The following is a 141,753-nucleotide window of genomic DNA, read 5'->3' on the forward strand; positions in this document are numbered from 1 at the left end:
TCTAATATATATAAGAAGATGTGGTACGAGTGCCAATCATACAGTTAAATCTCCATTTAATTCAAACAAAATATACAAGTTTTACATTGAGGGCAAAGGTCAAGCTCACATGAAGTTTCTCGTGCCAATAGATTCATCATCTTATGACAATACATCTACATGCCACATATTCAGCAGCAAGGTCAATTGAAAATTATATTTTGAGGTCAAGGTAATATACCGAGAAACACACTGCAACATGATGACACACCCAACGTGCATACATGTACGTCAGGAGTCAAAAAGTCAAAGTCTGATCAAGAGTTGCATGTAAAAAATTCACACAGCAGTCTTGCACGAAAGCTCATTATGGTACACGTAACAATGTCTTATGTAATGATGCACTACACATGCAAAATATAGAAAACCTAGGGCAAAGACAGAAACAGAAGACATATAACTAAACTCAATTGACTGGTACTTGTATTGCAGGTCACTACAATTGCCTTCAACAAAGAATATAAACTCTCGCAACAATGCAAAGTTAAACCGTCTTTCACTAAAGTTTGAGCAGGATTCTTTGCAAAGATTATCTTACCACTGTTAATTGAGAATCGAGTCGTGCAGTTATGTCAATAAATTAAAACAGTAAGTTTAGACATTCAAACACTAAAAACTAGGGTTTACCATTAATTTTTAACCCAACCATATGATAGTACTATGGTAAACTTACGGAAACACATGCTACAGTCATGAAATTGAATGTTTGAAATAGTACGACCAGAACAATACAAGACAGAGTTGTAAACTAAAGAAAGTAATGATACATATCGAATTTTTAATCCCAATGCACAAATTAGAAACCGTAGTTTTCATTCAATTTATTTATCTAAAATGTACGCTTGGGTTAAACAATGGAAATTAACACTGTATATTTATATAAACGATCAATCTTGTAAATGAATAAATAAATTAATAAATTATATAAATTTTACAAATTACACATATGGAACTGATTACGTAATATAAATTTACCGTTCATCGCTACATATGACAATTAGTAACGGGACTATTAAACGTTATAAAAAGAAGATTAAAAAATGAAATATTTATCTATTTTAATCTTCTCTATGCTACAGATAAATTTGATTTAGACTTACCTGTGAAAATGCTACATCCCTTCTGTTTGTTTTATTTTTAAAGTCATGACAAGTGAGCTAAACACAATGAAACATGACTGAGCGTACAGGTTATTGTAAACGTAAACATCAATACACTATAGAAATTTAAATGTTAAATTATCTCAAAAAGATATCAAACAGATTTCGTATATTGTGTTGTTCATAAATCAGGTCGGTTGTTCGTTTGAATTGTCAAACGTATATTCAATGTGACATGTCAAGGTCTTTTATAATATGAATGGCGTTATAGATATTGCTAACGGCCAAAGTTGGTTATCTTCTACGACATTTGTTCTATTAGAAAATTCTTTGACATATTCTTTTTATTTTTTGTTTTGTTTTACATTACATTAGAAATGTGTGCTGAATTTTCTTAAATTAAGTCAACATTAGTATACTGCTGTTCGAAATTCATAAATCGACAGAGAAAAAACAAATCCGGCCCGGGTTACAAACTAAAAATGAGGGAAACGTATCAAATATAAGAGAACTACGACACAAACGAAGCACAACACCAAAATGTAACACACACAGTAACGAACTATAACGTAATAATGGCTTAATTGTTTTCAGTGATTTAAAGAACTAAACTGAACTGCAACATGTTTCATTAAATAATTCGGTACATTAGTCACACATTAATAAAGAACTGAAGTATGTATATCAAATAACCGCAAAGTCTGGTGGATGGTCTCAAAAATCATATCTCTTTATATGAAAGGTAGGTTATTCAGCAACAGAAAAAGTAACAAATGATTGCGACCCTTGACATCTTAAAATCTATATCTAATTGACAGGGTTCAAATCAGAGACAATGTTTTTTGAAAAACTTTTGTTATCATATATAAAAAAGACGATGTGGTATGATTGCCAATGAGACAACTGTCCACATGAGACCAAAATGACACAGACATTAACAACTATAGATCACCGTACGGCCATATCTTCTTTCAAATATTTCAACACATTATCTGAATTTTTTAAAACTTTTTTTCCATCATTAAAAAACTCCACGAACAAAAATCTGAACAGAACTTTCTAACAATTTGAATTTAGAGGGCGGAGCCTTACAATAGCTGATTCTGCTTTTTTTAAAACAAATCCCAAATGGTAAATAATGTTCATGCATACTAAAGACAGCACCTACCTAATTTGCAGATATATCCAATGTATAATTCCTAATAGAATATAACACAAACTTTCCTTCCAGACATCTTAATTTGTTGATTAATTAAATGAGATTAATTATACACAAACATTCAGTGTAAAGTGATAGAAATGGTCAAAAAGGTTAAATAATATTAATCACTATGGTTGTGATAAAACAAAAAAGGTAAATTATGAATTAGTACCATCTATATCCCATGTATGGTTTAAGTTTAGGGTTTAGGTACAATTCCCGCACTAGATTTAACACAAAATCATTCTTCTGACGATTAAAAGCGTCTACCTTAACCCTATTTAGGAGCTTGTTTTTCTTTCTAAATATTTAGGATTGCTCCATGTTCCTCTATCCTGCAGCATTCTCCGGAATGATTTATAAACATGTTTTCTTATTCTTCCATTCCTTGCATGTGGTCTCTGTCCTACGATTTACCAATTTTGTCTATTTTTGTAACACACGGACAACAAAAATATTCGTAGCACATATCTTCATCTTTGAGATCATTTCAAGCACTTTGAGATACTATCTGGTCTGCTCTTTTTCAAACTCGTTTCTCAATACCATCCTCGCAAACTGTGTGGAGTGAGGTCCTGAAATTTAGTCCCTTGAATTTTTTCACCGGAACAGGAATCAAACGAGGAACATTTGTGTTTGTAGTGCGATACGCTTACCGCTACACCACGGCTCTCTTAAATACTCCCTGTTAGCGCCACATCATGATAAAATAGTCCTTTGAAATTGACCTTTCTGTGAAAATTGCTTCTGATGGAGAACTTCGATATTGTCACTGATGTGCGGCATGGTACTAGGAAAACCTCTATGTACACAGACGTGATTTGGCTTGGTGCAAGAACACATACACTTTTTTGTATGTTGACAAGTCCAGAAAAAGATTGTACAAGTGAACGAGAACAAGAACTTATTAGAACATAGAAGATTCGTGAACTCCTAAACATAATCTGAAAGATGAATACGAGGAGGAAATTCGCGTCAACAGTCATGACAGAAATACCAGTGATAACATTTTAATCTGAATTGATTGACACGGAATCAAAAACTGTTACCACGTATGTCACCAAATCATAGCCATAGAAATCAAGACCATTTGATTTGACCGATGATACAAGACGATAAAAGGAATGATAAACATGGCATCTTTAATATTTGGACAAAGCCGCAAGCATAAATATCCTTCTATCTTTGAAAATGAAAAAAATGCAAAATGATCCATTTAAACTAAAGTCTATTAAATATAGTTGAACATTAAAATAATTTATTGTGTTATCTAGAATTCTAAAACAGAGATGTCATTAAGTCGGTCTGCAATGAACACCCAGGTATACAAATAGACAATTTCCATTCTCAATTTTAATTGATGATGAACATTGTATTGACAGTTTTTATGTGGAAAGGTTCTGTAATACCATTCTTGAATATCATGACAAAAAAATCAAATTCTCAAAGCAAGTGTATATGTTTTGGACAAATCTAGCCGTATTAATTTAAATAAACATTTAAATAGGCAAATCACATTATTAAAAACTGTTCAAATTGCAATAAACCCAAGTAGACAAGTACAAGAAAAGGTTTTAAACCATAATCGTAAGGTAATATTTGTGTCCTTTATTTTTGTAATGATATCTACTACAAACTATTTTGACCACAGTAGGGAAGATAAGTAAATCGCCTGCTACAAATTTCTCAATCGTGTGCATTTGTTTTGTTAACAATCTTCAGCTGCTATCGTACCTCCTACATCACCTTACCAGTTAAAACTTAATTGCGCCTGTACTCGATCAGGATTCTTGTATGTTACTGGTTAAAGGAAAATAGATATACTTGTTTCTGATACAAGTTCTTGTGTGGATGATGAATAAATGATATAAAATACAACCTCAACCTATTAGTTCTTGAGGAGGTATTTGCGCAGAGAGAAGTGGACAAAAAAGAGTAGCAAAACATAGGATTTTAACAAATACAACATAAAGAGAAAAAAGGGTGAAACATACTGAATAAAGGAAGTATGTGTGAAAATATCAAATATAGAGAATAGTAGATAAGAAAAAATAGTTTATAGAGAAAATGGATTTAAAATTAAAAAATAGAGGAAACAGACCGAGAATGCAGAATTAAAAACAGTGTTCCAAATCCAACCATTGTGTATTACAGGTGTAAGTCATCAAATCGTTTCACTGTTAAACATTAAGTACCAATACATAATATTTATTCTTTATTGCCATATCATTGAAGATACAAAGGAACAGAGAGTAAACAACACATTTATATAGTGTGTGATATATTTACAGACATGTATATATACAATAATTGTTGTATTGTTTTCTTTCATTTTTGCAGATATGCTTTTCCTATATGCTTTTTGTGTTTCTTTGTTATGTATGACCATGCTCTGTACTTAAACAAACATCCCGTCATTGAGTTATTGAGGCAGTGTTAATACAAAAAAAGAAGATGTGGTATGGTTGTCAATGAGACAACTCTCCACAAGAGACCAAAATGACATTGAAATTTACAACTATAGGTCACCGTACGACCTTCAACAATGAGCAATGCCTATACCGCATAGTCAGCTTAAAAAGGCACCGAAATGGCAATGTAGAATAATTCAAACGAGAAAACTAACGGCCTTATTTATGTACATAAAATAAATGAAAAACAAATAGGTAACACATAAACAAACGACAACCACTGAATTAAAGGCTACTGACTTGGGACAGGCCCTTACATAGTGTTTGTTGACATATTTGTTTGTTTTAAAGTGATTAAGATATTAACACAATGTTGTGTGCTGTTCCTCTATTTTTGGATATTTTTACCTGTCATTTCTGTTTGGTTTTTTCACACATCGTTATCAAGAAAATGGAATTCTAGGCAACTGTCATTCAAGTAAGAGGTTTAGATAGCTTTAAACCCAAGTTGAATCCACCATTTTCTACTTAAGAAAATGTCTGTACCAAGTCAGGAATATGGCAGTTGTCCATTTGATTGATGTGTTTGAGCTTTTGATTTTGCCATTTGATTAAAGACTTTCCGTTTTGAATTTTCCTTGTTCAGTATTTTTTTACTTTACTTTTTTTGGCCTTCGTCCAATTTCCGATTCGCTTGTATCTGTTGGTGTATCTTTTACTATCTTTTTCTACCATAGTTCAAAATCTGCAAAAAGAAAAAACGGTTTTTTTTACCACAGTTGTAACACCATTTTATAGACCATCTATATATTATATTTGAAATTGCTTATACTATTAATCTGAACTGAGACATTGTTATATACCTAAATTACAAACACATTAATATACCATTTACATGGAAGTGCACAGATCATTAAATGATATTGTTCAACTTAAGTTTATATCAAATCTAAAAGCAATCATGTAGATCCTCGTTTCAGCACTCAACACTTATTTGATGTTTTCTCTTTCCCTGATCTGAAAATATATTTTGGTCCATACAGTTTTGCCAGTCAAAACACTTTATTGGTAAGTAGTTATGAATATTCAACATTTAATGTCGATATATATCTATAAAGTGAATTAATTTAGTGTATTTATCTACTTTTTTAAAATTTGTATCAGGGCAATAAAACGTCCATGGATTTAATGAGGTGCTCTGAGAAGATAAAATTTAAATATTTTAAGATAATTCATGCAAATTAAAGAAAATGGGCATAAGTTTAATCTAAAACGGATATAATGTACATGTGGTCTATCTGGGTCGTGATATAATTGCATTGTCATTTACAGTTGATAGTATCAATGCCATTAACTTGAAAATATAATTCATTCAAAAACTATCTTGGTTACCTTTTTGTTTTAGCGAACACATGTTGGCAATGCTTTCGTAAAACCATGCACACTTATATGCTGATGAATTCGGTGAGTGGCTGTATCATTTCAAGGGCAGATGCAGTAGCTGGTAAAACTCAAATGCAAAGGCTGCTTATGTTGATCCTGCTTTTGATGTGTTTTGGATCCTTGCCACATGTAAGGGCGCACGATACAGATTTGATCCCACGTGTACGGTATCTTTTTACGAAAATTGTGCTAAAAGCTTTTTTTCTATCAAGTCATTTCAAGAGGGATTAAAAACACCATACCTGCATGTGCATCTTTTAGAAATATACGAGATCAAAATTTTAGACATTTTCTTAAAATATCAGTTTCTATGACATATCTTTCATTAGGACTGACAAGCATAACATTTTTTTTTTTAAATAAACACATAAACACACGTAGATTTATGTAAAAATAGATTTGAAATATCATTTTAACACTAGTATGTCCCTTTTTTGTATCAATTCTTTGTAAAGTTTAAAAACTTTATCTGTGATTTTTTTTCTAAAAGATATTACAGCTAGTATTTATGCATAATCAACGTTGAATGTCTGTTTTTAAAGGAGTCGATGTATTCGTTGGCGAACTTATAATAAAAGTCAGTCAAAATCCACCTTTTTCCAATACTTCACAGATTGACGTCGCAAAAATAACATTTTACGGTAGCAACGTCGTAAACTCCCCTGTAGCTGTATCTGATGCCCTTAATTGGTAACTGATTAGTGCATTTTCATTGTATGTTTTACTTTTTTACAGGCAAAAAAGGGTCGTGGTGCGCTCATAAAATGTGTTTGTCTTTTCTACATGTTATGCCTGAACCAAGTCAAACTACCTGAACAATGTGTTCTTCGTTGAATGTCATGGTTTGTTAATCTTCATTGGTTTGTTTTAGAGATTTTTGTGTAAGTAATTGGTATATATGCTTTTAAGGAGGTTTGCTACTCAGTTTCAAAATAACAAGCTTTTCATACCACCAGTATATATTGAAAGGGCATTATTAAAGGAACCGAAAGAGCAAAACAAAAGTATAGGTCAATGTGCTTGTTTTCGAGATATTAGCCATTGAAATTTTGGCGGGAATCTATTCTCTCTTGATTTTTCATAGCTTTAACATTGACATGTTTAAGTGCTCGAATACTATTTAAAAATCACAAGGATTTTTTGAGACTTTTACATATGGCTTATAGTTATAAATGTAAAAGATTTATAAAAAGAAAAATGGGGGTCAATTGTCAAATTTTCTTAAGGCATTTAAATGGATAAAGCCAGAAGATTCCGAAAATCTGACAAAAATTCCAAAACATGACAAGCGAACATCCTTAAATAACGTGATTGTTTTGTGTTCGAAATATACAAGTGAAACCCGTTACTTGTAAATAATTAATATATGAAACAATTTATGCTATCATGTGTCGAAAATGACACAACTAAACGGATTAATAAAAAAAAACACGTCCAACTCAATAATAGAAAAGAAATCAAAATATAACAAATGAATTATGGGTTCATGTATATATAGGTATTGCTCCTCTTTAAATCTTATCTTTTCAAAGCAAAGAAATAACTCTGCCCTCTTCAATGGTTTGGTAGACTCCCCCCTCAGGTGTCATTTCACATTCTTCATATGTATCATTACTGTTAAGTATATTCATAGTATGTTAACAATATAGTCAAATATTAAATACGTATATTCTAAAAGAAAAGGACAAAAAGGAATAAAATATAACTAAAATAAAGCAAGTGCATATGATATATGTACTAATGGGAATTCAAAGTATGATCTACCAGGACATGAATGGAAGCAGATCTCCTTACGAATAGCAACTAAACATTTTCAAAATTCAAGCGCAAAAATCAAATAAATCCGAAGCAGACGACGAGGGGTATATAACTGAGAGTTAGGTAGTGGCGCCTTGGTAGATATAAACTGATTTTACATTGAAAACCCCAAATTTACAAAGTGCAAGACCAACAATCAAATAAGGCTTTCTGTTACTAATGAAATATCGCAAATATGAAGAAAACAGATCGTGCAATTGTGATTCAATGTTCATCCATAATGATATAAGCAGATAATTGAATATAAAATGTTATCATGGTTTGTAAGATCAGGATAATAATACAATCCACTATACCGAATCAAGAAAAGACAAAGGGACTCAAAACTTAATATCCCCATTTGAAAAATAAGCCACCGCATAACCAAAGTAAGAGAAGTGTCCAGGCAGATTAGAAAGTTGTAAACACGATACAACTGTGCATTTTATCATTCTAGACAGTTGTACAATAATAATATACAAATACATTGTGTGCACGGAAGTAGTGATCGGATTTACAGACGCTATAACTACAAGACAAATGGACGTACAGAAAGATTTAAAAAAGCATTGCAGAAAACAACGTAAATAAAGGCAACAGTAGTATACCGCTGTTCAAAACTCGTAAATCTATGGACAAAAAACAAAATCGGGGTAACATACCAAAACTGAGGGAAACGCATTAAATATAAGAGGAGAACAATGACACAACATTAAAATGTAACACACACAGAAACGGACTAAGCATTTATAGACAAAATCCGATGAGAATAACATATATAACATCAAAACCAAATACATGAATTTGGGATAGAAAAGTACCGTGACACGTCTTATAGTAATATGAAAATATAAGAGAAAACAAACGACACAACGGAATCACAACGTAAAAATGTTACACACACAGAAACGAACTATGATATAACAATGGCCATTTTCCTGACTTGGTACATGACATTTTTAAAGACAAAAATGGTGGGTTGAACCTGGTTTTCTGGCATGCCAAACCTCGCACTTTAATGGCAATGTTTAATATAACTTTAAAATGACAACATAATCTTACAGGACTGCAATACAAATAAATAGAAGAATGTATTAGGCAAAGAAACACATGAATAATAGAAAACAAAAGGCATCAGGTTTAAAATTCAATACGCCAAAAACGCGCCTCATCCACACAAGACTTACCAGTGACGCCCAGATATAAAAGTTCGAAAGTCAAAAAAAGGTACAAAGTTGTACAGCACTGAGGATCAAAAGTTGAAAAAGGTTGTGCCAAATACGGCTAGTGTTTTCTGCTTGTGATAAGAACATCCTTATTATTTAGAACAATTTATGCTATTGTAAACAGTACATTTTATCAAATGAATATAAAAAACATACATGATAAAACTGACGTCTTTTAACTAATTACAGAAAACAAAACCCGAATACATAATACAAAGACCAAAAAATACAGAAAATAAACACACCCGACTTAGTCCAGGCCTCAACGCAAAAAGTCATAAAAATAACGTCACATACGAAGTGGTGAAAAGGCACAAAAATTACGTCACATTTGAATTTCTGAGACAACACAAAAATGACGTCACATTTGAAAAACTATATCTCAAAAATAAGATAGAATTAGGATTGATTTAAGATTATAATAGAACTAAAGACTGATATTACATTTAAACACAATGCACATTGCAATACTTATAAATAGCAATTAACTATATTATGTATATGTAAAAACGTATAAGTAGTCTATTTCTCTATAATTTATTTCGAAATATTACTAGGTAAAACATTTGACAGTTGTTTTCCATTCCTTTGACGGATGTTTGGGCTTTTGATTTTTCCATTTGATGAGGGACTTTCCGTTTGTTAACTTTCCTTTGATTTCGATTTTGTTGTTATTTTACTTTTAAAATATTTCCGAGGTTAAAATTCTAAGATTGTTTTGTCGGTACATACTATCAATAAAGCTATATTTACCAGATACACAAAATTTTAATTTTGAAGTAGGTTAAAAACTACATGACTATTATTGGACGCACATGTATATGTTTTGTGTACTAAATTCATCATATGAAGGTTCTAGCAAATTTTACAAGAAAAGCGTTTGATTTAATATGATTTGTTTGATAATTACCTGGGCTCTTGAATAGGTCTTAATTCTGAAAAACAAAGATAAAAGCGTTTAGTCCCCAATAGTTCATACATAGGCGGATCCAGGGTGGGGCTTGGGGGCCCGGGCCCCCCTTTCGTGGGAAAAATTTGGTTGATTATATAGGGAATCATTGAAGCATGACTGGAGCGCCCCCCCCTTTAGGTCAGTCGCCCCCCCCCCCCCCCCTTAGGAAAAGTTCTGGATCCGCCACTGTCATATATGAAGGCAACAGTAGTATATCGCTGTTCGAAACTTATAAAGCGATAGAAAAAACAAACTAAAACTGAGGGAAACGCATAAAATATAAGAGGAGAACAACGACACAACAGAAACACAACATTAAAATGTAACACACACAGAAACGAACTAAGCATTAGTCATATACGTTGTACATCTGAGTGTTTTCTTTTTTAAATAATAGTGAAAGAAGTCAATCTTAGATTTCATGAAGCGAATGCATATAAATTCGATGCTCTTTTTTGCTGAAATTACGACCTTTGCATACAACGAGAGATTGGACTGCAAAGCAGTTATAGAAATTTGAAATAATCATTTCATATCAGATGTCTTTGATAAAAAAAAATACAAATAAAATATTCCTAACATCTTGTTATAAGAGGGGAGAGAGATCCTGGCTCGTTTCTTTACACAATCAGTCGTTACCTGAAGCCGATGAAGTTTTTGAAATATGCTGAACTACGTTTAATTTATCCTTATTGTTGAGTCCATAAAGGCTTCAAATTCTGATTTTAGTACCGTTAATTTCATGATAACCACTCAATTGAACTGTACGTTGATATGACAATTCTAAATACTATGCAAGTAGACCATTTAAAATTTGTTTATCAATCTCATCCTATGGTGGGGGTTTTCTGAAACAAATAGTTTCTGAACTATTTTACAAGAGTTTATGTTTTGTATTACATATTTTCTTCAATTTAAAATACAATATAAAAATGGATGTTCTCTGCTTACATGTATTTTAATCCTTTCATTTATTTTAAAATATTTTTGACATTTCCCAAGTCTTGATTTCTTAAATTAAGATTAATAGTATTGGCCTTTGAAAGACAGAAACAGCAATTGGTTCTATAAACACTATGGTCACAGCAAATGATCTCTTCAGTAACCAAATAACATAAATGTTGTATCCTTTTTTTTTCTTTTTTTTTTCTTGTACATCGTATATCTAAATATGTTTTATCAGTACCTAAATCACGTAAACTGTGTTCTTCGTTAAAATGTTTTTGTGATGGAAACTATTACAGCGATGCTGAAATAAGTCTTCAAAACCTTCACTTTTAGTATCTCATAATGTGAAGGAAACTTTTACGCTGTATCGAAAGACATTTTCTTTGTGAAATACATTTGGGTTTGTTTCCGTTACTTTATCTGTGGATTGATAAAAACAAATTTAACTTGGATTACTAGTATTATTGATTTTGAACGAAAAAGACAATATTCCCATATCAAGGTGATATTCGAATGTGTACCTCTTTGAATAAAAACGATACTGTTTGGTCCTTTTGTCTCTTGATTTGTCATATATCCTTTATACTCTTTCTTTTATAGATGCCAATTAGAGTATACGTACCAATAGTTTCTCATGACAAGACTCTTGTCCCGGTATTGAAATATAATATTAAGGAAAAGAAATGGAGAACAGGACAAAGATAACCAGAAGTTCAACTGGACAACGCTTATGTAAGTTAATCCATATTTCTCGAAGTAGTTGGTGGTTGGTAGTCGTTTGCAAAATTATAATATTTTGCATAGATAATGCATGAAAAAAACAATTTTTGTATAATGAAAACAAAATAGAATAAATCATAGAATTTAAAGATAAGATATGAGAAGATATATAGTTCTAATACAATGCTTTTAGATCTTTTCTGAGTACATGAGGAAATATGTGAATTCACAACACATTTTAATATAAATAGCTACTTTATATTTCTGATTAAGTAAAAATAATTGATTTAAACTAACACATTATTTTTTTTTAAATACAACCGTACGATATAATAAAAACATAATGTTCTATTATTACATGGAAAGTTTTACACATTAATAACATAAAACACGAAATTTGCACATTTCATTAAAGATCTAGACCGCGTGGTATCTGCTAATTCAAACTCAAAAACAGATAGAGTCTCCCAAGCTACCTTAACATTTCATCCTCAAGAATTATAAATACAAATTAGCCAACAAAAAATGATAAAAGATGTTTCAAGTAAACAAATAAACGATTAAAAGATTTAACTTATGTGTTTAGGATATCTCATTTGTTGGCGTAGAAATTCCGTTGACGCAACTGAAACAGTTACAGTGTGTAGCAGTAGCTAGGCATCCAAGAGATGAAACGGAGGTCGATGAAGGTGGTAAAGAGTTTGAACCAGAGGGTGATAGAAACATCAAACTTAAATTTCCTCCTGCAGCATTTCCTGGAATGACAACAGTTGCAACAGTGGTATTCTAAAGTTTCCTTCATTCATTATGGAAAATAAATTCAGACACAAAAGGCAGTTTTAATAGGCTTGATGATAACCTGCTTCTCTAATGTTAACAAGACCATTTTTACTACTGAATTATCATGATTATGAAATCATTTCATTTACAATTTAATATTTTTGAATATCCTTTGAACCATTTGAACATGTGCTGATAGGACAGATACATCTATTATTTCTGGTTATGTTCAACTATGTTTCTAGTTTTTGTTTAAATACTTTTCAATCGCTCTTGTCGTGTTACTTAAACTTACTTGCATAGTTCTATATATTATTACAGACTGTGCCTTGGACTCAAAATGACATCATAAATGCGTCAAAAACACATAAGGAGTTGCAAAATATAAAAACAGCAGGTTCTTATATCAACATCTCGTGTGAAAATTCAACAAATGCTGATTCTGACCTTGAGATATACAACCTTGGATGGGAAGGTAAGTCTTCAATCTATTCTTTAAAAACAATAGACCGAGTTCAAATCATAAACATGTTCTACAAATCAACCAAGAATAAGTGTCCATTCAATTGAAATAGCTATTTCATAATCTTATTTTTTCGCTGATATCAATCGACAGAGATTAAGTCTGACGGGCCTATTCTGACGACTATTTTATAAAAATCCGTCGGAAATACACACTAGCGAGTCGTGAAAACATCATTTTGATTTAAATTGTTTCTATTCGACATCGACGGTGTCTATGATGACTTGTTATCGAGATTCATGTGAACATGTTTTACTGTTTGAGTGATAAATTGTGCACATTTAAACATGCTTCCAAAATATATCTTCCCTAAATAAATTTACAGTGGATAAAAGTATTGGTAAAAGACAAACCTTGAACCGAGAGACGCTGAGTAGATGTGGACGGTGGATTGTTAACAACATGAATCCTGATGACAGTGATCTGCAACTAGATGATGTGTTTGAGAGCGATTTTGCTGAAGAGCTAATGGTGGGCGAGTGTTGTTTTTTTTAAATAATTGAAGCAAAATGCTTTTAAATTTCGTAATCTTGGTAATTTGAACTACAATATTGTATTAACATTAATACAAGATTGAATCAGATTTTCGGTTGATGCTTTGCAAGTTTCATGATCTCTGATATGTTTTGATTTTAAGTCTGGTCAATCAAAAGTATTTTAGAATCGCGTGTCTTATAGAAGAGAATGGGTTTCATTATTGTTTCCACAATTTCCGATAGCAAGATTTTTTAATATAGAAAAAATCATTTTTATTTCTCTTAGAATCGAACATGTACATTTTTGTTAATACGATTGCGTCCTGACGGTTTGCTTGTATCCTCTATTGATTTTTTATTGTTACCTTTGCAGACAAAAAGTACACAAGGAGATAAGAATAGACATATTTTAAATGAATTAATGGAATCAGATGATGCCAGCATTGACACTTTCGTCGAAAATTTAAGTTCTTCACAACCGAATGTAGCAGACAAAATTATGGCTGTGAAGTCAAAGGTTCAAAATTCGAGAAAATCCATAGATTCAAAATACGATTTCAATTTTGCAAGTGATTTTGATCCAGGTGAAGTAGTTTTTTTTTAAATAACATGTATTACAAATGATATGGGGAAATAGGAATATATAAAAAAAAAACCAACAACTTCAAATTGGAAGAGCTTACGGATTTTTTTTAAAAAAGCTAACAGTACAGTACGTAATGATTCAATTAGCACTCAATTGCACTCAAATAAATAATATATATCAAATAAAGACAAATTGCTTAAAAGCTAAGATGTATATAGTTTATAAAGACATCAGACATAGCCGAGTGCAATTTGTCCTTTTATATGTTGATTTATTTTAGTTACGAAATATTTAAAGCAAAATTAATCTATGCTTAAGAAGAAAGTCGCTTCCCTACGTTTACGTGAATTAAACCTGAACAACTTAGAATTTTACCTGCAGATTTATCTTGCTGATTGGTTGTTCTAGTAAAAACAAATACACTGAAAGGTAGAAATGACCATTGAAAGAAATCAGTTAAACTATTTTAAACTTTAAACATTTTTTTAAACAGATTTCGAAAAGAAAGAGGGAATAGTTTATATTGTTTCAAAGGTCAGTGGCAAAACATGGGAAGTAGTACCAATAGAAGAAACCAATGATCATCCAAGGGCAAGATTCCTAAAACTTCCTGCTGGAAACAACAATTTCCAGTAAGTTGACACTTGATTGAAAACCTAGCTGTAGACAATCATAACAGTTAATAAATTGGAACTTTCAATCCATACATAAATTATCGAAGATTCTAAAATCATGTTTTATTAAGATTTTTTTATTTTGCATACATAGCAACTCTGAAAATCTGAGAAATAAATGTTTCCAACTTGGTACAAACCAGATCTTTGATATATAAATATTTGGCACATTCAAGATTGGAAATCCATTTTTAGTTTTTATTCATTTAAAGTTTTTCGTATGTCTTCTTTCTATTTAACATGTATTATAAATTCAAAATTGTTGAGTTGCCTATTAATTACAATATCTAATAATTCTATAAATATATGTTAAAGTATTTGGTGATTACAGGGTACTTGGCCTAGTTGTTCCAGTTGAGATGAAAGATGAAGATATATGTAAAGCAGCTGAAATTCTTGAAAGTTTGAATTGTGTCACTAAGGTGTCACTGATTTGTCGCCAGAAGCACACAGATCCTCATGATGCGGTTATTCAGTGTGTCCGGACAGAAAATATCGTTGACACGCTTCATCATTTAGATGGTTTAGGATATACAGATGGTCCACCGGAAAGCTCAGAGTTTGGGGTTGTTGATGGGGAAGAAATAGAAATACAATTCGAATCTAATTTGTATTTCGAGTATTTTCAATATTCTACCTTGAAGATAAAATTTTACAGCAATCTTTCTATCGAACGATATTCAGGACATCTCCTAGTCCTTAACAAAGGTGACCAAGCCGAAGACGATAAATATCACGGACATTTTTCCTACAGCGTACTCCCTGGTCGGTTGTCTATTCCTAGGCAAGGAACATTTGTTTTATACGTGCCAAAGGTATGCATTTCAAACACAGAAAATATGAAATGAAATTAAACAAATACAAATAATAAACACAAACATAATTATTTATATATGTATTCGTGGTCGAATATAAAACAGCATTAACAATGTAAGCAAAATAAATGCACAGTACTTCCTATATGCTGTTGAGCGATCTCGTGATAATCACCTAGCTGACGTTATTCATGAAACGTATATTTTCGAACGTTATGTCTTACAGTGCATTGATTAACAGTTCATTAGTGATATTAAGACAAGAAAAAAAACTCGGTAACACATTCAGTGTTGGACAATATTGTTCTATGTGAATAAATAGATGTGATATGAGTGCCAATGGGACAACCCTCCATCAAAGTCAAACGGTTTAAAAAGTTAACATATATAGGTAAAAGTACGGCCTTCAACACAAAGCCTTCCGTTCAAACCGAACAGCAAGCTAAAAAAAGAAGTGGCTTTATTCGATCAAATAGACATGTAAACAAAAAGTAGTAAACATAAACCGAAACGAATTAGTTTGATCTATGACAATATTTAAACGTAGGTGCCTATATGACATTGAGGTAGTAATAACAAAAAATGTAGGAAAAAGTAAAATCTCTAAAATACCTATGTCTAAACTCCGAAGAAATTTCAATATGGAATATCAAAAGCTCAAACACATCAAACGAATGAATATCAACTATCATGAAGACAAAAAAAGACGGTCAAAAAAGAAAACTCTTACCTGTGACAAAATTGGTTAAATACAACAACAAAAACAAGTAAATTTAAATATAGTTTATTCTGAAATAGATATTAACATGATTGAATTGATAAAACAATAACACGTTTTTAAACTGTGTTACTTTTTTTGCTGACATATTTAACCACGACGGACCAAAGTATAGCCGAATCTGCACAATAACCATTGTTTAATAACAGACCAATGCACTAGACCAGAAAAAAAGAGAAAGAAATGTAATAAAGCATGTTATTGCCATTATATTATTTAAAGTGCCGTTTGTAATCATTTAACACATTTCCAATAAAATTATAGATATATTGGAGACCTTGAAATATGCACTTACTCTATCTGTAAAGAATTTTGAATTACTTTTTCACAATAGGTACTAAGTTTAAATTTCATGCTTAGTGGGTATACTGTTAATATATGTATTATTTTTTTATAATATAGTAGTGTTTGTTTTCATCTTTCCAACTTTTTTTGTAATTCATTTAAATTCATTTTGTATGGTTTATAAAAAGACGTCATTACCAAAAGTATATATACTTGAACGTAATAATTTTCAGCCTTTAGAAGAAAACGTCACTAACTTTCCTTATACATTGGGTGTGCCAGGTATGTTTAGTTAACAAAGGTACCAGGCTTATAATTTGATACGAGTTTCGCCTACTTAAGACTCATCATTGACGCTCATATAAAAATAGTTAGAAAGACAAACACGTATACAGTTGAAGAGCATTAAGAACCCAGTATTCCAAAAAATTGCTCCAAATAAGGTCTCTCTCTCTCTCTCTCTCTCTCTCTCTCTCTCTCTCTCTCTCTCTCTCTCTCTCTCTCTCTCTCTCCATACATAAACATTAAATCGATAAGGGTCAAAACAGGCAAAATCTGTTAGTACTTAACACTTTCAAATGGTTTCCACTTGGTTTATAAACCATGTTACTTTTAATGTATACGAAGAAGATAGTTCAGTTAAAAGTATCTACAAACTTACATGTACATCCATCACTTTTGTTTTCTATTCATAAGGATTCGTTTACATTTACATTTTATCTTTGAATTATTTTTTTAACAAAATTGACTACGTTTTGCCGTCTTTATACACGGACAACGATAATCAGCGTGGCACAGTTGTCTTTGTAAATATAATTTTTAATTGTATTTAAACGGTTCTCAATCCCATATTAATCTGTCGATTTTTAAAAATATTTCAGTAAAGGCATTAGCAAAGTTTATTGCTTATCAACTGACTTGTCCCAATTCTAATTCAACAAAATGGGTAGCTCTTGGCAAAACTTTAACAAATGGTAACGCACAGCTGTATCATCAAATATTGGAAAATGTGGAAGAGCAACGGGATCATGCAGAACAACGTGAACGTTGTGAACTGTACATTTTGTATTGGTCTAATCACCATGCACAAGATGTCACTGACAAGGTATTATGGAAAAAACATTCTTACTAAGTTATTGATACCTCAGAATTGAAAGTGCAAATTGTAATGATATAAAAAGTTATATATGAAATAGTTTTTCCAATATCATTAGATAGCTCTCGCATTTGTATTTGGAGATTTTAATGATATTTTTTCTATATATTTACTGTCAATATCATCTTATCAACATATGTGTTCTGTGTGTGCTAGTTTGAACCTTAACTAATAAGTTTCTATTTGATATGTTTTGAGAACACTCGATAGTACCTGCCCTTTCAACTACATCCATCGAGTTGCCAATTTTAAAAACAAATAAGTGACACTCAGTAATGAGGAATCTAATAATAAAGACTGTATTTCATTTGGAAATGGTTTGATTGGTGAGATGCAAGAAACGATTAACGCCAGTAAGATGTTTAATGAATGTAAGTGAGACAACTGTAAACATAATACTAATACTAATAAATACTGTGGGTCACCGTACCGTACAACGATGAGTAAACCCCATACCACATAGTCCGCTATATAATACACCAAAATGACAAATGCGAAATAAATTGAACTAGAAATCTTACGGCTCAAAAGGTGTTAAAAAATGCTTTACTCGTTCATTGAAGTACAAAATTTCAATTAAGGTATTCTCCAAACTGGTTAAGATAATATTTTAATTTCCTCGAACGCGATGTGTTGCCTACTAACATTGTATATTTTTTATTTACTATAAAGATAGCGAAGATAATATCTGCTCATCGTCATCCACAGTTTGAAGCAGAAGCCCAGCAATTCATCAAACCTTTCACTCCAGGCAGAGGTAAAACCTAAATTGAATTAGCAGTTTATTTTATTATCTTAATTTTTTATTAAAGTACAGTTGGATCATGATTTTATAACGAAGTATTGAATAAAATGTATTTGTGGCAAAGGAATGCTCTGAATGAGCATTCAATAATTACCACATGTGGTTGAGCTACTTACAACCAGTCAACAAAAGATAAAACTTAAACAAGTTCAAAGATTAATATCTTAATACAAACTTAATACTTTGCTTAACATCTACCGTTAAAAATATGTTTAGGCAACATAAATTTATCGAAATTAAAGCAAATCAATTTAAAAGAGGAATCAAGATAACAAACAAACATTTAATGTGTTGCATGACCATGACCGCATCTTACGATCCTTTACGATATAGAACTTAGCTAATCTGCAATCAATTTCTATCCCTATTTCGAATATAGCATGTACTAGTATACAACTATAGATTTGAACGTAGAAAAAATAACACTAGGCCACCGAAAGCTGCATTTTTTAGTTCGGTCCATGTGGCCAAGTAGTGAAACCCGCTGGACACAGTGTAGGTGGTGTTGTCACGATATCCCACTAGCATGAGTTCGAATCATGGCGGGTTGAGAAACAAAAATGTGTTTCCGAAAAGAGATAGAACCACTTTTCCCCGATTTTTTTCCATTTAATTAGCTCAGTGAATCATGTTTTTTTTAATAGCTCGATAGATGCTAATTATAGTACATGAAAATACTTCACATCATTTATTTTCATACCTTGAACGTGAATTCCTACAATAATAAAGGCCACAAGTATTAATTTTTTTGTTGATCAAAACCAATTGTGCTTGTAAAGGCCCCTGAGAAGCATTTTAATATGAAATATCAACTATTAGATATTCAAAATTAGTTTTCCTTAAGTTAGCATGTTAATATTGGAATGTGATTTGTAGCTTATGTGTATTTTAAAGCTTTGTTTAACTAGAACACCTTGTATTTCAAACACAAGTAATGTGAAATACAGATGCAACATTTTCTTGGTGATTTGCAACCGTCAAGGTTGATAGTATTATTGATTTGTTGTTTGGTGTTGTTTTATTTTCTGATGACTTAGTTACTGGAGCAGTGACAGACGGTGGTTAAAATGTCAGTCAGTATTATTAAACTGTGGATTCATAAATATTCGTTGGAGACCAATTTTCATGGATTTCGTGGGTATAGATGAACCACGAAATTAAATGTTCAACGAATGACAAATTTTCGTAAGGCTTGTATTAAAACTTCGATTAAACCACGAAACTAAATGTCCACGAACATGCAAGTTTTCACACATCCATGGAGATTGATTATTTATGTTGTTTTGAAAAAAAAATATTAAAAAAGAGGGTTTTTTGGGGGTTTTAAGAACACACTTAATCAAGTTCATTTTTAGTAAAAACGTTGTACAAATTACTACAACAACAAAACACTTAACTCGTTATTGTTTAAAATGTCCTTCTCGGTGGATTCCCTTTTAGTTAACATAAGAACACAGTAAATTCCACATATTTGACTTACATAAGATCGGAAGGGGGGGTTAAAAAACTACTTTTCAGATATATCATGCTATTTATAAAAACCGAGATATTGATCCAAAACATTTGTATTTTTTGTTTTCATCGTAAATTAAAATCTCTCACTTTTTGAAATTGATCCTAACTCTTTAATTTGTAGATTAACAATTGTTGTTTTGGTATTTAAAGTAATTATAAGTATAATATGCGTTTTCAACCGTTTATCATCTTCACTAGATATTCAAAAAGTAAAATCACAAAAATACTGAACTTAGAGGAAAATCAATTCGGAAAGTCCATAATCACATGGCAAAATCAAATAACAAAACGCATCAAAAACGAATGGTCAACTGTCATATTCCTGACTTGGTACAGGCATTTTCAAATGTAGAAAATGGTGGATCAAACCTGGTTTTATAGCGCTAACCCTCATCAAATTCCGTTATATATACATTGATGCGTTAACTAAACAGACACAATAAATAAAATAGTCAAAATATGGGTACATCAGTCATCATCGTATAACAATTTTAAACGGAACAATTTAACAGAACTTAAAACATCTACAAACACATACAATGATTTGTGTGTCTGATGTCAGAAATTTTATACGTCACATAGATTAGTCGTTCAATGTGCATACAAACAATTTTAAAATTTACCTAAGCAATGTTAGCATAATGGAATGGTCTGTCGTAGAGTTGTCACTTAAGAGTTAAGACGTACTCAAATATTTGTTTCTTTGCATCTTACGATCCTTTACGACATATAATTTAGCTAATGTGCAATCAATTCCATCTTCATGCCTAATATCTCATGTACTGTGTTACAACCCTAGATTTTACTGACAAGAAAAAGGCACAATAGGCCATCAAAAGCTGACATTTTTAGTTCAGTCTAATTGGCCGAGTTGTCTAGAGTGCTTGACATATTGCAGACGGTGTTGTCACGATATCCAAAAAGCATAAGTTTGAATATAGCCGAGTGAAGTCTGGAAATTACACCCAACAGTGTTAGAATTAGATTTGTATGATGACAAATTTTTATGTTTTAGCGGGATTCGACCTCACACTTTTGATACATTACGGCAGCAATCGCTTGTTGTCAAGCACTCTTGACTATACGACCATATCCGCATTATATAGAATAAAAGTAATTCTTATTTTACATTAAATCATTGTAAACATATGCTACTGTACATCACATATTTTTGTAGGAATTTTATCAAATGATAATCTGGAAAAGATGGCTTATGTTCTAGCGAAGGATTGGGAAGTTTTTGCAAAGAAACTAGGATTTTCCAGTGATGAAATAAACAAAATCAAATCGAACCAACCTGGTGAAGTAAGACGTACACTTAGAGTGTTAGATCTCTGGCGGCTGTCAGATGGCGCTATTCAAAAAGGAACAGATTTGGTAAAGAGTTTGCATCAAGCTGCAAGGGCCGCTCAATGTGGTGCGAAGTTACTGAGCATGATTTCTGAGGATCTATAACTAAGACAATCTGAAACGATGTTCTACTGCAATGTTGTTGTTGCCATTTGATATATCCAACAATAACTATATTGATATTAATGCATATATATATATATCAAATGTGTTTTTGCATAATAAAGTGATGTGTTTAATAATCATCATGTACTGTAAATTCATTTACTATCGTTTAACTATGTGTATGCATTGCGAAAACATTTTGTTTTTCTCGTATAGTTGATGTGTTCCCTCGGTTTCAGTTGTTACCCGGATTTATTTTCCCTTAATCGATGTATAATTTTGTCTTAAGTGGATAATTTACGTCGAAGTGTTTGTAAATACCTCATTAAATTCAATAAAAATTAATATTTTGTTAAATTTACTTTTCTGTTTTAAACCAAAAATAATAAATATGTGGTTGAATTCACTCATCTTTAGGTGTAATAACACCAAATCATAGTACGACACATCCTATAGCATTCGAAAAATGGTCGAAAAAAATATTTCCTTGAATTTCCTTGAATTTGACAGTTGAAGGAAATCTATCATTCATTTCATTGCAGTAAAAAAAAATTTGTGTCATAGACATATATCCTGGGTGTTTCAAAGCACCATTTTTTTATTTGGTGTTTCTATAGATTATTGTGAAAACATGAGGTTATATTGTTACTAAAGTTTGTACATAGGAAAAAAGGGTGAAAATTTGATTGGTGAACTGCCAGTGATGGTTATTGTCGTTTTATGTGCAACTTAACGTATATGAATTATTTTCTATAGCACTGAACAGGTAAAACATAATTTACTCATACCATTTTTTTTTCTTTATTCGAAACAAAGATATATTCTGCACAATTGTTGAAAAGTACAAATTTAACAAAGACTAATAGGTGAAAATCACTATTTGTATTACACCTTTAATTCGTGTGTCATATATTTGAATATTATAATCTACTATAAAAAAAAAAAGAGGGGGTGTTAAGATTTTTCTGAAACACGTGCGGCTTAAACTGAAAGAGTTAGTGATTTGTTTTAACAGGTTATTCTCGCATTTAAATATTTATTCGTATAAGAATAGTGTTGGTTTGTGTTTATTTCCATATCATTTGATGTACACTTTTAATTTTTCAAACAATTATAGAATATTCTGGATTTATTCGTGGAATTAATAATTGATTGTTATATACAAAAAAAAGTAAAATCACAAAAATACTGAGCTTAGAAGAAAATCAATTCGGAAAGTCCATAATCACATGGCAAAATCAAATAACAAAACGCATCAAAAACGAATGGACAAGAACTGTCATATTCTTGACTTGGTACAGGCATTTTCAAATGTAGAAAATGGTGGATTAAACCTGGTTCTATAGCGCTAACCCTCTCACTTTAATGACAGTCTCATCAAATTGCGTTATATTTACATTGATGCGTTAACTAAACAGACACAATAAATAAAATAGTAAAAATATGGGAACAAATGACAGATTTCTTCTAAAACGATATTTATGTAATTATAATTGTCTTACTTTATTCAGCGGCATCTAAGATCAGTGGTAGATTTGAAGCATCCAATACAAGATATAGATTGATTTATAAAAAAAACTCATATATTACTGAATTGTTAATATAAGACCAGATGCTACTGATAACCAGAGCCTTAGTAGATGCATTAAGATGCTTCATTGGAGACTATGAATACGTTTATGAGAATTATTCGTGACATAAATATTGCAGAAAACACTCATTTAACGGTGCTTTCGTTTTCGACTTTGTGAATACTTGTTTCTTATCTTGAATTATTTCAATTTTTGACAACTAGTTTTTTCTCTATCAATTTATGAATTTCGAACAGCGGTATACTATTGTTGCCTTTATTTGACTACAAATGTAGCTAAATATATATGAAAAAATATATAAAAAATAAATGGGATACTAGAGATCATTGTAAGGTCTTCGACACTGAATTATAGGCTCTTGGCATTGAACAGACATATACAGAATGTGGCGGAGTAAAGCATATTTGAAGGCACCAACCCTGGGACAGTGATGATAAACAGTACAACATAAGAACAAAATATAAAAATTATTTGAAATCGCTTAATTCATCAATTGGATACAAATAGTCATATATCTAACAAAAACATAGAGTGGACGTTGGTGGTTACTTATACATTCACACAACAGAAAGACGCTTTCTGTATTGCTCCGAGACTGCTCATAGTTACTGACAGGTTATTCAAATCCAATAGTAACAAGTGAAAAAATTATACATTCACACAACAGAAAGACACTCTCTGTATTGCTCTGAGACTGCTCATAGTTACTGACAGATTATTCAAATCCAATAGTAACAAGTGAAAAAAAAGAAATTCCTGTTTCAATTTGATGAAAAGTAAATGTTTGAAGGCTTTTTTGAACAAATCTGTTTTTTCCGACGTTGTTCAGTTTAAACTTAGTCAGTTTTTGATGGTATGGGATGATATTTTCAATGTCTATAAAGAGATACATAAGAGCATTAGCATGTGGTCGGTCTTAATCTATCTTCAATTGATAAGTTACCAAAAAAAATATTCAAAATGTATCTCTGTCAATTGATCAAACAGTCAACCACTCGGAAACCCAAAAGATTCGCGATTTTTTTTTAAAAAACGTTACTAGCAGCATACACAGTCATGATTATATAAAGTTGTTTGTTTCTTGGTTCTCTTAAGTCTGTGACATACTTTCGTCAAGCAATCGATATGTTAAATCAAACTCACAAATTGAAGATGACATCGTATCTAATATATCTACTGTTGTTAAATGTCTATTGCCCTTGCAAGACTTGCAATGATCGTACTGTTCGGTGTTAATTGTCAAACTAGTAACATTTCTTTTCTTGAATTTTATCAGAGTTTCCAAGTCATTTTTTTTTAAAGTAATGTTCATCCTTTTTGACTTTGAAATGGCTAGTTCAGCAAGAATATTTGTCTTAAAATATTTGTACTTTTTTATTCGATTTATTTGATAGGTCAAAATAAAGTTCCGACAATTAAAAATTAAAACTTTAAAACTACCTTGATTTTTAAGAAAAAAATCAGCCCAACACTGATAATTAAACTAAATTTAAGGCTGAAAGATTTTTCTGATACTATTTGTTTATTATTTTATTTTCTGCATATCAAAATAAAATAACGCTGATCTCTGTGGAACGTCGTAGCTGCCTAATGTGAACATATGTAATATATGTGCACATAAATTTCAATATCAGCATTTTTTTTATATAAGCACATATTTTTCCTGGTTACTTTATATGCACATAATTTTCCTATATATGCACATACTTTTCTTATATATTCACATAGTTTACCTTGTATGCGCATACGTTGCCTATCTATTCACAAAGTTTACATAATATGCCGCTTTATTTTCATTGATATCCTATACCAATTAAACTCGCTGTCATTTTTTAAAAGTTTTTATTACAATAGTTATAAAAAATGCAACAGTAGTATACCCATCCTCCATGCTATTTTTATTTTCTTTCACTCGAACGTCAATGAAAAAAAAAGCATAACACGCAGGTGATCAAAAATCATATATCGATTGAGAGACAACAAATCATGGTTACTTACTAAATTCGAGGGGAAAACATCAACTATAGGAGGAAAACAACGAAACAACAGAACAGCAGAACACTGAAGTGCAATAAAAACAAAAGACAATGAATAGATATAGGTAGATGTGGTATGAGTGCCAATGAGACAACTCTCCATCCAAGTAAAATTTTTTAAAGGTAAACCATTATAGGTCAATGTATGACCTTCAACACGGAGCCTTTCTTAGTTTGTTCAGTTCCACCTAGAGCCATCTGAGACTAACACTAGACTATGTTTCTGAGTTAAATAGGACAAAATAGGAGCTAATAGAGACATGGTCTTGGACGCATTAGTAGTTGCTAGTTATAGTACGTTAAATAATGCAGGAGTATATCTATTTATAAAGGTTGATCTAAAGTACATGTTCGGCTTTTGTGTAAATTTTACGAATGTCTTAATGAATGGTTCAAATAAATGACATATGCAATAGAATGTAGTTCAATTAAATTAAATCTATGAGAGTGTAGATGGGGTTTTCAGCGTATAGAATAATGGGCAAAACAGAAATAAAGAGAACAGTAGTCAAAAATTATTTTTAAAAAAAAACCGAATTGAGGGACACCCATTCATCTCCTCATTCTTTATATTTGGGGAAACAGTTGAAATATTGTGATGGGATTGGATGACAAAATTTAGCAATGTTCCTTTGCGGTAATATGTTTATTGTAGTATATAATGTAGGTAAAATAAATGTATGTCAAAGAGTGACGAAAGATACCAGAGGGACAGTCAAACTCATAAATCGAAAATAAACTGACAACGCAACGGCTAAAAATGAAAAAGAAAAACAGACAAACAATAGTACACATGACATAACATAGAAAACTAAAGAATACACAACACGAACACCACCAAAAACTAGGGGTAATCTCAGGTGCTCCGGGAGGGTAAGCAGATCTTGCTCCACCTGTATGATTATTTTAAAGTAGGTTGTAATGAACAGTTTGACTAGTATGAATAGTATCATATTTTTTTTTTATATTTCAGACATATGATATAACATATAGTTAATTTAAATTTGTTTTTAGTTTAGGTTTTTTAGAGGGGGTTCAAATAATGCAAACTTCACTAATACTACTGAGTATGAAGCAACAAAAACATTATATATTTAAACTACGGAATATTTATACTTATCGTGTTTGTTTGTTTTGTTCACACATCTTTGTCAATATTATGGAATTTGATGCGACTGTCATACTAGTGAGACGTTTAGCTAGCTATAAAACCAGGTCAAATCCACCATGTTCTGCATAATAAAATACCTTTACCAAGTACGGAATATGAAAGTTGATACCTATTCGTTTGATATGCTTGAGTAATTGATTTTGCCATTTGATTAGGGATCACGCAATGTGGAAAGAGCTTTTGATTTTGTTCCGATTATTTTCTGTGGGAAGACCTATTGATTGTCTTCTGATTATTATAAAAAAAAGAAGATGTGGTATGATTGCAAATGTGACAACTATCCACAAAAGACCAAAATGACACAGACATTAACAACTATAGGTCACCGTACGGCCTTCAACAATGAGCAAAGCCCATACCGCATAGTCAGCTATAATATGCCCCGATAAGACAATGTAAAACAATTCAAACGAGAAAACTAACGGCCTTATTTATGTAAAAAACATGAACGAAAAACAAATATGTAACACATAAACAAACGACATGATTATTATGTCTTTATACTTTTCTGTTGAAAAATCTATTTGTTTTCTTTTGATGATTTTTTTTTTCTTCTTCCACCCCTTTTATTTTTGCGTATAATTTAGTTTCACATGATGTCGCTTAAATGTTTGGTATATGATACCGCACAGTTTATGGGACTTTGAAACTTTCCATTGTAGGGGTTACCTCCCCGAGCACTGTTTTCCATGTGAGTGCATCACTTCTGTAATCGTAAAAGAAAGCGACAAAATTATTTTACCAGATGCTCGTTATATATTAGGATGTTTTGTGCAATTTTTACCGAAGCGGTACGACGACTACATATGAACGTTATTTATATGCCTTTGATATAAGTGATTTGCATTCATTACTGGTAAACCATGAGTGATAGAGACCTAGGTGTTTTTAGTAAAGGTCCATGGTCCTTGGTCCAAAAACAGAAAATTCGGTCAAGGTCAAAGGTCCAAGTCAAGTTCTTTGTTTTGATTTTGGCTTTTTTTTTCACTTTTTTATATGAACATATCAACAACATATTTTGCTAAATTGTTAGTTGCAACATATCGGAACACATACATTTTGGTTGAAAGAGTACGCTGACATTAAATTGAGGTCAAGGTGAGATGTAGTTTTGATGTTCTAGATTTTGACATTTTCTTTAATTTCATATGTGTACATGATAAAGCTATAGAACTTTTGCATGAGGTTGCTAGCCATATTTCCTTGAAAAATCCAACCGGAAATTACATCGTGTAAATATTATTATTATTATTATTATTATTATTATTATTATTATTATTATTATTATTATTATTATTATTATTATTATTATTATTATTATTATTATTGTGTAATATTTGATATCTATTTCAAAACATAAACTTTACGTGCAACAAGAATAATTACAAATAGCTTGTATCAAGTCTTTTTCAGAAACACAACTGCCATTATGTCCTTTTTTACATGCAATTAAATTGAAATTTACCGACAGAAGAAATTTATTTATTAGATAACTTTATTGAATTAGTTTCATCCCACCAGTACATGGTGTTGTAAGATAACGATAAGCATATTGATGTCGTATACATAAGATTTTCATTTGCCACCAGGTTGAATTTATTGATTGTTTTTTTACCTCTTAATCAAACAATTTCGGAGATGTAATATTTATTACTTTTATCACTTAAAACATTAAATGATCTATATTTGATAAGAATAAATAAGGTATAATAAATCAAAAACAAGTCCTCAAGTTGTTGAATGGCTAGAGAGAATGGATTAGTGCTTTTTTTTAATTTTACATACAATAGCCGGAAGCTTTTGTTGATAGTTCTATTTTTTAGAATCGACCAATATCTATAAAATGTTTGTCTTCAGACAAGTTTTGAGCATTTAAAATAAAGCAAGTAAAGAGAATTTATTGATACATATCTTAATAATGCCGGGCAAAGTCAAGAACGCGACTAAAATAAGGTAAGAATGTTTATCAATATTGTAAATTAATTTCATGAATTTGGGGGGGGGGGGGGGTTTCCTGATTAAAATTTTTGTCACAAAAATAAATAACACAAAAATTCGTTATAGAAATGAACAGTGAAAATATTTTTTGGCGAGTCGAATGCATCGGCAAATGGTTCTTCCTGTTTTTTGTCTATGAATTTATTGTTTGACCGAAGTGCGTCTCGATCAATTGTATAACGAAGAGTTTGAACTTAAATTGCATGAATACGGATACAATTTGCGGAAGAAATATTTGTTTGCAAAATGTAAAAAGACAAATATACCAAACTCCGAGGAAAATTCTAAACGGAAAGTCCCTGAGCAAATGACATAATCAAAAAATCAAACACATCAAACGAATTGATGACAACTGTTATATTCCTGACTGGGTAAAGACATTTTCTTATGTAGAAAGGTGGATTAAACCTGGTTTTATAGCTACCTAAACCACTCACTTGTATGACAGTCTCATAAAATTCCAACACATTGACAATTACGTGTGAACAAATATACAGACATGTTAGGTAAAAATGTCTAAAATAGGGGTTCGGCGGCCAACAGGGTGTTATATTCTTTATCACTTTAAAAAATGCAAATATGTCGAAAAGATGAAAAAAAAAAGCATATACATAAAGCATAGGAAAAACGAAAGACAAAAATACAAAATTAACCATAGCACAATAACACAATGATGGCATGTTTAAAAATCGAGCTACGGATCGAAAATGCAAGCCAGTACATTGTAGTATAACAAATTTGGTATCGTAGGTTTTTTTTTAAATGTGGTTGTTGATAGCGAATTACTATTTCAAAATCCTTTTATTTTCAAATTTTGATTTTGTTGTCTAAATCATGGCTAATGCTCCTTGAAAACATGTTGGTTTTTTTCAAGTTCGATCAGAAACTTATTTCATTAATGAAGTTATTAAAACAAAATAAAAGTACATTTGTTTCAAAACTTTCTGATAAAAAAAACACTGAATGAATACATTCAACGCCGATTTTTGTTGTCCGTTTTAAAACAAAAGTTTCATATATCTGATACATTTTTACATAAACAACAGAAAAACGTGACTGTCAAAAGTCATTATCATGTTCAGTGGTTGTTGTTATATATATCATAACGTATCATATTCAGGCGTGTGTATCTTAACATGGGAATAACTAATATTGACCTTAAGCTTTCTTTTCTGTCTTTCATAAATAAAAATTAACATGTAGCATAGGGTATCTAATCAATACACAAATCAGTATATGCTAAACAAAAAACGAACAAAAAGCAAAAGAACAGCTCTTGTTATATGATGTTCTTCATCTTGAAGTCAAAGTAGGGTCTTTTTAAACACGTGACAAAAAAATGAACAGCCGCCTCTAGCATCAGATGCAGGGGGATTCAAAATAATTCAGGAAGACTTTGTAAGATGAAACAATACGAAGCCGAGCTTTGTGAAAAAACACATACCAGAAAGCAGTACATATTAACGTTTGTGAACGTGTTCGTCTCATTGACGTGTACATTTTTCCCGTCACAGTAAACTCAATAAGTATAACAGTTACTAAGTAACACTTCGTGGATATCAAATTTTCTTTTAATAACTCAGTAAATATAAGAGTTTCTTTTAAAAATAACTCCGTAAATATAAAAGTTACTTTATATAACTCAGTAATAATCAGATTAACACTAAACAGTATTGATCGTATGTAATTAACACTATTTGAACAGTACAAAAATGGTTGATATCGAGGCATTACTCTTAATACGTCAACGAAAAGAGGCACTGAAAAAATTACCAAATCCAGCCAACCCAAACATAACATTTGAGAAATATGAAAAAGCCGTATCCAGAACGATAACGAAGACACAAACAGAAATAGAGAAAGTATCCAAATATGCCAAAGAGATTTTAGAAGAACTTGAGAATATCAGAGAACTGGTGAAAAATTGTAGCGTCAAAATTGGTGAACAATTGCAAGTGTTTATGAAAAAGAACATGTTAAAAAGTACGTATTATGATTGTATGTTCCTAAACACCCCCCCCCCCTTATTTTATCGAAAATCATTTATTAATTGTAAAGTTGATGAATGAAAAGAAACAGTAAATGATATTTTATGAGGCAAAAGTGTTAATCAACTTCATTTACGATGATGCATAAGCTTATTTTGTAATGAAAAGTAAAATAATGATGCCGTAAAATATTCTCATTCAATTTCCTTGAAATTTTCATTTCAAACACAACAGCAATAGGTTACTTAATTGTTTGTGACTTGTACATCTAAGTTGAACGTGTTGTTGCTAGAAAATTGACTCCATTTCTTTTTAAAGTTGATCTTATATGAATTTGGTGTTGTTTCCTTTAATTATATATGTCTTCATGTGATTTGGTACTTTTTCATTTTTAAATTCACGTTCAAACTATTTGGTTAAAACGTTTTCGATGACGTTGACCGAAAATGATTTACCATAACAAACTGTGACTTGGATGAAGAGTTGTCTCATTGGCACTCATACTGCAGCTTCTTATATCTATGGACAGAAACATATTGTTTTAGTTTTTCTTTTTGTTATCCTACAATCTTATAGTAAAATCTTTTAAGTGTAATGATTTGTTTTGAAACGTGTACCCCATGATGTTATGGATTTTAATTATAGATGTGTTACGTTCTTTTGCAGCTGAAATATTACCACAACAAGCACAACACAAACACGGACATACAGGAATTTCACCACAACATGAACACGGAAATGTAGGAATGTCGCTTACTAGGTAATTGAAATTACTTAATCTAGATTGTCTACCGAATTATTTACATAAAACGTTATCAATGAACAAAGTCTAACAGTTAGTCAAGATTAACATTAAATACGTAAAATAAATGCATCGGTGAGATCTACAATGTTACACTAATGTTGAGAAATTGACTATATAATTGACCATTTAAAACCACAGAAACACATTGCTGTTTTTTTCTCTTTTTTTTTCATTAATCCAAATAACTTTTTTAACTGAAAGAACAATTGGTTGAAAAAAAATAAAATGTATTCAACAAGAACTGTCTATCCTTCCATATCATCTAATCTCTAAAACGGGGTTTGACTTCAACGTTTGAGCCTCTAAATATTTTGATCTGAGCGTCACTGATGAGTCTTATGAAGACGAAACACGCGTCTGGCGTATCAAATTATAAGCATGGTACCTTTGATTACTATTTACAACATCACTGGGTCGATGCCACTGCTGGTGGACGTTTTTGTCCCCGATGGTATAACCAGCCCAGTAGGCAGCACTTGGTATTGACATGAATATCAATTATATTGTCATTTTTATAAATTTACTGTTTGTAAAAGAATGAATAAGTCGAGCTACTAAAGATTTTCTTATCCCAGGAATAGATAACCAAATAAAGGCAACAGTAGTATACCGATGAAAACTCGTAAATGGATAGACAAAAATCAAAATCGGGGTAACAAACTAAAACGAGGGAAACGCATTAAATAATAAGAGGAGAACACCGACACAACATTAAAATGTAACACACACAGAACCGGACCTAGCATTAGACAAAATCCGATGAGAATTACAAATATAGCATAAAAACCAAATACATGAATTTGGGTTAGAAAAGTACCGTGACACGTCTTATAGTAATGTGAATTCACACTCAAATATAAGAGAAAACTAACGACACGACGTTAAATATAACACACCCAGAAACAAACTATAATATGAAAAATGGTTATATTCCTGACTCAGTACAGGACATTTTTTTAAAGACAAAAAAGGTGGATTGAACCTGGTTTTGTGGCATGCCAAAATTCCTGCTTTAATGGCAATGTTAAATATAACATTAAAATGACAACATAACATTACAGGACTACTGTACAAATAAATAGGAGAACATATTAGAAAAAGAAACTCATGAATAATAGCTAACAAAAGGCACCATGTTTAAAATTCAATACGCCAGAAGAGCGCCTCGTCCACACTAGACTTACCTGTGACGCCCAGATATAAAAGTTCGAAAGTCAAAACAAGTTCAAAGTTGTACAGCACTGAGGATCAAAAGTTCAAAAAGGTTGTGCCAAATACGGCTAGAATTTCTGAAGTATTAACTAATTACAGAAAACAAAAATCGGATACATTACATAAGCCAACACAAAAAATAGACACACCTGATTTAGTCAAGGCCTCAACGCAAAAAATGAAAAAAGTGATGTCGCATACGAAGTGGTGAAAAGGCACACAAAATGACGTCACATTTGAAATTCTAAAACAGCACACAAAAAATGGCGTCACATTTGAATGGGTAAAACTAGTTCTCAAAAATAAGATAGAATTAGGATTGTTTTAAGATTATATTTGAACTAAATACTGATATTACATTTAATAGCAATGAACATTGCAATACTTATTAATAGCAAACTGAGGTAGCAATTTTGAATCTAACTGCAAACGTAAAACATCTTACAAATTACGTTGCACCAAATCAAATTTAGTAAATGAAGGCGGTGATTAATTTTCTGTACCATAACACATGAATATAATAGAAAAGACTTCAACAGATTTGATACAATCCGATGAGAATTACAAATATAACATCAAAACCGTATATGGCAAAACGTTTTTGAATTTTAGGTCATCAATGCTCTTCAACTGCATACTTGTTTCTAACTAAATGTATTTTTATCTGTGCGTCACTGACGAGTCTTATAAAGACGAAACGCGCGTCTGGCGCATCAAATTATAAGCCTGGTACCTTTGGTAAATATTTGATTGGATTTGAATTGCTCAGTTATATAGGTTATACATTGTGTTGTTCGGACTGTTATATTTTTAATTCTTTCTGTCAGAGTGTGTACTATTATTCTTTTATTTGCCTCGTTTGGATACTTTTTCACCCGTTTGCATTTTTGACCCATACTTGCAAATAAAAGTATCCAATGACAAATGCATCAAAACAATACGAAAAGTTCATTACCTCTATGTTAGTCCTGTCTTTCGTTTTCGCACTGCTTACCTTTCTTGTCTAGTCAGATACTATTGTCATCTGATTATTGTGCCGTGAACGTTTGTTTTATAAATGAACTGTTATTCATAAATATGCTAACAACTCGTAGTAATTTTCCTGTTTTCAAAATAATATCTTAAAATGCAAATGATATGTAAAATTCTTTGTAAGTTTTTTATGTTTTCTGTAGAGGTGCCTCACGTGTACCAAATAAGAACGGTATTGCCATGAAACAACTAGAACAAGTGCAGACAATGGAGAGACTTGCAAAGCAACAACAAGACCTTATGGCGCTCATAGCGAAAACAGAACAACTTGTGTTGAAGATTAGAAGTAAAGCAGAGTTGTCTCAAGCCGATATAACTGATGTTACAAGTCAGTTAGTACAATGGTGTGATGGCTTGGAAACAGTGGAAGAAAAGAAAAGAAGACTGTGGGAAGAAAAGGAAGAAGAAGAAAGAATGAAGAAGGAAAAGGAAGATGCAGAACGGAAGATGAAAGAAGAGGAAGAACGAAAAAAAGAGGAAGAAGAACAAGAAGCTGAGGAGAAACGAAGAAAACAAGAGGAAGAAAAGAAAAAGAGGGATTGGAAAACCTGGCCACCTTTCATGTAATTTTGTCTAATTTGTTTTCTCTTTTTAAAACATATATATATAACATTTGGACGGCTGCAGTGCATGCGATTTGGTGTCACGATATCACAGTAGCATGGGTTCGAATCCCGGCGAGGGAAAAACAAAAAATTTGCGAAAGCAAATTTACAGATCTAACATTGTTGGGTTGATGTTTAGACGAGTTGTATATATATATATATTCTGCTGTTGTTTTTTCTATGGTCGGGTTGTTGTCTCTTTGACACATTCCCCATTTCCATTCTCAATTTTATTTTATATATATGTGTGTGTGTATGGCTGTTCATTTGAATACTATCAAATATGCAATCATTCGTTATATTGTATTCACGATATCGCCCATTAATATGAGTAGTAAACATATATGTGAGGTTCATCAATTAGCAATCTTCTCTATCACGCAGAACCAAGATATCACTAGCATTTGGTTTATAACATTTGACAGTTGTATATAGGTTGCACTTTGTAAATACAGCTGTTTCTCAAACCAAGCCTCTTTTGGGGAGATATCTAATATTTATAGATAATTAATTCTGTCAACATACTGGTTCCAAGATATGATCACTATGTTTCATCTCGTAGAGACATCACTTGGGAATGATACCAGTAAATATGCATACGCATTTTGGTCAAATTAAAATCTGTTGGAACCATTAAGTCCAGGTAAGGGTATAAAAGAATTTAAGTGAAAGTTTAAACTCGTAGAAGTTCGGGGCATATACACATTGAACATATGCCGCACAGCCCTATATTTTGACCTTTGAAAAAATAATAGTGAATATGAACTGTCCATTCTATGATATATTTTTTTTTCAAAACTTCATAGTAAAGTAGTACATTTCTAGCCGTTGCATTGTAGATATTTATAGAAATGCAACCTATAATATTGAAGGTGAAAATAGCCCGTTTTAAGTAATTTTGTGAATTCCGTCAACAGACGTGTTCATATTCTATTGCAAGTATGTGTTTATCGTTGTCCCTGCAACATTAAGGGTTTACTATTTCGTCTTTTCATTTAGATATTACAATCCAGGACAAAACATGTTCAGTCAGAATATTTGCTGTGTTATCTATACAATGCCTGATGGAACAAAAAATAGTGATTTAAGCTGCCAAGGTGCCGATGAAGACGAAGATCTATACAAATGTTTGGAAGCCAATGACGAGCAAGTTATTTCATCTGTTATCACAATCAAGCCACAGAAGGGCAAAAAATCATTTGAGGTATAATTTATAGCAATTTGTTTTATATATTATGGTTTTTAAATAATGCAATGTAAGTTACATAATATGTAGGTTGAGTGTAAAAGTAATCTCTCTGCTTTGTTTATTCATATTGTTTTTTGAGTTATTGATTTATTCACGTGATTCGACCATATAATACTTTTTTACTTAGGTTATATTTATTTGTAAAAGTACTTTTCAATTTGATAATACAAAATGTTCCTGGTCGTCTTTTAAATTTAATACTATGGTTTAGGTTTGGTTATTTTTTCTGAACCTTTAATGAAAAACGAGTTACAATTCGTTTGAATTTATTTAACTGTATTTGCATGTCGCTTTTCTAAATGATTTTTCATTTAAATATATTTTAAGCAACAGTGTTATTTTTGCTTTTGTGAAGTTTTTAGTTTTGATGTCTCATTTTTTTCCCTACAAAATAAGTCATTTCATCTGCGTTATTCCATACACCGTATTTTACAACACTTAGAAATTGTGATACTCTTGTTTATTTGCTAATAAATGATATTTTCTACTCTTGTGTTTAACAACACATGTTTACATTTATGTTTGTTTTCATTACTTATTTAGTAGTTCAATCTGTCTTCAACTATATTAGATACCAAATTGAATGTTGTGCTAGAATAAAACTGGGTAATTTAGGCCAAAATATCGTTCTGGAATAAATGCTTTAAACTGTTTTAGATTTATTCTAATACACTGATAAAGTTAGGGTTTTTACGTTAAGCAAACAATTATGTTTGTCTATATCAGTTTAAATTTATTAATTTAATTCTTATAAAGTATGTTGTGTACGTTATTAAAACTTTTAAAGTGCACATGAGTAATGTAAAACTTTATCACTTAATGAATATGTTGTTCAAAATTTTTTGATTAATTGTAAAAACCTTTTATCACAATAACTATGTTGATAAGCGTATTATATTACTTATCTTTTTTTATTTTGTTTGGTTTCGTTCATCGTCCACTTTTTATTTTCAAACAATGAGAAACTATACAATTTACACTAAGACTTACATTGAGATCTTGTTTCATCGTTCCTCTTTTAAGCGCACCTGGCCGAAAGGTCAAGTGATCTTTTCCTATCACTTCATACATTTAAAAACTTCATCACACTTAATTGATTTTATTATGAAAAAAAAACAAGAACAATATTTTTCTCTCAAAATCAGATAATGAAGAGATTAACATGTATTTTTGTCCCACGCGCAACGCATTATGTTTGATAAAGAATTACTGTCCATTATTATGTGCGTTTATTTGTCGGTTGCCTCCTTACAGACGTTATTGCCCTTGAACGACGGTTTCTGATCCAAACTTTGCCATATAAGCTTATAATTTTGAAATCAATAATAGATAAGTAGAAACTTTATATTGCAAAAATAATCAACAAACAAGATCTATAAATAATTCATCATGGATGAAATATGTAGTTGAGTCGTTATAGGAATCATTTACTTCAAAGATTTTCGAACCATTTTTAGCAGTTTTTGCCTATCATGTTGAGAAGTGTTATAGATACAAATTCAGATAATGTTAAACAATGTAACATATATATGATACCGACCGTACAAGACCTTTATGGATAATCAAGGTCGTTAGAAAATAACTGGTAGTATATTATTAGTAACATAGTGTGCTAGTGACCTAATACGGTATATATGGTTCAGTAAATTCCATATGGGGTGAGAGCGAAGCTCGAATCCCGATATGGAATTTACTTACCCCATATATACCGTATTACGTCAATAGCTCACTATGTAACGAATTTATCTTACCGACAATCTTAACGTGTGAAATTTAGACTAGTTACCTATCAAATTGAGCAAGTCTTCAATACTGTTAGCATTAAGGAACTACTTCCATTGATCCTACAAAAACAGATGCCTACAATAACAACTTGTAAATATAAACATGTTTTATGAATTTAATTCAATCTTAATCATCAATTTCTTCGTCTATTGAAAATCTTTAAGTTTTTTTCTCAGTACCGTTTTGTTTTTATAAAGGGACGTAACACCACTACTAATCGTGTATGAAATAAGCCCCGCCTCACTTCTAACCTAATAATGAATATAAAGGGACGTAAAACCACTACTAACCGTGTATGAAATAATCCCCGCCTCCCTACTAACCTAACATGAAATATACACGGTCTCCACGCGGACGCTTCTGGCCAATCATATTCCTAGAAATGTATAGGAGGTAAGATGAAGCAAAATACATATAATCCAATACCTGTGACGTTCACACTCACCGTGCAATTTTCAATAACGAAACAAATGTATGTACCGTGTTGCCTTACTTTTGAAATATCAACTTAGTTCGTCGTTATACAAACAGTACAACCAGTCCATGCACGTATATTTCAGTGATGCATACACCACAATCGCTGTATATCTGTCTTAAATATGCGCATACACGTTTGAATAGAATTAAATGCTATCTAAAGCTCAAAGTAGCAACACGTTTAATGCATAGCTATCAATTTAACTTTGAGCGTGAAAACACACTATCGATATTACAAATATTGTGCTATGTGCTGTTTGTTAAAGAATTTTGAAAAAAAAACTTTTTAGTTACCTATGCGAGTTTATGTACCAATAGTATCGCATGATGAGAGCCTACAGCCAACACTGAAGTTTTCAATTAAAGGCCAGAAATGGAGAACTGGAAAACCACTCCCAGACATAGAACTGCCAAAAATGGAAGTAAGTGAATTAGCCTAGCATTTTGAGATTTTTTTATTTAATCTATGAAATTAAATTAGAAAATCATGTACCGATCATATCATTCCACGTAAGTAGCACACTTTGTAACGCATTACCTTACTGACTATCTTCACATGTAGCATTCAGACAACTGGCCAGGCAAAGTCATTAAGGTTTCAGTATCAAGAAGCTTCTTCCGCTATTGATAGTACTGTCAACTTTAACAATAGTTATCAAAGGTACCAGGATTATAAGTTAACACGCCAAACGCGTGTTTCGTCTACAAAAGATTCATCAGTGACGCTCATATCAAAATAGTTATAAAGCCAAACAAGAACAAAGTTGAAGAGCACAACTTGTGTTCATCCTCAATTTCAGCATACTTTTTTAATGCGAAATGGTTCATATTTGTCTTCAATGTCAAAATAATTTTACAAGACAAGTACATAGCACTGCTACTAAAAATGAATAAAACACGCCCACCAGCCTTAAATAAAATATTCAGTGTGACTGGGTCTCCACGTGTTTGTTTTTTACAATTGATTTTCCTAAAAATGTATAGGAGGTAAGATAAAAATATAATTATTTTGAAGGACAATCACAGATGAACCATAAATACCTAATTTCGGAAACGACAAACAAAAGCGTTAACATATATCTTTAAAATAACAAGAAAACGACTTTGATGGTCCCTGAATTTAGACAAGCACAAGAAAAATTTAACGTATTTTTCCCCCTTCTATCTTCAATTTTCCCTAACGTGCCACTGGGTTCAATCACATGGTTTCTTTCTTTCTTTTTTATTAATCTCGGTCACAGAAATACCAAAATATTCATTTTCATATTCAAATTTAACCAAGTAAGCATGGGTTTTAAGAAAAAAAATCTATATTCATGCATTTCAAAGAAATTAGTTAAGTATGTAGAAAATTCTTTCATTCGTGTAAAGTAAAATAATGTGTTTGCTGTATGACTTTATTCAACTTAGGTGATACCAGAATAAAATTATATGAATAACAATTATCAAACAAATCAAGTTGAAAATATAGTAGAAAATTTGTTTGGTTTTGTATTCATATCAAGTTCAAATATCCTCTTTCATGTCACACGTTTGTTAAAAAGTTCTCTTTTCATGACAAAAAAATTTGCGTTTTTAGGGGAAATAAGTGTGTATCTTCTACATATTTCTTCGAGTGGTATGTTGAAATAAAGTGCATTCTGCAATACATATTTATTAATGTCTAAATAATTTTGAAATTGAAAAATTTATTTAAGGTTGGTAATCATTTAAAAGAGGGGCGAAAGGTACTTGATGGACAGTCAAACTCATAGAATGAAAATAAACAGACAACGTCATGGCTAAAAAATAAAAAGACAAACAGAAAATAATAGTATAGAACACACAACATAGAAACCTAAAGACTAAGCAACACGAACCCCAACAAAAACTGGGGGTGATCTCTTGTGCTCCGGAAGGGTAAGCAGATCCTGCTCCACATGTATTTCATCAGATATAATATTCTTATACTTTGCCAACATTTAGATTCTACCATGTTTTTTTTTTTGCAAATTACAATTTTACATTTTAATACTAGGATGTTTCCTTCGTCGGCGTAGAAATACCCATCAACCAACTGGAGAGCATTCAGTGTGTTGCTGTTGCTCGACATAAACGTCATGAAATCGAAGTCGACGAAAAAGGACAAGTTGTTGAACCAGACGTTGACAGGAATATAAAAGTCAGGTTTCCACAAAAAGCGTTTGCAGGAAAAACCACTGTTGCTACCAAGGTATAAATTGTAGAACTAAAAATAATGACAAATGTCAATTTTTTAACATACAATTGATATTAGAGTAATGTTACTGTTTTGATTAATATCTAGTAAGTACTTAAACCCATATTGATGCAATTACAGAACGTCTACAAGGCTTCATATAGAAGAAACATTAATGGTACCGTATCAACAAAGAAATGTATTAGAAACCTGTCATAGTTTTACAATGTAATAAATGATATACAAACACCTAAAACATGGCACTTAGTACATGCATGTGATTGGACTTGAAAAAATATATAAAGATCATACAGTAGATAAAGACCAATTTATCTTTTCGTCGTTAAAGATAATTTTAAGAAATACAATTTTGTTAACCTTTTGACTTTTATAATTAACGCCTATCCTGTCATATTGTATTGAATCCGTATTCTGATTTCTATAACATTATGTATACATCAGATCTTCCTAACATTTTATATACTATTGTATCTGACCTGCACAAAGGATATATGATGCATTAATACAATGTGTTCAACAATATAAAGTTAAAGAAACAGATGTGAAAATGAGACTTAATTAATTGTGTGCGTTCAAAGAGATTTACCTTCATCATGTGGGCTCAAACTTAAATATTTGACAGCCAAGAATGTATAAGGCCTATAAACAAGCAATAAGACAAAAAAGGGACTTTTGGAAATAGCTTTTTTTCATTCATGGTCAACTTTTCCTGAGGGAATTCGAACTTTAGCTTCTTAATATATACTTAATCTATCAACGGAGATTTTTTTTTAAATATTTGTTAAAGATTATATTAGTTCCATACCATTGACTATTGAACAGTAAAATGACAAACAAAACGAACTCTGAGGAAATTCTAAACGGAAATTCCGTTATCAAATGGAAAAATCAAAAGCTCAAAAACATCAAAGGAATGTAAAAAAAACAACTGTCATATTTTTGAGTTATGATAACCTCGGCGACTTCTAATCCCTTAGTATTAAAAAGCGGCAACACATATGACTTTTTTATCTTATAATTTGGATTGCTGAACAATTGTATCGCCTAATTCTAATAAGAAGCGAATGTTTAAACTCGTTCGAACGTTAAACTAACAATAGCAGAAATCTGTCGTAGAAACCATCTTATTCATTGCTGTAAAATAAAGTATGAACCATTATGAAGTTGTTAGTGATTCTCTCTTGTATGGTATAATAACGACTTCGTTGGATATTTTTTTACTTTGTTTTTAAATCTCAACAAGTTTCTTTCTTATGTCGTACTGTTATACCAGGTTAGGGGGAAGGTTTGGATCCCACTAACATGTTAAACCCTGCCACATTATGTATGTGCCTGTCCCAAGTCAGAAGCCTGTAATTCAGTGGTTGCCGTTTGTTTATGTGTTACCTATTTGTTTTTTCGTTCCTTTTTTGTAATTGAATAAGGCCGTTAATTTTCTCGTTTGAATTTGCTTTACATTGTCATTTCGGGCCTTTTATAGCTGACTATGCGGAATGGGCTTTGTCCATTGTTGAAGACCGTCCGGTGACCCATAGTTTTTAATTTCTGTGTCGTTTTGGTCTCTTATGGAGAGTGGTCTCATTGGAAATCATACCACATCTCTTTTTTTTTATAAGTACCAAATTTTTCAACAGTGAATACATCTCGTAGGAGAACAATGTGTCGGTTTGTTTATATACATTAAGGATTCATTTTTTTCTGTATTTAATCATGTTTATACATATATGATGTAAATTTAAGTTTACATCATATATGAAAAAAACGAGAGTTTGTCTGTTTTGTTGTTAAAGGCAGTACCATGGACCTATAAAGATATCAAAACTGCCTCAAAGAAACACAAAGAACTGCAAAATATTAAAACAGCTGGTTCTTATATAGACATATCGTGTGAAAATTCTACAAAAGAAGATCCAGATTTAGAGATGTATGATTTTGGATATGTTGGTAAGTGTCGTTAAATATATTTAGTTTAAACATATTTATTAATAGTGGATTAGGTAACAAGTTAATACAACTGATATTAATCCCTTTCCACTTTGCTAGTGTTAGTTCTGTCTTGAAGCGTCATTGTCCTGCTTTTTTCAAAAATTACAAGGGTGCAATTAGTTATCAAAGGTACCAGGGTGCAAGCGATATTTTTGTATCTTAGCACGGGACTACAATTTATCGTCCCCTTCCGACAGACTATCGTCATTTTTTCAAGGCCAGTCTTGCAAATGATGTCAAAAAAAAAAACAAAAATTCAGTCCTTGAAACTTACTCCCCGGAACATCGGTCGATCCAGGAACCTTAATGTTTATAATCTACACCAAAGTAATAAGTATATTTGATGGATTGCTGTATATAAATCTTTTTCTTCGTCGTCGTCTTCTTCATCGACTTCTTCTTCTTCATTTCCTTTTCTTTTTCTTAATTTTTTGTCACCCATTTAAAAAAAATACACACATTGTAGGAGACGTCTTTTTTAAGAATATTTTTACAGTTACAATATAAGATAAGTAACCTTTCTTCTATCCATATTTCAGTTGACAAAAAAGTACAAACGAATCAATCAGTTAATCAAGAGACTCTTAACAGATGTAGCAGATGGGTTGTGAACCATTTAATTCCTGATGAGACTGCGTTATCATTGAATGATGTTTTTGATAGTGATTTTGTGGAGGACTTAAAAGTAAGATTTTCTGATAAATATAAAGTTTCCGCATACATAAAACTTCTATTCGTAATAAAAGATAGTTGAAAGGTTTATAGACGTAATGAAAAATTAAGAATTTGCTGCACAGAATACAGGATGAACAGAAAAAATAGATCGAAAAAAATAAATCAAACCGTTCTTTAATAAACAATCCGCACAAAATTAAAACTAAACCACAAAGATTGAACCAAAAACCAGCCTTTATCTCAAATTTTTAAGAGAGATACAAAAGTTTTTGTTTCACCAAAAAAGTCATTCTCTTGTTAATTAAAAGATATTTTAGTACAACTTCGGTGATATCTTTCATTCAGAAAGTCTGTAACAATAATGAAAATACCATATAGCAAAGTCAAAATGTACCTTAATTTTTTTCAAACACTAATCTCCTGGTAACGATTTGAAACTATCATTTCAAAACATTATTCCCAATTTTGTTATTTCTTCGGATGCAACTATGATGCATCGTCCTAACATAAATAATTTTAAAATATGGAGACAAAAAAAACATTCTGCACTTATTGGATAGGCGAGAGAATCAATTATCAAATATTGTAAACGAAATATGGAAACGTTCGCTCTATGGTTTAGATATACAAATGTAATATAAATATTTTTTTGGTGATATGTGTTCTGGTTAATTGTGTCTTGATTTGCAGACAAAAGATACAGAAGGTGACAAAACTCGCTTGATTCTTCGTCATTTGCACGATTCTGATTCAGATAGTGATTTCGATAAATTTTTGGACAGTTTGAAATCTTTCCAACCAAATGTGGCTAATAGAATAAATTCTGTAAAAAAACAAGTCAAGCTGTCTAGAAAAACTGTAGATACGGATTCTGGGAATAACTTTGCAAGTGACTTTGATCCAGGTACTAATGATTTACACTTTGTACACTTATTTTTTAACAACTCATTGCAGAATAAAAATTATGTGAACATAATTAAAAACAAAGACGTCAATCGTATGTTTAAAATGTTAGAAATAATGAAAGGTTCAATTGACTAGAATAAAGGCGTCAGTAATTTTAAGAAACATCGAAAGATGCTGTTTGTTGTTGCCTCTAAATAAAAGGTCAGTATGAACTATGCTTTTTGTAAGTACAAAGTCGCTCTGCATTGGTGCACAACTAGAAGCAATGGAAATGATGACTGTATGCTGCACTATCAATCCACCGAACTCAACAAACATACTTATGATGATGAATGGAACCAAGCGTGCTGATGATGTCATCTTCGGTAGACTTGTAATGGCAATCAGCGTGTTAGATTTTTGATTACTTAAAACAAGAAATATATAACTGGAATTTCAACTTTTGTAAAGAAAACAAATGTATGTTATTGTTAAAATTAAGCCATCTTCAAATTTAGTATGAGGTTTAGAAGTTTTAAGATTATAATAATATAAATTTATATTTCAATTATACTCTATAATGATTATAATTGACAACATTTTTTAACAGATTTTGAAAAGAAAGATGGTACCGTTTGTGTAGTCTCAAAGGTGACAGGAAAGAGTTGGGAGGTTGTACCAATAGAGGCATCGTCAGAACATCCAAAAGTAAGATTTCTGAAACTCCCGTCGGGAAATGATAACTATCAGTGAGTGCTTTACATGCAATAAAAAGAAATGAAAAAATGGAAAGATGTGTTTTCGTTACGCTTTTTCTAACTCTAATTCAATAGTGTCTAATGTATAATATTTTAGTGTTCATTATCAATCTTAACGTGTTACAACTAAATATCATCCACACATTAAAGGAGAGATTGAAAATATAAAATAATGAGTTTGCTTTATTCATTTATTTTTGTAGAGTTCTAGGACTAGTTGTTCCAGAGGATATGTCAGACGAGGATATTTGCAAAGCGGCTGAAATACTTGAAGGATTAAGTTGTGTCACAAATGTTTTAATAATTTGTCGTCAAAAGCGTTCAAATTCTCATGATGTCATTATTGAATGTGTTAAATCCGAAAACGTGACCAACACATTGCAACACTTCGATTCTATTGGTTATAATGATGGACCACCTGAGAGTACAGAGTTTGGTGTTGTTGATGGAGAAGAGATCGAAATAAAGTTCGAATCAAATATTTATTTGGAGCGTCTGAAATTTTCACCCATGAAAATAAAATTTTACAAGCATCTCCCATTCAAAAGATTTGTTGAACACCTAGTAGTTGTCAACAAGGCGGATCAAGTTGAAGAGGACAAATATCATGGATATCTGAAGTTTAATGTACCTCCAGGCCGTTTGTCATTACGTAGAACAGGGTCTCTTATACTGTATGTTCCGAAGGTAGGTAAATGAACTCATCATAGATACCAGGATTGAAATTTCATATTACGCCAGACGCGCGTTTCGTGTACAAAAGATTCATCAGTGACGCTCAAATAAAAAAAAGTAAAAAGGCTACATAAAGTACGAATTTGAAGAGCATTGACCAAAATTCCTAAAATTTATGTCAAATACAGCTAAGGTAATCCATTCCTGAGGTAGAAAGGCCTTAGTGTTTCAAAAATTCTAAATGTTGTTAACAGTAAATTTATAATTATGAACATATCAATGATAACTCAAGTCAACACAGAAGTGATGACTAGTGGGCTGGTGATACCCTCAGGGGAATTAATCTCCAACAGCAGTGGAATCGACCCAGTGGTTGTAAATAAACTCATCATAGATACCAGGATTGAAATTTCATATTGACGCCAGACGCTATGTAAACTACTGTGTGTTAATGCAAACAATTTAGTGCTTTTTCTTGCAATAACAAAATTGTGAATAGAAATAGAAAATATATCAAAGAGACAACAACACAACCGAAAAGCAGACAACAGCTGAAGGCTACTAATGTGTCTTCAACGCAGCGAGAAAATCCCGCACCCGGAGATGGTTATCAAATTTCCCCTTAATAAAATTGAGTACTAGTTCTTGGAAAATGGACGTCACACTAAACTCCTAAACAGATAAATTAACTTAAATTAAAAAACATTGAGGACTAACAAAGGCCAAAGGCTTCTGACATGGGACAGGTGCAAAATACGGCGGCGTTAAACATTTTAGTGAGATCTCAACCCTCTCCCTATAGCTTTAGCCAATGTAGAATAAGGAAACACATAGCAATCTGCACAGTAAACTCGGTTTGGAAGAATGCCTTGTATTAACAGAATAAACCCTGATAGACGTTAGTGCAGATAATTGTTTTAAATCTTAAGCATAATAAAAAGTAAAATTACAAAAACACTGAACTCAGAGGAGAATCCAATCGGAAAGTTCATAATCACATGGCAAAATCAAATGACAAAACACATCAAAAACGAATGGACAAGAACTGTCATATTCCTGACTTGGAACAGGCATTTTCAAATGTAGAAAATGGTAAAGCGCTAAACCTCTCACTTTGATGACAGTCTCATCAAATTCCGTTATATTTACAATGATGCGTGAACTAAACAGACATTATAAATAAAATAGTCAAGATATGGATACAGCAGTCCTCATCGTGTAACAATTTCAATAAGGAACAATTTAACAGAACACAAAACACATCTATCTACAAACACATTCATAAACTCATTATAAGCAGCAAATTGTGATAATAATAGTTTCAAAAATTAAGGGAATCGTATAAGCTCTAACGGAAGAGCGGCCGGTTGCATTGTCTTGTTCTATGCATTGAAAAGCGATTATCATTTGATTTAGTTATTTCAAGTACGTGAAAGTGTTTAAAGTCAATAATGTGTACACTATCTGTTCTTTTTCACTTCTGTGCACAAATAGATATGTATATTTAATACTTTTTTTAATTGATAAGTGGTTCTTTTGTTGTAATATTTGGAAATCCATTTTACATTGAAACAGTGGAATTGACATCTCATTTATATAGAACACTTTTGCTTGAGACGATTTTCTTTTCAATAATAAACATTAAAGTACACTACACCTTTTTTATCTGTTAGCCTTTAGAAGAAATAGTTGGGAACTTTCCATATACACTTGATGTACAAGGTATGTATTTGTGTATCAACGTTTCAAATATATGTTTACCTTAGAAAGTTAGTTATGCTGAGAGTTTGAAACCTATAACTTTGCTGCACTAGGCGACTTGTACAAAATGAATAAATCAATAAAATAAAATTGTTGGTACAAGAGTGAATATATGATACTTTCCTGTTAACTTGAAGCATTATATTGCTACAGGCGAACGTGTTGGTCAAATGATTCGCGTCTTTTCTTCAATTAAAGTATTGTCTGCTAAATTAAGATTTTAAAATTTTGCTATGTTGTCAGTTTTGAAAAGTTTCATTAAAACATTTAAAAGAAACTCATCATAGATACCAGGATTGATATTCTGTATTTGCGCCAGACGCGCGTTTCGTCCTCAAAAGGCTCATCAGTGACGTGCGAATCAAAAATAGTTAAAAAGGGGTTATGTACATTTTAATACGATAGGCAAAGTTATCGGATCTTATGACTAAATTTATAATAGATAAAAAATTAAAACCAATTGTAAAAATTTATCCCTGTTTCTGCAAAGCACAACTAATAAGAAGTAGTGTTGTTTAGGGTCGTGATTAGAGAAACTGTATCCTGCTGTTAAATAGTCACAATCGAGTAAGCGGAAATAATACCGGGATACAAAAAACGAGAGAAACACATCAGCTATGAACAGCAAAACAACAGAACACCAGAAACACTCAACTGCAACAAAAACAAACGCCAACATACACAAAAACAGACTATTTATTTACAACTGCCATATTCTGGACTTTGTACTGGACATTTTAAGAAAATTGTTGGTTAGTTTAGACACAGACATATCGTATAGATCAACCAAATCGTAATGGTGCTATAAAAGTTACGTAGTGTCATTTTTAATCGTTCCTTCTCATGATTCTGTTGGGGCTTTTGTTGTATATAAAGTTCGTAAAGTGTGAACATGCACGATCATAACGTATCGATTGAGATATGTAAACACCATACGGCGGGACCAAGGGTATGCTACGGCTTAGAAATGGGCAATTGAAAATGGGAATTGAAAAGTGATTAACATCGTCTTTTTGTAGATATGTCAGTACAAAGATATCACTAACTGATGTCTTAGAATTTTGGGTATTCTTTTCTGTTCCTATGTAAAAAGGTTAAACCCATGTTAACTAACGTTATCGTATTGCAAAACTTATCCCTATAATGATTTGAAAATGTAGTTTTGGGGCATGTATTGTAGTGAGAGCGTTAAGGCTGTTGACAAAACACATTGAATGACTGACAGTTAACATGTACAAATTTAATTCATTTATTGCAGTGAAAGCGTTGGCAAAATTCATTGCATGGCAGTTGACATGTACAAACTTTAATTCAACAAGATGGGTGAAACTTGGTGGATATCTTACTGACTGTGACAGTCAACTATATCGCCAAATCTGTAAAAATGTTGACGATCATGCTGCAAAAGCACCACAGCGAGACAGATGCGAACAGTACATTTTGTATTGGGCAAATCATCATGCACCGTTAGAATCCGATAAGGTAAGTTTTAAATAGAATACCTTTGGGTTTTAAGTTTCTATTTATGTAATAGTAGAATGCAATGTGTATAGTACACATAAATGTTACACTATAGGGCCACATAAAACATCAAAGAAGGAAACTGCCAATGATTAATTTCTTCTTTTTTGGGTACCTTTTTACATAGTGATCATTGAATGTGTTGTAAATATGATTGAAGTTGTATTTGTATTTGCATGAAGTCTTCTGATTTTAGACAGATTTTGTTTCAAATGTAAGTTTTTATTCTGCTTCTTCTTGAATCTATTCTGAAATATGATCGTCGTTGCTCTCACATGTTTGTTCTTGTTGTTGGCTACTGATACGTTCTAGTTAACTATCGTCTCAGTTATTCTCTGTTGGTATCGAATCGTCGGAGCATGTTTGGTGTTGATTCAAATTGTTGGTGCTATCTGCTGTGTATTTGTCGAAAGATGGGAAACCTGCCACTTAAAAGCTCTTTTGAATTATTGATTCTTTTGTGTTTTCTTGTGCTCGAGTAAATCGACAAACTGATAAAACTGAATATGGTTCAAAATGGACTGCAAATAACTAGAAATAAAGTTAAGTGCTCCAGATCATGACGGATATGTAGTTGTTGCATAAATGGAATATGTCGTGTTTATTATTGAATAAAACATGTTATTTCATAATAAACCCTGTCGCTACTAATTCCTATCAGGAGAAAACAGTGCCTTGTTCAGGTCAATTGTAGTAAGACTAAAAGGTCATCAACAATGAAATGAGGAAGGGAAAAGTGGTCATTTTAAAACTTTGATAACTTTAAAAGCAATTTTAAAAAGATAAACTAAAGGCATTGAAAATGCTTTGTTAGTTGTGTTTACGATGGATTCAAAATGTCTCTATAAAATGTGTATGCACAATACAGTGTTTGAACAAAACGAAAATAACTTCAAGGAAGGGGCTTGCTGCAGCTACCATTGGTGGGGCAGTTTAATGTCATCTGTGACGTATGTATTCCATGGCGGAAATTAAACCAAATAGCATATAATAGATACCCTATAGAAAAGATAACTTTACAATTACACAACTTTAGATCAATAACTTAGTTGTCGGTAACGTCCATTAAGAACACTATAAGAAAAGTGATTTAGACAAACAATTTGTATCAAATATTGATCAAATAAAGAGTATTTTCCTTTCAATAATTTGTTTATTGACTTTTGTTGTCTTTTTACCGTTCAAATAAAATTGAACGAAAAGAAAACATGCACGAAAATAGTAGGTAACATTATATTAATCATTACGTTTTGATGAAGACCAAGCATCGAAAACACAGAGGCTAGTTCGTGACATGAACACGAAGTAGCACAAAACAAAGTACAAATACATGCGCACATATTATTAATAGACAATACATAACTTAGAGTAAAAAAAAATAACACCTTTCATAAAAACGAATCTAGCGATAACACATACCGGAACTGGTTTACAAAAGAAGAGCAGCAATCCATCCGTCCTTACATCAAACTCTATGATGTGATTTTCCGAAATAATCCCAGCCAAGACAAACTAAAGATCTATTTAAATGAATTTTGTCACTTTTCATAAAGATTTCGCAGAGCTAAAATTCCAATAACAGGTACACAAACCAAGCATAGCTGCATCTTTTGAAGCTGCGTTTGTCTACTTGTATTTAAAAATCAAAAGAGGGGAGAAAGATACCAGAAGGATCAGTCAATCTCATAGATAAAAAAAAACTGACAACGCCATAGCTAAAAGGTTAAAAGACAAACAGACAAATAATAATACACAAGGCACAACTTAGAAAACTAAAGACTAAGCAACAAGAACCCCAACAAAAACTGTGTTGCCTTTTGAGAATAGAAATTCGCTTTCATTCATTTATTTCGTTTTGATATCTATTAAAACAGTACACTGGATATTATTTCAGGTCGAGAAGATAATAACGTCTCATCATGATGACAAACTGGAATCAGAAGCGTGTCAGTTTATTAAACCATACACTGGTTGCACAGGTATTTAAATTATTTCTACTGCACTTATTCACAGTGTATATTTTGGCCATTGCTATATCATAGTTCGTTTCTCTGTGTGTTACTTTTTAGTGTTGTGTTTCTGTAGTTTCGTAGTTCCACTCTTATATTTGATGTGTTTTTCCTTCAGTTTTAGTGTGTAGCCCGGATTTTTTTTTTCTCAATCGATTTATGAATTTCAAACAGCGGTATGCTACTGTTGCCTTTATTAAACTTTAAAGTAAAAAAAAACTATTTTCAGAAATTACTCATTTTGAATATAATTTCAAACGACATTTTTCTTAGTAATGTTCAAAATTATCTGCAATCAATTGTCAAGGGTAATACTACAGTTAGGAATGTAACAAAACTGTAACGAAAAAATCAGTTCAGTCGTATCTAACGTATGGTTTTTTAAGTTGTTTTTTTTTTTTTGTTATTATTCCTCTTTCTTTTTATGTTTATGGATTTAAATAATAAATGTATTCAAAGATAATTTGCGGAATTATGTTTTTTTTTTTTATAAATGTGCATGTTTTAGTATATATATATATATATATATAAATAAAATTAAATTTCAAAATGCTCTTAAAGTCCTTTTATTCTCTACATTTTTCTCATGGACACAGAGTTCAATTTTTAGTATATATATATATATATATATATATATAATGAGTGTGATAACCACCTTTTGATACTGAAATTTGGACTTCAATAAACTAAGCAAATATTTAGAATCTTTATTCAAGATTTTGTTATTTTATATTAAAAACAAATAGAAGCGTAGTACTCTGCAAAGTCGGTTTTGTTTCTGAGGGTCGATATGTATCTAAATGTATCGTTTTTGTAACTGTGTGTTTTCGTTAAACGATTAAAATATATATAAAACGCTTTTACGATAGAAACCAATATTTTTCCTCTGAATGTGGTCTCGTCAAACAAATGAGGTTAACTTTTGCTTTTTCAATAACCTAATGTTTACAATAAATTTGTAGGAATATTTTCCAATGATAGTTTAGAGAAAATGTCGTTTGCGATAGCTGGTGAGTGGGAATCTATGGCGAAAAAACTTGGTTTTACAAATGATGAAATCAATCAAATCCGACACAGTCAACCGGGAGCAGTAAGACAGACACTGAGGATGTTAGATGTATGGCGACTATCAGACAGTGCGATACATAAAGGAACAGACCTTGTGAAGAATTTCCTTGAAACCGCCAAGTCAGCACAGTGTGGGGCAAAATTGCTAACCATTATTTCTAAACATGTAAACTGAACACTTCAAGCATATGAACTAATGAATCAAACCAATTTTGTAAACAGTAATTAAACATGTAATTGCTAAATATAAAAGGGGATTGTTAATCCTCTAGAATAAATATATATAGTGCCTTAAATGATCATTTTCTAGGGCAAGTGGGCGGGATTAATGTTACCATAATTGGAATATATCCGTCGTCATCTGTGAAAAAAAAATATTCGATAAAATTCAACTACTTCACGCCTGGTAAACCATCAAATCTCAACAAAATGGTCAATCGAGAAAAAACTTTAATGGCACTTCCAGTTAAACTTCTCTGGTACAAAATATAAAAAATATACATAAGGTAGGTCGACTTTTCGTCAATTTATTGTCAATCTGTTAATATTTTTTTTTAATAGGAGACTTTCATGCCATAGAAAACTGCATGAGAGTTTCTCTCGTTTATTACTTGGACCATTTAAAATGACATCGGAATGACCTTTCCCCCGCATGTAAGTGAGGCCAGCTGTTAGGTTTTTGACATCATGAAAATGAGTTCAACAATACGTATCGTCTATATCAATATATAAGTGTTCTTCTTCGTTGCTATAAACATACAATATTGTTACAGTTGTTATCTATATCTTACGAATTTAACTTTTATTAAGCTAAATATGTTGTCTGCTCTATGGTCGGGTTGTTGTCCTTTGACACATTCCCCATTTCCTTTCTCAATTTTATAAAGTATGTCAGGTTGAGATTATCTGGTATCGGTTGTGAAATTTCGGAACAATGTTGAGATTTTCTGTAAAGAAATCCTTCCAACTGGCTAATTGTCAATCAGGTACGACCAAAAACACACTTATATAATTACAACATCTATACAGAGGGTTCATGAATTTTGACGGTCGTACCAAAGCGTGACAAGTCGTGCAAATTCATTGGAGGAGTACTGATTGATATTTTAACATGGCTGTCAGTCTCATAACTTAAGCAATAACAAACAGTTCTCCGTGTTTATGGTGTAACTTTTAATGTTATCATATCTCTGAAAGTATCACAATGTATCCATCATTTTTTTTCTCAGGATATATCAAGGTGACATAAGATAACTTCAAATGGAATGAGACTGTCGCGTCGACAGGGTAATTGCCTCCTGCTATAAATATATATCATGTTTTCTTTATATTGTCACGCTGCCTCAAATGTTTTCTTTTAGATATGGAGTTATTGAACAATTAAATAAATCATATAATTATTAAAAATATTTAATATCGTTGGTTTTACTTTTATCACTATTCTCAAATGGCGAACCTTTGTAGCTGACCTTTATTGTGTTATTTCCTCTTAGTCAGATTAAAGGAAAAATCAAGTCTGAAACTGTCAACAGAACCTATCACATAAAGTTAAAGATTATACAATTCTTTGAAGGCAAATGATTTATTTTTTTCAAGTAACACAATATAATGTTTGGGAAGTAGAATTATGATTTACATGATATAAAGAAATATGACAAATACAGAAACGTTAATATAGAGACCAAATCCACCAATATGATTATAAAAGTTCTAGTCCGTTGTGTTACTGATCCTCTCATCTCTTTGCACCTGAAAAAATAGTTGTCTTATTTAGAACGTACGTTTTGTGTGGTACTCCAGTAAATCAGTTCACGGACGTTATATAAATACTATTACAGCAAATTCATATTAGTAGTAAATAATGAAAGATTTGTGTATTCTGTAATGTCAAAATGTGCATCTGGTCAGAAAAATTCTACTGTTGACGATATCGCATATCAAATTGATTATTCTATAGTAAAATAAAATTACCTTTTAATCGGAAAGATGATATATTTTTATTTTCGAAACATTTTAAATGTTATGAATGGTTTCAATTTGTTGAACTGAGAAACGGGATAATTATAAGATATATAGTTCGATCACAATTGACATTTATCTAACTACTGCTATCCATCAAATTTGTCAACCGCACTCACGTCATTGTAAAATGTCAGTATGAAATGGAAACAAATAATATGCAATACAAAATGTTAAACACATCGCACAAAATCTTTATATGACTTATTTACTGTTGTATTTTGTACGACAACAATGTTGATCTGTTCTTGGTTATTACGGCATGTCTTAACTCCACCATTTTGGGACTATATTGTTTCTTTAAAAAAATTATATATAAAATGTTTTGTATATCAGGCAAAAGAACGTACGACACTGTAATTCCGAGTCAACAGTTGGTTCAGGAATGCTAATTACATACGTTTTATATATTTAACCCATGCATAAGTGTTTTAAACTGATTCTCTAAATCTTCAGACGTCATTTTCTTCGAGTCAACAAGATTAACTACTCACCCAGTGCTTTCTTTTCGAAGTCGTTTGGTAGAACCGGGTCTACTTCTCCCAATTTGTTGCCGTTAGCATCTCTTTTGATTCTTTTGTCGTATGCATGCCGTCCACTGGCTGTTCCCGCTAAAACTGCCATCAACATCAACAGTATTGTGCACAGAATCTTGAATATTTTCATCTTGTTTGAGTTAACGTTGTATTTACCTAAATCATATTAAAAAGAGTATTTAATATGATTTTCATGTGTGCAGAAATACATTGAATGTGTTGTTATACAGACAAATATCAATAAGGTACTTTCCTCAAATTGACCCCTATAAGTTTAGAATGTAGGACAGAAAGTCACAGGACAAAAAAGTCACAGAAAAAAAGTCACGGACAAAAGTCACAGGACAAAAAGTCACAATTCATTTTTTCTGATTATTTTCTTTGAATACAAAACACTTATTTCTACAAAAATATTTTTGTATTTTTCTTGAACTATTGTATATAAACCAACTTTGTAAATAAAATTTATCAAAAAAAATATCAAAGATGATAATTGTTAAAAAACAAAATGTCAAAGTGGCTTGGCACTTAAATGGTTTCATGATGCCAAGAAATTTTTCTTTTGCATGATTAGAATTAAATAAATCTTCATTTTTCAAGTATAATGACACATTTCCTAAACTTTTATATGAATATATGTATTCAAAAGTAAATATTTCAAGATATTTCTCTTATATGTTCAAACAATTGTATTTATAAATTGATCCCGAAGTTTTTCTATTATAATCGTTCGTTCTAAGACACCAGGTCCCATGTACTGAATTGAGAACGTTCAAACTAGTCCCCCAAACTGCCTCAAATAATAGATAAAAGGGGAGGGAGAGGGTTTCAGAAACAATAAACCTGTTAAGAAAGTTTTGAATAAGCATTCAATGACATATTTGTCGCTGGACGTCAGATAAACAATGAATCAATACACAAATAAATGCGCCAATTTGGGTTACGCAATGTTTCAATCATTCTCATTATTATAATTAAATCATACAATTTGTTATATCAAATTGACAATTTGTTATATCAAATTGACAATTTGTTATATCAAATTGACTATTTGTTATTTCTAATTGATAATTTGTTATATCAAATTGATAATTTGTTATATCAAATTGATAATTTGTTATATCAAATTGATAATCTGTTATATCAAATTGATAATCTGTTATATCGAATTCATAATTTGTTAACCAAATTGACAATCTGTTATATCAAATTGATAATTTGTTATATCAAATTCATAATCTGTTATATCGAATTCATAATTCGTTATATCAAATTGGAAAAATTTAATTAGCCTGGCACGTAAAGGCTTTCGTAATTTGCGACGTTAGGCACTACATGTCAAGTTTTACAGAAGTAACGTCAAAACAAGTAAAAAAGCATGGTGTGACATTATGACTAGACAAAAGTAGTCGCTGACTGTGTCGTTTATACTTCCGACATGTGATCGAAAATGGGTTCAAAAAAATCCCTGAACAGTAGATTTTAATGTTATATAGTACTTTTTGTTCTATTATAATTTCAAATCTTCCCCCTCCAAAACTGTATAATATGACTTATCATACTTGTAACGAAAATTAAAAAACGGCGTTTTGTGACATTTTGACTAGACAAAAACAAAAAGATCGCGTTTATTTTTTTTTTTTTTTCAATATTTTCTCTTAAAGCTCCGACACATTTTTTTTTTCATACACTTAAAAAAAATGTTTTCACGTTTGAATAAAATTTCATATCGTAGAAAAGACTGCAACTGCCTATTAATTTCCATAAGACACTTAACAAATACGCCAAAACGTCAGAAAACGGCGAGTGTGACATTTCAACGGATTTAATAAAATGAACAATTTAGGACATAATTTAAACAATACTTACTAATTGAAGACATAGAAAGTTGTATATTTATTGTATAATTTTGACACAGGACGGGTAGATATGTAAATTCTGGTTTGGATCTGCAGCATTCGTTCGAATTTTGAAGAGTTCCAAAAAAAATGCGAGATTTGGGTTTTGTGACAGAAACACAAATTTCAAAAAATCATTAATTCTGCCACGATCTTTTGAAATGTTATAACAAAACTTCTTATTTTTTTCCCTTATAATATACGGAATAAAAAGATATATCATTTTCGGAATAATCTATTTGAATTACCTTTTAAAATCACTCTTAACTTCACCCCTATTCATATTTTTTTTCTATTTTCGCCTTGACCACAAAACAAAGTGAACTTTTCGTCCTGGTCAGACGCGTCCAGTTAACGATGACGTCATAAATAAAACATACACCATTAACACCAAAGACTACTCTTGCTAGGAGTACAACTTTTTTTTAATAAGTTTAAAAAATGACAAGAATAACTTCAAAGCAACGCTGATCATATGTAACGGTGTTACTTGTCTACACGCTCAAAATCAGTATTATTAGGGATCATTCGAGTGACAAAATGAATAAAAGTATTGATCTTAAGGCATATTCCATTTCTACTTTTAATTACGCACATTTTGATATATACATTTATATAGTTATCAATTCCAAGTTTAAAAAATGACAAGAATAACTTCTAAGCAACGCTGATCATATGTCGCGGTGTTACTTGTCTACACGCTCAAAATCGGTGTTATTAGGGATCATTCGAGTGACAAAATGAATAAAAGAATTGATCTTAAGGCATATTCCATTTCTACTTTTGATTACGCATATTTTGATATATACATTTATATAGTTATCAATTCCGAAACTTCTAACAAATGCAATAAAGACGAACTGGAAAGCAAAATCCGCATTATCACCAACACCGTACGCGACGTCCATTGACAGATTGTTTGTGACTTTTTGTCCTGTGACTTTCTGTCCGTTTACCTAAGTTTACTCCCACTGACAACAAACTTTAAATTGTGACGTTACACATTTTAAAATAATAAGAATTATTTATGACGTCATCAATAATCCGAGTTATAATTGATATGTAAAGAAAACTTCAGTGCATCGTCATTTCCTGGGTGGTGAAAATGTTGGTCTTTTCGTTGAAATATTGTCTTTCTTAAAAATTGATTGACCTTATTTTCAAATTCTGTTCGGTAAAAAAAAAGTGCTGTCATTGACAAACACAACTAGATATTCATTTTTTAGAAAGGAATCTTGTTAAACATTTAAAGGTACTTTGGGTGTTTTCGAGTGCTTGTTTGTTGCAAACATAAATGTATATTTGTCTGAAGTAAGTTACCTCACCATGAATGCCTTTAGCAATATTTAAATGTTTTTGTCATTTAAGCTATTTGGTTGACATAATAAGGAGCCGGTTCTACGTAGTCCCTTCGAAATATTTGTTTTTATTCATTTCGAGACTGAGAGGTTGGGTTTTTATGGGGTGTACATCACGTAAAGCTTTATCCATTAAAATATTTGGTTATAAGTTGTGTTTCTTTATAATGCAAAACAGTACAGTTATCACAGACATTATGGTTATAAGTATCATTTGCTTCCCTTTCATCATCATTTTCAATTATAAACGTCAGTAGAATATTTTCTTTATACGATGTGTAAATAAATATACAGTCACGCCCGTTTGTGATTTAATACAGGAAAAAAGCAGGCCCAACATGAGAATCTTTTATTAGAACAGACATGACTGTGATACAGATGTAATGTTTCTAAAACTGGTTCAATGCTCGTAACAAGTTATGATGTTGACAATCAAAATCTATTGATCCCAAGAGGGCATTGAAACGTGACTTAAGTGTGTAGCATTGTCATCAACTTTGACTAAAATTGCGAAATGAGAGATATAGCGTGATTTAGAAGTCGTTGCAACGGCGTTAAATCACTGGGTGAATCTTAAGGATGTACTTATGTTTGAAATTTTTAAAATCTTGAATTCAGTAAACTCGATACTTTAAACAAAAGTTGGCTGTAAAATTCGTGTACATCGATTAAACTCAAATTCTCATATTTGATTTATATCATACTAAAGCGTATATCGAAATTATAAAAAGTCTTCAAAAAAAAACAATTCGCAGGTATTGACTCGATAATATGTATTATCGTTTCGTGTGTATTTTAGTATAGACGCCATATAATTTACTACATCTTCGCTAACCAAGGGTTACGATCTACTTCGCTCCTCTCCAAGTCGATCGTAAACCTTGGATAGCGAAGATAAATTTACTATCGATCTATCCCCGTTGCATTGGTATTATTCATTTTTGGTCGTACATTGAAAGAAAAGAAATAAAAAATATGATTATTTTTGGTTCAACCATCAATGAAAGTGAAACATAATATCGAGCGCATGCCAAGTGTAAATTGTTTATTTTATATTTTAAAAAATGGATAAACGTTTTAGTATGTTAATCAAATATGAGAATTTGAATGTCCCTTTATTTTTTAAAGACCTTTTATGAGCTTTTCGAGACTTATAGGAAAAGAAAATGGATGTTATAGGGCAAAGGTTTTTACCTTGTATTTTATAAGGGGAAAAACAAAGAGTTATTACATTTGACCAAAAAAAAAAACTTAACCTGAAGTACATCCTTTACGTTCTAGAAGAAGAAAACATTGAACAATCTATTTGTATCTTATTTATATGTTTGCCATATTATGTATCTTCGTCAAAACTTAATATTTATTATATTTACCTTGTGATGTTTAACCTCACAGAGAAACACACTGCTTTATGGGACAAGTGGACTACGGTTGTTGTTATACTATTTCCATTGTGATTCAAAACAATTTTAAAAACAATTAGGAAGATAGTTATCACAACAGTTAATATGTTTTTCGGTTTGTTTTTTAATAAACAAAAAAAGTATTGCATTTTTTTCTTTTTAAATATTTTTTGTGTGTGCCAAATTAACAAATTGCATGCGCTTTAAAATTTAAAAAGTAAATGAAAATCAGATAAGAAGTTAAAGAAGAAAGTAAATGTACTGAGAATAATTATTATCAAGAATTTTCTAATTTAAACTAAATTTAACATAATTAACATATTGGCTAAAGTGTCAAATTTGATCAAAGAAAACAATCTTCTTTTCAACTTTTTTATAAGGAAAAGGCAACTACTTTACCGGTGTGATATTGTTTTGTAGTTTCGTATTATGAAGCATGTTTAAAAACGTCTTATACTTTTTCAGTTTAAACTTTCACTCATCTTGTAAAAATGAAATGGATGTGTAGAGGTAAACATGAATACGAAAGTAATCCAACGACACAAATGAACCAAACAGAACATAGTTATTATAACTTATTTCCAGAATGTGCTTTTAGAAAAATACAACAACTTAAAACATTTTTTTTATATAAGAAGAGTTTGAAATTTTTTTGAAGCTCTTAGAAAACAATATCATCATTAAAATAGTTTTTGAAATCGACATTCCTCCCATTGATTAGTAAAGATTCTGAAGAATTTCGGCAACTGGAAATAATTTTCAAACTTAACTGTGCAATGAACCGTGAAAATGAGGTCACGGTTAAATAAAAGCTGCGTGACTGACATAAAGATCATAAAATATTTCCATACACCAAATATAGTTGACTTATGGCATATAGTATTAGATAAAAAGACCAAAACTCAAAAACTCAACTTTGACCACTGAACCATGAAAATGAGGTCAAGGTCACATGACATCTGCCCGCTAGACATGTACACCTTACAATCATTCCATACAACAAATATAGTAGACCTATTGCATATAGTATGAGAAAAACCGACCAAAACACAAAAATTTAACTATAACCACTGAACCATGAAAATGAGGTCAAGGTCAGATGACACCTGCCAGTTGGACATGTACACCTTACAGTCCTTCCATACACCGAATATACTAGCCCTATTTCTTATAGTATCTGAGATATGGACTTGACCACCAAAACTTAATAACCTTGATCACTGATCCATTAAATGAGGTCGAGGTCAAGTGAAAACTGTCTGACAGACATGAGGACCTTGCAAGGTACGCACATATCAAATATGGTTATCCTATTACTTATAATAAGAGAGAATTCAACATTACAAAAAATCTGAACTTTTCTTTCAAGTGGTCACTGAACCATGAAAATGAGGTCAAGGACATTGGACATGTGACTGACGGAAACTTCGTAACATGAGGCATCTATATACAAAGTATGAAGCATCCAGGTCTTCCATCTTCTAAAATATAAAGCTTTTAAAAAGTGAGCTAACGCCGTCGCCGCTGTAGCCGCCGCCGCCGGATCACTATCCCTATGTCGAGCTTTCTGCAACAAAAGTTGCAGGCTCGACAAAAAAACCACACCCATTTTAATTCATAAACTTACCTGCAAGTCAAAAGAATTAAAAAAATACAGTTGTAATTGAATTATACCTTGTACATGTATTATGGAGAGAGCTTTTATAGGCTGTGCCTGTTGCTCAATCCTTTTTATATCTTAATGAATAAAATATGTTTAAAATCAAAACAAAGAAGAAATCTCGCATCAGTCGACATGCTTTACAAAATCCAACACCAATTAGTATCAAAAAATGTTTGTATAAAAATTCGATCCAGGGACATAACTCTAGAACGGTTAAAGTAATCTGTATTTTGTCGTTATAAGCATTGTGTATAAGTTCCATAATATTTGGTTGAGGCTATAAACTTCAGTCTGAGACAGAAACAAAATTCAGCTTTTTTCCATTCGTAAAGGTACATTATTCTTGACCGGTTTAGGTGAATCCTCCAAAATTCAAACTGGCTCTGTATTTTGTGGTAATAAGCATTTAAAATGTATAAATTTCACAACATTTCGTAGAGCCAAACTATTTAGAGAACAGAAACGATTAAGTATTTTGTCCATTTGTAAAGGGATTTTACTCCAAGATGGTTACAGTGACGGCAGCAAAATTCAATCTTGATCTGTATTCTGTGATAATAAGCATTGCGTACAAGTTGCACAACATATGGTTGAGGCAAACCAAAAGGAAGAGAGAACAGAAGGGAATAAATCAGCGATTGTTCTATCGGTGAAGGAGCATAACTCTAAAACGGTTAAAGTGATACCACCAAAATTCAAACTTGATCTGTGGTTTGTGGTAATAAGCATTGTGTATAAGTTTCATAACATCAAGTGGAAGCAAACAAGTTATAGAACTGTCTGATATATAGCTATATACATATATCGAGAAATGGCATGACCTGCAGTAGGGAGGGTTAAGAGATCATAAACATGTTTAACCCCTACAAATTCTTCATGTGCCTGTGGTTCCGTGGTTGTTGTGAGTCGATGTACATAATGTTTTATTCTTCTTCATAAATTGTTTGTTTATAAATTAGGCTGTTAAGTTCTCCAGTTTGAATGATTCACTTTTTTTTATAGCGGACTGGCTTGTTCTCATGTTGAAGGCTGTATAATTAATTGCCTACAATTGCTTACATTTGCTTCATTTGAACTCTGGTGGATAGTTGTCATTAACATCTACATCTCCTTATTTTTATATGTATACCTTGCATTGATAAAATATTGTAATCCTATTACTCATTGTATTAATTGTACAATCATGTTCCCTTGTCATAACCCTCATTTTAGTCCTGTAAAAATTGTAGTATTCTTGCCCACTTCATAGTAGCTCATCGGTAAACACCTAGTCTAACCAAATTTAGAGTATTTCATTTATAAAGTGTTAATTCTGTAACCCTGGTACTAAAGAGGGGGAAACAATTTTTGGCAAAGGATAAACAAGATCGCAACCAACAGAAATAACAAATATAAGAAAACATGAGTCCCATAAAAAAAACTTTGGGTAAACTAAATATAAAACTAAGGCAAATAATTATTTTCATTTTTATTTCATTTTATTGTTTTTATTTGTTTTTTTTACTTCTTTTACAGTAACAATATTGCACAGATCTTTGTGATCTATCAATATAAACGATTTAAACATATTTTCAATATAAATACATCTGGCAGAACTTCTGCATTGTATGTGTGAACATTTATATTACAAGGAATCCAGTCAAAAAATTAATTTGCTTAATATTTCCCAAAATACTGAAATATTATAACAGTTTAAATGTCGTAAAAATGGTACACAAAAACTTCAGAACCTTTTTGATACAAAGTAAACAACTTTGATTTGCTAGAATTGTTTTTCTAAGGTGGAAACTGTTTCAATAATTCAAGATCATTATTTTGTACTGATAAACACATTAATCTTGTGACTTTTTTCCTTCTTTACCCACTGAATAAGTTTTTTACATTATTTTTCCTTAAGAAGATTTATTAAAAGGTAAAATTTTCCTTAAAAATAACTTTTCATTAAATTTGGGTAATTCTAATAAATAGTGTATATTATCAATTTAATAATCTTTTGACTATTATACATGAAAAATTATATTCATATTTTTTGTGTTTAAATAAAAAATGTAGTGTTGTAAAATATAAAATGTAACATCACATTTCTCCACTAAATCACTCAAGGAGAAAAAATATAGACATTAAAAAGCAAGTTCTTCAAATTTATCAAAAACTTTAAACATCTGTTGGATACAGTCAATCAATTATTATATATTTCTAATTCTGTAGAGAAAATAATGTCATATAAAAACTGCATAGAATGAACTAATTTACTTTAATAGAACCCTAAATGGCATTGTTTTATTATGCATTCATTTTAATTAAACAATATCAGTTTGACTTTATAAAAGTTAAATTAGACTCAGAATAAAATGCTGTACCACAGCTTATACTTTTATACAGAAAAAAAGGAACAAAATATAGCAAAAAATATATCAATATGAAATAAAACTGAGTAATTACAACTTACATCACAAAAATACACATATTTTAACCTTGAGCAATATCTTGTTTAGACACTAAAAATGCAGTACTATTTTATATCTGTGAATCTGTCAACTACCAAAATAAGACCGAGAAGACAGTACTAAGTTGAAAAATTTATGTCTAATTCATTTTTCCGTTTTGTAGAATTAAATATGTCTAAACTAACAAAATAATTAATTATTTATACTAAGCAACAACTTTGTGGATTTTTCTTTTTCGGTAATTCCATGTATGTTTCTTCAAATTTTTCTAATATTTATAATTGGATAAAAAAGCAAGTATAAATCTGAGTGAATAAAAATTCATGGATAGATTGTTTAATAAAGTGAATTTCAGGATTTCCAGGTGAAGGAAACATAAAATGACTAGTTTTTTATGATGTAAAAATGTTTCAATTTTTCACACAATTATTGATTTTGTTTTACAGCTGATAATTTCAAATATCTTTTTCTTTTCTGGCATTTAACCATTTTGGATATATTACTTTAAGCAAACCTGATTAACACAAATACATTCTAGTTATAAAACCTATTCATGACAAAATACAAAATGTTTCTTTTTTAATTCATTGGACTTTCATATAGATGTGAACCTGAAACTTTTAGCATAATTTATCATTAATATTTTTTTTTCAATAATTTTCTATTTGCAATAAAATATAACACTACACAGACAAATTATAAAATACCTACAGAAAGACAATAATCAAATGAGAGGATTTCTGCTTTGACAAATATGTAACAAAATAACATATAAACAATAATAACATTTACATAACATTGCTTCATGATCTTCAAACAACTGAGAAAATTCGTGTTACATGTATTATAATTGCATTTTATTAAAATGGCCATTTTGACAGGGAAAGACCAAACTGTTAGTATCATTGGACTAGTATCAATAAATGCATAATTCCACATCATACTTAAGGACTACAATATGCTTTGAATGCTTTTAATCAACACAAAAGAACATAGTGAATAAAAAATTAATTTTGAGATTTTGACCTACTTCAAATTGTTAACCAAATTTAGTATATGCTGTACAACTAATTTTGGTTAAAAAATAATTTCAAAATAATTTGGTACTTTTAAAAAAAATTTAAAATGGTGTTTTAATTCATTATAAGCATATATAGATGTTGCACAAATTACTATCACAATTATTCAGAACTGGCACAAAAATTGATTACAGTAATATATACAAAAGTGCTAATTATTTTGCTCCTTATTTCAAATGTAACTACCCGGTAGAAGGCTTTTATATCACTTTTAGTATAATTTTTTTTATTAAAAGCACCAAGACTTGCCTAGCCTAAATCTGTGGGCAATTATATTAGTATGTTGAAATAACTGCTGCCTATCCATTATAGATCAAAACCACACCTAATTATCTGCTATCCGTACAGCAGATACAATACAATCTATGATCATGATTGCTAATCAAATCATTCTTTTTTAGCTATCATGTACAGCAGATTTGAGTCTGTTTCTGATTTCCATTGCAATATAATGGATTCAGCTATCTTTCCAATTGCCATTGCAGTAAAATGAATTTTACAATCAACCTCAATTATAAACAGCAAGTTTTTTGTCTGTGTTACTCATAGAATCTGCTGTACTGATAGTCAATAATAAGGTGAAAACTTTATATTCACATAATTTGGAATATTAAGTAGAGAATGTATGATTTCTCTTCGAGACATCACTTACGATGAAAAAGTTATTGTTAAAAAACTTAATTTTGGATGATTCATGCATACAGCACAAATATCACCTTATATTCATATGTCTCAAACAAGTGATTAAGAATTCATTCCCAGTTACAATGAAGCTACCTATGGTCATAGTAGATAAAATTTGGCATGTTGAAAATACTGACTAGCTTGTAAAATGACAAGTAACAAATAGTTGTAACAGTCAACAAAATCATGGAGGCATTTATCTAGTTTGTCATTACAAAATAAGATTTTATCTATACAGAAATACACATTCAAATCCATTCCTTATAATATTCACATCTCAATACTTTTAAGAAAATTTACACCTTTTATATGCATAGTTCTAATGACGCATTTTGACGATGAAATATTTTGTAGTGACAAGCTATATAAAACTAAAATATGAAACACTTGACAATGATAAAATGAAAGTGATTAACAAAATGGTAGATTGATGAGCACATACATACATATATAAACATGAAACAATCTCAGTAAAATGGGGGGTCACTTGATACACTTTACTCTCTCTTCACATTCCTAAAACATAAAACTAAAACAAACATGATATGTACAATGCTTTTGATCCCCAGCAGTCATATACAAACTCAAGTAAACATACATGTGATAACCTTTTAAAAAATGCCCTGGCAAAAATATATCTCAGAGAGGATGTCATGGATTTCTTTCCCCTTATGCCCACTGCTTGCTACCGGTATTTTTATTCATGAATCTACATTTAATCATACACTTCAAATTAACAAAAGAGTTTGGTGTCTTAATTGAATACATTTTATTTCACGTATAGCACTAGTAACATACATTATACATATTTATATACAGACATCAGAAATTGATTATTATACTTTTTTTTTATATAAACTACCCTTACAAATGCTAAACTTTATTATAATTAAGGAAGAAAATTTATTCTGATCAATAAGCCCTACACATGTTAAGCTTTTAACCATTAATAATATGTTTATAAATGTTGATCTTTAATAAAAGACACTAAGGAAATCATCAATCATAAGCGCTTTTACTTATTTCAATTACAAAAAAAAACTTAGAGAGAGAGAGAGGTATAGAATATGTAAGGATTTGTTTTAAACAAATTATAAAGAAGAAACTTAACAATAGAGAGGTATAGAATTTTCAGGATTTGTTTTAAACAATTAAAACAGTAAAATAAGGAAGTAGCACTTTAAAACTATATCTTTGGTACACATTGTATATCTATTCATTCCCAATAGCTGCTAATCTTATCGACAACCCTTTTGTAAAAAGTGTGTGACAAATTTAACTAGTAAACAAAAAATAAAAAGTCTTTGTGCATTACATGGCCAATAGTGGTTTCCGTTGAATTATATTATTCTGGTCTCTGATATATTTTTCAAACAAAACTAGAAAAATTCTGAATATTGCAACAAACACAAATTCATTATCTGGTTTTTTCACACAATGATCTTGATCATATAAAGATATGGCTAAGTAGTAAACACTTCACTGAAGTGGCTATATTTCTTAAGTAAGTTTTCATTTAAGAGATTACTTTTTGTTACTGTATTTTCAATTCAATTACACTTATTCACAACACTATTAAGAATAAACATTGATCAATGATCTCTCTCTCACTTTTATAATAAAACATTCATAAAACTTTCATCTCACTCTCTCTTAATTATCACAACTTGATTTAACCTGTGCTTAACACAGAATAAGGCTTTTTAATGTAAAATGTAAAGCTAGTTTTCCTCATTTTTTCTAGATGAAAGGCATGTTGTTCCAATTTCACAATTTTCTTTGCTAACGAGTTATTAATGATGTACAGAAAATGTTTTAACAACAAGTCTAAATTTACCATGATGATTACATTTGAGAAAAGAGTGATGTGTAGTTTGTCTATTATGATTACACATTGGTTCATTACAAATCAAGAGAAAATGAATAATATTGTAAATCAATAAATATATTACAGATGTATGGAAAATTGTTGTTTTAAGTATGAGAAATTCAGGAAATACATTTACAATTAAATGTGACATGATTACCTATAATTTTCTATTCTGTATTTGTAACTATGAAACTGGAAAAATATACCTGCCTAAAGTATCATTACACTATTACTTCATGAATGAATAATTGAACATTACAAATTGATTACCTTCCTAGAATAAAATATGCCTTTACATGATAAATATACACTATGAATGTTGGTTCATATTTTTTTCTCTAACTTTGTAGTGTTTAATTATATTTTTTTCTTTTTTTTTTTTAAATTAAGTTTCGTCGTTCAAATCAAATTTTTTAATAAATGTTAATTTATTCATGACTTCAACATACATAAAACATAGTTGCTGAGATTTTTTTTCAAAGTTTCTTTAAGAATCAAATCCATGAAACGAAACTTGATTAAAAAAAAATAATGTGTATTTACATTGAAACAAAAGTCAGCCTCCATTAATGTAGCATAAACGGTCATCACACATGTTCAGTTTCTTGTCTCTCTCTCTCACTCACTGTCTAACAGCTTCTACTATCTAGTACCAGTTGCATTCGTTTGAACATTGTCTCTCCTAAAATTATTGTTAGTTTGTGAGTTAAAAGGGGCACTGTTTTTCCGTCTTTTAAAGACTTTACTACCCTGTGGATTGCCATTTTGATGCCCATGTCCTCTGTAGTTCTTGTTATAATTGTGTCCAACATGGACATTTGAATGGCCGCCAGATTTGCCTGGTCCATAATAGTCATAGCTAGCACCACTTGAGACGGGACGGGGACGGTTATTACTTCCTGACCGATTGGATGAAACACTACTAGAGCTTCCATCTCGTTTGTGTGTAGGATTTTTATTGTAGTCTCTACTACGAACAAATTCTTTACTATGCTGGAAAGATCCTTGTTTTGGTGCAGTTTTACTGCTATTTGGTGCAGTGTTTGTTTGTTTTGTACAAGATTCTTTAACCTGAACAGTATCAGTTTCTGTTTCCTGAAATACAGTATATAGAAGTTAATATTAAGCATGTTAAGATGCAAGGTAAATATATATGTTTAACTAATATTTTGTTAAAGGACAGATGCAGTACATACAATAAAACAACATCAAAATGCAATACATTGTTTTCCATACAATCATTACAGACAGAATTCAATGGTTTTAACTTGAATTGCTCTTTAAGGATGTTTGCTTGTCATGTTTTTGGAATTGTCAGATTTTTGGAATCCTCTGGTTTTATCTACTTGAATGCCTTAAAAAAAATTGCCCATTGACCCCCATTTTTCTTTTTATAAATCTTTTACATTTATAATTATAAGCCATCTGTAAAAGTCTCATATTTATTTTTAATGGTTTTTTGAGAACTTAAACTTGTCAATGATAAACATGATAAAGCTATGAAAAGTCAAGAGAGAAAATTTTCCCACCAAAAAATTAATGGCTTATATCTTAAAAACAAGCACATTGACCTATATTTTTTATTTGCTCTTTTGGTTACTTTCTTAATCACTAATCAATATTTAAAAGTGTCATGGAAAGCTTGTTATTTTTAAACTGAGTGGGCAACTTCCTTAAGTCTATGGTTTTATCATTTTGACACTTGCCAAAAAGCCAGATTTCATTTCTTGTTGCCTACTTGTTTTTGTATTATTTATTTGGAGCTGGTTTCAAATATTTGTTTTTTTTCTACTTACAAATGACAATATAGCATCATCATGATCATACAGTGCCTATAAAGAATTGTGACTTGATACTAGCCTGATGCTTATCTAGATGCAGGTCTGCTTCTGCAGATTTAAATTGTTTCTTTTCTGTCATTACTTTTTTTCTTCTTCTTAAGTTATTTCTAACAGAAATGACAATATATATATGGAACAATTTTTTTAAAAGTGAAGCTAATTATCATTTCAAAATCTGATTCCTGACCATGCTTACTATTTTAATTTTTTTTAACAATGATTTCAAAGACTGAAATTACTTACAGAATCACTAGTCAAACTAGAAGTTGAACAATTTGATGCTGAACTTGATGAGGACTTATAGATAGAACATGTAGAACTTGAATCTGATTTGTCATCTCTTCCAACTTCATCGGGACTCGCCCTGAAATCAAATATTACAAATTTAGCATGTTTATAACACTGTTTCAAACCTTTCTCCAATTTGATAAAAAAAAAAAAAAAAAATGTGAAGCAGTATCATAAAGAACTTTGAAAAGGATTATGTTTGAAATGAACAATGACTAGATAGTAAAACTTAAATATTTTACTTTTCATGAAATACATAGTGTGTATACATAATACAGTCCAGGCAATTACTGAAAACTGTAATATTACATTAAAATGTAATATTACACAAATCTGTAATATTACACAAATCTGTAATATAACATTTATTTTAAGGAAGTAGGGGTTATCTCCCATTAGTTGGTACAAATAAATTTTTCATTACAGAAAAACAAATTTGTTTCTAGGTTTGTTTGTTTTTGTTTCTCCATATAGTGTAGTATATATATATTTTAACAGTAAAACAGCAACAACAAATATATCAAAATTATCAAATTGAATTTATTATGTTCATTTTTACTCAACATTGAAAGCTAACAAATGATAGATATGGTTTAATCTTCACCTTGTGTAGGAATTAAAAGTTAAAACAATTATTCTACTTGCATATCTCCTAATGTACATTTTAAATTTATATAATAGTTGTCTATTGAAAAAAATGAACTGGAATCTCATTACGGTAGTGCTGTTAGTTTGATCTAAAGGACCAATACTGTAATAGATTAAAGCTATTACTAAGATAATAAAAATGTTGCTTATTGTAAAATTCCATTTTCATTCCAATACAAGTTTTAAGGTTGGTCATTTATTTGTTCAATGTACAAGTGTTGTATACAAAATTAAACCCTATGACTCTTGAACCCTCAGAGAATAAGAATAAGAATTTTTATAAGTTTTAAAATCCAAACAATATAGGATTGTTTCTAAATAAAAAAACCAAAAACAAAACATATAAATAACAAAATGATAGATGGAAAACAATACAATAATGTAGCACTGAAAATAATAGAGATTTTACAACATACCTCCTCTATAAAATTATCATTTTAAATATCTTGAAATATTACATTATAATGTTAGTCACCAATCGCACACAGTTTACAATTATTACATTATACATTTCACTTATGCTGTTAACGATATATTTAATTAATAAATATATTACATTCTTCACAAGAAGACTAGGTCTAATAAGTTCTGTACATGTTATGAAAAAATGAAATTCATCTTCCACCTCTTTATGGCATTATACATCCTATTTTATAAGGCTGTTATGTTGTTGACTATGGCAAATATTGGCAAAATTGATAATTTATACAAAGGAAAATATGGAAAAGATTACATGTGTTTTTATTTTTGATTTAATTTGATATAATGAATAGCAAAAAGCTTTGATTGAATTTTAGGTGTTTTAGGTGAGGAAGTTAGCCAAATATTTTGTCTCCTTGGATAATTCTTTGAATCTAGCAAAAACACCCTGTTTAAATACTTTAACAAATATTTTTTATTCTCTTTGATATATAAAGGACAATTCACTTTGAAATGATCTTTAAATTGAATTTGATGCATGTTATAAACAGTAACAACATAGTCTATTGATAATCAATTTCAACAATTTGTAGTTCTGATTGACTTTTGTATAAATTATCAATTTTGCCAATATTGGACACTGTCCATAAACGACCATTTGCCAAGATATTAACATTGACTCTGCAGAGCATTGCATTTATATGTGCTAATGCAGAGTCTTCTTTGCCGGGCCATTTAAAATTTTCACCACTAGGGTGCATATATTTGATGGATGCCCAGTCCTTGTTGTCTCCTTGGATGGCAGTCACCACTCCGGGATACCATCGATCCTCAAATGCAACTGCATAATATGAGTTTATCTCCCATGTTTTTTCTGTATCTGAAAGAATAAATTTATAACAAGTTCATATATATTTCATCTTTATTCATTTTCAATTTAATTTCTTTTAGTTTATATAATGATTGAGCATTTATATCAATATAAGCATTAATCAATCATAAGCATCTTAAAGCAGATAAAATATAATAAGGAAGACGTTTTAGTGGGTTTTAAAAACCACATTTATAAATGTATCATCAATCTTATTATCTTTTTATTTTAGCAAGTGGTGTTCACCAGCTGTTGATGCTAATTAACTCATTATATTGACATATGCATCTAACAAAACAAAATTGTAAACAGGAAATAAGGTTAGGAATTTCCAAAATGTCAGCATTTTTTTTAGGGAATGGCAATTTATCTTTTACCAGTTTAATAAAAAAAAATGAATTTATTATTTAAAGAAATTTTTTTTAAGAAATTAGATTTAACTGTTTAGTCTTAATGGTCAATCAAATGACATATTTTGATAGTTATTCATTAAATACACATGTGTGCTTACCTTTTTCTGCAGTTACATCGTGATCTGATTGGGAATTTGAATCCTACAAAGAATAAATAAATTAAATTATTTGATTTTGATCGGAAGGAGAAATAACATATAAATGCTAGAACACTTATGATATGCAAACTATTTTATTTTGATATATACAAAATATAAGAATAGGGAATAGGTATTTTATAAACAAAATTAAGGCCCCGGGATGGCATATGGACATACAAACATTATGACTTCATTTATATAAACTGGTTAACAATAATGTAAACACACTTTACATGTAGAGTTTACCTTATGAAAAGTCTACATTTGGAAATATGTAAGCTACTGTTCTCTGTGTTCTCTGTTAATGATTAAGTTCATATAAAATACTTACATTTTGGAAGTCTTGTGATGCATCCTGGTCTATATGGTCATGGGAAAGAGTTCTTTGATCTTTTTTTTTAGTATTTCTTCGTTTCTTTTTTGCTATTAAAAATGAAGTAAAGTACATTTTTAATTTCTTAAGACGTTACATTTTGCAGCTAAATTGCTTCAGTATCTGTTGATTTCATACAGGTCCAGTGATATTGTTGGCTTTTTTCAAAACTACCTCTACCCTTTTTTATTGGGAAAATATGCGTCATTTTCATCAAATTGGGAAAATTAAAATCAACCATGAACTTGACTGAAACTTCAATTTACAGAGCCATTGTCAAGAGTCAAACCCTGCTTTAAAATAAGACTTCATTTTGTCAGTGATGATACATAAATAGACCCTAAAATCTGAAAATATAGTCATTTTAGCCATGAAAAATGTTCAAATGAGTGTTTTTCAGTTTGTATTCATGCACAATTTCTACTGAGACAGCACTGTTTGGGAAAAAAATTGTCTTTTTGGGAATAATTTTAAGCCATTTTTTTTTCAAATTGGGATTCTTCTCCAGAGGAAAAAGCCTTTATTCTCCACTAATTTAAGGCAAACAATATCACTGAGGTCTATCAAATATAACTCAATATTTTTTTATATTTTTTCTTGTCATTTGGCATGTTTCAGTGCACAACAGTATTTTCACTGAACTATTCACTATTGGTTGATGCTATTAATCTCATTATTTTGACATTTCAACTTATTAAAACGCCAGAAAATGTAAGCCAGAAATAAGATTACAATTCTGGGAAGGAATTTTTAATGTGTCAGCAACTTTTGAGAGAGAATAATCATCTGTAACATTATCAGTTTTATCTGAAGTGTCATACGATTGATTGGGTATATATAAAGTACATACAAGCCCAATGGTCTTTATCATTTGTTGACTGAAGACTATATTATTTGGAGGGTAAAAAATATAAAACTGATTGAATTATTAATTCTAAATCATCAGCTGATTGACATACTGGTTATTTATTTGCTTACCTTCCTCTGCAGTCACATCTTCATTTATTTGGTTTCTTGTGTTATCCTACAAAGAATTAGTAAATTGAACCAAAATATTTAGCTATTAAATTAATTACCTTATATATATTTATATTCTATCACTGCATTGATTGCGATAGGATATTTATCCACTCTCCACAGTGATATTTATTTATACAATTGGTGCGGAAAGGGATAAATTACTAAGAACTAGAGAAACTTTTTTTTTCGCCGGAATGTATTCAAATTATAAAAAGATAAAAAGAATTTTATTAATCAAATCAGTTTGCTGGTGACAATTGACTGCCACATTCTACTTTATTTAAGCCTTATATTTATTTTGATAAGTTGGTCACTGATGAGTCATGTACAGACAAAAGCGCATTTGGCTAGAAAATTTTTTTATAAGCCTAAGTTTTTACCTGAAGGGTATACTTTTACATTTCACTCTAAGACATAAGCCAGATTTACTAATATATTTCTACAAATTTATCTCAGCATGTTATCAGTAATCTGTTATAGATAAATTATGTGGTCACACTTTCTTTACAGTTCCATTATTATAACCAGATGTTGACTTAATAAACCACTAAATTTTCAGTTGTTTTTATCATAAAACTTTTTGTAATTCAATTTGTACAAACACAGAGAAAGTATGTCATTTTATAAGTACAGTAAGATGGTGCAGCTTTTGGTGTCATTTCAAGATCCCTTGTCAAAATGAATTGTATCAAAAGATCAATTTGATTACCAAATATATTTTTTTTAATTACACCTCCAAATGACAATCCCTATTTTTTTCTCTGAAACATTACAATGTGTCAATCGTTAATCCGTGTCCTTTTCTTTTCACCCTGTACAATATTACTTGACAATATCATAATTATGTCATTCTCTTTTGAAAAGTGTGTAATATTTGCTACTGTGCAAAAAAAATCATTTAATAAAAACTTAATTCCTTTGCAGTATTGACATTAACAAAAAATTTAATATAATTATTAATAGATTGTTTTTTTTTCATATTAACTTCTGATATCCAACTTTCACATTAAATTAATATTGATCCTATATCAATACTTGCTAGAAATCATTTGTATATAGAGAATAATACATGGCAAAATCCGTATCATATGTCGTATCATCCCGAGACATCAATATCAGCCCAAGGGCCTTTAGGCCCGAGGGATGATATTGGTCGAGGGTGATACGGCATGTGATACGGATTTTGACATGTATTATACACTTTATCATATATTTCAACAGAAGAGTATTTATATTATATGAACTGTTTTCTGATCCATAGCACTGGGTTACCTTCAGTTCTACTTTTGTCTTGTTTCAAAGGCCTTAATTTGTGTGTTTTGTATTTTTCATAGTTGCATTTAGTGTGCCAAAAAATATGAAAACTTGACGTTCGTGACGTCACATACAATATGAAAACTCGACGTTCGTGACGTCACATACCAAACAATGACGTCATTCAAAAAACTGACTTTATGTATAAAAAAAAAAAAAAAAAAAAAAAAAAGTAGGGGTGTGATAAAGGGTAGGGGTGTGATAAAGGGTATGCGATAAAGGGTGCGCATCAAAGTTGCGCGATATGGATTAAACAGCAGGCTATTTATCACATATGCAAAACTTCTTTATTTACTACTAAACATATGATAAATATTAATAACTGTATTATAAAATAAAGGCTGAAAATAATATTTATTAAGTAAAATGATATGCATGTGACTAGATGTTCAGAAATTAAGATAAACAAACCAAGCAGGATACATGGTCTGGGGTAATTGGCATTGACATGATGTCTGATAAGACCACAGCTACAAAGTAGCTGTACATTTGGGCTTATGTCTTAAAGTGATATGGAAATAGACAATAAAATGCACACTACTGTTAGAACTTTGATGATCATTAAGTTCATATAAATACTTACACTATTGATGTCTTCTGTTGCAATATGGTCAATTGGGACAATTGAAGGAGCTTCTTGGTCTTTATTTTTAGAATTTCTTCGCTTCTTTTTTTCTATTAAAGATAATAGCAAAGCATATTTGTAATTTCTAAAGAAGATACATTTTCAGCCATATTACTTTTATTTCTGTTTTTTTTAATATACTGCTTAGCCGAGCCCAGCTGAATACAAATGCAAAGGTTTAACTCTGAACAGGAATAGCAAAAATGGACACATTATATTCAAGCTTTATACAGGTCTGAATTTGACTAGTAAATAAACATTTGACACATCATAGTTTTTTTATACAGAATTTTTGTCAAGAAATATTTATAAAAGTAAACCATTATAGGTCTATGTACGGCCTTCAACAGGGAACCTTGGCTCACATCGAACAACAAGCTGTAAAATGCTTATTTTACCCAAATGGGGCATACATAATTCAACATAATAATTTTACAATACATTATAAAAAAAAGAAAAAAAAGAACAAAAGTATTCCAGTATAGTACCTGGGGCCTTAATGATAGGCATTCCTTGATCTTCTCTTTCTGTATCACCTATGAAGAGAAACTATAAATTAATCGGGCTATTTAATTGTCATTAAATTTCTTGTTTTAACAGAAGATAGAAAAAGGGGAATGTATCTTTCTTTAAATATATATAGGTCTATGTTTTGTTTTCTCTTATTTTCAGCAAATAATCCATCTTCAAAACATACATTTCCTGGGGGGTCCACTTACTACATATGTATTGAGAGGTAGGGATGAGACACCCATTTTATATGAAAGAAGCGGGAAATAAGTATTATAGATATATCAAAAGGTCAGGGTTTTCAGTTTCATGATTATATTAAATGCAAGTGAAAACCTAACCTTATCATGAGTGTCTAAAATAAGATAGATGCCAGGATGTAGTTAAAACCACAGTTATAAAAATTTATCAGATAATTGTCAAATCAATTTATCTTTCTAGTAATCTTCACATATGGTATTTTCACTACATGCACTAAGCTATGGTATACACTGAGGTCTATTCTTTTGATTAAATATAAGTTGTTGAATATGATAGATAATATAAGATTTTTGTCTAAAATTTGCTTTGATGAATGAATCAATTTATATTAAATATTTCATAAACAAATTATGAAACGAATAAGATATTATTTCCCACAAAAACAATTCTGTGTTAAAACTATTATGAAAAGTGCAATGAAATGGATTTAAACTGTTTTGTTTTTAAAACCAATCAAAGTGGTATTCATTTTTTGAAGGAACTTACTTAAATGCATCTGTTCTTCTTCCTCCTTCTCGTTATCCACAGATATATTTTGTGTTTCAACCTGCAGAAACAGATGTTTTAGTAAGACATATTTGATAGAATCACTTTGAAAAGTTAAACTTTACTGTTTTGAACATTCATATACGTTTGTTAGAAATAACTTTTAACAGATAATGTGTAAGATCTAGCAATATTCAGAATAAACATTTTTAACCAAGAAAGTGTTTAAGATGCAAAAAACTGACACATAAGCAGAAAATACCTTAAAATGCAATTCTTGCTTTTAAAAAATCAGGCTTTATTATAGAAGTAAAAGTATGGCCAGAAATACATTTGATTTTTGCCATGACCTTTAAGAATTTTCACTATTTTAATCTTTCTAAAATAATCGGCTTTATAATTTACTCAAATTTTCATAGAATTCTATAACAGGTCCAAAACACCACACCTTGCAAAGAAAAGAAAAGTAATAACAATAAAAACTCTTCATTACCTCTGCAATATATATGTCATGATAATCTTCATCATTTTTGTTGAAATTTTCATTTGAATGATTATCATTTTGTTCCAAAGAATCTGTTTCTGAAAAAAAATAAGAAAAAAGTAGTGTCATATTTGAACAAAAATTTGATTGTGATCTTTACCATTTGAAACAGCATAGGTTTCTGACAACAAACGAATGTGTTCAAAGAACTAACAAAATGTGATATTGAACTTTTTACCTTAGTGGTCTATTATTCAAAATCGAAATAGATTCGCGATCTCCAAGTTACCAAGAGTTTATTTTTTGATGAAATCAAACAAAGTTTTATTTTTGACTTTTTGGACAAACTTGAACATGGGACCCAAAAACTAAAATATGAATATATAGTATAAATTTCTTCAATTTTTAAAACTCCCAGAATTTAACTTTTGATAAAGTCAAACATTTTTTTTAATGTAAGACCCAGTAGACATCAATGTGAAACAACTCGTAAAAATGGACGAAAAAATCCAAATGCACAGTTTAAGAATCAGTATATGAAATAATATAAAGTTTCCATTTAATCAATCCAATAAGATTCTTACCATCAATTAGCTTTCTTTTAGTCCTTTGGCCCCTTTCATCTTTTGAAGAGCTGGCCTTTTTAGTCTTTGTCTTTGACCTCTTTGGCTTCCGTTGGTCCACATTGTCTACCTTCTTGTTACTAGATTGTTGTGATTTCGTGCTTGGTGAATCTAAATGGTATAAATCTTAACTTTTAGCATAAAAGACTTGCATTTGCTTGTAAAATTTATTATGTTTTCAGATTAAATCAGGTTAAATTTATATTAATATTGATTTCACAGGAAACCTCATATTTAACAATATGAATTTTCGACATTAGTACGCAATCCCTTGAAAGTTAAAAGTTCAAACACTGACGAAAATAGATAAAATTTGCACAAAAATATTTACTATGAAAACAGTATAAAAATATTCTTGTATCATGAACCATACAATTTAGGGGAATTTTTTATTGGATATTTAGCAGTATGAAAAGAACTTATTTTGATTATTGAAAAACTTAGGTTTTTTTTTCTTTTTTTGCAGTGGAAAAATAGAGAAAAAAAAAACTAGGGTTTAATTCAAACACAAACCTATAGAAAAGGAATTATCCTGGTCTTCAGTTACAATACTTGTTGCCTCCAACATCTCTTTTTGTCTACTTGCAATTTGTTTTGACACGCCTGGTCCACATGACAACTTTGAGGGTGTCAACATTGGAAGGGGCACAGTATGTTCTATCCTTGGCAAATACCCTTCTTGTGTCTTTGATAAACGCTTAATTTCTTCCACGCCTAAAATAGGTTTGCCTTCTTTTAAATTCTGTAAAAACTCCCCAGACCCACAAAACTTTATGAGTTGTCTCTCTTGAACGTTGTCTCTAACACAAAATACCACAGACAATTCTATAGTTTGAAGGTCAGCAAGTCTTTTAATCTGCTTAGAAATTTGTTTTAAGGCATTTGATTTCATCCTCCTTTCATTGCTCCTTAGCGCGTTAAACAATTCCTCATCCGAACAATGTTGCTTATTTTTTCCAGGCTTTAGTTTATTTGTTTTTTCAATTATATCTTCAGATCTGTATAAAGAAGCAAACCATCAATATATAGAATACATTTAACTAGAAATATTTTATTTCAATAATTTGAAATAGGAATGGAAATTTGAAAAATAGCTGTCAATATTCATTTTGAGATCAAAAACTGATTGAATTTGATACTCAAATACCTTTGCTAAAACATCCAATTGACTTATCAATTTTTTTTAGACATCAATAGTTTTACTAAAATTTTACATTTACATAATATGCATATTTTAAAATTACATATAATAATGACTAGTTTCAGACAATTGAAAAACATTTTACATCTGGCTTACAATGCTTGGTATAAAGATATTGTCAAATATAATGCCTTCCCATGTTAACATGAGCCAGAAAGAATTTTTAAAAAAAATATAACATGCTGTATAAATATATAAACTAATTTAAACGTTAATGTATTTCTTATACAATTATGACAGACGGAATTAGAAGAAAGAAATTAAAAGAAAAGGAAAATTTCAATGTACATTTTAATTTGACCACTTGTTTCGTTATATTAAAATTTAGATTCTCAGATGATAAGTTGAATATTCATTAATTCATGAATACAAAAGGACTGAATTACTTCTGCATTTACATGGTTTAGGATGTGTGAAAATGAAGGAGTTTAAATAATGTATAAGTAATAGACAGAGGTAACACTTATTGTTTTTCTTTAAAAGTTGCAAATATTCAAATGAATTTCGAACATTTATAGTTAATAAAGAAAGGAGAAAATAAAAGCTTTTTTAAAAGTTGATCTTGAATCAAAATGATGTTAGGGTAAATAATGATTTTCACAAATATTACAGTAAAATGTAGTATTATAGCTTAATGTAATATTATAGTAAAAAGTAATATTACAGTATTTTGTAATATTACAGTATTTTGTAATATAGTAAAATGTAATATTACAGTAAAATGTAATATAATAGAAGTTAAGTGTAATTCTAATACAAATGAGTTTACATTAGCTTACAACAGTCAGTAATGTTTCATTCAGAAATGTAGAAATATATAACAGGGTATTATTTCAAAATTTCCTAATTTCTTGTGCTTTAATCTGTATTATAAAGTTTTCAGCCTCGAATAACACTTTCTATACAATATATTTTGTATAGATAGTTGCCGGAAAGTAAACATCAGTATGTTGATGGTTTTCTGAAACTAAAGAAGAAGTGTTGTGCACCACTCAGTACATTCTTTTAAAAATGTTCTATCTCATTTGCAATAGAAAGTGTTGTGCGCCACACAGAACATTGAAATACAGAATTAACATTAAGAATCTCAAGCACAAGAAATAATCCAAACATGCAATTCCATAATTAAAAATAATTCCAACTTTAAATATTAGCCTGTTATATATAAATATGTATACAGTTGTTGACTTTACAGTAACATCCTTTAGTTAATAAAAAATAACAAAGCAATATTTCTATGATGACGTAAATTCTGTTCAAATAATTTTGAGCAGTGAACTCCAAAAATAACTATACATTTTTTTGTGTACTTGCTTTCAGCCTTTTAATATTTGCTAAATAAGACTCACTTAAATAAGTTTCATTAATTATATGATATATTAAAAAAAAACTTTAAACAATGATTTATGCATGTGAATGATATGTACATGTATTTACACTGCATTATAAGATCATAATACAATTCTACATAACAAATCTTAATGTATATGAATGCAAAAATTTATAAAAATAAATAAAGAATGAAGCTAAGATCTTATTTCAGCACAAATAATGATTAATGTACAAAATTCTGCAAACATAGAAATATATATTTATATATAAATAGGTATACTGAGAGAAAATCATACTTTCTAATTTCTTATCTTATTTCTTTTTAGGAATCAGATGTTGAATTTGCAGTAACATCCTTTAGTTCAAAGTATAGAGTTAGATATGTGTCTTTATTTGTGTTTGTGTCATTTAAACTTTCTAATATTGCCACATAATGGGTTTGGAGTTCAACATTTTCAGAAAGTTTTTCAATCAGTTTTGTTATATTATTTTTCAGCTCTGCTTTAGTCATCTTTTTCTGGTGTAGTTCTTCTTCGTCATCAGTAATAAAAACAGGTCCACTTGATTTTTCAATATTTATTCCCAGAATGCTAGAGTCAATTTTATCCTGTCTTTTTTGTGTGGATGTTTCTAGAAAATTTACAAGATTGGGATGAAGTTTTCTCCCACTTACAGACTGGTGGTCATCAACCATAGCAGCAAGATGTTTTCTTAGCACTGGCCGAAAACTAGTTATGGCATTTGAAATATCAATTAATTTAGTTCCATAATCAGTTTGTTGTCCTAATCCAAGTATTTCTGCTAATTTTTCTTGAATGGTTTCAAAAAATTTAAGATTGCAGCAAATATTTCTCCAGGTTTCATCAGATGGCACACTTCCACTTGGTAAATACTGTTTAATTGCCTTGTTTTTTTCTTCTAAGATAAAATCAAGATCTTGTCCTTTTGACTTGTTTCCACTTACAGAAAATGAAGTATTGTTATCCCAGGAGGCTTTTACTTCTTCTGGCATAAATTTATACTGAATTGAATCAAATAATTCAATGTTTTGGTAATGTGGATGACAGCGGCCATAAAAAAGTTCTTTCAGATGAAATTTTGCACTATGTACTAATTGGGAATTATTTCGTCGAATTCCCATGCGAAAGTTGATAATAGCCTGGGAATATCTGCATACTTGGAGATGGAGATATGCATGGTTTGGATTTTGTGCTTGAAATTGCTTATAAAATTTGAAATAATTTTCAACTGTTGGTTCATCATTGGTATTCATCAGACTTCTTACAAATGGTATGACCATTTCATTTAAAGCAGCAGTATGAAAAGTGAGCAATAGTTGCCAGGCTAGATGGTGGTCTTTACATGTTTTTGCAAAGTGTTTAGCATTTTCTGAGTTAAATCCCATGAGCTCACACATTTTTTCTAGATAAGGTATCCAGTTTAACTCAAAAAATGCTTTTAAAACATTCATTTCATAATGCCCTCCTCCTATGCGCATGTATACCCAATCGAATTCCCTTGAACAGGATGATGTTAAGTTTTGATGGCAAGATTTATGATGGTCCTTGTAAACCTTTCGAGATTGAAATGGCTTCTGGCAGTAGTTACATAGAATGGATTCCTCTAAAATTTTGTGGTATAAACTGTGAGGTCTTCCATCACAGCAAACAAAAGCCCAACTTCGTTCACTTCCTCCATATCTTTTGATGCCACAATTTATACCAATATGTCTCATTACAAGAGAGACGGATTCATTGCTGTTAGGGTTGACAAATGCAGGCATCCCAACTGTTACAGATGTCGGGTTTTGATGATTGGATGGAATATGCTGGTATCTTGAATATTCATCTTGGTTTGAATTGTCAGTAAGTAGAATTTCTTGTGTTTTTGAAGCTGTTTTGATATTTGTGGATGACACAGTGCTACAAGAACCATTTGACTTTTTTGTTCTTGCCTCTTTGATTCCTTCTCTATTCTTGCATCCTTCACAGACCAGTTTACGTCTCGCATTTTCTGTCCCACATAATGTGCAGATCAGAATGTCTTTCATTCTTTCTTCATTGTGTGTATTTTTGTCTATATTATCCATAAATGCATTTTCAGACCCTTCCATTGTATGTTCTTCAACAACAGTTTCAATTGCATGTTTTATGAAATGATATAGTTGTTCATAATGCAATTTTTCAAGTTCTTCATATTCATTGTTGACTTGATCCCTTATTTCCTTTATTCCCCTTAAAAAATAGTTTTTCTCCTTTAAAATTTTTTCAGCTTGTATATTCCTTTCTGTTTGGTCTTTTGTTTCAGCAAATTTTAGTTTTTCATCAAAATGAGACAATTTGAACCAGTTTTTTGGCTTGAATTCATCCTGTGTTTGAATGAAGGTCTGCATGTTGGCATCTGAATTTATAGCAGCATATATTAATGATGTAATAACAGAAGATCTTGACTTTTGGTTTGGGGATATTCCTCTCTTATATGCTACAACTTGTTCATTGTCAAAGGCAGCCATGATAACTCCAGGTGGACAGGGAGGAGCAGTTGTTCCTGATTTAGAAATCCATTTTTGCAATGTAGTGTAAGTACCACATGGACTAGACTTGCTCAAAAAGTCAACAACTAATCTACTACTTGTTTTTGAATACACATAAAGAGAAAGTAGGAATGAAATAGGAGAAACAAGCTTCTGGTATCTTAATGCATAAATTTGTTCAATTATCCTACAGAGAGATAATTTCAGATTTTCATTTGAAACAGCTACTGAAAAGTTTGTAAATCCTTCAATAAACCGTGTCAATGGCATATTACGTTTTGACAACCAATTGTCTGCATTAAATTCTTTTAAAAATGTGTGATCTTTATACTGCTGTGAAATATCTTCAATATCATTTTTTAAACTTTCCTCTTGATCTTTTCCTACTGTAAACATGAGCTCTGACAATTCTTCACTAGACAAATGCTTGACAAGTTTAGTAAGGAAGTCTTTCCTTGCATTAATATCGAAGGTTTCAAAATCAGAAATCAAAGTTTCTGGTAAGCACTGCCTTATTTCTGAATCGTGTTGTTCTAGAATTGTCTTTGATACGACAGTTTGGTTTTCATCATCAATTGATTCATTCAGATCTTCTGTTTTCTTACATTTTAATGGTATAATATCTATTTTTTTCACACCTTGCCTTTTTCTTTTTCTCCCACGGCATTTATTAATAAAGCATATGTTACATTCATCTGTATGAGGATAAAAATTCACCGTCTTGATGCTTGTTTTGAAGGCTTGCTCCTGATTGGTAGCTTTTAGATTCCTATACTTCAATAAGAGGAGTTCGTGAGATCTGCAAATAGCAATCGGGTGAATTGCAGGTTGGTCCAAATTGACATCAACTTCAAAAATTTCAAATAGCTCCACAGAAAATTCATACTTAAGGTGAGATGACTTGTGCAAATCTAAACTTCCACATATCCTGCAAGTCTTTTCTAGTGCCTTTTGATGTTTTGTTTGTTGGGTTTCACTGGAACAAGAAATATTTTGGTGACATATTGGTAGCAGTTAAATCTGATCGCGAGCTAAGGGAATACCACTTGAAATAGTGTACAGGAATAAAAGTCCTTCGTTTTAATGAACATGCAAAATCATGCTTCAAAAGTGCCCAAATAGATAAATAAATAAATAATCTGTCCTACTAGTCCACAAAAATAAATAGCCAATCTAAAGAATGTTAAATGATGACCAATTCCCCACATCTTATTATTTTTGATTACCTATTACATGTGAAAGAACATGTTTATTATATTCTTAACATTTGTATACTTCTAATTTGTTTTATGTTTTATATTTTATGTGTGTATATATTACCATTTAAAAAAAAAATTATAGTCTCTCATAACTCTTTTTAGAGTGGCTCTTTTTTATATTGGAAATTGTAATATTATGTAAATGTTTTATAAGAGGTGAAACTCAAATAAAATAGTGTCTTGTGAAGAAAATTGTTTATTAACATAATTAATTAAATAATTATCAATCATACAAAATTTAAGTTACTTCAAGCTCTGAAAGAAATTAAAAAAAATAATTTAAAACAAGGCAATGAAAAGCTCGATCTTTAAAAAAAAAAGCACAATTTCATCTAATTTATATTTACAAGTTTTGTTAAACAAGAATGTGTCCAAAAAATGGGAAGAGGCTTTAATAATAATTTAACATAAGTTCTACAAAATATTGTGATCAAATTAATGTAATCTGTCACTTCATAATGGTTGCACCACTGGAGGTTACATTCCTTAAGTTCTAATTGTTTGTGTAAATATTGTCTATGACATGTGGGAAAGTCCAAGTATTAACACATGTACAGACACCTGGTTTTTGTATTATAGTAAGAAATTATACTTCCATGGTATTTTAACATCAGAAGATCTAGAGAATCTTTAACATTAGAACAGAAATATTCAGTCCTAAGAAAACTTTTTCTTTCAGTGTAAAAGATCAATTAAATAGCAACCCTAGCTTATATATTAAATCAATTCAAAAATAAAAACCTCTTTCTCAATGCTTTATAATACTTTATTTAACTGACATTTGTTTCAGCTAGGTGGGGGCACTAACTATCAAATGTAAATGAGTGGTAAGGATGAACCCTGGAATAGGTCACTATTTCATGCTCTATAATATTAGAAAAGGGTGAGAAATTCATCTATAATTAATCTATATCAATAGGTTGATATTATCACTTGCTTGATTACATCATAAGTATCTGATACTAATCAGATGGCAGTATTTATGTTTGATGTGGTTATACTGAAGTCCTGTAAATGCATCAGCTATTTATCAAACCAATTTATTTCTATTTATTTTAATGTGGTTTTTCCACTGATGCTAGTTATAGATGCTATAAATCTGACCATTTTGACATTTGTACCTAGTTAACATTAAGTTGTAGACATGAAACATGATAACAATTATTAAAAGAAATTCCATGTCAGCTTCTTTTAGAGGGAACAGCTATGTAACTTTTTATCAGTTTTTCATTAAAACCTAAAACTTAGTGAAAGTGTCACTTTTAGGTTGAATATACTGCATTTATCTGATGAAACATATTTTATTGTCTATTGAAATAGAAATAGAAATTTCTTCATCCTAAAAAATAAATAAGGGGAAAATAGAAGAAAATAATTTTAAAAGATGTGATGAATTTAATTTACAAGTTAAGTGTGATTGTTACGATTGCGTTTCTTTTTAACATAAACATGATGAGGTTCAGGACCCCAAATAAATCTGTACACTAATGAACTTACAAGATGAAAAATATATCTATACTTCTGTTTTTTGTTAATTAATATATGACAAGGTATATATTTTTGATAAACACAATATATGAAAAGGGTAGGGTACTTTATGTCTCAGCTGTTCACCCCTTCCTAAAAATTCTCAGTTTTTGAGGTTGTGTCTTGTTTTGTAGATCTTACTTTACATTAATATTGTTGTTTCCAGTTATATAAAAAAGAAGATGTGGTATGATTGCCAATGAGACAACTATCCACAAAAGACCAAAATGACACAAACATTAACAATTATAGGTCACCGTACGGCCTTCAACAATGAGCAAAGCCCATACCGCATATAGTCAACTATAAAATGCCCCGATAAGACAATGTAAAACAATTCAAGCGAGAAAACTAACGGCCTCATTGATGTAAAAAAAGGAACGAAAAACAAATATGTAACACATAAACAAACGACAACCACTGAATTACAGGCTCCTGACTAGGGACAGGCACATACATAAATAATGTGGCTGGGTTAAACATGTTAGCGGGATCCCAACCCTCCCCCTAACCTGGGACAGTGGTATAACAGTACAACATAAGAACGAACTATAAAAATCAGTTGAAAAAGGCTTAACTCATCAGATAGACAAAAAATAATAGTGGACATCCGTTTCTTAGAGATAATGAAATTTGCCAGGTCATCAGATACATATTTTTAAACTCAATACCCTAAAGATGACTTAATTAGGACTAGTAATTTCAGAGGAGATTTTGGTATAAGATTACAAAAATTTACAATGAATTTAAAAATTGACTTTAAAGGGCAGTAACTCCTTATGGGGTCATGCTCACTTATTTGTAGATCTTACTTGGCTGAAAATTTTTGCTGTTTACAGTTTCTCTCTATATATTATAATATTCAAGATAATGACCAAAAACTGCAAAAAGTCCTTGAAATTATCAATTCAGAGTAACAAACCTAATAATGAGTTGTATTATGCGTCTGGAAATTTCATGCAGGCAAATATAGTTTCAAAGATATAAGCCAAAAAACTGCATTTTACCCCCATGTTCTGATTGAAGCTATGGTGGCCATCTTGGTTGAAGGGAGGGGTCATAGAATACACGTTTTAAACAAGATACCCTAAAGATAAATCAGGACAAGTTTGGTTTAACTTGACCCAGTAGTTTTAGAGGAGAGGATTTTTGTTAATGGATCAGGACAAAGGACACCAAATTATGAGACAAACTCACTTGACCCTGTGGGCCAGGTGAGGAAAAAATGTAGGTTGCCTTATAAGATATTACTTGTCATTAAGTCATTTAGCACTAATGCCTAATTTCTTGTCCAGGACTGCAAGTTCAAAAATATGGAGTCTTATTTCTTACAGCAGGAATTTTAACATGTTTTTACGACGTAGTCGGTACAGTTTCGGTTTGTGCCCTTTGAACTTAAGGACTCTTAACTATGGCAACAGAATACGCATGCTCGAAAATCCCTTCTGTGATTGGACAAAATGCTGTCATGGTGGGTGATTTGGTTGTGTTTGAAAAAACGTCTCGTTAATTATATCGTGATGGAAAGCAAGTGAAAAACTATAAATATTTGAACTAGATCTTACAAAGATTTATATTTTTATTAAAATAATTGTTTCTCCAATAGCTCTTTGCATCCATGACAATTATATAATTTTTAATGTAAACTTTGTTGTACGAACGTACATGACTTTTAGAATGCACCTACGCATGTGAAATTTCTGCAGGGTTTTGGTGAATGTGAATAGAAAGATACGAGGACCTTAAGTCATTGTGCTTCTGAAGGTTATGGAAATGAGTTTTAAACAGATACTCAAATTGAAATACGTCGGATATCTTTTTTAAAGAAAGTTCTTGTTATTAATAAGTCATATGTGTATAGTTAATTATTTTTATTTTGATTGATAAAATTAATCAAAAGTTTCAATGTTTTTTTGTTTCAATAAGTAAACTGAAACATTATGAAGCTGGAAGAACAGAAAAATAGTTTTTATGTGTAAAAATTTTCTGATTAAGTCTATTCTAGTTAAAGTCAACATGTGGTTATAATATCAATTGAGAAAGTGTGACCACAAATTTATATCTAACAAATTACTGATGATAACATGAGATGAGATTGTGGAAATATATTTGTGAAGCTGGTATGGTATTTAAAGTGTTTTTGAGTTATAAGTGGTTTAAGAAATTTCTCTATCATCTGGCTTAGTTTGTACCACCTACCACATTCCCATTACTTTTAAAAATGCTAGCTGCATTTACAGACTGTTTCACAAACTTTCTGTGATAATTTGAGATTTAAATATAAAAAAATAGTTTAAATTATGCAATAGAAATTCAATATCTTGACGGCAAAATCTCAGTAGTCTTTACTTCATAATTCATTTACATGTATTGTTAATTTATTTAATTTCAACAGTAATGATTATCTTTTAGTTTATGAGATACATGTATCAGTACTTCCTCCCAGTTGCATGTATTACTGATTCAAATTGGTCACATTTTTTGTTTTTAATTAATATGCCAAATAGACATTATGCTACAATTGTCAATGTGGCAGTTCTCATTCTGGTGATCATATATATTCATTCTTCTGTTAAATTTATTGCTCCTTTAATTGTATTTAATCTTATAAGCTTACATCTCTTTACAGTTAAAATTTCTAAAGACTCTTTTTATAATTTCCTTTCTGATATTTTTTTATGTAGTAAACTATCCCAGGCTACTGACAATGTAAATGCAAAATTAACAGTGGCGGATCCAGGTATTTTCATAAGTGGGGGCCCACTGACTGACCTAAGAGGGGGCCCGCTCCAGTCACACTTCAGTGATTCCCTATATAAGCAATCACATTTTTTCAAAAAAAGGGGTGCCCGGGCCCCCTGGGCCCCCCTTAATCCGTCTCTGATTAATATATTGGAACATTCATTATCTATCACACAGTTTCCTTGTGTAAACATATTAAGTAGTATAGTGGACGTTAAGCAAGCATCAATCAATAAATAAAGTAGTATGAATAAAAAATACAAAAAGGGAATTGTAGCAAGTCTATCCCTCCTTTGTCCGAGTTAACATAAAAAAATCAGATTAAATCAAATCTGTATTGCAAAATTACACTCATACCGGTCAAGCAATATGAACAAACAACCGAAGGTGTTTAAATACTAACACAGGTTGCTGAATGAATGGCTCTTAGATATCCAAAAGCAAGTTAAATGCATATTCAGGATTACAACATTTTAATGTTTAACAAAATTCATGTTCTGAACTCAAAATTAGATTGGCTGGAAGTAAATATCTAGCTCATAAGTAAAAGTAGACAGGTCACTCAACATCAGCACATTTCTGCCTTTACTTTAACTATTTTAAAAAATTGAAGTATTATCTTTTAAACTCAGGTGACCAGATGAGAATTTGATCATGTGTAAACACCTATGTTTTCCAATAACTTATTGATTTTTTTTAATAATTATTTTTCTATGATTTTTTTACAAATATTTTTTATTCGGATTTTTTTTGTATGGTTTAAAATAGTGCAAAATACAATGTGAGGAAATGCTGAATACATATTTGACATCACATTTCAGAATACAAGTAACCCTACCATTTACAATTTTTGCAATAATAAATAAATGAAAAACAGTTCAAAAACATTTCTGAATTAAAACTAAAAAGTGAAATAAAATCTTCAACAGAAAATATATAATAGTCTAAAAATAGAATTGAATCAATCTAGGCACCCTGAAAAAATTCAAGCTCCAAAACCAGCTATCCCTGCATTCATCATTGTATACTATTAAGACATTAAAAAAATTGTTTTGACTGGCAATAAGAAAACTTTTGGAACACTTATATAACACAATAAACCATGAAATGTTACTCAGTATAGCATGTATTGATTATATACTTAGCTATAAAGTACATACTATAGCAATGTATTTACAAATATAAATCATATTGTTTGTTTGTCATAATTTACACATTTTAAGTTTTTCTAATATACATACATACTATCAATTAAAACATTCAAATGAAACAAAGAAATATATTGTATAACTTATACTTAATATTTAATAAACTTATAATAATACTGCTCTCAATTCAAATAATTAACCATAACATCAATAATTCTCCTCAATATATTGAAGAAGTATTTCTACCTGTTCTAATTATTATTATAATGTAAATTTCTCATTTTTCACAAAAATTCTAGTATAACCACAGTTATCTCCCATTATTTTCACTTGTTAATTTGTAGGGTGCATCACTTGAACAGCGTTTCACTCTTTTAATAGACATTTCACCAGAATAAAAATCATTAGAATGAAGAGTTTACATATTATTTAATTTGAAAAAATTACTGAGATACTTTGAAAAATTTTCTAAATTGGAGAAAGAAAAGAAAACTTTTTACTTACCCTTCACTTTCACAGATTTCCACATCATTTTCTATCCTCTCTGGTACCTCCATTGTCTCAAATGTAAATGATGAACTGAATCCTGCAGCACTATTTATAGGCTATGTAATTTGATACTCAAATGCTCTCAGGAAGTTATATTTCATGAGATAAAGGGGAATTAGTACTATATTACATTTTTTGATAAGATAGCAAGTTTCAGTAATATTACAGTTTTTAGTAATATTGTCGTTATATTACAGTTTTCAGTAATACTATTATATTACAACTTTCAGTAATATAAACCCTATATTACAGTTTTTTGTAACATTACAGATTTGTGTAATATTACATTTTAATGTAATATTACAGTTTTCAGTAATTGCCTGGACTGTAATATACAAAGATGAGTTTTTAATATTATGTTTATTATAACAAATGAGCAATCTCACTTCAATGTTTAGTTTTTAGAAGCATCTTCCCTCGGCCTAATTGTTGTTAAAATCCAAATAATTTTCTCAACTTCGAAAAAAAAATTGAATTTTCAACCTAAATGAGGTGTATTCAGTAAATCTTTAAAAGAAATCTATCCTGGTTCACTTTTCACACATATTATTACGACATATTTGCAATAAGATTATTTTGCTTAAAATAAATAATAAAATTTAAGCTTTTTTTTTTAGTATTGAAATGAAATATATCTTAAAGGGAAATTCCGCGATTTTTTACTTATCATCTAATTTTGTTCATCTTAACATAAAAAACACATTTGCAAAGTTTTAAATTTATATTCCTTCTAATAACGGAGAAAATCAAGTATTTGTAACTTTTTTGGTTGAATTCTCGAGTGGGTCGTGACGTTTTAGCCCGATTTGTTGAATTCTGGGAAAAAATAAAATCTGTTTAACTCTTAGAGCTTATCGACAATATACGCAATTAAAAGCGCACAGCTGACGAATGGTCGTAGTTATTAACCACAATATAAGAATGAACGAAAATGAATATGCATATACCGTTTTGTATTGATTGAATTAAACTCCTATAAAATTATCTCTAGTAAATGTTTTCGAATAAATTTCATTAATTATTGTTGAGATTTTTTTCATAAGGCCTAAAAAAAAAAGATATGTGTTTCCGGTAACATCATTTTGAAAAATAGGGTCGGCAGGTCGGAATTCTTTTTTTTTTTTTTTTTTTTTTTTTTTTGACATCGTAAATGAAATCCGGAAAATTATCATGGTTTTTCCAAGTCCGGATCCGTAATTAGTTTCAAAAACCGGAAGTGTGCCATTTGCAATGTTTTTGAAGCACCTGCTGTGCAAATTTCTTGGATTTTAACCTATTTGGAATACCTTTTGACATTAATAAAATGTTTTACTGGCTTTCTATGCAAGTAGAAGCAAGAGAGAAAAAATATTATGTCATCTATCAGAAGCCTGTGTCAAAAACGGGGTCGGTTGATACAATTTTTTTTTTTTTTTTTTGAAGATCCAATAAAAAAGTTAGGGTCGGGGGCTAAAAAACAGGGTCGGTCGGGTTACCGGAAACATCGATCTTTTTTTTCTCGGCCTAAAATATTTATTGAACATTTTTAATGATATTGAACGGAAAATATTTCAGTTCTATTTACCGTTATTGTTTTGATAATCATTTCAATGCAACTAATGTGTGAGCAGAGTGTGTATATTATTTTGTAAAGGTCACTGTATATTTCTCGGCTTGAGGTCAATTCGTTTACCTTGTAGCTATTTAGCCGCAGGTGTGAGTTCAAGCGTACACAGGTATGAATGTTGTTATTTGGAAAGGATAAACAGAAAGGATTAGAAAGAGAATACACTAAGATTTAATACACGATGAGAATAAAGATACAATAATTAAATTGTGTAAATTAATTGAAAATAAAATTCAGATTCATAATTCCGAAAGTGTATAAAAATAAAAGGAAACAATTTTGAATTACTTTCTTAGCGGCAATTGGCGTAAAGATTCAAATATGAAGTAATAAATAGTAGTTTTAATCTTTAATAAAAACTAAATGCAATATTTCCCAATTTGATATACCATTGCACATCTGTTTGATATCATTGACTTTACCGGAATTTCTTAACTTGTATTCAAATCTGGCTGTGTTTATGCTCATAAAACTATCGCAATTTTAAAGTTTTTAATTGAAAAAAAATACAACATACAACATGCATGATTTTTTATTAGTTTCTTTTTAACATTTCATTCTTACATAATTAAATTCATTTGACAATCATTTACACAAACTTTTTGTGAAAAGAATACCAATGATCTAAGCTAAGGCATTATTTTTTTTGAGGATTTTTGAGGATTTTTTTTTTTAAATTCTATGATAATATTTGTGCAATGTTGAACATGATAGCCGTCATTAATGCAAATAAGTAATACAGTAGTTGTAATAAAACTTATATTTTAGTCATGCATAACTGATACTGACGAATTTAGAATAGTTCGTCCATACATCGTTGTTCTTGAAACAATCATTATTAGTATACATGTAAGTTTCCTGACGTATAAGCGGAAATACAACCACTTGTACAGATAAACGACAGAATTACCATACAAGAATTTATAGTCAACACAACCAGAAAGAGTTCCCATCGTTGGACGGGGAATATGAAGGCTTCCAAGAATGAACAAGTGACATGTCTAACTCTGAACAGTTAGAAAACTGACTATCGACATCGACCGCTTGTTCTTGATATTTGAAACTGCATGCATATATACGTATACGTTAATGATAGTGATGAGTTCTTGCGTCTGACAAAAACTAAATTCCTTCATGGTTATATCTTGCCATACGTTTATACTGGTTTGTAAGGTGATTACTCAAAATCGTTATTTGAAGATGTAGATTCATTTTCAATACAGAAATTTCGTCTATTATATTAATTTTCACAAGTGTATACCACGGAGAAGCTCTGAAGGTACATTACTCCCATTTTGTTTGGGTGTGAACCATCGATGTAAGATGATGATGGTATAAAGAACTATGGGCGTCATGTGGCAAATATTACATGCATATCGGACCATGAGTTGTCAATCTGTATGAAAAGATTTCCAATACAACCATATTATTGAGAAGGAATGTTTACATGCTATACTCTCGTACTAGTATTACAGGGTTATTGTGGCGTCCACCTTAGACACACATCTGTTTAACGATGTTTAAAAAAAAAGACAGAACCAATTTAATGTCATATTTCCCTGGAATACCAAGAAAGAAAAATAAATCCCGAAATTAATTTGAAACTTTGATACTCAATAGTTTCCCAGCAAAATATTCACATTCCTTGGGGATAATTAGTGTTCGTCCAGTGGCATATATAACAATTGTGATGACGAATTCCTTCCTTTGTTCGAGAACAATCTTATTGAAATATAAATCTGTGATTTTACTATGCCCACAACTTCGATGAACCAAAGCAAATTATACATCGACCTGTATTTAAATCAAATTGGTTCTCTTCTTCTTCTGGTATACAATAGTCTATCGACATTCGATGATTACATACTGTTGGCATACGTGGACTAGTCTAATCACATAACTTTTACCCCAATTTATTCAAAATATATGTTTTTTTCTTAATATGTTCAATGTATACATGTATATATTTTAAATTGCGCTATAGTTCCGTAACTTTCTACCCAGTCGTATAAACGAATCGTCGACAAGTGCGTACATTTTTTTAAATCAATATTTCTGGTATGTTCCAATCTGTCCTTCACTATTGGCAATGAGTATATATTACATTTTCCCAAATTCACCCTTGGAAAAAATATTTAAATAGATTTTAATTTCATCAAATCTTATTTTTTGGGTATTATTTATATTTTTATGAATAATATTCTTTACACCAGAAATGTTATTTATAAACAAGCGTATGAGTTTAGTAATGACAAGTAAGACAGAGATGTATATTATACATCTGATAGTTCAAAATGGAAAGTTATAAGTTATCCGCCGTGTACACTGATCAATACCTGCAGAGGTGAAACGATGCATGAACTTGCAAGCCCGACAGGAAATCGCTTGAATACCTGGACGTGTCACCTCACACCCCTAACAATACCTTTGGAAGTAATACCTTTAGCCATGCTGGTGATCAGATGAGGGAAGATCAGAATTTATTTGAAACAAGAATGTGTCCTCAGTACACGAATGCCCCACTCGCACTATCATTTTCTATGTTCAGTGGACCGTGAAATTGGGGTAAAATCTCTAATTTGGCATTAAAATTAGAAAGATCATATCATAGGGAACATGTGTACCAAGTTTGAAGTCGATTGGACTTCAACTTCATCAAAAACTACCGCGACCAAAAACTTTAACCTGAAGCGGGACAGACGGACGAACGAACGAACGAACGAACGGACGCACAGACCAGAAAACATAATGCCCCTCTACTGGGGCATAAAAAGTTTATTACTTTAAAGAATTATGAACAAATTAGATTTTCGAAAACATTTTTCACGGAACACTTATTTATGATTTCAGCTTTGACTTTTAACCTAATTCCAATATCAACAGTTTAAAAACAACAGACCATGGTAATTTAAAAAAATAAGAATATTTTTCGTATCAAGTTAGTCGGATAAAACAACCGTACGATTGACAAGATATCGACACGCAATTACGACTACATCGGTTACTGTAGTTTTGTTCCTTTGTGGTTTATAGACATATCGTTGTTATAAATCGGGAAAGACGACAAAATGGCTGAACGCAGAGAATTGATACTCTAAATTTAAAATCGATGGTGATCGCTTATCTAGCGGAATTAAACTTTAACAACTATGAATTTGAGCATTTTTATACTGAATGAACATAATATCAATTTTTGATTTTTTTGCGAAGTTTCCCTTTAATCTAGAATTCAATAGGTGTCATCAACTCACAAAACTTACTTGGTTATCCTTAAGGCAAATAAAAACTCATAAATACCAACAATTGTGGTTTAAATACTGACGATTTGCATGGCTGGTTGGCGCAAATATCATCAAAATTATCTTCCTTTTTTGGGGCAAATCAATGTGAAGATTTTTATAGCTGAATGACCAATGAGTTGTTTTATTTAATACTACTGCAAATTCAGAATTTGTTGCAATTTTGTCATTTAAGACAAAAAAAAAAATATTGTGATCCTGTTTACTTCATATAAAAAAATAAAAAAATGACAGTTACAATTATTGCGATTATAACCCTGTCGCATTTACCCCCAATAATAAAGACATAGCAATAATTTCTGAATTTACAGTATTAAAAAGATAATATCTATACCTATTGCTATCCTGGTCTTTATCTGCTGTTTTAACATTTGCCACACTAGCATAACTTCTACTTGTGGACAAAGGAATAGTATTTCTAGGTATGACTTTTTGAAAGTTCTCTTTGACCCACTTTCTATAATCTACTACTTCATCTGTCACCCGAACTATTCTTCCCAATATGCTGAAATTATTGATAAAAGAGCAATTTAGTAAAGTCACACAAACTATAATTCCCAAAATACCAACAAATTACCATAAATTACTTAAAACCTTTACTAATTTTTTCCATAGATATATAAAGATTTGGTTTTAAAGATTGGTTGTACCTGTAGAAAGCTTATTTCAAACAGGATAGCACATCCACATTTTTACAGAAATGTTGTTAACCGTGCCCGGAAATTTAGAAATGATCCATGTAAACTTGTCGCTCCTTTAAATAAACTTATTCTAAAAGGCTACCTATTCAACACTGTAATAAGATCATTGAATATTGTTTTTATTGGTATAAATATTGATTTTGTTATCAGTAAATTAAAAGCTAACTAAATATTACTAGTATGTTATATAGATATACATATTCATGGACCTACAATCTGTCGATACCTGTAACTTGGCATTGCACAAGGTCATGTTATTCTCTGGCTGTTTATGAAGTCTTTACACTAAATCCATTGGATGTTGGATGTTGGATGTGTACCGATTGATAGTTTAGTCTTAGATGCATGATTTTTTATTAGTTGTTGGTGGCTTTGAACTAGCTGTCAGATAACTGTGAGTACTCTCAGATCTGTTTTTGTGTCGGGATGTATAAGTACCAGGCCACGTCCACTTGTATTATGTCCATCTGATGAGTTATGCCTTTTTCAATTGATTTTTGTAGTTTGTTCTTATGTTGTACTGTTATGCCACTGTCCCAGGTTAGGGGAAGGGTTGGGATCCCTGCTAACATGTTTAACCCCGCCACATTATTTATGTATGTGCCTGTCCCAAGTCATGAGCCTGTAATTCAGTGGTTGTCGTTTGTTTGTGTGTTATATATTTGTATTCCGTTCATTTTTTTATATAAATAAGGCCGTTAGTTTTCTCGTTTGAATTGTTTTACATTGTCTTATCATGGTTTTGCTCATTGTTGAAGGCCGTACGGTGACCTATAGTTGTTAATGTCTGTGTCATTTTGGTCTCTTGTGAACAGTTGTCTCATTGGCAATCATACCACATCTTCTTTTTTATATTATACATACAAAAGCAATAACAAATTTATTATTATATTGTTTGTTATTTACAAGATCACGAAGATATGCATGAATGTTTAAATTGACATGATATGTTTAAATGACCGTTAATTTGGTTATCTATAATAAAACAACCACTTCACATTTTTTTCATCAAAAAAAAGGTTGAAAATATATTTTGTCATATTTTCATTCCCTATATATTCAAGTTAAAAATTTTCAAAGTCATTATTACTTCAACAATGTTAGAGCATACCATTAGTAGAATTGAACGATTACAGTATCCATCATAAACATTATATTTTACCTCCTGTAACTTCATGAACTTTGACCTTGTTTGTTCTATAATTTTTTTCATTACAGAATAAAGTTAACACTATTGTCATGATGGCTGTATGTAACTTAACTCAAATGTCATGAATGTTTTAACTTTAATTAAATTTGTTCAATAATTTGTTTCATTACAGAATAAAGTTAACACTATTGTCATGATTGCAGTAATTGAACTTGGAAGGTTTACCTTTGATTCTGTTTGGATGAGAAGGTACCCTGAGGTGTTACTGTATAGCTGAGCACCAAGTATGCATATTCAAAAGCACATTTCACTTGCATAGCACCATATGAACTGCGTCCAATATCATTCCCTGAAATATATAATTAAAGCATTATGACTAGAATGAAAAAATCTGATCCATCAATGGACTTCAATCTCAGTCTTTTTCACACCTTGCCCTTTATATTGTTATTATTCCATCCTAAACATACATGATGTATTTGCCACTAAAATGTTAAGCAATCGACAATTAATTAAATTGTTATTTATAGTGATGCTATGTAAAAGAATAGATTTCCAAGTCCACTTTTGATGAGGGAGTTGTAATGTAGCTATTTAGTCAATACTATACAAGATTACAGTCCCTAACATGCACCATTTATTTCAATTACTGTGGATTCATTATTATTCGTTGGATACCAATTTTCGTGGATTTCATGGGTACAGGTGGACCACAAAATTAAATGTCCAACGAATGACAAATTTTCTATGGGTTTGTATACCATGTAATTGTATACATACTTTGGCAAAACCACGAAATTAATTATCCACGAATATGAGATTTTTCCTTCATCCACGAAAATACATGTAAATGAGTCCACAGTAATGGTCCTGTATCTTGAAAGAGTAATTTATCAAAAGCATACAAGTTGGGTGGGGTCTTTATATTGAAATCTAATATTTGCTTCCTGAGAAAAGTATTTTTTATCACTATAGTAATGCTTGTCAATATATAAACCATCAAAGCAATCTGAAAAATTAATACTGAATTCTAATATTTATTTTCCACACAATTTTTTTTACCTTTTGTCAAAGGATCCTCAATACTAAGTAGAGCTGGCCTATAACCACTATCCATGTTCTTTTGAATTTCTTCCTTTGGCACATAAGAACCACCATTTTTTATTCTAATACCAGCTTTCAAATAGTTGAATGTTCTTCCATAAAGTTCAAAACACTCAATTAATAACACTCCTAAATTGGCTCTTGGATCTTTAGCGTCTATTCTAGGATGCAACTAAATAAAATCAAGGGAAAAATAAATAAATGTTTCTGGTTATGCAATACAAGAGAACAATATTAGACACGATTTTCATAAACAGTCAAAACAAGTCAGGAGCCTGCAATTCAGGTGTTGACTTTGTTGATGTGCAACATATTTGTTTTTTGTAAATTATTAGTACATTAATTCTGCCGCTAGTTTTCTCGTTTGAATTGTTTTACATTTGTCATTTCAGGGCCTTTTACAGCTGACTACACGGTATGGGGTTTGCTTATTGTAGATGGCCGTTCGGTTACCTAAAGTTGTTAATTTCTGTGTCATTTGGTCTCTAGCGGAGAGTTGTCTCATTGGCAATCATACCACATTTTCTGTTTTATAAAACACAGTATGACAAGTTATGATTTCAAGCCTTGTTAGATTATGATTGTGAACAAGCAATGAATACTTAAACTGTTTATTTTCAAGGATCTAGATGACATTTCAAGTCTAAAATCAAGGTCAATTTACCCTAGATGTTTTTATTTATTGCTATGTCATTGGGTTGTTGTCTCGTGACAAATTCCATATCTATATATCTATGATTACTATGTTACATATGTATGTGAATTAAATTGTCAAATCCAGGTATGTCAGGCAGCTTTGATGCCTTATGGGTTAGAATATGGTTAGTAACATTCTTTTAGTTGTCAATGTGCTGTTAATGTAGCTGGGGTGTCAAAATATTAGTATCAATGTACATTCCTGAGGAAAAATTAAAATTGAATGAGAAAATGCTTTTCATAAATTCTAAAGAATTATCAAATAAAATTTGGGGTCACAGGCCTTATTTTCTGGAGAGAAAAAAAATACAATACAATTATCTGCCCTTGATTTGAAAAAAGGACTTTTCTATAACTTTAAATTCTTTTTTTTTTTTAATTTTAAGTTTTAGATGTTTCTGTAGTATAATACATGATACTAGGTAAATAATTTTCAACATATATTGTTTTTAAAAGATGCCCAGAAGGGATGCTCAAAAAAAGACCCAAGTGATATGCCTGACAAATAAAACTGATATAGACTAGCAGAACAAGTTTTCATGCACAGATTATAATATACATTTATGATAATAAATTATGTACTAATTGGTTTTTTCATATTTTCATAAATATGTATAAGCTTTTCAATTTCAGGACTTTTCATCTGTCATATTTGGTTGTTTTTTTTTACTGGTTATTATGTTGTCATAAATGAGGCAGTTGTTTTTCTCTTTTGAATTAATTCATATTTTGTAATGCTTTAAAGCTGACTATATGGTATAGATGTAACTCATTGTTAAAGGTAGTAAAGTGATCAATAGTTGCTTACACCCAAGTCACTTGAACTGTGGTGGATATTTGTCTACTTGGCAATCAAACCGCATCTCTATTTTTTGACTGGTATTAATGTACAATAGTCCCCCCCCCCCTTAATACTGTGAAACAATTAAGTCATTTTACCATGGCTCTTTTGCTATGCTATTATATCACTTAGTAGGATAATTACCTGTAAAAAGCTAATTGTCATGTATATCAGACTGTAACTACTAATTCCACCAGTGAATACCTCGTTCAGATCTCTTTGTAACAGGAACTGTTTTAGGACAAGGACTAGATATTTCAAGTTTGGAAAATTTTCCATGAAAGTCTGTAAAATATAATTATAATGATGGTTTTACTCATATTGCAGTCTGCTGTCAATAATTATTTTGAATCGCTCACAAATATATTTCATGAGATATATTGTGGGGGTCTAACTGTAGAGTATGTATTTCTGCTTTATTTTATATTATATTTGTTTTTAACAAAGAAGCAGCATTGTTTTGCTTTATTAACATGATTAATAGCCCCAGTATTTTTTTAATAAAAGAAGAGTTAGTGCTGTGATTCAGCCTATCAAATAGCTAGTTAAGATTTTTTCCGATCTCATTTCCAATATTTGTTCTTTTCATTTTCATAATCTTACTTTTAAATTCTTATTTAATTGATGAAAAATTTCAGATGCTTCTGAAATGTAAAACTGAAGTCACCAAATAACTGCAAAACGTTTGATACCCAATTGACAAAAGTCATTAATGTTGATTTAAAACAAGCGTGGAACTAACCTTTATCAATTTGGCACTTTCAACAGCATTCTGTGTATTAAAACTGATATCTACTTTAATGTCTGTTTGTGAATCTGTCAGTTTTATAATTGGGACCTGAAAAAACATATAAAAGGTATTAAACCATTAAATTTCAACAACAAATTAACTGCAGAGAAACAAGTAAAACTTTAAAATATGGGAAATAAACCATCTGTTATTGTTTTTATAGCATACTTAAAATGTATTATTACTTTGATGTGTGTATGTCTGTACTTCAATAACTTAACAAATAAAACTTTATAACAAATAAAACAATATATAATTATGTAGTTATTGTTTAATAGCATTCTTCAAACATATCACTCTTGTGAATTTTTATTGTTCAGTTTATGTTTAAAAAAATGAAATTAGCCGACCATAATAACTAGTGACTTTACTCTGCTTTCCTCATGAAAGAAAATCAGTAGAAGTCTAAATAGAACAAATGAACAAATCCAAAAACAATTTGGCATTATAATAAATGGGTCTTTTGATTTTTCCAGATATTTAAAATGAAGGCAGATAATTTTTTTTTAAATTGATCTATTCATTTAGATTGACTTTGAAAATAGTTTACATGATCTGTCATTGTGATATGTTAATGACTGTTTTAATGTCATGCTGCTCATCTAACAGTAACATATCTTGAGGATATAGTGATGTGAAAATACCTTACTTTTTGATGAACCACCAAGCACTGTCAAATTTTTAGGTGTATTCTTTAAAGTTTTCCAGAAAGACTAGTCCATTTTGACTTAGAGCTGACAAGCATTTTCTAATACACTTAAATACTTAAACGCATGGTACAATATCATCATGCAGACTATGCGAATGAATTTTATTTTTACAGGACATTCGGTCTGGTAAGCATCCTAGCTTTACCAGACCGAATGAAATTTTACCAGACCAATTTTTTTTTACATCTAATTGTATATTATCCGACAAAAAACAACAAACATATGTATGACTTTGTTGTGCCCTACTCCTCCCCGAAATGCAAAAATTAAAACAAAATGATGTAACAAGAGGGGATATTGTTATGAAAGTTGTGCACAATTGCTTGAATGCATTTCAGTGAAGAGTAATGTCCCATTTTATTGGATTTTGACAATGTTTGTGAACTAAACATAATTTAGAGTTTCTGTATAAAATATTATTTCCTGTTTCTTCTTTCTTTTTCATATATCTTTTGGTTTTCAATTCTTGTGGTTATATTTCATAGCTAAATTTTGTGATCTGCTTGGATTTTTATTCATTTATTGTATTTAAATCGGCAAACCCGGAATTATCCTTATCCGTTCCCAGAATCTGATCCGGTTTTATTTACATTTCCGGTTGTGCCAATGATGGCATCCATTGTTGTTTTTGACAGTCAGATATGTTTTTACCCGGATTTACACATTACTGGTTGTCGATGTTCGGCATAAAGCTAGCGGTTGAACAAAACAAACATCGCTGTGGTGAATAATAAAGATGAAAATGAATTTGAGATCGTTTGGCAATTTTGCTAGAATGTTCCATAAAAAAAAACACCGGACATTCGGACCGGAATTCAACAAAATTTTACCAGACCGATCCATTATTCACCGGATTTGTCCGACGGTCCGACGTATTTCGCATAGTCTGATCATGATCACATTAAATTCAAAATATATACTTTATAGGTCAAATTATAAAGAATGTAATGAAAAGTGAAGAAACTCTTGTGACTGTTATAAACTTACGGAAGCTTTATCTAAAACTTTCAAGTCTTTTCTATCAGTTATTCCCCTTTCCAGTAATGCTTTCTCTAAGGTAAACAAAGGAAGATTCTCCCACTTTCCAAACACTACTAAATCGATGTCACTGAAAGAAAAAGGAAATTGCTCATCATGCTTATGAAATATCAAATTTTGAACATAATCATGTAATTCAGACATCATTATAAAATGGCAGTTTGGTCCACCTTTAAACTTCATCAGATAAGATAATCTTGAGCAATTTTTTGGGGGGTTACAATATGGAAAATGGTGAAGTTGTTATGAAAATAAATTAAGTTTTAATCAACTCAGAAAACTGTTCACGGGACTTTTTATTTTGTGTTCAGTAGCAAGGGGGATTTCATCAATATGCCAACATTGCTTTATAAAATACATTTTCAGTTCTGTGTACAAGAAGTGAGAAGTTGAGATTGTCATGACGGTTGAGCAACTTAAGAAGGCATGTCAAAGATATCATAGATGTATTACTCTTATGATTTTATAAAAGTTAAATACAATATATATTCAGTTTAACTATTGTGTACATTTTCGATTTTAAATAAGTCTTCCATACCTTGTAGGTAGATACAATCCAGTTCTAAAACTACCAAAAATCTCCATCTGTAATAGAAATACAACTTGTTACATTCAGGTTGATGCATTGATTTAAGATATGAATATATTCATGATAATAGGCATATCAAAATTTGTCTATTGTAACCTATATCATGTGTAAAAAAAGTGCAGCTCATTTAAGACATGATAGAGATAAAGTCCTTGTCTGTCAGAGCTTAGCAATGCACAAGTTTTTGTAGTACATCCTCCACCCCAACCAACTTAGATGTTAGTAACAAATTTCATGAAGCAAATATTTGTCTGTATATTACATTTACAACATGGCTCAGACCTGTGGTTTTATAAGTTTTACAGTGCACTTACAGTCTGTGCCAAAAACTTTCCATCTACAAGTCCGGATATTAAATATCAAAACTAGTCCCTATATGACTATATAAAATTTTGAAAATTGTCACTTGTCCGAATCAATATTTTCTAGTGTGGGGCATCGGACTAGTGGCTAACGGTGCAGACTGCACTTAATGATAAAGGCCTACCAGTGTGTGTAATAGTTTTAAAAGTTTTCCATTCTCCATTTTAAATATCCAAAGTTTTTTTAAAGACTTGTACATTGACAATACATGCTTCCTGTACACGGGATTTTCTGTCTGAACTTTCCGTACCAGAAACCTATGAGTCACGTATGGACACATTCTGGTTACAGTAAGTGAGTCCTACTATAATCAAAACTATCTTACAGTGTTTATAAGAATCCATAAATCTGATTCTTGTTAGACTGCACTTAATGATAAAGGCCTATCAGTGTGTGTAATAGTTTTAAAAGTTTTCCATTCTCCATTTTAAATATCCAAAGTTCTTTTAAAGACTTGTACATTGACAATGCATGCTTCCTGGACACGGGATTTTCTGTCTGAACTTTCCGTACCAGAAACCTATGAGTCACGTATGGACACATTCTGGTTACAGTAAGTGAGTCCTACTATAATCAAAACTATCCTTACAGTGTTTATAAGAATCCATAAATCTGATTCTTGTCAACATTATGAAATTGAAATTTTTCAGTAGTTCAAATAAATGTGATTGGCTAAGGGCTATTCCAGAAAAAAATGTATGGGGGGGTTGGAAGGCAGTTTTTGTCAGCACCCGCCAACCAGACAATTGTAATTGAGAATTATAGTGCATTATAGTGTGAAAAGTTGCTCTGATACCCATCACCCATGTATTATTAATACAATGTGCCTTCCAACCCCCCCATACATTTTTTTCTGGAATAGCCCTAAGGCTAATGCAACATAACAGGAAAAAATAAAAAATTGTTTACCTATAAAGCACATGTTACAGACAATGAAGTTGTTAAAGAAAGCCAATTAATTATTAATACAGTAATCAAACCAATTAATTTAAATTGATAATTAAGCACATAAATTAACACAACAGAAATTGTGTAAACAAATGAATGCATATTAGGTACATGTAGGATGAGAAATGATAAAAAACAAGGTGAAACTTGAATAGAATATGAAGTTTAAAACCAGTTGCAATGCATGTATATTTAATTCATGTAAAAATTCCTTTACTTGTACATTCCCATGGCATTGTGATTAAACTAGAATTTGATATAATTATATAATACTTGAGAATATTTTTAAACAGTTGCACTGAATTCGAACCACATGTACATTTGTTAGGATTAAAAATATTTGTAAACAAGCTATACCCCATAGGAATTACATACAGGACATTTTACAAATGTATGACCTTCTACAACGAGAAAGACCAATACTGTAAGTGTATGGAATGAGAGAAATTCTAAAGATGTGGTAGTTTGACTAATCCAGACAGTGTTAACTTATTTAAGATCTTTCCATCTAAGGACACCTCATACCCAAAAAAGATAGTATAATTTGAACAACATTTGTATTTGAGTTACTATTCTTTTAACTCTTCAGTATCAGCAGGGGCTCATTTATAAAAAAAATACAAGTACCAGGAATCATATATATTGAAAATATCCTAGTGAAAATCCTGTATATAATCAGTGAACTACACTTTTGCACTAATAAGATTTACCTGTAGTAAATGACATGTCCAAGAACTAGACCAGTCAACTTGACATTTGTATACAGGTAAATGATTCAGTAAAGTATTTGTCTCTCACCTTTGCTTCAGGCCATAACTCCTGAATAACTTCTTTAATTCTTCCTACTACTTCATTCCTCATGTTAGCCTCTTCTAATGTGGGTGACATATAGTCATAAAAGTTTTTGATTTCTTCATGTAATCTACAAATATAATTGATTTGAATTTATTTTTTTATCAAAAATACTTATACATATGTTGAGAACTTGCAGTTATTCCTCACAGTATTTTCTTATTTAGCAATTGAACCAAGCATTACCATTTGTGTGTTTAAAAAATAATACCCATATCCATGATTCCACTAAAATGCTGCAAAACAAAAGGGATGGTAGGCAGATAATAAGTATTATTCTTCAAAAAAAAGAGTTTTTGACCGGTTTAAAATAAGGGAAACATTTCAAACAGTCTGAGTTTAATTTTTAAAGTTGATCCTTAAAAAATGACAAAAAATATATATTGGTATTCACTGAAAATCAGGGTTCACAAGAATTACCTGAAAAACAGATTACTGAGATTAGTTTGTTTCAATTGGTCAGGTCACAACTGTGACATAAACATTAAATCACCCAACCAGTCCACCAGACTCAAATTTACTGTGTTGTGTATCCATAAAAAGTTAAAATTAAAGCTTCGAACTTTCCACAACATACATAAGTTTGGGTTCTTTTTTAAATCATTCTGGTATACGTAGGAAAAAACTGAACAACAGTTTGAATGTACCCCTGGTATCTTTCGTCCCTCTTTTAAAGCATGTTTAATTTCAATCAGAAAGTACTGACAAATTGAAATATGACCTTGTAAACTTCACACAATTTACTCGGCGTAGTGATCGAGACAAACATGTGCCCCTAGACAAGTTTTCAGGTATGATATATATAGATGTATTCAAGTTTAAGTTATAAAAATAGTCATGTGGATTTACAGTAAATTTTCATACTGCAAGAGATAACAGTTCAAAGAAACAGATTCAGCAATAAAGTGGATAATTGTCCTCAATCATAGGACTACCAGGCCAGGCTTGTAAAGATTACTCTCTCCATTCCAACTGATTTATTTTAAAGTCAGTCCACTCAACTATACAGTTTACAATGTATAAAATCAGCTTTAACCCCTACATGTTTACTGTAAATCTCAAATCCATTCAATTTAGCAGCATTTTTAACCACCATTCCCACCCCACACTTTTGAACTAAGTAGTTCTTTCAAAGTTTGGAACCTTCTAACTGACAATGAACCAAATAAAATACATCTAATCCCAGATATTTTTCTCAAACATAAAAAATACATTTAAGTTTTATTCATCAAGACAACATGTACATGTAGGTCCAGTCTGGTCTTACAAAATTTCAATGTGAACAGTTTTGTGTGTTTGTACTCAGAATAAATTTGTGTGTGTTAACATGACCATATGTGTAAATATCTATGATGAACCTTAAAAGAGGACTACTTACTTATACATGTTTCTACCCATTTTTTTGGGAACCTTTGCATACTTATACATTCTCTTACTGAAAAACTTCCAATAGTGACACTTTCTTTAATTTTGAGAGATGCGCAAGTTTATTTTTTGACACTGATAACTGAATTTATTGCATTGACGTCATGGAACAATACACCAATAATAAATCAAACCAAAAGTAACTATCAAATGTCAAATATGACTAATTAATTAATTAAATCAATTACAAAAGGTGCAGTAATAAGTACAGTCTGCACGGTTAGCCACTAGTCCGATGCCCCAGACTAGTAAAATTTCATTTGGACTAGTAAGTTTTTGCAAAACTTTGTTTGGCCAAATAAGAAAAATGTCAGAATATTGGTCTTCGGACTAGTAGTTGAAAAAGTTTTTGGTGCAGACTGTAAGTATACAAATTAAAGATGTATAAAAATTAAATACACTTGATTGAATGAGCAATATTAACAGCCATCTGTCACTTAAGGCAAGGTGATTTTTTTTGGCCTTGAAAATCTTTAGTTACAACCATATTGCTACATTTGACTTTTATGTAATATTCACACATATTCATTTTTAAGTCTCATCATAAGAAATTCATTTATAACATGACTAGGTATAAATTGAAAGTGAAACTAAATATATTTTCAAAAAACTCAAATTGATTTGCTATCAAATACCATTTACATGACCTGTCAGAAAAATTGTGTATTCAATACACAAGAACTGTCATGGAGGACACACAAATTTGATATTTAAACAAATGACTTGCACATAGAGAAAAAAATGTCCCTTTATATTTGACCTTTGTGGTTATTTTATACAGCTGTATTAGTGAACAACAGAATGATTTAAATTCAAAAACTACCTAGAAATTATGTTACAAAAATTACAATTTTCCTTCTAGGGCCTCTACATCAGAAAGAGTCTTACACAACCACATGTCACAATTAATGTTTCTCATATTTCACACTTGTTTGTTCGCCTACACATGACTTTTCATTCTCAAATTTACTGCTATAACACTATATAATCAAAATAACTTCTCAGATATATTGTTACTTACCCAATTACATCAGGGGAATACATTTTATCTTTAGGCTTCCACGGAGTCATTCCGTCAAGCATTTTATGCTTATAAGAGGAGTGATTTAATCCGTAAGTGCTTGCACGATTGTCTCTTTTTCTTTTAAAGCTATTCTCCGCATTTTGTACACTTAATTGTCTATTAGTTGGTGCATGCTTCTTTTCAAAGTCATTAGTGTAATTCAAAGGGATATACTCTTTCTGCTTCTGGTCCATGTTCGAGTTCACGTTGTTATTCAGCGACATATTTGTCACGCCTAATTGTGCTTCTATAATGTACGTCCATATATCATGTGCTATTCCTAAATGTTCTGGTTGATACCAAGCAATTCTTGGATCCATTAAAAGTTTCTTGTCAAACAGTAGTAATGACGTCTTGTTAAATGATTGACATTTGACTATGACCTGAAATTCATGTTCTTTAATGGAAGCCGACTTTCGAAATTATCATGACTCTGCGCATGTCGGAAAAAGTTGATACAAATATAGGAATGTTCCAGAAAAATATGAAACGAAACTAATAAAATAACATGAATTTCACGCTAAGATGAACGCAGGGTAGTTTACCTGTTACATGCATGCAATTGCTTATATAAATAAATGAACTTATTAGGTTGTCAGGTCTTTTTTTAAGAAAGTTTAAATTTTATTGCACAATCATGCAAATTAGAGCAAATATTAGTCTGAATTTAAATGTATTTATTTATCATGTTTATATTTATAAATTTCATATACGAGTATCAAATTAAGTGAGCCAAATCATGTATTCACTAAATTCAATTTCACCTTACTGGTTATTGTATATTTGGTTAATACGTTTTATCATTTACTAAATTCGCAATGATCACATTTGGCTCATTAGTTTCCAATAAGTTTTTGGTTTTTTTTTGTCTTGCTGCAGCTATACACATTAATCTTTTGCAATTAAATGCATTAGCCACTTTGGCAAAATATAATTCCTCACTTTCTTCAAGGCTGCTGGTGTACTTTAAAATCGTCATTGCTATTAATTGTTACTGTTTACTTGCCGTTTTTCCTCAGACCTGTTCTTGCTTTTTGGCACGTTTGTCTGTTGAGTTTGAGTTGTGATACACAATTTTGTATATCCTCTGCTGTTTTACAAAACCATTTCTTTTTCTTTAATTTATTCATATATTCTAACTTCATCAAGATATGATTTGTTTTCGGTTTCTTTAATCAAATTCAGGCTAAATCAAAGTAAATGGATCATATTTTATAGATTTCTGTCTAATATTGCATACGATGAACTACGATTTGTTAAACTTGAACTGAAAAAAAAAAATCATTAATTTTAACCCATTATTTTTTTTTTAAATTATACCGAACATGCTGAAAAAATTATTCTAAAATAGGCAATTTGTATAGAAAGCACATAAAATCGATGATTTTTGTTTCTGAATGTCAAATCTCTTATTGAAAATGCATTTTTTTTTCCTTCTTAAAAACTTGATTTGTTGTTGATATATAAATTTCTGTTTGATTGAAATGGAATGATAATATAGAGTCACCGACTTGTCGCAGGTGTTCCTCGTGGCAGACCATATGTAAACAATAACAAATCCGATCAGGTATTCCTCCTGAAATCCAACTCGAAAGCCCGTCGATCAATTATAACTCGAACAAGGTTTACTCCTAAGTTCAACTTGACAGACCATACATGTCAACAAGTATACAGACAGACAGACTATTTTCTATTAGTGTCACGAATCAATATAAAACAATACCATTAAACATCTTAATATAAAAATTAAAAAAAAGAGATTTAGATCTATAACTATAAGTTAAAATATTGTTATCTGGTCATAACTGAGTTATGCAATACTTTCATTTCAACACTTACTCTAACCATTCATTGAAGACCTGTTGGTGACCTTCTGCTGTTGTCTGCTCTATGGTAGGGTTGTTGTCTCTTTGGCACATTCCCCATTTCCATTCTCAATTTCATTAAAACATGAATAAATAATGCATTTAAAATAACAGAACGTGCTACACATAACATTGTTTGCGCTTAAACATAAAATATAAAGATTTTGCTACAAAGATATGTGGCGAGTTGTCTACAATTGGCAAGCATACCACATCTTCTTATTCATAGAGTCATGTGATCTCACACAATTTATGACTCAAACAAGTGCACGTTCCTACCTGAATTCATCTCGACAAACAATCGGTTAACAATAAATCGAACAAGTGTTTCTCCTGAAACCCAGTGCCTTTGTCAGAGACAACTGTAATTGTGACCTTACTATGATAATATTGGGTTAAGGTAATAAGCACCCTTTCATGATGAGTGATAAATTTGTAAAGACCTCTTACTTTTTTCAAAACATACAGTAGAAAATATAGCCTAGAAAACATTTCATCAGAAATGTCATTATGATTTAGGCAAAGTTTAAAATCAATGCCACGTCCTTCAGTCATGAATATGCCACATGTAATTGTGTTAGGTACGACTATGAATCGGACGGCATTCCAAATTTATGAACAAGACATCGTTTTGCACCAGGCAATGTAACAGCTTCTAGGACAAGATTTGTCTTAAGCATTGGCATTAGTTGTAACATAGGTTATAATCCTGACCATGGTACTGACTTCTGTGTCATTTTAAAAATTATGTGGGTTATCAAGAAGCAAAAATTTCAAAGAATGGACTGGTCACAGAATTTACGACACACAAATGATTAATTTTGTAGCGAATGTAAAAATATATAATTGTAACTTTATAATATGCAGGGTTATCAGTGGCGGATCCAAAAGATGGGGGGGTCCGGGGGTTGGAACACCCCTTTTTTTTGACGATCGATGCATTTTAACGGGGACATGTAGTGGACCCCCCCCTTTTGTGTCCTGGGGTAGGAACCCCCTTTTTAAAATGGCTGGATCCGCCCCTGGTTACATAATAATTCAAGTTACTAGAAGTACTTTATCTTGATAAATTCGACCAGTTCAAGATTGAATTATATGTAAGTTTATCAATGTATGTCTATTTCAAGTAAATTTTCAACTGTATATTCGCCTACACTATTTTTACTAATGAGACACATTTGGCTGTGTTATCTCTATAGGTTGGTATTTATTCTTGTAAATGTCAGGTTCATTGTACTACATTTGGTCATATAAAGAAGTCTATTCAATATTTACGTACCGCTGTAGTTGTTTCATTCATGAATACGTTCAAGATCGGAAAATTATTTGAAAAACATGTAAAGGAACCATGCACTAAACGAATTTCGATTTCAATGAAGTTTGATTGAAGTGGGACCCCTCTTAGACAGCCAGTGAGCCCTTATGAAAATATCTGGATCCGCCACTGGAAGATACCATTTTACTCTGGAATTTTAAATTACATTTGAACTTTTACAATGAATACTTAAGGGGAATACGTCAACGATTGAGCCCAGATGCAGCCCCGACTGAAATAACAAAAAAAAATATTGAGGGCAACATACACATTTTTCAATCAAGCTCTAAGCTGCAAAATCTTTGAATTTTACCTTAGACATTTAGTGCGGTGTTTACATGTAGTACCTTGTTTCCTTTGAGGAGGCAACACTGCTCTAATTGCCTCATTTTGAGATATAAAAACATGATTTGTTTTGCCCGACATGTTAATACTAAGATATTTATTGGAAACAGATATATTTCAGTAAAGAAAGGTGTTATTAATTTTTAGGCTTTACAAGTTATATATGCAAAATATCCATCTACATGTCAAATTACCTTGATAATTTCTGTGTCATTTGGTCTCTTGTGGAGAGTTATCTTATTGGCAATCATATCACATCTTCTTTTTTATATTTTTTTTGGTCAAATTTATCAATTAGGACACAGTGACATCACAAATGACATTACTGTATTACGGTGACATAATACAATATATATAAAGTATCTTATCCCTGTATCAATAAAATTAGCATAGTTTTGAAAAGATCAAAGTTTTGTTTTCACTCAATGCGAAAAGGCCAAATAATGGCTCTTGTCATACTTCCTTCGGTTTCATTTCGTGGGATTTTTTTTCTCTCACCAAAAGTCCGATTTAAAATTTAAGATCAGCTTTTCTTGAATATTTATAAATTTGAAGTGAAAGTGAAAGTAAAACGACAATTTTCACCAAATTTGCAAGAACATGATAAAATAATTTATAACGAAAATGAATTGATTTTTGTAAAATTTTCTTTTGGTTATTTTAGCTATACTCAGGAACATATATTTTGGCAGATAATTATGACCATGGTACTGATAGAATAACTCGGATGGGTATATATACTGTTCCCAGCTGTACTATAGTGACATGCTGTACTATATATATAGTGACAATTAGATGGAACTTACGGAACATCACCATCAAAAAAAGAAAAATTACCAATAGGAAAATAATGTGTTTTTTTAACTATGGCTTCGATTCATCTGAGATAATACCGCTACTACTTGACCTTAAACAGCACGAATTTCAGTATGGTTCATCAATAGAGTGCTTCTTTTATATTAAATATATTTCTGCAATGCTATGAATCGGCTCTCACAACTGGAAGTATAGCTGTATAAACTACTCTTTTTTATAATAAAAACCGTATCGATTCAGTGATAATCAAATACGATTTGAAAATATTTCATATGGTTTGGCCAATTTTTCTTAGATATTTTTTTTTTTTTTTTTTTTTAGATATTTCGGGACTTTCGAGACGTTTCGGACACAATATCAGTTCGGCCACACTATTTTACAATGTTCTCAACATATATTTTATTAAATTTGAAACACATTGCAGTAATATACCAAATATCCTTTTTTGGATTTTCTCAACAATAATTATACATCAGCAAAATTCAAACTTTATAGAAACCATACGGTCAAACAAATGATCAGAGGGATAATTCAGTGGTGGATTAAAAACCCCTATTTTGATAATGGGGACAAATGGTTGGAACATTCTTCATCACTTTTTTAATAACTATTCGATGTCTTTTTGGTTTATCAAAAACTTCATATTTTCCGAATGATCACCATTTTACGAATTTTCTTAATACAACAATAAATTGGGTAAAAAAATTAACAAGAAAAGTAGTGTGTGCTGCAATTTTTCTTCTTCATGTTTCTCAACAGTAATTTGCATGTTTCTAGTTTCCCTTTATTTACAACTTACCATAGACGATACGACTTTCCAAAGTATGGCGGAAACGACTATACAAAGTATGGCCGAAATGACTTTACAAAGTATGTCCGAAATGACTTTACAAAGTATGGCCAAAACGACTTTACAAAGTATGGCCTAAACGACTTGCTTTGATTGCATTTATTAATACTGACTAATGGTAACTTAATATTTATTTTTTAAAAAAGTATACCGGTGATGGTTCATGGAAGAGTAAATCATCTATTGAAGGTATTTTTAGAGGTCTATTAATTTAGAGGACAGCATTTACTTAGAAATTGAAACATATACAACTATGACGTGTCTTGGTAAGCATGAACATCTAAGTGAACTTTTCAACAACCATTTTAGGATTTACTTGTTTCAATTTTTAGCTTAACTTCTTTATTAAATTTAGTTTGAGTTTTGCATACTGAGATAGTTCTAATAATATGTGAAATAAATTGCTTCGATGAGCGCATCTGGATATGACCGCAGATGTTCAACCCTGAAGAGTTGGGGCCAAAATGGAAACAATATTCTCACACTTGATACAGGTCTGAATTTGGATTGTAATGAAAGGACACATAATAGTTTTTTTTTCTGACACAATCACTGTAGTCAAAGAACTTAAAATAGATTATATGATTTGAATTTATATTCAATTTTTCGCTTTTGTGCAATACGCTATGCTTTTTCGAATTGAGCCCCACCCTCATTTTTTTTAAATTTTTAACCCCAGAAGTAAAATATTTGAAGCAATTTTCTTCTCATTTCTGAAATCTGAAATGAGAAAAAATGTCCCTCCCTCAATTCGTATCCCCCCAATTTTTCACCTCCCCCTTTCCCTTATTCCAAAAAATAATCTTCCCTCTAGATATGGTCAGAATCTAAAATTTAAATTTCAAAAGGAGTTTGCAACCAAAATTACCCATTTAAATACATCTTGAAAGTCTTATTATATAAAATGTCATACATAGTCATGGCTAAAATTAATATTAATTAATAGTAATAAATTGACAGCTAATCACTTCAAGACAAGCATCATTTCTTATTACAATACATAATTTACAAGCAATGTAAGGAAGGTAACAAACATACACAAAATTTTTCTTTAAATGAAATTGGTTTACCTCCCTTACACTGCTTTTAAATTGTCCCTTTACCAAAAAAACACCTTTTTTCCTGCCCCTACTTCCTAAATGGTTTAAGCCATAACTCCCAAAAATCCTAACCATCCCTTTGTAGTATTGAAATTTGTGGTATTATTTCAGAGATTCATACACAAGTTATTGTCTGGAATCTACATAAATGTTTATTTGGGCCCCTTTTTTGGACCCTAATTCCTAAACTATTGGGACCATAACCCCAAAGAACAATCCCAACCTACCTTATGTGGTTATAAACCTTGTGATAAAATTTTATAGATTTTTACTTACTTATACTAAAGTTATCATCCGGAAACCATCTGTCTTCGGACGACAATGACAACAAGAGGGACGAAAGATACCAAAGGGACAGTCAAACTCATAAATATAAAACAAACTGACAACGCCATGGCTAAAAATGAAAAAGACAAACAAACAACAGCACACATGACACAACATAGAAAACTAAAGAATAAACTACACGAACCTCACCAAAAAACTAGGGGTGATCTCAGGTGCTCCGGAAGGGTAAGCAGATCCTGCTCCACATGTGGCACCCGTCGTGTTGCTTATGTGATAACAAATCCGGTAAATAGTCTAATTCGGTAGGTCACATTCACGAAAGGAAAGGGAATTGTAGTTACGACGTAAGGAACATATCCGATATCATTTGTGAAACGGTATTCCATAACGGTCAACCAACTCGTGATGGCGTCCGTAAAATTTACGAAGGGATGATTTCAACTTCACCATTTGGAAGTCTTGGTTTAATAGCTTCCTCGTGAGCAGCAACCCTCTATCAAGAAAATTATGATAGAAAATGCAAGCACGGGAATATCGTATCAATTGGGAGATATATATCCCGTATGCAGGTGCTGCTGGAAAGTTGCTACTTACAAATGGAAAGTTCACAATTGGGAAGCTGAAATCATCTCTTTTGTCGTAAAGTTTTGTTTTCAACCGACCCTCATTGTCAATTTCTAGATGTAAGTCAAGATATGAGGCCGACTTAACTGTATCTGTAGTATCCTTTATCTCTAGCTCGATGGGATAGATTTTGAATTATTTAGTGAAAGAACATCATCTATATAGCGGAAAGTAGAGTTAAAGGATATTGCTAACTTCTTATCGTTCTTCCTAAGAAGTTCTTGCATGAAGTCAGCCTCATAATAATAAAGAAACAAGTCAGCAAGTAGAGGGGCACAGTTTGTTCCCATTGGAATGCCGACAGTCTGTTGAAAAAACACGTCCTCCGAACGTAACAAATATGTTGTCAATCAAGAAATCGAGCATCTTGATAATATCAGTTTCAGAGATTTTTTTGTTTGAATCAAACAACCTGATACCAATATACGACAGCAAATTTTTTTCCAGTCGTATAAAAACAAAATAATTATAAAACACCATGAGGCCTTCAACAATGAACCCTATTCTTTAAGAAACGTCAATATTTCATTATTGAGGACCGACAGTCACATTGAGAAGGTATTTTTTGTGCATTTTAGGATTTGGAAGATATATATGTTAAGTAGTCAGAGCGAGTCTTGTAGACAACTACCGGTATGATACATTTCCCTTTTTTTTACTTCAAAAGACTGTTGTTGATGGACCAGCCTAAAGTATAGTTTTATTCTTGTTTTAAATCAATTCTGTTATCAAGTCACATGACATCACCTTAGTTTATCAGTTCATGTTTATGTAAGATAATTTTACATTCATTGATGAAGTATAGTGCTCTTTTGGTACTGTTATGGCACACATAATTTTATATTGAAACACGAATCAAGAGTATTTAAAGCTACAAGAAATAAGCTGCCTATTTAACAGCAAACCAGGTTTTTTGTGTTTTGAAGTCACTTTCAGGCTTGCTCGACCTGCTTTTGGATTCTATGTGGAAGCAACTACCGCCGATTGGAGCAAGGCGAAAAAATTTTGGGACCCTATTATGCAGAATTTTTTTTTTCGGTTTTTGGTCATAGGACGGTTAAAAGAGGAGCTATATGTAGATAAAAATTTATGAATGTAAAACTATAAATAAATCTTCTGAATATAGTAATACATAAACAACACATATTTGTGATACAGAATTTACTCAAAATTGTCCAAAATCTGCTCTTCGGGTCTGGGCAGAAACAAACTTCTCTATTACTTTGTCAACATTCACACTGAAATCCCGATGAATATGCAGTAATGCTATGTAACTTTCGTTGTTCATTGTTGATCATACATTTGTTTTCAATTACATACGTAGTACCGTGACTGATAGATCTCAGGGCCATCATGGCATGGTAGCACTCGCGAGATGTTATAAACCAGCGTACGTGTTCGGCATCGAGCGACCTACCAATTGAATTCGTCAAAATAACATGCTAGGTCAGTTTCGTATGTTTCAGACAATATTGAGATTTGTTCGTTTGTGATATTTCCTACAACACGATGAAGCAGATACAGCACAAAGAAGCGATTTTCTAATAACTTGACGCGACTCCACTCTCCAGTTGCCTTATCATATGGTCTATGAACGCAAAAAATAATGAGACTTTCCAATACTGTTTTGGCGTGGTTGCAGAGTGATTGGCTCCGGTAGTCTGTCAACCACATCGCCTCGGCATATTTTCAACGATATTGAAGGGATCTGATAATTATAATGCCGATTGGTACATCTCATTCCAAACTGATGAACTGTACACTGTAAAATGTGCTCCAAAACTACATATCTTAGACTGAGTATTACAAATTCAAAAGTAAAAATCTTGTAAAAGATACAAGTAACCTTCCGATTTTGTCATAATCTCCAAAAAAAAAAAAAATATTTTGAAACCAAATGTCGTTATTTAATGATATTTCATCAATTAAAAAAAGTGACAACATAGGTGTTTCCTTTAACATTCAATTTATAAATTTTTATTTTGCCATTTCTTTTTTGCATGCCGAATCAATGTGCACGCAACTTCGGAGCTACGATCTTTTTCTGAATGAACAGCTTCATCAACACTTGTAACAAGGTTGTCAAACAAATATCCGGGATAGACGGAAAAGCCACCAACAGTCTCCGATTCCGATTGACCAACTCATCTCTCTCTCTTCTGCTTTTTTTTTTTTTTTTTTTTGTGAAAACGACGTGGATGCAAGTGCTGTCGTGCCTCCGGGTAGCTACGCTCCTGTATTCTGTGCCTATTTTCCAATCTATCAAGGACAGAAAGAGGGGAAAATATCAATTTGAAGTTGACCTCCATTTTGTTATCAGTAACAGCATAAAATTTGAAAACAATTGGTTGAATTTTTCATAAGTGGTTACAGGGAAATGGCATAAAATGCATTTTCCAATCTATCAATGTCCATAACTCCTGAACAATGAAAGTAAAAATTGTCAATATAGAACTTGACCTCCATTTAAAAACCCCTAACAACATACCGAAATCATTAAAGCATTCGTTGAATTATTCATAAATTATTGCACAGAAGAAACAACATAAAATGTAGTTTACCATGATTATCCATGCAAGGCCAATAACTACTGATTTGTAAAAGTGAAAATAAATTATTGTACAGAAACTGTTGGCAGCTGCCTCCCTGCCTTACTTCAACAAATTAATAACCAGATTTTTCCTTTAAAATCTATTAAAAATTTGTAAGGGTTCGTCGGAACCAAGTGGTCTCGCCTACTTTTTCTGTTAATAGCAGACTCAACAAAAATGAGGAAAAAAATAAATAAAATATTCCTCTCTATACTATCGTTTGATTAAAAGAAGCTTCTGTCTAAGTTTGGTAAAAATCCAGGACAATTTACGAATCTAATAAATGTTTTAAAAACTTTAACTGCAGACTTTATGTAATGTAAATTGGAAGAAAAAACTATGTCCATTTATAAGTAAAATACAGAAAAACCAAGAACAAAATTTTAACAAAATTTCCTTCTAGATAAATAGCTTTTGATCATAAACAAGCTTCTGTCCAAGTTTGGTACAAATCCAGGATAGTTTCAGAAAGTTATTAAAATTTTAAAAAACTCTAACCACAGAGTTAATGTAATGTTTCCTGGCAGAAAAACTAACTCCATTTAAAGGGGCACTAGCTGTCAAATTCATGTTCACCGATTCTAATTAAATTCTCATGTTTGATCTATATTACAATGTAAAACATTTATCCAAACTATTTAAAGTCTAAATAAAACAATAAACAAGGCACAGGCATGAAAATACGTAGCTTCGTTTCTTGTGTATTTGAGTCTAGACGCCACATCTAATTATTTATCGAGTTGACCTCTTTAGTCATCTGATGACCATATAAGCGATGTAAACATAAATATAGATATAAATAGATAAAGCAAACATGTGCTGTTAAATTATTCTAGGTCTATTTTATTTCATATTACAGATAAAAAATAAATGTTTATCATCGTTTTTACCTGTATTAGAATGCTTATTTATGGATCAAACCAGTCAATCAAATGATTTACCTTTGTTTCACTTTCAATGTTGACATTCTCTTTCTTTAAATAACTTTACACATTAAATTCACATGTTACACATCTCAAGCTAAGGGGTTAAATTAAAGTTCACATGAATACGGATTCAATGAGGACGAATAATTCACTTGCAAGTAAATAAGTCATAATCAATGTTTTTTTGCTTATGTTGACAAAATTGAATCTTATTGGCTACTAAAAAGGAATTACTATTTCACTATTTGTATTTCATTACTGATTGGGCCAAAAACAAGAATGTGTCTAAAGTACACGGATGCCCCACTCGCACTATCTTTTTCCATGTTCCATGGACCGTGAAATTGGATAATTATCTAATTTGGCATTGAAAGTAGAAAGATCATATCATAAGCAACAAGTGTACTAAGTTTCAAGTTGATTGGACTTCAGCTTCATCAAAAACTACCTTGACCAAAAACTTTAACCTGAAACTCCCACTTTCATTTTTTTATGTTCAGTGGACCGTGAAATTGGGGTCAAAAGTCTAATTTGGCTTAAAAATTAGAAAGATCATCTCATAAGCAGCAAGTGTCAGTGGCGGATGCAGGAATTTTCGAAAAGGGGGGGGTGCTAGCCCAGGGCAAAAGGGGGGGGGGTGCAGGGGGGTGCAAAACATATGTCCCGATTCAAATGCATTGATCGGCCAAAATAAAGGGGGGGTGCGGACCCCCGGAACCCCCCCTCTGGATCCGCCACTGAGTGTACTAAGTTTCAAGTTGATTGGACTTCAGCTTCATCAAAAAATACCTTGACTAAAAACTTTAACCTGGACGGACGAACGGAACCACAGACCAGAAAACATAATGCCCCTCTACTATCGTAGGTGGGGCATAAAAATGATATATTAGGTTTTTCATATATCTCGTAGCTAGTGCGCCTTTAAAAGTAAAATACGGAAAATATGGATTTTTTTTTACAAAATTTACTTCTGGATACTCTTTTTAAATTATCATAAACAAGCTTCTGTCCAAGTTTGGTAGAAATCCAGGATAGTTTAAGAAAGTTATTTAAATTAAAAAAACTTTAACCACAGAGTATATTATATTTCCTGACAGAAAAACTGAGTCCATTTATAACTAAACAAGAGTGCACACACTGAAATGTTTTGCCTTCTTTACTAATCATTGATATTATGTTGATAGTCCTAGGTATAAAGCTTTATTACAACTGCCACATAAACTTAACATTAACCACGATAGCTAAACAAAGACCAATGAACCATGAAAAAGAGGTCAAGGTCAGATGAACCATGCCAGGCAGACATGTACAGCTAGCAATGCTTCCATACAACAAATATAGTTGACCTATTACTTATAGTTTAAGAAAAACAGACCAAAACACAAAAACTTAACACTGTGCAATGAACCGTGAAATTGAGGTCAAGGTCAAATAAAACCTGCAGGACTTACATATAGATTATAAATATTTCCATTCACCAAATATAAATGACCTTTGGCATATATTATTAGATAAAAAGACAACAACTCAAAAACTTAACTTTGACCACTGAACCATGAAAATGAGGTCAAGGTCAGATGACATCTGCCCGCTAGACATGTACACCTTACAATCATTCCATACAACAGATATATTAGACTTATTGCATAAAGTATGAGAAAAACAGACCAAAACACAAAAACTTAACTATAACCACTGAACCATGAAAATGAGGTCAAGGTCAGATGACATCTGCCAGTTGGACATGTACACCTTAGTCCTTCCATACACCGAATATACTAGCCCTATTGCTTATAGTATCTGAGATATGGACTTGACCACCAAAACTTAACCTTGTTCACTGATCCATGAAATGAGGTCGAGGTCAAGTGAAAACTGTCTGACGGGCATGAGGACCTTGCAAGTTACGCACATACCAAATATAGTTATCCTATTACTTATAATAAGAGAGAAATCATCATTACAAAAATTCTGAACTTTTTTTTCAAGTGGTCACTGAACCATGAAAATGAGGTCAAGGACATTGGACATGTGACTGACAGACACTTCGTAACATGAGGCATCTATATACAAAGTATGAAGCATCCAGGTATTCCACCTTCTAAAATATAAAGCTTTTAAGAAGTTAGCTAACGCCACCGCCGCCATAGCCGCCGGATCACTATCCCTATGTCGAGCTTTCTGCAACAAAAGTTGCAGGCTCTACAAAAATGGAAACCAGATGCTTCGCAGGGCGCAGCTTTATACGACTGCAGAGGTTGAACCCTGAACGGTTGGGCAAGTATGGACACAACATTCAAGCTGGATTCAGCTCTAAATTTGGATTGTGATTAAATAGTTGACACAGCATAGGTTTCGGACACAGAATGAATGTGGTCTAATGAACTTAAAATATTTTTTTTGCCTTTGAGCAATTCACTATGCTGTTGAATATTAATCCTCTAAAAAAAATGTTTGAAGAAATTTTCTTTTTTATTTATGAAATCTGAAATGAGAAAAATTTACACCCCCCCTTTTTTTTCACATCCCCCTTTCCCTTTTTCCAAAACTGATCTCAATTCAAATTTCTAATGGAGTAACAATAACTACTCATTTAAATACATCATAAAATATTAAAATGTAACAAAAGGTGCTTGTTATCACTGAATGGTAAAGATTGTTTTAATTTATCAGTTGGTAGTAAAAGTGAATATACATTGTATATTGTATAAAACAATGATTTAAGAAGTTGATTCAACTACTATTCTGGACAAAGAAAGATAACTCCAATCAATTGAAAATTTCTATATTTCTTGCTATTGCGCAATACTGTGCAATTGAAAATATTTGCTATTGCACAATACTGTGCAATTGAAGATTTCTTGCTATTGCGCAATACTGTGCAATTGAAAATTTCTTGCTATTGCACAATACTGTGCAATTAAAGATTTCTTGCTATTGCTGAATACTGTGCAATTGAAAATTTCTTGCTATTGCACAATACTTAATGTAATAATTTTGGATCCTGATTTGAACCAACTTGAAAACTAGGCCCATAATCAAAAATCTAAGTACATGTTTAGATTCAGCATCTATCAAAAAAGCCCAAGAATTCAATTTTTGTTAAAATCAAACTTAGTTTAATTTTAGACCCTTTGAACTTTAATGTAGACCAATTTGAAAACGGGACTAAACATTAGGAATCTAAATACACAGTTAGATTTGGCATATCAAAGAACCCCAATTATTCAATTTTTGATGAAATCAAACAAAGTTTAATTTTGGACCCTGATTTGGACCAACTTGAAAACTGGGCCAACAATCAAAAATCTAAGTACATTTTTAGATTCAGCATATCAAAGAACCCCAAGGATTCAATTTTTGTTAAAATCAAACTAAGTTTAATTTTGGACCCTTTGGACCTTAATGTAGACCAATTTGAAAACGGGACCAAAAATTAAGAATCTACAGTTAGATTTGGCATATCAAAGAACCCCAATTGTTCAATTTTTGATGTAATCAAACAAAGTTCAATTTTGGACCCGTTGGGCCCCTTATTCCTAAACTGTTGGGACCAAAACTCCCAAAATCAAACCCAACCTTCCTTAAGTGGTCATAAACCTTGTGTTTAAATTTCATAGATTTCTATTTACTTATACTAAAGTTATGGTGTGAAAACCAAGAATAATGCTTACTTAGGCCCCTTTTTGGCCCCTAATTCCTAAACTGTTCAGACATCAACTCCCAAAATCAATCCCAACCTTCCTTTTGTGGTCATAAACCTTGTGTTTAAGTTTCATTGATTTCTATTTACTTATACTAAAGTTATTGTGCGAAAACCAAGAATAATGCTTATTTGGGCCCTTTTTTGGCCCCTAATTCCTAAACTGTTGGAACCAAAACTCCCAAAATCAATCCCAGCCTTCCTTTTGTGGTCATAAACCTTGTGTCAAATTTCATAGATTTTTATTTACTTAAACTAAAGTTATAGTGCGAAAACCAAGAACATGCTTATTTTGGCCCTTTTTGGCCCCTAATTCCTAAAATGTTGGGACCAAAACTCCCAAAATCAATCCCAACCTTCCTTTTGTGGTCATAAACCTTGTGTTAAAATTTCATAGATTTCTATTCATTTTTACTAAAGTTACAGTGCGAAAACTAAAAGTATTCGGACGACAAAAATTTTTAATTTTTGCGGTCGTATAAAAAGGGATTTTTTTTTTTACAAAATTTACCACTGGATAATATCTTATGATCATAAATAAGCTTCTGTCCAAATTTGGGAGAAATCCAGGAAAGTTGAAGAAAGTAAAATTTCAAAACTTTAACCACAGAGTGAATATTTGTGGATGCTGCTGCCGACGACGGAATGTAGGATCGCTATGTCTGGCTTTTTCGAGTAAAGTTGAAGGCTCAACAAAAATGAAAACAATTTTTATTGTGATTTTTTAATAATTTGAATATCACCTCTAATTATAGATTTCAATATAATAAATATATTTGACTTCAGCAGAATTATCATTTGCCAGAAGAGATTGAACTTTTTTGCCTTGTTTGTTTATCAATAACTGGTCATCTAAGAATATGAATGCATATAAATATTAACATATAAGCTTAATAGCACCCCCCCCCCCCCCCCAAAAAAAAAAAAACAAAAAAAACCCAAACCCACAGATAATGATAATTTTAAACTTGTGCAGTTGCATTATCACTTAGAAATACCCCACAATAATGTTTCAATACACATTCAACGATCAAGTTCTGCTAGTAATTCATCCAGTTCTTTCCAAGTTGTTTGAGTATGTGAATCTGTAAAATCAATGTTCAGACCTCCTCTCTGAAGAACAGTTTGAGTTTCAGAACTAGTCAACTCCTGCAAACTTTGTGTTTGGGTTTCAATATTACTAGTATCTAGTCCCAAGGCTGTCTGTGTATGACTATCAGTGTTACTGTTGAAATTTAAATTTGTTTGAGTATGGTTGTCCATATTTTCAAGATTTATTCCAGACTTGCCTTCAGTATAAATATCTACACTATCCACTTGGATTGCTGAAGATTGGGAGTCTATATGTGATCTTCCTGAAGCAACAGGTATCATTTCAAGAACCTCAGAAACAAGAAATTCCATTTGCTCACTTTGATAATTATTATTTCCATTATCAGTGTTTCCATCACCTTCCATGCTTGTTGAACTATCATGACAGAAACGAGAACCTTTATCTATTTCAAAATCGAACGCTATATTTGTACCTTTAGATTCAGTTTCTTTTTGAACGACTGAAGTTTGTGTCCCAAAACTTAATGGAGGATTTTTGTCTATTCCTGTTTGAGTTTCAATGTCAATCAGAGATAAAGGTGCATCTTGAAAGAATCCATAGTTAAGTGTTTGTGTACCTGACGATAAAAGTTCAATAAATTCATCATAAGTTTGAGTTTCCATACTGGATGACACAAATGTATTACAGTCTAAAGTTTCTGATAATGTCTGGGTATTGACAGATAAACTATTCGTTGTTTGAGTTTCCATACAGGAAGAAAAGTATGTATTCCTATCTAAAGTTTCCGATAATGTCTGGGTATTGACAGATAAACTATTCGTTGTTTGAGTTTCCATACAGGAAGAAAAGTCTGTATTCCTATCTAAAGTTTCCGATAATGTCTGGGTATTGACAGATGAACTATTCGTTGTTTGAGTTTCCATACAGGAAGAAAAGTATGTATTCCTATCTAAAGTTTCCGATAAAGTCTGGGTATCAACAGATAAACTAATCGTAGTCTGAGTTTCCATACTGGACGACAAAAATGTATTATTATCTAAAGTTTCGGAAAAAGTCTGGGTGTCAACAGATAAACTGTTTGCTGTCTGAGTTTCCATACTGGACGACAAAAATGTATTATTATCTAAAGTTTCAGAAAACGTCTGGGTATCAACAGATAAACTATTCTTTGTCTGAGTCTGCACATCAGTTAATGATTCATCTGAATGAAATGTTTGTGTTTGTATACTTGAAACAAGAGATTCGATAGATTCAAGATCAAGGTCAACGGTCTGTGTCTGAGTATGTATAGCTTCTGTAGATGGTGGAGGATCCGGTGAATTTGCTAAGAAGTCAAAATCTACAGTTTGCACATGTGAATCAATGGAAAAAGAAGGGTCATTACCAACACATTTATTTACTTGTAACTTTTCTGTATTGATACCGATAGAACTTGTCCCAATATCCATATGACAAGCAGAATCATTTTGGGCCAGCAAAAAGTCTTGGAAATCACTAGAATACGTCTGTACACCAATTGTCTGCATAAAATCAAAATCACTAATTGATGTAGACATTGAAATTCTTTCTCCATTTTGGGAAGAATAAGAATTCTCAACCTGGTTACCTTGAACATCAGAAAACTGTGAACCAGTTGATACCATATCATTCTGGTTTAATGTCTGCACTGACGAACAAGCTGTGTTACTGGGATTATATGATATATATTCACTTGATGAAAGTCCAGTATTTGAAAATTGGATATTGTCTGAAATGTTGGTGCTACTAGTTGGATTAACAAGAGATTCTTTCTTAGATTGTCTTCCCTTATTCTTAGAAGTCTTGTGGGTTGACAAATCTATTGCAGATTTATCGTATAATTTCTTCCGACTATTTATTCGCTCCTGAGGAGAACTTTTATGAGAAGTCTTTCCTCTTTTAGATTTTGGAGTCTTTCCTGTTTGTGTTTCTGCACTTTTCTCTTTTGGTGAGATTTGTGTACCAACTGATGAGCTTTCAACTGGAATATTTGCACTTGTCATGGCCTGAGTCAAAATACAGTTACCCAATGTCTGTGTTTGTGCTATATTCGTTGTTGTATCCTTACTTTTTATCGCTATCTCTTTCCATGGTTCTGAAACGGTTTTCATTTCAGAACTTAACATAGGAACTAAATTATATTTGCCTACATTGTTTATAACATTCCAACTTTGACTTTCAGTATCTTTCTTTGTTTGATTTTGTTTATTTGAGTCTGAACTGGAGTTTAGAAGGTAATCATGGTCTAATAAATGCACTGATTCTTGAGTTTTATTCATACTGATATTTGCCTGTGTTGGTGTTGAATTTTTTTGATTGGTCATCTGATTCATCATAGTAACAGGCACTGGCAGCAATATTACAGGTATTCTCATGTTATTTTGATATGAGATTCCATCTTTTACACAATTAGTAGACTTTGTTTTATTATTGTTCTTATCTTTTGCTTTCTTTTTGTCCACTTTTTCCCTACAAAGGAAGATGGCTGAAAGTTAGTATTAGCACAAATCATCCTTAAATCAAAGTTGCATGAAAAACATTGGTACATGAACTATGAGCCACATAAGTTAATTCTGTTTACTAGGTAAAGCTACCACATTCAAGACATTAGCAGCTGAATCTTTCAAATATGACATATTGATTTTGGTATTATTTTGAGGAAGTAAAATTTCCTTCATCGAACCGAATCACAGGGGCCAGACTAGCTTGTCCAATTAACATTATATGTTAGAATATATTCCAGTACTAAATAAACAGGAAGTTTAAGACTGAAAAATCTGGAACTGCATCACACACTTAGTAAAACATGCTCATATATTAAAAGCTTTATACAGAATTACAGTAAGTTTTCGATTTGGACTACTGAAAAAAGTTAGAAAAAATTTCATTGGACATTCAAGGTATTAAGAAGAAATTGTTGGAGCTGGACACTTAATTTTTTAAAGAGCCAACCACTACTGTTATTAAAAGTATACTTTTTGTGTAGGTTGTCTTGCCTAATATGATTAAGAGGGGATATAGGGTATCCATCAAAGAAACATCACACAACAACAAAAATAACCAAAAAACATCAAGAGGTCAAGATTCAGTGTTTAACTATTGTCAGGTGTCTAATACCAGACTCTAAATCATTCAGAGGCAATTAAAGTTGTGAATAAAAAGATCTGCTATCAAAACAAAATTCTCTAAATAACAAAAATCCATAATATATGATATACAAGGTAAGTATGATGAGAAAACCAATGACCAGGTTGAAAATGTTACAAGGTTAAGGTGGTACCTAACACTACAGGGAGATAACTGTGTAAAGTTAGCTAAACGTTTTAAGTATGTTGTGTTGTAAAAGGAATATTAAGCTTCTCAGTGATCAAAATTGGTGGTTGTCAAATTGCTATATAACCAGTGTAATTTTTCTGACAAAACGGTTGGTTCAAAATTTTTGAAATTTTTATACTTTTGTTAAAGGGTCAAAGTAAATACTTTGACAAAATTTCATGAAAATTGAATGAGCCAAATCAATTTTAATGAAAGTGTTCAGTACCACCTTAAATACGCTTTTGAAATCTAAATCATCCCATGGTATAAATGTGAAGGGAGGCAAAATTAGATTGAAGTGAAGAAATATTGACGTGTGTTATCAGAGGCAAAAAAACAAAATTATGCTAAAAATTATTTATATACATTTGTATCTTCAAATCAAAGAGAAGACCTACACCCCTGAATCATTACCTTTTAGTATACATTTCAGGTATTTGATGTTGTGTTCTATTGCAATGTGTTCGGAGTGCCTCAACAGATACATATGTACACTGACATGAAGTACATGTAAATTTCATTCCACAATGGCTCTCATGTCTTTTCTTGTCTTTCTCCATACCAAAGCCATAACCACATTTACTGCATTTAAACTTTTTCTCTGCATGAACTTTCAGAAAATGCTGTCAATGAAATTAAAGAATATGCAAATGTATGAAATAAAACAGCCATCAAAAACAAATATAATTAAGTCTACATATATATCCCAAAATGATGGACAAGAGTTCACATCATAAACTAAGCTATAAATAAATCAAGAGTTGAGAATAAAATGTAAAGACATCAAATTTTATAATGATTTAGGAATATATTTGAAAACATCTGCATCTACCAGTCTATAGACATGATTCTTGACATAAAAAAGGCACAATAACTTATTGTTAATTTTTATCCAGGCTGAAAGGTACATGTATGTCGTAAGCAACCATTATACAACTCTTTTTCGGTGGATTCATTTCTTTTAATTGATTAATTATAAATCCATAGTATTACATTTTGCACTTACATAATCAGTTCATGTTAGTACACTTAGTACTTTATTGATTTAAAAGACCTTAGTCTGCACTTATCACGTGTTTGAGACAGATTATATATTCAAATTTGATTTAATACCTGCTTTAATCCCGCCATATTTGTAAAATGCCTCTCTGAGTTTATGTTATAAAGGCAATCATTCCGTGGACAATGATATTCTTTGTAAACTTTAGGATCAACTTTAATTCTTCGTTTCAATGCATCATCACTCTCTGACTGAAAAATAAATAATACTATTAACTATGATGTATCTTTAAAATTCTTCTATAAAAAATAATTTAACTTGTATTTTTTAACATGTTAAAAGCCTTTGACAGATTGGCAGATGAAATTTTTATATACATGTACATGTAGCATTATGTTGAATATTAGAGAAATATAAATACCACTCATTTAAATATATGTATATATATGTATTTTGCTATCATTCTCCATGTATTGATACATACATGTATATTCAGGAACACTTCTAACTTTTTGGTATATAATGTTCCTTTCAAATATACATGTACATTGTACAAATATATTTAAAAAAGTATATGGCTCAAAAAGATGTTCAGATATTATCATATATAAACTGTTATCACAGAGATATGTCTCGCCTCTTTGTAATTTTGTTTATGCAAATGTTGAAATCAAAATAGCAATACTTTAACATCTTATACAACATAGCAAACATTCAAATTTAATGAACCATGACTGAATTACATGGCTAAACAATCTCCATGTAAATGAGATGTGCCAATGCTAATAAAACTGCATACCAAATAATATTGATTTATTATAAGTCGTTCCCAAACCTAAATACCAACATTAACTTGTAAACTATGTAAAAGTTTCAAAGACAATGAACCATGAAGAGGGGTTGGGGCTATATACATGTAATCTCCATGGAAACGATACTTGCAAATGCCAATAAATTTGCATATCAAGTAACATTGACTTAACATTAGCAGTTCATCTTAACCTGATCTAATCACAAACTAATACATGTAAACTAGGATAAGTTTCAAAGTCATTAGACTGTGACTGAGGGGCAAGGCCAAATATTCTCCATGGAAATGAGATGTGCCAATGCTTTTACAACTGAATACCAATTAACATTGGCTTACCACTAATGGTTCCCCTTGAACTGACCTAATCACAAACTAATACATGATAACTTAGAAAAAATTTCAAAGTCAATAGACCATGACTAAGGGGACAGAGCCATTTTTTCTCCATGGAAATGAGATATGCCAATGCTTATACAACTGCATACCAAATATCATTGACCTACCACTTGTGGTTCCCCTTGAACTGACCTAATCACAAACAAATACATGTAAAATAAGCAACATTTTCAAAGTCAATAGACCATGACTAAGGGGGCAGAGCCAAATTATCTCCATGGAAATGAGATATGCCAATGCTTATAAAACTGCATATTAAATATCATTGACCTACCACTTGTGGTTCACCATAAACTAGACCTAATCACAAACTAATACATTGTTGATGCTGGCGCTGTCGCCGGAAACAGCATACATGTACTTATGTCTTGTTTTTTTACTCCGTCAAGGCGAGACAAAAATTGAGAATGGAAATGGGGAATGTGTCAAAAAGACAACAACCCGTCCATAGAACAGACAACAGGATTAGGTCACCAATAGGTCTTTAATTATTGCAGCGAAAAATTTTCCGCACCCGGAGGTGTCCTTCAGCTGGCCCCTAAATAAATATATATATACTAGTCATACCCGTAGCCAGGGGGGTTCGAGGGGTTCGGATGAACCCCCCTTAAAAACAAATAAGCACTGTTAAAGTCAACGTTCTGCTCGAATTGTGACTTTTAAAGTCAAGTTTGTGGGTCCAAATACCCCCCCTTTGAAATTCCTGGCTACGGGCCTGCTAGTTTAGTGATAATGAACACCAAACTAAACTCCAAGTTATACACCAGAAACCAAAATTAAAAATATTTACAAGACTAACAAAGGCCAGAGTCTCCTGAGTTGGGACAGATGCAAAAATGTGGCAAGGTTACACATGTTTATGACTGAAATCTCAACCTTCTCCCTATAGCCAATGTAGAAAAGTGAGGACATAACAATATGCACAGTAAAATTTAGTTCAAGAAAACTCCAAGTCAGTCTGTAACTCACTAGGCCTAAATTAAAATATTGTTTGTTTCCCCAATCCTGCCAAGCCAGGTGTGGGTAGGTAGGTAGGAAAATAATTTTATTTTTCCAAAAAGCTTGAACTTTATCGGACGATCCTGCAAGCCTGAAAATCCAAAATGAATAAAATAATATTTGACTTAGTTTTGACAATAAAATTTTATGAGTAGCACCAATTTTGCAGGGTCGGTCGGGATTGGGGAAACAAATAATATTTTATTTTAGGCCCTACATGCACTCAAGTTGATTGTTTTAAGCTAATTTAAGGAACATACTAGAAAGATCATCTCTGTCATGTATGTATTAAATAAAATTTAGTGCATACAATCTTGCCATGGAAAAAAAGTTACTTTTAAGTTTACTCTAAAATGAATGATTTTGCAATCTATGTTAATCAGGAGAGGGAGATGATGAAAGTCACTTTTTACAGAAATGTGAAAAATATTCTTAATACAGAAGAACGCAGGTTTAAAACTATCATATATTAGCTAAAGATTATTTAGATACATATATTTCCTACAATCTATAGTGAGAATCAGACAAAATATGAAATTTTGCATTAATAGCAATTCTTAAAAAGACCTGAAGTGAAAGTGATCGTGCATGACTTGTTCTTATTCTTGTTTGAATATTTTTTTCCTTCTAAATATACATGTATATAAAATATAAATGTCTGGATTATAGAAATGAGATTTTATCTCTGTTATCATAACATAATTTTAAGATGCATACATTGTATGTGGTATGTCAGAGTGCCAATGGGACAACTCTCTTCTACTTCTTCTTTAAATTTCATTACAGAAAGATATAAAACTAAAAGTCTACATATTGTATATGATTACCAATTAGTATCAGCTGATTAGTATCATAAAAATAATACAGACTTTCTTTGTTTTTTTTTTTTTGTTATGATAAAATCTGTGTTGTAGAGTGTAGGAATTTTCGGTACCTTGAATGAATGAATAACACTGTTATTATCCGAAGAACACTTGTAATGACCGAAAAACACTTGAAATTTTAATATTAGCACATACATGTATTAGAAACTTTTTTTAAATTGATTATTAGATATAAGTATATTTTAACGGTTTTATAACTTAAAAATGATACATAATAAGCAGGGAAGTTCATTAAGATCTTTATAAATATAGTGTTTACATCCAGCATGGCGACCAATTGATGTGACATGGTCGCCATGTTGGACATACACACTTGTTGACACTATATTTAAAACGATCTTTATGAACTTATCTAATTGCTGTAAATCATTTTTGTCGAGCCTTCGACTTTAGTCGAAAAAGCGAGACTAAGCGATCCTACATTCCGTCGGCGTCGGCGGCGGCGGCGGCGGCGGCGGCGGCGGCGGCGGCGGCGTCCACAAATATTCACTCTGTGGTTAAAGTTTTTGAAATTTTAATAACTTTCTTAAACTATACTGAATTTCTACCAAACTTGGACAGAAGCTTGTTTATGATCATAAGAAAGTATCCAGAAGTAAATTTTGTAAAAATAAAATTCCATTTTTTCCGTATTTTACTTATAAATGGACTTAGTTTTTCTGCGAGGAAACATTACAATCACTATGTGGTTAAAGTTTTTAAAATTTTAATAACTTTCATAAACTATCCTTGATATGTACCAAACTAGGACAGAAGCTTGTTTATGATCATAAGATAGTATCAAGAAAAAAATGTTGTGAAAATAAATTTCCACTTTTCCGTATTTTACTTATAAATGGACTTAGTTTTTTCTGCGAGGAAACATTACATTCACTCTGTGGTTAAAGTTTTTAAAATTTTAATAACTTTCATAAACTATCCTTGATTTGTACCAAACTTGGACAGAAGCTTGTTTATGATCATAAGATAGTATCAAGAAGAAAATTTTGTAAAAATAAATTTCCACTTTTCCGTATTTTACTTATAAATGGACTTTGTGGTTTAAGTTTTTAAAATTTTATAATGTTCTTAAACTATCCTGGATTTCTACCAAACTTAGACAAAAGCTTATTTCTGATCATAAGATATTATTCAGAAGTAAATTTTGTAAAAAAAAAATTCACTTTTTCCGTATTTTACTTATAAATGGACTTAGTTTTTCTTCCAGTTAACATTACATACAGTCTGCAGTTAAAGTTTATAAAACATTTATTAGATTCATAAACTATCCTGGATTTTTTTACCAAACTTGGAAGCTTCTTTCAATCAAAAGACAGTATTGTGAGGGAAATTTTTATTGATGTTTTTCCTCATTTTTGTTGAGTCTGCGATTAACAGAAAAAGTAGGCGAGACACCGGGTTCCGTGGAACCCTTACGAATTTTTAAGTTATTAAATACACTTATAAGGCCAAATAAAAATATATGTGTGGTTCCAGTAACCCTACCGTCCCTACTTTTTCGGCTTAAAAATAGCCTACCCTAAAGATTTTAATGTCATTTTTCATTAAGTACTGTTGAAGTCAGAACGTTGCTCCCATAGAATCAATGTAAAAAAAAAAAAAAATAAAAAAAATAACTACCTACCTACCCTAACTTTTTTTCAGATGTAACTGGAACCACACATACTTTTTTATTTGACCGAAGTTATAATACAATATTATTTACTAAACAATGTTGAAAAGTCACCAATATGTGTTAATATTAAAATTTCAAGTGTTATTCGGTCATTACAAGTGTTCTTCGGATAATAACAGTGTTATTCGGTCATTCATGTTACCCAGGAATTTGTATAATTTAATTTTTATAGTTATACAATTTCTTCGACTTCATCTACGAAAGGAAGGAGTAAAAGTCAAAGCAAAAAAATAGTCAAGGATTCATAATTATGAAGAATATTCTTGCCCTTATCTGGTGTTGAGACAACTAAAACATGTATTTTAGTACAGTCATCTCCATCACTCAGTCCAGTAGCTGTCGGGTGGGTGTGGTGACGAAGAATTACCTCAGATATCCCATGGCTTCGTGTTAAATGCATACGAAGACTCCCTGATGAAAATACAACTTTATCACAATTAACAATCGGACATTTTATTTCAGTTTTGCAGTCTTTCATTGAATCTTCTGGTGGACAAATTTTCAAAACATTATTAGTTTCCATTGTATCTGTGGAGTTGCTTCCCTTGCAACGATGTAAAAGTAAAATTAAAACTTAACAGGGACATTCTCCGGGGAAAAAAAGAAGTTATTTATGGGATGCAAAATTATAAAGGATAACTTTGGGAAAATCAAGGATTTGTATAGTATATTATACAAATCCTTCGGAAAATATATAAAGAAATTATATAAAAAGATAATTATATATTAAAATAAATTCATTGTCATCAAATAAAATTTATTTTTAAAAATAAATAATATGGCCTATAAAAAACTATACAAATGAAGAACATCCTCACTCCATACACTTTTATAACAGTGGCGGATCCAGGGGGGGGGGGGGGGGTTTCCGGTGGTTGGAACCCCCCTTTTTTTGGCCGATCAATGCATTTGAATAGGAGCATATAGTTGTAACATCCCCCCCCCCTTTTACTCTGGGTTGGGAACCCCCCCCTTTTTACTGGCTGGATCCGCCACTGTATAATCAATTATGTTTTCACTATTCAAATTTATGTTCTTTTCATTTAAAAGTATCAGAGACATATCATATGTCTCTGAAACTCAAAGTATTGAGTTATAATTCTTGGTATCTCCTTCATTTTAGCGATTTTTGTTAATAATGTGATAATGGCGTTTTTCAATAAAAACGTATTTTCTTGTCCCAGCCACTTAAAAAAAAATATGTTTGATCTTTGCAAATAATTTTTTGTGCAGTCAGTACATTGAATTAGATTTAACATTTTTAAGCAAAGAAACAGTTTATTTTTAGAGGGATTGAAAAGATATTGACTCCTGAATGGTCCAAAACAACCAAAATGGCATGTCCCTAGACCGCCTGTTCAACATTCATACTCTAAAATATCGTAAAAAAATGACGAAATCAATGTTATTTTTATTTACATAAGTTCTTTAATAATTCAAAAGTATGTTCAGAGCCAACATATTTTAATAAACAGCTTTCAATATCATATATATAGGATTTTTAATTTCAGAAGGTGTGTCCCTCACAAAATGTCCACTACGAAACGAAGTCATTAAAATTTGCCAATAAACAGTTTTATAAAATCAATGTAATGTTTGTTTGCAAGAGATATAAACATTAGGGTCTTACAAAAGAAGCGATGCTTTTATAACGGCAATTAAATTGTTGGTAAGAAAAATTGAGCACATCAAATGGACCAGAGTGATACCGTATTTTTGTTAATGTCCACTACGAAACTGTTCAAATCTCCTTCAGTATCTGGTTTTAAAATTATGAAAAAAATATCAGTGTACAGCTTAATAAATGCATTGATGAATACAATCAGTCTTGTTACTATTGCAATATAGGGATTGTGGGGAAAAAAAATAAAACATGCGAATACGTCCCCTACGAAACGGTCCCCTACGAAACAAGTATGGATTAAAAACGTTTCGTAGTGGACACTACCACTACCATGCAGTCTTTTTTTTTTTTTTTTTTTTTTTAATCTTTTTTCAATCATATTCGTGCAAAACAGATAACAAGGGTAAGTTTCATGTAATTTTTATTGTGTTTTTATTAATATATAATAGGGTCGATGTCAACTACGAAACTTTTTGTCCACTACGAACGGTTTTGTCCACTACGTAACGCATCAAAATGTCCACTACGTAACATGAGTTGTACCTTCATATGTGAAGTACTGTCTAATCTTTAACGATAAAAATGGTTTTCTAATTCAGAAAAAAATGATAGTTTTCTAGTATTTAAAGTAAGCAAACTGGAATGTCTATAGGAAACATTTAAAATTGCAAAAAATATGTGTGTTTAGAAGAAGTTTCGTAGGGGACAAAAGTCCCCTACGAAACAGTACACAAATTATGAAAATAATATCATTTTAAAGAATATTTAAGATTGCACTTTCTGTTTACAAACAGGTCTATAATGGAGGTATTCAAAATAACTCTTGAAATTAAATTTTAGACAAGTTGATTTTCCATTTTTTTTAGGTCTGAAAGTTACGCTTTTATTGAAAAACGCCCATATATCCTTTCATTCAGTTAACTGACTGCCTTCAGATACTGTGAACATGTTTACTTTAATTGTCTTCTGATTAATTAACTGGGATTTTCAGGACATTGTACAAGAATATATATGGCATTAGAGACATATATAGAATTACACACAAGGTCCATATGTGGGGTATGAATATTTCTCGATCGTGGGACAAGAAATGTTTTGCAATAGCTCATAAACTTGGTATATATGATATCATTGATAGCCAATATTCCAACAGACATAAAATGTATGATATTAAAACAAAATTGTATGAAATTGAAAAACAAGAATGGGTTGAAAAATTGTATCAAGATAGAAATGAACCAAATGGTAACAAGTTACGTACTTATAGACTTTATAAAAATTAGAAACAAGTTCATATCTCAAAAATGTAAATGATAGACAACATAGACGTATTTTATCTAATTTTAGAAGTGGGTCTCTACCTTTAGCTATAGAGACAGGTCGTTACACCAAGCCAAAAACTCTTCTTAATGACAGAAAATGTAAATACTGTACAGTTGATTGTGTAGAAGACGAAAAACATTTTTTAATGCATTGTGAATTTTATTCAGATCTGCGATATGGTCTATTTTTAAAAGCAAGTGCTATTAACCCAAATTTTTACGATTTTAATCATGACGACAAATTTATTTTTCTGATGTCACATGACTGTATACAACCCTTTTTAGCAAAATCCTTATATTTTATGTTTAATCGCAGAAAATATTGTGTATAACAGGTTGTTTTTTTTGTTATTTTTAATGTTATTTAAAAGGTTATTTTTATTCATTTGTAAGGAATGTTAGAATAAGTTTTAAAGCAAAAGTGTCTCATAAGTCAGTCATGGCTGGATACCGATATTTTAACTTCGATGTAAATTTTTATTTGTATTTTTATACTAATATTATGATGTATGATATTGTTCTGTATTGGTATGTGACACTATAATATAATATTCTGTCTGTCTGTCTGTATAAAATAATTAATAAATCAAATCCAGAATTCCTACATAATTTGGTAAATATTAAAGAATATAACTTCAGGTACAAAGGCATAGCAGATATACCACGGCCAAAAACATCAAGGTATGGTAAGAAAAGCTTTAGTTATGAGGCAGCAAAACTCTGGAACTCCTTGCCAAATGAGGCAAGGAGCTTATCAACTTTTGGCCAGTTCAAAAATTTTATCTCCACCTGGTGTTTTTCAGAAAAATGTACATGCAGTTCTTGTAAATAATGTACTTACTTGCTGCTCCATAACTTGATCTCGAAGCCTGCTGTTTTTTTGTTTTGTTTTTTTTTTATGTTTTATCTTTTTGCAGTTATTTTTATTTTTTATTTAGCCATTTATTTTTTTTGTTTATGCATTACCTTTGCTATAGCTGCATGCAGTCTTTTGTTTGTGCTTATAGTGTTTAAGTTTGCATGTGCTACTCTGATATAAATACCATGTACTACTATATATGTGCTGATATTAGACATTTGTTTTAATATATCTTGCTTAGCTTTTATTCTGCATGCGCTATTTATGCATTAATATATATGTATGTGATGTCTGTACATTTGTGTTCACGGTATGTGTATCTTATGTTATTACATGTATGTTTTGTTTATTAAAATCAGTCGGTTAAAGAGCTCTTAAGAGCTCATGTACTTTGTTATTATGTATATACAATGTAATTATGCAACCCGACTTTAAATAAAACTTACTTTACTTTACTTTACTTTACTTTAAGTGTTGTTAAATGAAATATAAAATCTAACACAAAATTTAGAGTCCGAAATTCAAAGTTCAACAATATCCGTAGAGTCTAGCTAAGGACACATACTAACAAAACTTTATTTCTCAGTTTAATAAGCTGAATAAGGGGTCCCGTTATAAAAAATATACGGCCATGTTTCTTTTTGACTTAGAATGTGGACAAAACCCCGTACCCGCGACCACTACAGGCCGTCCCTGGCGTAGATTTATGCGTCGGATTCGAAAATGAATTAGCATTTTGGGTTGTCATTTTCTAAGCGTGAGTTATGTTGAAAAAACATCTGTCGAATAATGGTTCAAGTATATAACAAGGAAATATTACACAGACTATACAACATTATAGCATATATTTGCTTACAATCGAGAAATTCACCTCATATGGAGAAACCTGAAAGATCAAACCTAAAAAGAACTGCAAAACTTTTTTTGATACTTTGTATCTATCAATTGTATCTTTGTATATAATTTTTTTTTATGTCTTCACTGGGAATTCAAGACTTTAAGAGTAATTGTGGGGGCATAACTCGGTTATTGTCGATTTTCATATTATGCTGTATATATATATCACCTTTACACGCTTTCAGTATTGTATGATTCTGCTTCCCCAACATGTTTACTTAGTTACTAAATGAAGCAGTCAAAACACGACTGTGTTGTACATTCTCCGGCAGACATTTTGCAATCATTGGGAATATAAAACAAAGTTCTATGTGGTCATGGTGGTGGGGAAAGGGTTTTAAACTTGGATATCGAATTTAATTGAACTTTTAACAAGTGATCACAACATGTCTGGTTATGTTATTCAATCTGTATATATCTCGGAGATTGTCAAAGGCAGGCCCATTCATTTCATTACAAGCTCCTCAGTTTATTGAAGTATTGAAATGCATTAATTTATTCTTCAAGGCATTCGCACATTGTCAATTTGGTAAACACCATATCAAGAGGCAGATATTATGTACAGTCGACATTTCCCTAAGAAATTATTGATGCGGAAACATCGCTTTGGTCAATAGTTATCAAAGGCACCAGACTTATAATTTAAAACTCAATACGCGCGTTTCGTCTACACAAGACTCATCAGTGACGCTCACATCAAAATAGTTATAACGCTAAACAAGTACAAAGTTGAAGAGCATTGAGGACCCAACATTCCCAAAAAGTTATGCCAAATACGGCTAAGGTAATCTATGCCTGGAATAAGAAAATCCTTAGAATTTCGAATAATTCATAATTTTGTAAACAGCAAATTTATAAAAATTACCATATAATTGATATTCATGTCAGCACCGAAATGTTGACTACCGAGCTGGTGATACACTCGGGGACGAAACGTCCACCAATTTAATACGCCAGTCAAATTATGCAAAGTTCAATCATGCATTAATGAGCTGGTGTGCTCACGAAAGTATGGCTATGTTCCGGACCATATGAGTATTTGGACCATACGCGTATGGTCATGACCATATGCGTATACTCATATATGACCATACGCGTATGGTCCGACCATATGAGTATAATACTCGTTTGGTTATCAACGGGCCGGACCATATGAGTATTTGGACCATATAGGTATATTCTTTTTTTAAATTACATTATAAAAGCTTCTATAATACAAAAACTTTATCTAAAAAACAATGATGGTAACATGAACAATGTATTATATCTATATTTCAAATACTACGTAAAATTTAAATATTGATGCCATAGTTATTTTTCATCGCTTATTACATTTTTGCATGTAGGCTTGGGGTGACATTTTCGTTCACATGGTATTATAGATAGCTGCGTACAGTGATGCCGAGGTCTGGGCCATTCCGCTATTTCTACGGTGTTTTTAAAAAGCTCGAGATCTCAAATATCGTAACATGATTGCAAAACACCATATTCACAAGACAACTTAAATAAATTATGTTACTTTCCAGTAGCTTCTTGTACAACAGTATATTAAGAAATTTTTGGAATTTATTTTTTAAAGTCGACATATTGCCATTCAATCGTAATAACAAATCGGTAATGACCATCGGTATAAAATATGCTTATTATAGTTTTGACAAATAAGCAAAATTAACTTTGTGAAACTTCTAATTTTTATTTAGCTAATCTTTTTATCATAATATAATAATAAAATTACCTCTATGATAGCGTCTTTTTAATGAACGGCCATACTATATGAAGAGTTTAGAAGTGTTAAAAGTAAACTGTAACAGAGTGTTAATTACCCCGACCATACGCTTACGGAAAAGCTACAAATAGGACCAAAAAAAAAAAAAAAAAAAAAAGAGAGAAACACAAAATGAATTAGAGACAGAAAAGAAAAGTTCTCACCCATCCTTTATACATTTTCTGCTGGCATGATTTCACCTCTTATTGAAATAAAGAAGAGGAGATCCTAAGCTTAGAGCAGGTTTTTTTTGGGTGTGTTTTCATGGATCTTTTCACGATGTTTCTTTCGTGGTACCAATAAGGTCACATTCAGAAATTTAATTTTGCACGTTTCATCACTTTTGTCATATGTTTATCCTTTTATATAGTAGCTTTTAAACTCAGATATATAACACTTTAATTAAATAACATGATGAAACTGACGACTTTGAGAGTTCACGAGGTTTGTACCTTAACCAGACATCCGAATTCACCTCTGTAGTTCAGGAAGAAAAATATTAAAAAATAAAGACATATGTTAAAGAGATGACATAAAAATGAGCTTTGAATATTTATGGTGCAGATGTAGACTCTTCTATAAAACATTTCTTATAGACAATTAAGAATCAAGGTTTGCAACCACACCACCTGCACCAAGTTGGATGTAGTATGCTGAGTTCAAAGACAGACCGAAGGACATGAATATGAACAATTACGGTACACAGGTCAACATATATACAACCTTCACCAATTAGAAAACGAAATTTTATTAGTACAATATAGTGAAAGTGTTTGTAGAAGCACTGAAGGTAAATATTGAGTTAATTTTTCAGTGGGAAGTATAATTAAATATTGCATTGTAAATAAAGCATTATAGCTTGACAATGGGAGATAACGCCAATTTTTAAAGATGACATTGACAATGACATCATTTATATTTTAAGAACCTATAATATTAGATTCCTACACTTTGCAAAAGTCATGAAATTTTCTTGAAAGGTGTAACATCGTTTAGTGACTTGAATATCTTAGCAGATATTTACATTGATAAATTTCTGTAAATGTTCAGGGATAGGATGTATAGAATGTTATGATCAATGCAAGTATATTTTGTGTATTAAAAAGGTAGTGATAAGCCAATTGGAAGATTCAGATATCGAGTCAGTAACATAAGGTTTTGATTGCATTTCATGCAATCTTTACCCCAAAAATAGCTTGCAATCACTTTAAACACCTGCTTAAATACAGTATAATACATCATTGATTTGTTTGTCCTTTTTGCATTTTTGCTATCTACTACACCTTTATTATAGTTGCAAGTGGTTTTCTGCACTGCTAAAAAAAATTCGTACAATTAAGCACTTTCGATCTTTGTGAGATTGCTTAAGACAAGTAAAGAGGATACACTCAATTTTTATTTGTTTTATGTAGAAGACAAACTTATAGTTCGTTTCTCTGTGTGTTGCATTGTCGTTTTTTGTTGTTTTTTTTTTGCACTTCAGTGTTTCTGTTGTTTCGTTGTTTTCCTCTTATAGTATATGTGTTTTCCTCGGTTTGAGTTTTTTTCTCAATCAATTTATGACTTTCAAACAGCGGTATACTACTGTTGCCTTTATATCAAATAAAAGTTGATCCTGAGAAATTCACACATTGTGTACAAATCTATAAATCATAATTTGAATTATTTATCTGAAAAAAAAAACACGATATCTTTTTAAATGATTGTCAAACATAATTAATAAATAAAAAAGTTTGACTTAATACCCAATTTACCCAGTGACTAAAATGTTTACCATCTATTTCCAGGGCCGTAACTAGGGTTCCAATTCAGGGGAGGCAGGGGTTTGGGGCCGCCGATTGAGGCCCCTAAGAGAGGAGCTTGGGGCCCAGCCCCCGCCGATTTTTTTCTCTCAGTAAAATGGCTAAAAATGACCCGTTTTCCTTCGATTTCCTTTCATCAAGAAACATCAGTATTGCTTGAACCTGGATGAAATTTTTATGCAAAAAGAAGCTGAAATTGCTGTTCGGGGTAAGCCAAGGCTCCGTCTTGAAGGCCGTATTTTGACCTATAATTATTAACATTAAATACATTGTGACCGCAGAATTTTTTCTCAATAAAATCAGTGGCTAAAATGACCCGTTTTCCTTCGATTTCCTTACTTTAAGAAACACCAGTATTGCTGGAACCTGGAAGCAATTTTTATGCAAACAATTATCATCTGTATTTAAGATGGTACCCAACACCTTCACTAAAATTAATTTGGCTCGTTTAATTTTCATAACATTTTGACAAAGTATTTACTTTAAACCTTTGACAAAAATATAAAAATTTCAAAAAATTTGAATCAACCATTTAATCAGAAAAAATACACTGGTTATAGGAAGTACACCACTAATTAATGGCCCAATTGCTTTCTATGATAAATTCCTCAATTTCGAGTGGTCACAGCTCTTTTATCTTAAGTTCAAATAAAGTGACAATCATTGCATGTCAAAGCAACACCTTCTGGTGTCCTGTACTGAAAAAATCAACATACCTTACATGGCATATAAGAAAGAACTGGTTCCCGGAACTTCGGATGTACCAAAACAGGTACTTCCGATCTGACAAAAAGGCAAAATGTACCCTCCTTTTTAAATTTCATGCCATTTTTTTAATTATTCAAATTTATCAGTCAAAAATTGTTCTGCAATGATCACCAGTAATGCAGCTTTCATTTGATACCAAAATTAATAAAATATTCTAAATATTTTGAAAGTTATGTCCATACGTAGGAACTATTTTGTGTTAAATATGTACTACTTTCTGGTATGTGCTTTCTGGCCGGGCCTGAATTAGTGGTGTTACACCTATATAGCAGTTCGACAAACACTAATTTTGATCATTGAGAAGCTTAGTATTCCCTTAACAACACAACGTAATTAAAACGTTTAGCTGATTTTACAGAGTTATCTCCCTGTAGTGTTAGGTACCACCTTAAAGATATTTTTGTTAGAAATCAAACTGGTAAGTTAAAAAAAAACATATAAAGCGATATCATAGAAAGCAAGATATCTTTTTTACCGAGGACCTTGAATTTCAATATTGTTGAAAGCTGAACAGACATGTATATAACTACAACCATGGACTTTTGAAGTTTCTATACTAGTATATACTTAGTATAGAAAGTCCCTGCTACAACGAATGGGAGTGTTTAACTACTAAGGCATTGATCAAAATGTTCTCGTACGATCGGGAGACGTTAAAAAAATGATCCAACAGCTGATTCAGCCGATTCACAATACAAAGGGAACTTCCTCTGCTTAATTGAGCCTCCTAAATAAATGTGAATAGTTAAGTTTTATTCAAAATTGTCGAACGCAAAGTTTCATATATGTGTTCTAGTACGAATACTGAATAACAGACGGAAGGCCACACGAAAAAATAAAATAAAACAAATACTGAAACGGTTCACTATCGATCAAAAATCCGGAAAATGACATATATCACGTATCATGGGAACACTGTTGAAACTGTAAACTTAGGTTGTTTATAATATAAATTCAAGTTCTTCGTGTACACATTGTCAATATTTCATTTTATTATTTTAAAAAAAATTTGGTGTAGAAAATTCAGGGGAGGCAACTGCCTCCCCTGCCTCATAGGTAGTTACGGCCTTGATTTCTTTTCTGCAACATCAACGTCAACACATAATATACTTATATTTCCTGTATTTCCAAAACAATTAAGACAAGATTTACAAGGGTCTATATGTTGGAACTTAAAACCAGATGCTCCGCAGGGCACAGCTTTATACGACCGCAGAGGTTGAACCCTGAACGGTTTAGGAAAGTATGGACACAACATTAAAGCTGGATTCAGCTCTAAATTTGAATTGTGATTAAATAGTTGACACAGCATAGGTTTCTGACACAAAATGAATGTGGTCTAATGAATTTAAATTTTTTTTTGCCTTTGAGCAATTCAATATGCTGTTGAATATTAATCCTCTCAAAAAAATGTTTAAAGAAACTTTCTTTTTATTTATGAAATCTGAAATGAGAAAAATTGACTCCCCTTCCATTTTTTTTCACATCCCCCTTTCCCTTATTCCAAAACTGATCTCAATTCAAATTTCTAATGGAGTTTGCAACAATAACTACTCATTTAAATACATCATAAAATATTAAAATGTAAAAAAAGTGCTTGTAATCACTGAATGGTAAAGATTGTTTTAATTTATTAGTTGGTATAAGTGAATATACATTGTATATTGTATAAAACAATGATTTGAGATGATTCAACTACTATTCTGGACAAAGAAAGATAACTCCAATTTTCAAAGAATATTTCATAAAAACTGTGCAATTGAAAATTTCTTGCTATTGCGCAATATTGTGCAATTAGATATTTCTTGCTATTGCTCAATACTGTGCAATTGAAGATTTCTTGCTATTGCACAATACTGTGCAATTGAAGATTTCTTGCTATTGCACAATACTGTGCAATTGAAGATTTCTTGCTATTGCACAATACTGTGCAATTGAAAATTTCTTGCCATTGCACAATACTGTGCAATTGAAGATTTCTTGCTATTGCAGAATACTGTGCAATTGAAAATTTCTTGCTATTGCAAAATACTTAATATAACAATTTTGGACCCCGAGTTGGACCAACTTCAAAACTGGACCCATAATCAAAAATCTAAGTACCTGGTACATGTTTAGATTCAGCATATCATAGAACCCTAAGAAATCAATTTTTGTTTAAATCAAGCTAAGTTTAATTTTGGACCCTTTGGACCTTAATGTAGACCAAT

General features: G+C 31.2%; 6 protein-coding genes and 2 long non-coding RNA genes across 11 annotated transcripts in view; 3 read left to right on the forward strand and 5 right to left on the reverse strand.

Annotated features, from left to right (window-relative positions):
* LOC143080262 (uncharacterized) overlaps positions 1 to 1,222 on the reverse strand; it is a 19,986-nt gene extending 18,764 nt beyond the window's left edge. The window contains exon 1 of the long non-coding RNA XR_012979676.1: positions 1,140 to 1,222. This is a non-coding gene — a long non-coding RNA (uncharacterized LOC143080262). The remainder of the gene's footprint in view (positions 1 to 1,139) is intronic.
* Positions 1,223 to 12,381: 11,159 nt separating this feature from the next.
* LOC143080263 (uncharacterized) lies at positions 12,382 to 22,042 on the forward strand. 3 transcript variants are annotated; one of them, XM_076256001.1, is made up of 10 exons: positions 12,384 to 12,618; positions 12,939 to 13,092; positions 13,466 to 13,611; positions 13,990 to 14,200; positions 14,696 to 14,834; positions 15,208 to 15,691; positions 16,988 to 17,036; positions 17,636 to 17,859; positions 18,583 to 18,667; positions 21,408 to 22,042. In XM_076256001.1, the coding sequence occupies exons 1-10, from the start codon at positions 12,598 to 12,600 to the stop codon at positions 21,683 to 21,685; spliced, it is 1,791 nt and encodes a 596-aa protein (XP_076112116.1). In that variant the 5' UTR covers positions 12,384 to 12,597; the 3' UTR covers positions 21,686 to 22,042. The 3 variants fall into 3 exon arrangements, with proteins under 3 accessions (XP_076112117.1, XP_076112118.1, XP_076112116.1); XM_076256002.1 differs by lacking the exon at positions 13,466 to 13,611 and having other exon boundaries at positions 12,382 to 12,618; XM_076256003.1 differs by lacking the exons at positions 13,466 to 13,611; positions 13,990 to 14,200 and having other exon boundaries at positions 12,383 to 12,618.
* Positions 22,043 to 28,194: 6,152 nt separating this feature from the next.
* LOC143080264 (uncharacterized) lies at positions 28,195 to 42,658 on the forward strand. The gene is made up of 9 exons (XM_076256004.1): positions 28,195 to 28,437; positions 30,188 to 30,465; positions 31,137 to 31,230; positions 33,663 to 34,082; positions 35,124 to 35,328; positions 37,926 to 38,057; positions 39,653 to 39,847; positions 41,644 to 41,797; positions 42,379 to 42,658. Exons 1-9 carry the CDS (start codon positions 28,403 to 28,405, stop codon positions 42,591 to 42,593), a joined length of 1,728 nt encoding a protein of 575 aa, XP_076112119.1. The 5' UTR covers positions 28,195 to 28,402; the 3' UTR covers positions 42,594 to 42,658.
* A 217-nt stretch (positions 42,659 to 42,875) lies between these two features.
* LOC143081022 (uncharacterized) lies at positions 42,876 to 52,012 on the forward strand. Its single transcript, XM_076257256.1, has 8 exons — positions 42,876 to 42,896; positions 43,205 to 43,418; positions 44,010 to 44,148; positions 44,361 to 44,844; positions 46,506 to 46,554; positions 47,852 to 48,075; positions 50,009 to 50,093; positions 51,086 to 52,012. Exons 1-8 carry the CDS (start codon positions 42,876 to 42,878, stop codon positions 51,364 to 51,366), a joined length of 1,497 nt encoding a protein of 498 aa, XP_076113371.1. The 3' UTR covers positions 51,367 to 52,012.
* Positions 52,013 to 52,754: 742 nt separating this feature from the next.
* LOC143080266 (uncharacterized) lies at positions 52,755 to 58,504 on the reverse strand. Its single transcript, XR_012979677.1, has 3 exons — positions 58,376 to 58,504; positions 53,705 to 53,902; positions 52,755 to 52,940 (listed from the first exon to the last, which is right to left on the reverse strand). It is a non-coding gene; the product is annotated as an uncharacterized LOC143080266 (long non-coding RNA).
* Positions 58,505 to 61,523: 3,019 nt separating this feature from the next.
* Positions 61,524 to 106,371, reverse strand: LOC143080267 (terminal nucleotidyltransferase 4B-like). Its single transcript, XM_076256005.1, has 11 exons — positions 105,890 to 106,371; positions 103,390 to 103,513; positions 101,230 to 101,276; positions 100,641 to 100,761; positions 98,896 to 98,991; positions 98,298 to 98,438; positions 96,575 to 96,788; positions 95,738 to 95,861; positions 93,996 to 94,166; positions 68,233 to 68,353; positions 61,524 to 67,243 (listed from the first exon to the last, which is right to left on the reverse strand). The coding sequence occupies exons 1-11, from the start codon at positions 106,249 to 106,251 to the stop codon at positions 66,791 to 66,793; spliced, it is 1,974 nt and encodes a 657-aa protein (XP_076112120.1). The 5' UTR covers positions 106,252 to 106,371; the 3' UTR covers positions 61,524 to 66,790.
* Positions 68,706 to 89,055, reverse strand: LOC143080268 (uncharacterized). 2 transcript variants are annotated; one of them, XM_076256006.1, is made up of 11 exons: positions 88,712 to 89,052; positions 76,979 to 77,463; positions 76,427 to 76,576; positions 75,852 to 75,940; positions 75,359 to 75,419; positions 74,590 to 74,637; positions 74,060 to 74,151; positions 72,121 to 72,166; positions 71,101 to 71,192; positions 70,728 to 70,770; positions 68,706 to 70,225 (listed from the first exon to the last, which is right to left on the reverse strand). In XM_076256006.1, exons 1-11 carry the CDS (start codon positions 88,762 to 88,764, stop codon positions 69,909 to 69,911), a joined length of 1,476 nt encoding a protein of 491 aa, XP_076112121.1. In that variant the 5' UTR covers positions 88,765 to 89,052; the 3' UTR covers positions 68,706 to 69,908. The 2 variants fall into 2 exon arrangements, with proteins under 2 accessions (XP_076112121.1, XP_076112123.1); XM_076256008.1 differs by lacking the exons at positions 70,728 to 70,770; positions 71,101 to 71,192 and having other exon boundaries at positions 88,712 to 89,055.
* A 14,681-nt stretch (positions 106,372 to 121,052) lies between the features above and the next one.
* Positions 121,053 to 131,062, reverse strand: LOC143080269 (uncharacterized). The gene is made up of 4 exons (XM_076256009.1): positions 130,874 to 131,062; positions 125,855 to 125,992; positions 125,156 to 125,364; positions 121,053 to 123,895 (listed from the first exon to the last, which is right to left on the reverse strand). Exons 1-4 carry the CDS (start codon positions 131,027 to 131,029, stop codon positions 121,378 to 121,380), a joined length of 3,021 nt encoding a protein of 1,006 aa, XP_076112124.1. The 5' UTR covers positions 131,030 to 131,062; the 3' UTR covers positions 121,053 to 121,377.
* Between the last annotated feature and the right edge of the window lie 10,691 nt (positions 131,063 to 141,753).

The sequence above is a fragment of the Mytilus galloprovincialis genome, chromosome 6 (assembly GCF_965363235.1).
Source record: "Mytilus galloprovincialis chromosome 6, xbMytGall1.hap1.1, whole genome shotgun sequence".
NCBI lineage: Eukaryota > Metazoa > Mollusca > Bivalvia > Mytilida > Mytilidae > Mytilus > Mytilus galloprovincialis.

What these genes read in the sequence shown, in the direction of transcription:
- LOC143081022 (XM_076257256.1), top strand. Translation starts at nt 42,876, where the DNA reads ATGAAAATACCATATAGCAAA. An exon ending in TGCAAGTGACTTTGATCCAG is followed by an intron (nt 43,419 to 44,009) that starts GTACTAATGATT and finishes ATTTTTTAACAG; the next exon opens with ATTTTGAAAAGAAAGATGGT. An exon ending in ATATACACTTGATGTACAAG is followed by an intron (nt 46,555 to 47,851) that starts GTATGTATTTGT and finishes CATTTATTGCAG; the next exon opens with TGAAAGCGTTGGCAAAATTC.
- LOC143080264 (XM_076256004.1), top strand. Translation starts at nt 28,403, where the DNA reads ATGCCGGGCAAAGTCAAGAACGCGACTAAAATAAG. An exon ending in GTAGGAATGTCGCTTACTAG is followed by an intron (nt 31,231 to 33,662) that starts GTAATTGAAATT and finishes TGTTTTCTGTAG; the next exon opens with AGGTGCCTCACGTGTACCAA. An exon ending in TAGAACTGCCAAAAATGGAA is followed by an intron (nt 38,058 to 39,652) that starts GTAAGTGAATTA and finishes TTTTAATACTAG; the next exon opens with GATGTTTCCTTCGTCGGCGT.
- LOC143080267 (XM_076256005.1), bottom strand. Translation starts at nt 106,251, where the DNA reads ATGGATCCAAGAATTGCTTGGTATCAACCAGAACATTTAGGAATAGCA. An exon ending in GGATTGTATCTACCTACAAG is followed by an intron (nt 100,762 to 101,229) that starts GTATGGAAGACT and finishes TTTTTCTTTCAG; the next exon opens with TGACATCGATTTAGTAGTGT. An exon ending in AAAGACCAGGATAGCAATAG is followed by an intron (nt 68,354 to 93,995) that starts GTATAGATATTA and finishes ATTTGATTTCAG; the next exon opens with GGCGAGTCCCGATGAAGTTG.
- LOC143080269 (XM_076256009.1), bottom strand. Translation starts at nt 131,029, where the DNA reads ATGGAAACTAATAATGTTTTGAAAATTTGTCCACCAGAAGATTCAATG. An exon ending in GAAGCCATGGGATATCTGAG is followed by an intron (nt 125,993 to 130,873) that starts GTAATTCTTCGT and finishes TTTATTTTTCAG; the next exon opens with TCAGAGAGTGATGATGCATT. An exon ending in CCTGAAATGTATACTAAAAG is followed by an intron (nt 123,896 to 125,155) that starts GTAATGATTCAG and finishes CTTCCTTTGTAG; the next exon opens with GGAAAAAGTGGACAAAAAGA.
- LOC143080268 (XM_076256006.1), bottom strand. Translation starts at nt 88,764, where the DNA reads ATGGAGGTACCAGAGAGGATAGAAAATGATGTGGAAATCTGTGAAAGT. An exon ending in GAAATCTGTGAAAGTGAAGG is followed by an intron (nt 77,464 to 88,711) that starts GTAAGTAAAAAG and finishes TTCTTTATACAG; the next exon opens with ATCTGAAGATATAATTGAAA. An exon ending in CATCACAAGACTTCCAAAAT is followed by an intron (nt 70,771 to 71,100) that starts GTAAGTATTTTA and finishes TATTCTTTGTAG; the next exon opens with GATTCAAATTCCCAATCAGA.
- LOC143080263 (XM_076256001.1), top strand. Translation starts at nt 12,598, where the DNA reads ATGACAACAGTTGCAACAGTG. An exon ending in TGACAACAGTTGCAACAGTG is followed by an intron (nt 12,619 to 12,938) that starts GTATTCTAAAGT and finishes ATATTATTACAG; the next exon opens with ACTGTGCCTTGGACTCAAAA. An exon ending in ATTTTGCTGAAGAGCTAATG is followed by an intron (nt 13,612 to 13,989) that starts GTGGGCGAGTGT and finishes TTACCTTTGCAG; the next exon opens with ACAAAAAGTACACAAGGAGA.